The sequence below is a fragment of the Schistocerca nitens genome, chromosome 1 (assembly GCF_023898315.1).
Source record: "Schistocerca nitens isolate TAMUIC-IGC-003100 chromosome 1, iqSchNite1.1, whole genome shotgun sequence".
In the NCBI taxonomy this organism is placed as follows: domain Eukaryota; kingdom Metazoa; phylum Arthropoda; class Insecta; order Orthoptera; family Acrididae; genus Schistocerca; species Schistocerca nitens.
The window spans coordinates 189,200,811-189,344,989 of record NC_064614.1 but is presented as its reverse complement, the minus strand read 5'-3'; the positions used below and the strand labels follow the sequence as shown (position 1 = coordinate 189,344,989).

General features: G+C 41.2%; 1 protein-coding gene across 1 annotated transcript; it reads right to left on the bottom strand.

Moving 5' to 3' along the window:
* Positions 1 to 68,549: 68,549 nt before the first annotated feature.
* Positions 68,550 to 123,775, bottom strand: LOC126234989 (loricrin-like). Its single transcript, XM_049943729.1, has 4 exons — positions 123,641 to 123,775; positions 92,929 to 93,024; positions 82,376 to 83,024; positions 68,550 to 69,059 (listed from the first exon to the last, which is right to left on the bottom strand). Exons 1-4 carry the CDS (start codon positions 123,723 to 123,725, stop codon positions 69,047 to 69,049), a joined length of 843 nt encoding a protein of 280 aa, XP_049799686.1. The 5' UTR covers positions 123,726 to 123,775; the 3' UTR covers positions 68,550 to 69,046.
* Between the last annotated feature and the right edge of the window lie 20,404 nt (positions 123,776 to 144,179).

Below are 144,179 nucleotides of genomic sequence, written 5' to 3'. Positions count from 1 at the left end.
CTTTCTGAAATTAAATCGTAAATTTGAATACCCAGTGTTACACCTTAAGTGAGAATTTAGCAGGAGAATTCTGAACCACTCCAGGAAGTAAATCGATTTTCACACAGTTGCCAAACATATTCTGCAACGTTGTCAGTTCTCTGTTAGACTAGCAACGGGAAGACATTTTTCCACAGCTGATGTGTTTCTCGAGCTGGCTAGCGCTCGGGGAAGTGCGTGTTTCGAAGATGCGGTTGTGCCAGGTTCCACAGTTTTGATTGACATCCGAAATACGTCAAGACTATGGTACCGAGTTTTATTCGCATTTATATAACAATGATTTGGGTCTAAAAGGTATTAATAATATACAGTTGCATCAACTGTAAGTCAAAAATTATAAATAAAGAGGAGTGGGAATTTTTGGGGCGGCTATCCACTTCAGTAGTTGTCGTAGCTATTTTTGTGTTTCTGGCATAAGTGTACTCCAACCAAATAATTCATTCGCCGAAATTGATTCAGGTTTTTAGTATCACTAGATGCTATTAACATTATGAGTAAGAAACATAAATTTTAATATTATACACCTGCAAACAGTTTTCCTTAAGAACGCTTTCATTGACACCACCACTAACACATGTAATGCAAGTAGTAAGACAACATGACACTTATTAAAAAAGAACTATCGTAAGCTGCAGAAAGCACATAGTTTCGAATCAGAAAAGCCAATCTGTGCAAGGAAATCTTAGAGAATGACCACATTAAAAAAGAAATGTCATAAGCTGCACAAAGCACATAGTTACGAATCAGGAAAGCTAATCTGTGCAAGGAAATTTTACAGAATGACCACAAAATAGGATGCAAAAAGCTATGCAGGAAATGAAACAAGTGAGTGAGTGTAGTGTAAGTTCGTTCAAGCTTCTGACAGCAAGAAAGGAGAAGCAGTTGTGATGAGATGTCACATATAAAACGCAGTTAGTAAAGTGTTCTGCGGGATCAGCGGAGTGCAGAGGGGTGTTCTCGTACTGTAGCAACGGTCGATGCAGTTTCTTTCGTTAGATTTTTTTTAATGTGACGACATAGCATCTTAATTGTTGGCAGCAAGTTCCAACAGCGACGGTTACATCTTGGAAGGCGGTTTATAGCAGAAAATACCTTCTTTATTCCACCAGATACGTAACATTATATTCTGAGGTTTCACACTGCCCTTTATTTCAGACATTTTTTGTTAGGACCAGCGATTATTTTCTTTTTTTTATGTTGACACATGGTGGTAGAAATCCCTCTCTGTATTCCTGATTAAAGTTTTCCATTATTCTCTTAAGCCGACTAAGACAAACGCTGGGATCTTTTCTTTGAATCGGCACGGTTGATATCCTTTCCCATCCTTCCCAGTTGCAGCTTCTGTCTTGTCTCTAATGAACTCATAGTAAATGGAGCCTCTAACACTAATCATCGTTGCTTTCTTTTTTCCCCAACATCGACCACTAAATGCAAGCATCTCACTAAGGTTAATTGGCCTCAGTTCTTCATATTTGCCTTCAGAGCCCACTGGTCTTCTTGAAGGTGGTGAATAAATCATGTGGAAACGATCACACCTGAAACAACTACTACTTTCTGACGTTATTTCTTAGAGGCACTTACCCCTCACACGGCACAAATGTTTCCAGCTCCCTTCGACGCCTGCAACCCCCTATTAAATCCAAAGAAAACAAAATGTCACAAATAATCGACTTTTCCGTTTCGTGCTCCATTTTGTAAGGCTTAAACAACAAATCTCATAACTTTCAAGTACGCAAGATTCAATAAGTTTACACAAGAGCCAATATAGAAACTCAAATTAAGAGTGGTGATTAAGAAATATGCTTATAGAAACCTGTATGAGAACACGCCAAACAAAGTCTCCACGAGTAAGCACCAATATATATTTTTGAGGAAAATTTTTACCTCCAGTGGTAGATCACATACTTCAGTATTCTTCACATCAAATGCTGCATGAATAATGACTACAAAGCTGTTGCCTACACAGTTACATGAGATGAAATAAAGAGAAAATTGTGCTCGATATGTCACCTTTGCGTTTGCAGTACACCGTATGTATCAAAAGACCATATAAACAAACAATGCTACGGCTGCTCAAACGGAAAGCGAAACATTCTACAGAAATTTCCACATCCTACAGTGTTGCTAGCTCGTGCAGAGGGACGTTATGCGATGTTATTTCAGTAATTACAAAAACAGGTCGAAAGTACGCTTTGGGTAATGGAGGCAGCTGGTGAAGAAGATGCGGATGAAGAAGGAAATGAATTTTTTGGACAAGCTGCAATACATGCTTCTCACTCGGTGAGAAGCATCCTTCTTTACGACAGAATCATGAATCGGACACTTGTGTAGACTGGATGTGTGTTAGAATGAAGGCATATGACCTGCATTCGATTCACATTTCCGGCAACAATTTTCAACAACCATGAACATATCACCTCTGGTAAGTCAACAGCCGTGTCGAGAAGGATATACCAGTTCTCGTCAGATCATCAAAATTAAATGCCGCATGCTGTTCATACATTTGCCTTTGCGACAAGTCCCTGAACCATAGACATCGCGCCAATGGCCTGCATTCAGTTCCAAACCTGTGCACAATGTCTCATGAAGAAGGGGCAGGCAACACTGTTGATGGTGACCTGTCCGTCTGATGGGGCCGTTGCGCTCGGTGGGTCCTTGGTGCTTTTCGAGAAGAGTAGACTATGTGCCGGCACCGCGTCTCACCCTCTCCCTTCTCTCGCCATCTCCAACACGAAAATAACACGGATTTACAAACACAACTGTTATACTTCACGGTGGGAAGGTGCCTGTGGCCACAGAGGATAGAAAAAACCTTTTTAATTACGCGATTGAATCTGCCCATCAAGGTCTAACAGCCATTCATGCCATCCGAAATCACATTAAGTTACATTTTAACGTCTGGTAACATCAACTGAATAACGAAGGTTTGCATCATGGTTCCAGATCCGTACAGAAAATGATGTTTCTTCGCTATAGACTGCAGAGAGTTGGTGTAGGTTAGGACACGACAAAGGCGGAATTCGTGGCAAGTAAAACACTGTCACAAGTAAGCTTTATTACATATTAAATTTCATTTTATTGGTGAACCAACAGTCATGTGAGGTCATTGGGCAATTATTTCTTGTTGTATTTGAACTTTAGATGTTGAAAATATTGGTGCTGGATTTGGGTTCGAAATTCGACTTCCCTTTCCGCTGGATTTAACCCCTCCGAGCGATACAGTTCCATCATTTCGTTGTTTCCGCAAGATTCCAAACTCCTCAAGATCTTCATGTAAAGCTTGTGTCTGAGTTCGAATCCTGGTCAGGTACAAAAAGGTCCGCCACCTCATTTCAAGCTGTGGGCACGCACACACCAAACTAGAGGTAAAAATAATTATGATTACTAATATCCCTTCGTGCCTTATCAGTCTTAAGGATTGGTGTAGGCTTCGACTACCAGGTGCCTACAACCTTTCTTTGTAATGGTGCAGAATCGTGGATTAATGCGACATCACTCTAGAGCGCGGCGAAGCTGCAAACAGCGAGGTTTCGACATTTGTGAAAATAAGGGAAGAGCTTACGTGGGGTCCAAGAAGGATAACTAGGTCACCTTGGTAGCAAATTTCGCCACAATTCTGCCCAATACAACCATGAACGTGTCACACGAACACAGACTCCTCCGCTGTCGTGGAGGTCCGAAGCGCTACGCCCACCGTTAAAATGTGATTTTGTTTTGTGTGGCTGAGGAAAATATTTCAGACATACTGACGTTGAGACTCGACACGGAAACACCTCTGGAGGTGGCCTAAAGGGCGTCACTGAAACCACCCTTTCCTCTACGGCGTTCATGTACACATATTTCGCAGTTGAAAACGACAGTTTGCTGTACAGTGTGCGAGAGAACGATGCTCTTGACGACTTTTTTTACAGTGTCGACACTCCCCGGGTGATTCATTCTTTCTCTAAGGAAACATTTGGACTGTAGCCACATCGAACGTGACCTGAACCGTCTGGACTATAGCGCGACCGCAGTTTCCGCTCTTACAGGGTGGAACCACTAGGGACTGTTCAAAACCGTTCGACGAAATCTGAACGTGATCCGAAGAAGGAAACACCGTTACACCGTTTCTGCTTTCTCAGCCCTTCCTCCTTTGGCATTGCCATGGTTATGAACAAATCCGCAAAGAAACTTCGGCCGATTCCTAGAGCGATCCCCCCCGCCCCCTCATCAATTGTGATCATGCCGCAAGAGGGCGGGAGCGGGAGGACTGAAAAAGCGTAAACAGCCATTGCTAACTCTTATCATGATAAAATTTCGTCGAATTGTTTTGAACAGTCCCTTGTGGTTCCACCCTGTACACGACAGCAAATATGGCGGTCCCGCTACTCACCAAAGGGGTCACAACACCTTCACTAGGCTTGCAGCCTCGTCAGCGTCAAAGGTTGTCAAGAACATCGTTTTGTTGCACATCATACTGCAGACTGTAGTTTTCGACAGCGAAATGTGTGTAAATGGACGCTACAAGGGAAGGGGCGGTTTCACTGACGCCCTTTACGCCGCTTCCTCCCTTTTCGTGTTCATTCTGAGCGGCAGTGTGTCTGACTTGGTTTCCTCATGATTTGAAGGCTGGTTGTCATGGTTCTGACCTCCGCCGCAGAATCATCAAGAGAAGGGGTGAGAGGTGGCTAAGGGGGATCTGTGTGTGCGCGCGCATCTGTCTTTGTGTGTGTGTATGTGTCCTTCCCATCGAGTGAAACGTCCACGTTGGTGTTTTGCAGAACTGTTAAATTTGGTGACAATGTGGCCTCATTAACGCACCCTGAACCTGATATTGTAACAACAACGACTCTGTACTATTGTACATAGAAGTACTTCCTTTCTTCTGATTTACGATAAACTTGTGTAATTGATGTTCTGATTTCATTTCTTTTTGTTTCATGCCATTATGTTAAGAAAACTGTAAATAAGTTTCAATGTGAATACGTGTCAAGTAATATTGTAATAGAATTGAAATGTAACAAATGCTGAAACTGTTGTAAGATGTTTAAAATTGTAACTGTGCGTCTGGTCCATACGTAGGGAATGTGTTAGGATATGTAGAATGCAAAACCTCGGGTGAATACCCAGTCTGTCAGAGAGCGGTAAAAGGTGGATGGCAGGCGAGCGCAGGAAAATGCTCGCGGGCACTGCACGGCACAACGGGCACAGTAGTAGTTGGAGTTCGGCACTGGTTTGAGCAACACCTTCTGGAGCGAGGAGGCTCTCCTGGAAGACATAGCTTCACTGAGCCTCGGGTATGCCGTTTCAACGCCCACACAGGATGGCAAACTTCCATAGGCACTAAATGGAAAAGTATTGCGACGCTAAGAAGAATTAAAGAGCCGGTACGTCAAGAGCCATAGCTGTGGTTGTATGTGTGCTCTGTGCCTTGCCATCTTGCCGCCCGCCAACCGCCGCATCGATACTAGCAGGTTGAAACTTTTAGTACTGTATTCGTATGGATCAGAGAGTGAACTGTGTTTGTTTGGTGCAATAATAACCTAAATTTTACTAGAACTTTTCCATCATTTAACTATCCTCACAACTAACCTAGACAGGGTCCTTTCCAAACGTTGTGCAATCCGAGTGTCCCGAAATGAAAATTAAAAATTGTGTTAATAATAATTATTTGCAGAACTAGCTATATTAGAATGGTGTTTAAAGAAATGTTTTGTTAATGAACAAGTAAATGAATAGCGAAGGTCTAACGAAGTCGAAAGATAACTTTAGTAGTGATATAGTAATGAAGTTCATTATTTAGAGACAGATTTAAGGGCATTTAAATGAGCAGTAAATGAGGTCAAAAGAGTATTAACTTATATACTGGAAATCTTGAACGAATAATAAATTCAGTAATCAATTTTTTTTCAATACAGCGACCATAACAGTTTCAGGGTCTGCCCCCCCCCCCCCCCCCTTCTTTCATTTGAATTCTGAAGTGTTCAAAATTGGTTTGACTAGCAAAAGTTAAAGTCAATATTAAAGTCAAAATTTATCACTGTTTTATCTTTATCAAAACTGACACTTTGTGTGTGGCACGAAAGTACAATTTCTAGGGTAACCTATGCCAGATTTTAATTAGATTAATAGACAGTATAATGTTTTGTAGGAAACATTATAGTGTAGTGTTATGTATTCATGATTTTCCAAATCAGTACAGAATGTGAAACTATCAGTTCAATAGATTTTTTGGTTCTAAAATTCTACTATATTATGCAGTGTTACAACTTGTTGTTTTGCATGAATATATACCAACTTGTACAGGGAAGAAACTCATTTAATGTCTAATTAGGCTGGCGACCATATTATCACATTGGTGGCATCTTCTGGGTTGCTTTTGATACATCCTGACGTGTAATTACATTTCGAACTTACTTGACGGGTCATTGTTATTACAGAGTGGATGTAAGTCTGATTTGCCACCATTCAGGTACACATGGTCGATATCTATGCGAAAATCCTTTCTCATAAGGTGAATCCCGCTCACTTACCACAGCACAGGCTTTAACAAGAACTGTCACAGACATTACTTCTTACCTGTGGTTTTTTTCTGGCATATGTCGCCACCTTGCTGTCTGGAGAGTCGCAGAGACCGCAGGTTACGTCGCAGGCCGCCATGCTTTTGCACCATTACACGGAAAGGTGGTAAGTACCTTCGAGGCCAAATTTAGAACTTTGTGTCGCAAGGGGAGAAAACGATGGGGTTTAAAAAACGTGATACATTCATTCTTTTGCGCAGTGTAGAGGGACGTATGTTAGGCATTGCACATGATTGTGTTGGACCTCAAGCACGTATCGAAACCACTACTAACCTAAATCACGAACAATGAAGTGGCTAACACGTGACAGTCTGTCACTGTCGCTCCTGGATGTCCAACGACGACTCACCTGGCTGTGCGATGACGCCGACGCCGCCCCCGCAGACAGCAGCGACGGCGAGAGACGCCAGCAGGGCGAGTGTCCGCGGATGCATGTCGGCTGGAGGCGGCCGGAGCCCACACCTCTATTTGTAGGCTCGCAGACACCGCCGCCATTGCCATTACGTAAGCCCGCAGCTTCTGGGCCGCGCAAAGTCTTCCATGCGACCCAACGGAGGCTCCTGTCGTCCTCTTCCGCTACTTCCTCTCCACTTGCCGCTGCTGCCGTGCCTTATGGAGTGAGGGCAAACATTTAAGCAAGGAAAGCAAATACTGCCGTAACGTTTTGAGAATGGTTTATTCAAAGCCGGCATCATTCTCTACAAACAAATGAATGTGAATGGAAGAAAGATGCATAGAAATATTTCCATACACAGTGGATTAGGAACGGGACGTGGGCAGGAAAGGTCAAACAAGCGAGGAAGGCATTATACTGATTTCATTATTAACCGCCGCCTATACAGTTTGTTCAGTATGAGCACTGACGACGTCGACGAGATGCTGTAGAGTGACAGGTTTGCACCTGGTGGCGAACATTGGAACTAATTTTCTCCAACTTAAACCGGTTCCTCTATAACGTATTAGCATATGCCCCCAGTTTCACTGCCATGCGAAAATTACAGTGAGCAGCTGCACTTTAATTATAACCACCATATATAGGACATTTCCATACGTAAATGACTAGAATCTGAATCGTTATATGGTATGAAAATGTGACTTTTTAGAAAGAGGTAAATGGGGAGGTCTGAAAAATAATTATGCAATAAAAAGTGCCAACTGATCGTATTTTTATAAAATTGTAGCTTTCAACACCCCTTCATTGAAATATACGAATTAGATAATGTGTTTCTCTATAGCTGGTTGCAGTGACTTCAGAAGATAACACTCACTAACATCGTATCGGAACAAAGGCCAACTTAACTCAATACAGTGAATGCCAGACCATTATGGTAAAAATTATACAGACAGTAGAGGATCCTAAAATTGTTATTTTAAAATAAGGAACTAATGGTCTTAAATCAATACTTTCTATATGTAACTTATGACGTATGCTCTCAACACAATCACATAGTAACGGTTCAGAGAGATGATTATGTAATACAAAGGTGCATGAAATAATGCCACAATCTTTCAAATATCCCTTATGGCTGTCGTAGCGTGAAACAGACAAATAGGACCCCAACACCAGAATCTCTTCTGTTTCTGCTGAGGTACGACACAGCAAAGAACATGTACGTGGACACATCACAGACGATCGTGTATTGTTTGAAAAAGTAGGGCCACCAACGTCGGTTCAGAAACATGCAGTTTGGAAACGGGTCTCATGCTCATTGTTCATTCAAGACTTCATATCACGTGAAATATTCATTTCCAGTCTTAAGATCCGTACCTCAAAATATTCAGATTAAGTTCCCCTACAGTCTAAATAGCTTAGACATTTAAGTTTTGGTACACACCATATAAGCAGTGCTATACAGCGCTGTATACGGAGAATTTTTAACTGGATACTGGCAGTATACAACGCAAATGATTGGTACTACTACTGTATACAGAAGACAAACTGAAATTTCCACTGCGACAACAGTTCAAACGGAGAAATACTTAGAATTTTTAATAAAGGAGTACAGAGCGAGTGAACACCTTTAATATCCTAACGTGTAAGAATGTGGTAGGAAGTATGTAAAGAAGAAATAATAGTAAATTTCTGTATCAACGTGGCAGCACCATGTCACTTCCGTGCGTGGGGGGGGTTGGGTTGGGGTGGAGGGGGGAGCAATATTATCCTACGGAGAACATTCACTTGGGCTTCCATGGGAGTGCGGTCCACTTGCACCCCATCGGCGTATCCAGTCCAGAATAACGCTACAGTGGTTTGAGAAAGATGATAGCGAACTTACGCTAACATCTGGGAAAACAAAATAGCCTGATCTGAACTCGATGGTACACATCTGATCTGTGATCCTATCGCGCACTAGCTATGCGCCCACAGACAACCGGCCCGTAATTTATGGGAAGTGCGTGACCTCTTTGTAGACGTTGGTGCCACATACGTCGGAAACCTACCAAGGAGCAGTCGAATCTATGCCACGCAGAAGCGCTTCTGTAGTGCGTTACAAAGCTGAACCGACAAGCTATTGAGTAGATGGTATGACTGATGCGTGAGTGTGGTTTAAGGTTAATATGAAGATAATTGTTTAACGAGTTATGCAGTGGGATTTAGTGTGGGAACATTTCGAAGAAGTATGGATGTGGACAAAGGGGATTTTTCTAGAATAGATTTGTAAAGTAAGTTTATGGTAAAGGGAAAGTTAATTCAGATATAAATAACAATAGTAAATAACTTTATGCATAAACAAAACTTCAGCATATTAAATAATTACGTCGGTAAAAAGTGCAGTCGTTAGGTTTACTATTTTGCGGTTGGTTATTGATGAAAAGTGAGGACTGACGCGGGAGAATGTTGTTTTGCTATTGGCTGAGTAAACTGACCAGTGGTAAAGCAATATTCTTCACGCGCCATTCTCTGCTGGTAGAGAAAACTTAGAGTATTCTAGAGAGGAGTCGGAGCCTAGCCATGAAACAGTTCAGACGTGTGTAGTAGTAGTTCCGATGGAAATGATAATCTGCCGGATCTAGCAGTGTTTCATACATCAAAAGTGTTGTAAAATGACGGCATAATTATTCCGATGGGTGTGTAGAAATTTCGGAATTTTTAAGTGAATTTTGTGACGAGAAAAGACATAAATTCCGCGTGGCGTATTGAGCAGGTCGGTGGCTAAGAAATGTGACTGCGTTAGGTACCAACAGACTTAATGTTTGTCGAGCATTCTCAATAAAAAACAATCCGTAATTTTGTAGCTATTACGTTTTCGGGAAATGCAACACCATAAACGTGATAACGTCAGTGAAAGGTATTGTGAGTAACTATGTTAAGATTAGCACGGGCTTGGCAGTGATACTTGTTCACCTAAGTTTCAGAATATATTAATTAAGGTCAAAATTTCCAACCTTTCATTTCGTGTGAAAACTTTCTCCCGAAACGTAGATTAGTGTATTTAATTGCAGCCTGGTTCACGTCGAAGTACAGTACGTTTCTCTCGGCTTCCCTACTGATGATCTGCTGAGACAATGTTCACAGGTAGGTGCAGGTACGTTGCAAAGGGACGGAAGGAACCGCGCCGCCGCAGAATCACCGATGAATAACCACCGAAAATAGAAAAGGGATGGCTTGAGAGCTGGGCAGATCACTGTCCAGTTTATTCCATAAATTATTACAACTGATTAAACAGACGGCTCCACACTAAAAGACGTCAACGAGTCAAATGCTAATCATTATAAAAACCGCAACTGGTTCATTTTGAGGTCCAGTGAAATAAGATTAATATTAATAGCTACCAAAGTACTGAAACAAATAAAATAGTCAATTGTAGTGGTCTTCGTCATCATTTAGCTTAAAATCACGTAGTGATTGTGTCGAACAATATACGAGCGTTTGTTGCGAAGTTCCGTTTTCTTTACAGCCATAGGTAACTTTTTTTTTACAATGTTAGTGAAGTTCACAATAACATTCGCATCAAAATATATGTTATACATTATGAACAATCGGTGTAGTTGGGTAATGATCATAGTGTCATATACAATTTGCATTTGTATTATTGTAACTATCCTAAGATGTCATTCAGTGTAATAGCCTGAAAACAATTACTAAGCTCAGGAAAACAATTGATGACAGAAGTCCCCCATCCGGCCAACGCCAGCAGGAAAAACCTGAGCGATTACGAAAAACTTGTGGCAAGACTTTTCATACTATTAGACTTCCGGATGAATGAAAGATAAAGTATTACATAATTAAGCAATTTCACCTAAGTTTGATATTGAACGTTTTGCAATACTCATATCTAGTTCTATAAATTAATGTTTAACAGAAAATAAACTGGCAAGACGTTCAGTGAATAATTGTCCAATATTTTAATGAATCGACAAGTATGATAAACATCGTTAATAATAGTGACAAGTCAAGTAACGTATTCTGTAGAGATTAAATGAAAATAACAGTAATGTGACATAACAGAAGGATAGTTCTTTGCAAGTGCCTCTTATTTAATAGAAGTTTCAGCAGTTATTAATTAGTCTACATTGGAGGCAGTGGATCGTTGAAAGACGGAGAGTGAAGATGGATGGATTGAGAACATGCCCTAAGGATGTCGGCTTAAATAGACTCAGGATCCATCACCAGATTCGGACGAGGCAGGACCATGGTTTAATAGTACAGATCGGGACACGTCGTACCGAACGCTTATGGCACCTCTGCCTCTCCATCGGCATCCCATCGTAAAGAGTTCCAAGAAAAATACTTTTTCAAAAATTGTAAAAATACAGCACAGCATCATGGAGATTTTGTGCTGGAAGAAAACATTGTACTTACCACCCATCTTCATCTTTAATAAAGTTTTTTTATTCACAAAATTAGCCTAAGTTTTATTTATCTATTTCCATGAGGGGAGACATGTTTTACGATGCATCACTGTCTTAGTTTCTTAAGAGTTCCGTAAATTTCTTTCACTCATATATCGTTACGTTAATAAATCATCAAGGCGCTGCAACAGCGTCCATCAATAACAACTTTAAGCGGCCGTTGCAGTCAAGAATGCAGTGCATTAGTTCGAACGCTCAGCTCATTCAAACAGGATCGGATTCTTGTTTCTGGTATTGTGATCACGACTATACACTCGGGCTAGAAAGGAGTCCTCCTGAGGAACCATCTTCCAATCAGTAGCTAGGGAAGTACTAGTTTTTCTCATTTACTTGCTTACTGACCTCGCTTTTCACAAATTGGTTGCTTGCCCGAGCTATACCACAGATTTTGTTTTCTTCACATTACCTTGTCTACCGTGCTCATTTGCGCATCAAATGGAACACAGAACTTACTCACTTGTTGAAACAACGAGATGACTTGTCCAGGCAATATGGCCAGTTCACTGCTCGTACCCTCTCACTGAGAAGGCTGCCATGGTTTACTTAAATTACATTATTTACAAAGAACATACTTATGCAGGCGAACATTATATGTTAATAGGCTATGTAAAATAATACCATTTCTTTACCTCATGGCTAGGGGCAATGCTTTATGATCCCAGAAATAATATAAGAATAGCTTAGAACCTTACACTTACGATAAGACAATGCCCCTCAGTGCTTTGCTTCACCTAATTCTCTGTAAACAATTAGAGGTGTCAGCAGAGTAATAAGTGTGCTTCACAAAGACACCTTCTACAGCACAATGAAAATAATATTTACCGCAAACTACTCATTCGATACCCACATGCAACGTTTGAGCTGTTGAAGGCTAGAGTACGGTGATGAGCCACTCTCGGAAACTCCAGACCAATGCATTCTGTTACATTGAAGTTACTCAAAAGAAACATTCCGTGCGTATTTGCAACAGTGGCAACTGTTTAATTAACTTCTAGAGGTAGTAGTGATCAACTTCGAATGTCTCTCTTAATAAAATAGGAATCACTTATAGTTCTTTTCGGTTTTATTTGATACTCTTACTACTACTACAAATAGTGTAAGTATATGGGATGTACTATACATAGATGATAAATGCATTGGTATCGAACATTACTTTATAGATACACAATAAGAGCGATTACATCATTAATGTTCTGTTGGGCATAAACGGTAAATTCAGGGCAACGTAAATATGTAGGGGAAATAAAGTAATTATTCCAATTGTCAGGATATACTATATTTAAAGTACCACAGTATAAGCTAATCTACCAGTTTATCATTTGCTGAATCTCTCTTTTTACAGTCACCTCTTGGACTAAGGAATCGAGTATGAACAGTGGAAAAACGTTTCATGAGATTTTACCTCCATGTGGCACATATATGAATTAATGACACCAGATCTTTTTCTCAGATACAGATACGTATTTAAATAATAACTCTCTAAGTTCCGTTTGCTGTTCGTAGGACAAGTGATGTGTCTTTCTTTTTCTGAAAATTCAAATTTACCATGCGTTTCCTTTACTCTTAGCAAATCCGCTGCCACATTTCGTTCATCGATTTGTAAATAGCATCTCCCAAGAGTCGAGGACTATTTTTGTGTTCCTCGCTCTTACGAATTCCATACCAAAGATGTAGCTCTCATTTAAATTCTCCACCACGAGGAATGCGACGAATGTTGCTCCATCTTCGATTATTATTTCTGGTTGAGCCTGTAGTTTGACCGGTTTTGATCTACACCCAAAAGCACAAATTATGCTACAGATTTGTTCTGCGTATGTAGGAAGCCTTATCATAGCATTAATTTTATCAAACAAGCTTTTGGATAGTACATTCGTTTCTGCTTCCATATCAAGCAAAAAAAATAATAACTGTGGAATCATACACATAATTATATTTATTTGCACCTGAACTACCTCATTCGGTTCACTCATACATTCATGTTTATCTTTTGTCAGTTCCTCTCTGATATTCAGGTCATCATTTTACCTTAAGAGGTTCGCTCTACCAGAATCACTGCCTTCTCTCCACTCCGTAGTCATCATCAGAGATCTGGATGCTACTGAACGTAGTTTGACAGGTTGTCATTCGCCAATCGCGATGCTTCCTCAATTTCAGCTACATGGATCGTCGGTTGTCTCCAGTTGCCGTCTGTGTTCCAATTCTGCGTTGGATCGTGTTTAACGTGAGTATTATTTCCACTAAATTGTACAAGGGACACTTGCCCATGGTTCCAGCCACTACCTTGGTTATATGTTCGTGATTGCTAAGTGTTTGTCTCTCTTGTGTATTGGAAGTGCATATTAATAGTATAACAGGATCCACAGTTTGTCTATTATGCTAATGTTAGGCAACAAGTAATGGGAAGACCACTATTTATGAAAACCACAATTTCTTTATTCAAAAGATAGTGAGAAGCAACCTGTTAGTGGATTCCGATTAACTCTCATTTTAAACAGTAAAGTATTTAACTGAAAGAGACTTAACCTATGACCAATTAATGATTCTGCAGTGAATAGTAATAATAACGTTATAAAGACCATTCAGTATGAATAAGCACTGAAAGTAATAGTGTGTTTCGTTATTTGTTCTATTTATGCAAATAGTTTGTGCTGCTCTAGCTGTTTGTCCCAACCTTAACGTTAACATATGCAGGTGTCAGAGTTAATTGCACTCGCGTGTGGCCCAGTCTAGGTTGTGTTTGTCCGTTAAAGTTACACATACCTACTTTCTTAAACGAGAACGTTAATCTTTCTCTTGCCTTATTAGGCTGGCGACCGTTTTCCTTATTCTTTAAACAGTGTAGCTAGGCAAAAATATTGTTTGTTACTGTTCAAATATTTACGTAATTCTGACTTTCATTTCCGATAAGCCACATTCGTTGGTACAACACGGTCAACATAACAAAATTCCTCTCAGAGGGTAAAACTGCTCTGTTGCTTTATACCATAATTGCTTTAACAAGGTAGTTTTATTTCACGACCTGCCTACAACTTTAAGGTTATGGTACAGCAGTAGCAGACGGGAGTGTTATAATATTATTGTGAGATCGGGTTTTAACCATAATAATTATATTACTAGGACAGCAAGAAATAGTTCTTTAGGGCTATGTATAAAAATTGTCAACAGTCCTACAGATGTAGCGTGCTCTCAGTCGCTGCAGTTATCTCTCTGAGAGACGAACATGCAACGACTGTTCTCTTTACTGTGCTACCAGAGCGTCAGCCATTCTGTGGAAATTGATTACGCTAATTTAAGTTACGTATAAACTTTAAAATGTTATATTCTATCTTACTAGCGATTATATGCAAGTGGGGATAGAATTAGTAATTTATTGTTCTCAAGAAATTAATGCTGTAACACTAACAAATGAAGCAAAACAAATGAGACATTGTCCTGCGTTACTTACTGTCGTCGGTGAAACGTTATGCCATCAATTCTGTCTTGTTACCAAATAAATTCTAAGATTAGTTTTCTGTAAATAACAGTGTCAAGTAACTTTGGATATCTTTCTTCTTCTTTTAAATAGACAGTCCTTCCTTTAATATTCTGTGGGTTAAAATCCTTTTCTCGTAGAGCAAGAAAAAATTGCAATTCTGTAATATACTGATATAAACAAATCTTATGCAAGAATAGCTATCTTTCATTAACTTGGCCCCACGTTGGGCGTAAGACGTGTGGAGGTAGGAAAGAGGCGAAGAAAAATTTGGTTCACCCCAGAAAAAGTAGTACTACAGCCACCATCTTCTAATGAAATGATAGTAGTGAAAACAAATTCATAGAAAGAAATGAACAAGAAAATAATGAACAGCGTTTCTATCCTCATCAACATCGGAGTCATAAAATAAAACAAACATTTGATGGAGGTAATTCAAGTAAGTCATTTAGCATCTTGCAATTGCAGTCACAAACTGTGCATAAAAATGGTCCCGGATGTTAGTGACACGATGATTACGTCATTTACAACTGGCAGAAGTCTCTTCGCGAAGTAAATTGCTGTTTTCCCGCTATTACAGAGTTTTGTAGTATATAATGAAACAAGAACCCGAAAGCCAAGTTTTTCCAAGATAACATGCAACTCATTTAGAAACGTAATGAATTTGCTATAAAAAGGGACTTACAATGTGATATTTTATTTCAGAGTTGCTGGTTTGAACTACTCCTATCTAGAAGACTATGAGTGGTAGTTTTGTGAGGACCTGTACAGCGCTGCACAAAAAGTATGAAGGTTAGTGTCACTATTTTCATGAATGAATTCAAGTGTGCTTAGCTGAGACGGCAATTGAACCTTATTTTCCCGTCAAGACTTATTTCAGGAATTAGCAGTCGCATTGAAACGTGACAGTGAATTTTTTTTAATTGCATGTGTCCTCTAGTAACTTTTGAAAGACACATTATTCTCTATGAAATTTGAAGTATATGGATAGAAACGTCAGCAATAATCCAGTCCTCATAGATGTGTAATTCAGTGCGACGCTACAAAAGGGAAAAGAGTCTTGTGGGTGGTGCACAGAGGGCATGTTAAAACAACTAACTATGCCTTGTCAAGCTCAGCAGAGTCAGTATCGGCATGGGTATGAGTTCAAATGAAACCGAAAGCTCTACCCCCGAGAAGTGGGTTTGTCAGTGAAATTTCCGTTCCTGTCGGGAAAACAGGTTACAGATTAATTGATCGGTCAACATGAAAAATTAGTCTGCAGTAACGGAAATGATGAGCATCAGTGGTCAAAGTTCGCGAGATTGTTCAATATGCCTTAGACAATATAAGGTTGGTGCACAAGTTCGTAGTGTTCTTGTTTTGCATGTTGGTATTCCGGGTGCTATGGATTTATTTATCGATTGTCATTTTTTATTCATTGTTCACTGTTGCTATTTGACTTTACACATTGGAGAGAGTGAGTGGAGCTGTGGACTCTAGAAAATCGAATGCAAAGTGGAGAAATCGGAACATTTCCAACATAGTCTTCTGTTTGGGTGACAGCAACGGAGGCAACCATAGGCATTTGCGCCATATATGGGGATAATGCTAATGGGCAAAGTACCACAAGAAAACGATTTTCTCATTTTGACGAGGATCTTTTTGACATTAGTGATTTCCCACGTTCAGGAAGAACTTCAGGATTTTGTGAATATCGTTTAAACACGTTAATCCACAATTGTCCACGTCAGCGTACTCGAGAACTGGCATCTACATCTACATCTACATCTACATTTATACTCCGCAAGCCACCTAGCGGTGTGTGGCGGAGGGCACTTTCTGTGCCACTGCATTACCTCCCTTTCCCGTTCGAGTCGCGTATGGTTCGCGGGAAGAACGACTGCCGGGAAGCCTCCGTGCGCGCTCGAACCTCTCTAATTTTCCATTCGTGATCTCCTTGGGAGGTATAAGTAGGGTGAAGCAATATATTCGATACCTCATCCAGAAACGCACCCTCTCGAAACCTGGACAGCAAGCTACACCGCGATGCAGAGCGCCTCTCTTGTAGAGTCTGCCACTTGAGTTTGCTAAACATCTCCGTAACGCTATCACGCTTACCACATAACCCTGTGACGAAACACGCCGCTCTCCTTTGGATCTTCTCTATCTCCTCTGTTAACCCGACCTGGTACGGATCCCACACTGACGAGCAATACTCAAGAATAGGTCGAACGAGTGTTTTGTAAGCCACCTCCTTTGTTGATGGACTACATTTTCTAAGGACTCTCCCAATGAATCTCCCAGAAGTGCCGTGCGACATTTGCATGCGGTGGGGAAAGTTCAAATATCGGGTGTGTGGGTACCGCATGCTCTAAGCCAAAATCACAGAAATCACCAGGTGCATCTCTGCTTGCTTGTCATTAATTGGTTCGCAAACATCGACCATTCCTATCCTGTATGGTTACTGTTGATGAGAAATGGTGTTTTTATGCTAACCTAAGGAAAAAATAAGGGTTGAACCGAAACAACGCAGCGACTCCCGGTACGAAGACCTGCAAGCATCGACAAAAAGTAATGTTATGCATTTAGTGGAACAGCGACAGTGTGGTGTATTAAGAACTGCTTCCTCGAGTTATAACCATCACTGCTGACATTTATTATCAACAACTGAGACGTCTTGCAGACACAATACAAGAACAACAACCAAGAAGGCTGTGTGAAGTGATACTACTCACGACGACAATCCTCCACAGTATGCTAGACTGACAAAAAACACTACACAAGACTTGGGTTGGGAAGTCATTCCGCACCCACCTTATTCACCTGACCTTGCGTCCTCAGATTTTTCACATTTTCCTCTCTCTATCGAAGAACCTTCAAGAAACTTCCTTCCCGGATGAAAATGAGCTCTGAACATGGCTCAACGAGTTCTTCGCCTCAAAACCACGTGATTTCTTCAGTCGCGGGATAGAAAAGTCACCCCAGCGTTGGTAGGCTGTTATAAATATTGAAGGAGAATATATTATTGATTACTAAAGTCTCTGTCATGTGTATCTGTTTTGCTTATTAATCTTATGGAAAACGTTACGAACTTATGCATCAACCCAATATGTGCCGAGCAAAATTGTGATGGATGGGATAGACCGGCTGCGGTTCAACAGTCGTTTTAGAAAGCTGCTACGAAACCAAATAGGATTTCACTGCGAATTTAGATCTACCTAAAGCGACAAAGGAAAACGGTAACCAAACAAAGTCAAAACTAGCGTAAAGAGAGCCTTGTGTGAAGAGTTGAAGGAATTCGTAAGCAAAATTCTATCTACCGACTTGAGAGAGTATCCTAAGATTTAATGAGTTAAATGAGTAAAAAGATAATATTACAATGAAATGAACACCCTTAGCTGCTTACAGGCTTTGACATACGTCAACTGGGACAGATGAAAATGTGTGCCCCGACCGGGACTCTAACCCGGGATCTCCTGCTTACATCGCAGACGCTGTATCCATCCTTTTTAAAATTTTTTTTTTAAATTTCATTTTGTTCGTTTTCGTTCATTGTATCTGCCCGGGGCGGACGTCGAAAGACACCCGTTTCAGTTCGTTGTTGATCCATTAACTCAGTTTTGTTGTTACAGAGGGCAGCTAGCCCTCGGCAAGCCGCGACCAGCGGCCGGACAAACAACTCACTAGTGGACAGTAACACTTTTTTCTTTTTTTTTTCTCATTTTGTTCGATATAGTTCGTTGCGTTTGGTTTGGGCGGACGTCACAAGACATCCGTTCAAGTTCATCGTTGATTCCTTGACTCAGTTTTTTTATTACAGAGAGCACCCAGCCCTCTGACCGACCACGCTGAGCTACCGTGCCGGCATCCATCTGAGCCACCGAGGACACAGAGGATAGCGCGACTGCAGGGATTTATCTCTGGCACGCCTCCCGCGAAACCCACATTCTCAATGTATTGTCCCGAACTACATTCCTAGTGCCCCCGCCCATTATACTCTTTACTCGCGGCGCATTGCCGATTCCCGTAAGAGTTCCGGCAATATTTGTGCATTCGCACAGAAGAAGAAGATGGTCAAGTGTCCGGTGAGCCTTAACTATATACGTATATATACTATATATACAGGGTGAGTCACCTAACGTTAGCCGGCCGCGGTGGTCTCGCGGTTCTAGGCGCGCAGTCCGGAACCGTGGGACTGCTACGGTCGCAGGTTCGAATCCTGCCTCGGGCATGGATGTGTGTGATGTCCTTAGGTTAGTTAGGTTTAAGTAGTTCTAAGTTCTAGGGGACTGATAACCGCAGCAGTTGAGTCCCATAGTGCTCAGAGCCATTTGAACCTAACGTTACCGCTGGATATATTTCGTAAACCACATCAAATACTGACGAACCGATTCCACAGACCGAACGTGAGGAGAGGGGCTAGTGTAATTGTTTAATACAAACCATACAAAAATGCACGGAAGTATGTTTTTTAACGCAAACATAGTTTTTTTTAAATGGAACCACGTTAGTTTTGTTAGCACATCTGAGCATATGAACAAATACGTAATCAGTGCCGTTTGTTGCATTGTAAAATTTTAATTACATCCGGAGATATTGTAACCTAAAGTTGACGCTTGAGTACACGGGACATTGCGAGAGCCGGTGGTCTGAGTCAAAGTAGTGTCATGCGCATACTGCATCGTCACCGCTTTCACCCGTTTCATGTGTCGCTACATCAGCAATTACATGGTGATGACATTAATCATCGAGTGCAATTCTGTCAACGGGCATTAACAGAGAATGCGTTGCAGTTCTACCTGTTTACCGATGAAGCGGGTTTCACAAACCACGGGGCAGTGAATCTACGGAACATGCATTACTGGTCCGTGGACAATCCTCGCTGGCTCAGACAGGTAGAGCGACAGCGACCGTGGACTGTAAATGTATGGTGCGGAATCATTGGCGACCACCTCATTGGTCCTCACTTCATTGCAGGGGCCCAAACAGCTGCAACATACATCGCGTTTCTACAGAATGATCTGCCAACGTTGCTCGAAAATGTCCCACTGGAAACGCGTCGACGTATGTGGTATCAGCATGATGATGCACCTGCACATTCCGCAATTAACACTAGGCTGACCCTTGACGGGATGTTCGACGGGCGTTTCATAGGACGTGGAGGACGCATAAATTGGCCAGCCCGTTCTCCTGATCTTACACCTCTGGACTTCTTTCTGTGGGGTGCGTTAAAGGAGAATGTGTACCGTGATGTGCCTACAACCCCAGAGGATATGAAACAACGTAACGTGGCAGCCTGCGGCGACATTACACCAGATGTGCTGCGGCGTGTACGACATTCATTACGCCAGAGATTGCAATGGTGTGCAACAAATGATGTCCATCCGTCAGTGAAAAAGACCAATAAAAAGGTGTTAGCATGTGGACGTAATGTGCTGTTCCAGTCTCTTCTGTACCTAAGGTCCATCACCGTTCCCTTTGGATCCCTACGTAATTCGGTGCTCTCCGATACATACGATCGAACAGCGGAGCAGTGATACTCAAGCGTCAACTTTAGGTTACAATATCTCCGGATGTAATTAACATTTTACAATGCAACAAACGGTACTGATTACGTATTTGTTTATATGTTCAGATGTGCTAACAAAACTAATGGGGTTCCATTTAAAAAAAACGTAGGTTTGTGTTTAAAAACATACTTCCGTGCATTTTTTTATGGTTTGTATTAACCAATTACACTAGCCCCTCTCCTCACGTTCGGTCTGTGGAATCGATTCGTCAGTATCTGATGTGGTTTACGAAATATATACAGCGGTAGTGTTAGGTGATTCACCCTGTATATGTCCGAACAGATACCATCTTAGTATATATAAAAAGATTAAAGCCATTAGTCCAGATAGTCTGTGTCAACAACACTTCGAAACGGAAGATGAGAGGGAGAGGGCCGAAATAAGCAATTGTCGAATAGACCCTCAAATCTATAGTCCTATTTCTCTGACAGTCTGCTGTACAATTTCGGAACATGTTTATGCGCGCATGTTGTGACGTTTCTGGAGATTGCAGAACTTCTTTGTTGGAATTGCCATGGGGTTGAAGACAACGATCGTATGAAACCCAACTCACTATGCTCGTCCACGAGACCCAGCTAACGGCGGCCAAGCTGATGCCGTGTTCCTTGACTTCCGCAAAGCGTTCGATACAGATCCGAACTGCCGCGTAATGATCAAAATAAGACCGTACGGAATATCAGACTAGCTGCGCGATTGGTTTTCAGAGTTCATCGTAAACAGAACACACAATGTCATTCTCAACGAAGTTAATTCGTCAGACATGAAAGTATCTTTACGCATGCCCCATGGGAGTGTTATACAATAATTTGTCTATGGAACTCCTGGTTCACGGTATGTGTAATGAATGACTGATGTGAAATGAATGGAAAGAAAACAGGATATGCAGGGACTGGAGGCGAAGGCGGATAAGGGAAGCTGGCGCAAACGCGAGCGTGCTCACATACCTTACACTCTACAAGTCACATTTTTCAAGTTATTCGTAAGGCAGTGGGCAAATCAGAGAGCTCCTAAGCCAACGTACACACACGCTCACACACACACACACACACACACACACACACACACACACACACACACACACACACACATCAAGCCCAGTATTTTGGCGAAACGGACAATGGGTATATAGCCCCTATGATTGACCATCTTGGTATCTTGTCCTCCCTCTTGGCGCCGCATTGTGTTAGTCACAATGTAGCCTCAGAATCAGGTACCTCATCGTTATTTCCACGTCTAAATTACCTGTACTACATTTTTATGACAGCGCAAACCACACGTGGATCACTTTGTCACTACTGATCTAACTTACAGACAAAATAATTTCGTCGGAGACTGTAGATTGATCCTCGGACCCCATTTGGTGCAAGTCACAGTGGACTCTCAAATTAAATGTCATAATGTTATGAAGCATGGATCTTTCCGTTGGTGGGGAGGCTTGCGTGCCTCAGCGATGCAGGTAGCCGTACCGTAGGTGCAACCACAAAAAATGGTTCAAATGGCTCTGAGCACTATGGGACTTAACATCTGTGTTAATCAGTCCCCTAGAACTTAGAACTACTTAAACCTAACTAACCTAAGGACATAACACACATCCATGCCCGAGGCAGGATTCGAACCTGCGACCGTAGCAGTCGCGCGGTTCCGGACTGAGCGCCTAGAACCACTCGGCTACCGCAGCCGGCGGTTCAACCACAACGGAGGGGTATCTGTTGACAGGCCAGACAAACGTCTGGTTCCTGAAGAGGGGTAGCAGCCTCTTCAGTAGTTGCAGGGGCAACAGTCTGGATGATTGACTGATCTGGCCTTGTAACACCAACCAAAACGGCCTTGCTGTACTGGTACTGCGAACGGCTGAAAGCAAGGGGAAACTACAGCCGCAATTTTTCCCGAGGGCATGCTGCTTTACTGTATGGTTAAATGATGATGGCGTCCTCTTGGGTAAAATATTCCGGAGGTAAAATAGTTCCCCACTCGGATCTCTAGGCGAGAACTACTCAGGAGGAAGTCGTTATCAGGAGAAAGAAAACTTGCGTTCTACGTATCGGAGCGTGGAATGTCAGATCCCTTAATCGGACAGATAGAATAGAAAATTTAAAAAGCGAAAAGGATAGAAAATTTAAAAAGCGAAATATAGGATAAAGTTAGATGTACTCGGAATTAGTGAAGTTCGGTGGCTGGAGGAGAATCACTTGTGATCAGGTGAATAGAGGGTTAGAAATACAAAAATCGAATAGGGGTAATGAAGGAGTGGATATAATAATGAACAAAAAAATAGGAGCGCGGGGGAAGCTACTACGAACAGCATAGTGCACGCATTATTGCAGCCAATATACACTCCTGGAAATGGAAAAAAGAACACATTGACACCGGTGTGTCAGACCCACCATACTTGCTCCGGACACTGGGAGAGGGCTGTACAAGCAATGATCACACGCACGGCACAACGGACACACCAGGAACCGCGGTGTTGGCCGTCGAATGGCGCTAGCTGCGCAGCATTTGTGCACCGCCGCCGTCAGTGTCAGCCAGTTTGCCGTGGCATACGGAGCTCCATCGCAGTCTTTAACACTGGTAGCAAGCCGCGACAGCGCGGACGTGAACCGTATGTGCAGTTGACGGACTTTGAGCGAGGGCGTATAGTGGGCATGCGGGAGGCCGGGTGGACGTACCGCCGAATTGCTCAACACGTGGGGCGTGAGGTGTCCACAGTACATCGATGTTGTCGCCAGTGGTCGGCGGAAGGTGCACGTGCCCGTCGACCTGGGACCGGACCGCAGCGACGCACGGATGCACGCCAAGACCGTAGGATCCTACGCAGTGCCGTAGGGGACCGCACCGCCACTTCCCAGCAAATTAGGGACACTGTTGCTCCTGGGGTATCGGCGAGGACCATTCGCAACCGTCTCCATGAAGCTGGGCTACGGTCCCGCACACCGTTAGGCCGTCTTCCGCTCACGCCCCAACATCGTGCAGCCCGCCTCCAGTGGTGTCGCGACAGGCGTGAATGGAGGGACGAATGGAGACGTGTCGTCTTCAGCGATGAGAGTCGCTTCTGCCTTGGTGCCAATGATGGTCGTATGCGTGTTTGGCGCCGTGCAGGTGAGCGCCACAATCAGGACTGCATACGACCGAGGCACACAGGGCCAACACCCGGCATCATGGTGTGGGGAGCGATCTCCTACACTGGCCGTACACCACTGGTGATCGTCGAGGGGACACTGAATAGTGCACGGTACATCCAAACCGTCATCGAACCCATCGTTCTACCATTCCTAGACCGGCAAGGGAACTTGCTGTTCCAACAGGACAATGCACGTCCGCATGTATCCCGTGCCACCCAACGTGCTCTAGAAGGTGTAAGTCAACTACCCTGGCCAGCAAGATCTCCGGATCTGTCCCCCATTGAGCATGTTTGGGACTGGATGAAGCGTCGTCTCACGCGGTCTGCACGTCCAGCACGAACGCTGGTCCAACTGAGGCGCCAGGTGGAAATGGCATGGCAAGCCGTTCCACAGGACTGCATCCAGCATCTCTACGATCGTCTCCATGGGAGAATAGCAGCCTGCATTGCTGCGAAAGGGTGATATACACTGTACTAGTGCCGACATTGTGCATGCTCTGTTGCCTGTGTCTATGTGCCTGTGGTTCTGTCAGTGTGATCATGTGATGTATCTGACCCCAGGAATGTGTCAATAAAGTTTCCCCTTCCTGGGACAATGAATTCACGGTGTTCTTATTTCAATTTCCAGGAGTGTAGATACGAAGCACACGCCTACCACATTAGTACAAGTTTATATGGCAACTAGCTCCGCAGATGATGACGAGGTTGAAGAAATCTATGATGCGATAAAAGGAATTATTCATATAGTGAAGGGAGACGAATATTTAATACTCAAGGGGGACTGGAATTCGGCAGTAGGAAAAGAAAGAGAAGGAAAAGTAGTAGGTGAAAATGAAACGGGGGTAAGGAATGAAAGAGGAAGCCGCATGGTAGAATTTTGCACAGACCAAACACTTGGAAGTGGCCTGGGGACACTGGAAGATTTCAGACGGATTATATAATGGTTATACAGAGATTTAGGAACCAGGTTTTAAATTGTAAGATATATCCAGGGGCAGATGTGGAATCTGACCACAATTTATTGGTTATGAATTGTAGTTTAAAACTGAAGAAACTGCTAAAAAGTGGCATGTTAAGGAGATGGGACGTGGATAAACTGAAAGAACTAGAGGTTGTAGAGAATTTCAGAGAGAGCATTAGGGAACGACTGACAAGAACGGAAGAATGAAATACAGCAGAGGAAGAATGGGTAGCTTTGAGTGATGAAATTGTGAAGGCAGCAGTGAACCAAGTAGGTAAAAGGACGAGGACTAGTAGAAATCCTTGGTTAACGGAAGAGGTACTGAATTTAATCGATGAAAGGAGAAAATATAAAAACGTATTCGCAAAGGAATGCAAGCGTCTCAAAAATGAGATCGACAGGAAGTACAAAATGGTTAAGCAGGTATAGCTAGAGTACAAATGTGTGTAGAGGCTTATACCACTATGGGAAAGATAGATACAGCCTACAGGAAAATTAAAAAAAACCTTTGGAGGTAAGGTATGTATGAATATCAATAAGCAAAGAAGGAAAAGCAGAAAGTTGGAAGGAGTACATAGAGGGTATTTACAAGGGCGATGTAATTGAGGGTAATATTATGGAAATGGAAGACGACGTAAATGAAGATGAAATGGGAGATATGATACTGCGTGAAGAATTTGACAGAGCACTGACAGATCTAAGTCGAAATAAGGCCCCGGGAATAGACATCCATTAGAACTACTGATAGCCTTGGGAGAGCCAACTATGACAAAACTCTACCATCTGGTGAGCAAGATGTATGAGCAGGTGAAATACCCTCAGACTTCAAGAAGGATGTAATAATTCCAATCCCAAAGAAAGCAGGTGTTGACAGGGGTGAAAATTACCGAACTGTCAGTTTAATAAGCCACGGATGCAGCATAGTGACATGAATTCTGTACAGACGAATGGAAAAACTGGTAGAAGCCGATCTCGGGGCAGATCAGTTTGGATTCCATAAAAAAGGTTGGAACTCGCCAGGCAATACTGACCATACGACTTATCTTAGAAGATTGATTAAGGAAAGGCAAACCTACTTTTCTAGCATTTGTAGACTTAGAGAAAGCTTTTGGCAATGTTGACTGGAATACTTTAATTCAAATTCTGAAGGTGATAGGGGTCAAATATAGGGAGCGAAACGCTATTTACAATTTGTACAGAAACCCGATGGCAGTTATAAGAGTCGAGGGGTATAAAAGGGAAGCAGCGGTTGGGAAGGGAGTGAGACAGGGTTGTAGCCTCTCCCCGATGTTATTCAATTTGTATAAAGAGCTAGCAGCGAAGGAAACAAAAGAAAAAGTTTGAAAAGGAATTAAAATCCATGGAGAAGAAATAAAAAAATTGAGGTTTGGCGATGACGTAATTCTGTCAGAGAAACCAAAGAATCTCGAAGAGCAGTTAAACGGAATGGACGGTGTCTCGAAAGGAAGATATAAGATGAAAATCAACAAAAACAAAACGAGAGTAATGGAATGTAGTCACATTAAATCAGGAGATGCTGAGGGAATTATAGTAGGAAATGAGACAATTAAAGTAGTAAATGAGTTTTGCTATTTGCAGAGAAAAATAAATGATGATGGTCGAAGTACAGAGGATATAAAATATGGACTGCAAATGGCAAGGAAAGCGTTTCTGAAGAAGAGAAGTTTGTTAACATCGAGTATAGATTTAAGTATCAGGACGTCTTTTCTGAAAGTATTTGTATGGAAGTGAAACATGGACGATAAATAGTTTAGACAAGAAGAGAATAGAATCTTTCGAAATGTGGTAGTACAGAAGAATGCTGAAGATTAGATGGGTAGATCACATAACTAATGATGTTGTACTGAATAGAATTGGGGAGAAGAGGGATTTTTGGCGCAACTTGACTAGAAGCAGAGATCAGTTGGTAGGACACGTTCTGAGGCATCAAGAGATCACCAATTTAGTATTGGAGGAACGCGTGGAGCGTAAAAATTGTAGAGGAAGACCAAAGGATGAATAAACTTTATTTTATAATAGCTCATAACACATGTCGCTCATGTAGGAAGCTGTAGTACACTGGAAACTATCGTCGTTGAGTAACTGTAGAAGGATACATGATGACTTAAACACAATTTCTGTTTTGTGTGACGTATGACAGCTTGCTCTAAATATAGAAAAATGTAAGTTAATGCAGATAAGTTAGAAAACTATCAGGTTCGAATAAATGTTAGTGGTGTGCTGGTTCACACAGTCACGTCAATTAAATATCGCTCCAAAGCGGTGCGAAATGTAGCGAGCATGAAAGAATGGTATATGGAAAAGCAAAAGGTTGACTTCTATTTGCTGAGAAGGTTTTCGGAACGTGTTGATTATCTACAAAGGAGATCCCCACACAATCGGATTAAAATATGATAATGAAATTGTGGTGTCACCGCCAGACACCACACTTGCTAGGTGGTAGCTTTAAATCGGCCGCGGTCCATTAGTACATGTCGGACCCGCGTGTCGCCACTGTCAGTGATCGCAGACCGAGCGCCACCACACGGCAGGTCTCGAGAGACTTACTAGCACTCGCCCCAGTTGTACGGACGACGTAGCTAGCGATGCACACTGATGAAGCCTCGCTCATTTGCAGAGCAGATAGTTAGAATAGCCTTCAGCTAAGTCAATGGCTACGACCTAGCAAGGCGCCATAGCAATTGATAGTTATCGTATGAAGCATGTCTCATCAAGAACGATGTATACAAATGATGGATTAAAGTTAAGTATTCCAGAAGCTACGTACTTTTCTTTATAGCATTCATTACGTATCCTGTTTCACACCTCACGCCATCCTGCGTGAGCTTACAGCGTGCATATCGGTCTCCTCAAACCACACTGTGTCGGCACTTCTGTCGACACATCAGAAATTATCCAGAATCGTGCTGTTAGATTTTCTTGTCGGTAGATTCGGTCAACATGGGAGTGTTTTGGAGATGCTTCGAGAACTCAAGTGGAACTCCCTGGAGAGAAGACAACTTTTTTTCCTTTTTTTCCGAAACGCTACTGAAAAACTTTTGAGAATAAGCATTTGCAGTTGACTGCAGAACTATTCTACTGCCACCAATGTATATTTTGCGTAAGGACCGTGAAGACAAGATACGAAAAATTAGGACTCGTGCAGAGGTATATAGACAGTCGTTTTGCCCTCGCTCCATTTGCTAGTGGAATAGGAAAGATAATGATTAGTACCTGTACATGGTACCCTTTGCCATACACCACACGATGGTTGCGCAGTATATAAATAGATGTAGAAGTAGGCATGAAATAAGGTGTGCTATGTTTTCAACTACCCACTTTGAACAACTTTTCAAAATCAAGCTACTACTCATTTTCAGCTCTTCTTGGAGATCACCATCCATAACAGACATGTAGATTATTGTAAACAGAAGACCATTTCATTACTTTTCGCAGGGTAACGAATAAGAAAACAAATATTCTTGTACAAAATATTTTTCAGCTTTTGTTATGCGTTACACACGAAAAAAGATCTTTCTTTTTTATGATTGGTGTAGATTTAATAGTATCTAGCTTAATTCTTAATTTAACTTTAATGGCCCAAGATGGCGGAACTTCCGATCCTGTGATCATGACGTAATCCACACGCCAGTGTACGTGCAGGGTAGTACGATGTGTCTGTTATGTGTCGCAGTGTCCCGGATTAAGCGATGTTGAACTGGTTTTGCACCTGAAGGACAGAACCAAACAGCCTTTAAAATTTAGAGGACGTGAAAGGAAGTGACACCATGGTCATGTAATCGGAAGTGACGTCATGTAGGTTCTTAAAGTATACAACAAGCCTTGATAGGCACAAGTGATCAGTATTCTGTGGTATCGGGAAATGTCAGCATGGTTTCCTCCATTACGCTTAACATCCCTCACCTATTAGGCTAGAATACGAGACCAAGCGATGAACACTTTGGTTTGTGTTTATTACTGGAGAACCTGGATAATTTTACTGACATTGGTAACATAAATTACACAGTCAATGGTGCAGTTCTTGCCAAGAAGGTTTTAAATATGCTTGCACTCATTGTAGAACCGTTTTGAGACGGTACAACATTCAAAAATCGTTAAGGCTTTCGTGGCCAGTTGTTGAGTAACTGCCTGTTGACTTCTGTATGGAGTTCGGCTAACGTTTGTTTGATGATTTTTCTGACGTTTCGCCAGCACGAATTCGCATTGTCAAAGCTTCATCCTCCATTGCTGGTGGTGGATTGGAGTGAGCTCGCAACGCAGATTGTATGTACCTGGTGCGCCAACGTCCAAGGGCTTTTCCGTGGTCATTTCTGGTGCTGTTCACCTCTTGTTGCCTGCAACGGTCTTTCGATGGAGCATGGGAATGCAGGATCTGTGCACGTTGAGGCTTTCTTGTTTAAGATTTTCTCATGTTTGTGTATTACTATAGCTTCTCTGAACAAACAGGTGTGATAGCTCTTTTCTGTAGCCATAACTTCCGTGCCGACGAATTTTACTATTTCGCCTGCCTCAAACAGGATTGATCGTTATAGGTTGGCTTAGGTGGACAAATCGGCCGTGATGGAGCACGTGCTGTGTGAGTAAAATTCACCGACACAGACGTTCTGGCTGTAGATAAGAGGTACCTCTTCCACTTGTTCAGAGAAGCTATAGAAGTACACAAACTTGAGAATAGCTTCAACAATGAAGAAGGAAGCCTCAAGATGAACGCATCATGGATTCCCGTGCTGCAGCGAAAGACCGTTTCGGGTAACAAGAGGAGAACCGCAACGGAAACGACCACGGAACGCCCTTATACGTTGGCTGGCCGCTGTGGCCGAGCGGTTCTAGCGCTTTAGTCTGGAACCGCGCGACTGCTACGGTCGCAAGTTCGAATCCTGCCTCGGGTATGGATGTGTATTATGTTCTTAGGTTAGTTAAGTTTAAGTAGTTCTAAGTTCTAGGGGACTGATGGCTTCAGATGTTAAGTCCTATAGTGCTCAGAGCCATTTGAACCTTGAACGTTGGCGCGCAAGGTACATATAATCTGCGACCGCGAGCTCGACTCCAATCCACCAGCAGCAATGGAGGGTGAAGCCTTGACAATGCTAGCCACTCGTGCTGGTGAAACGTCGGAAAAATTATTAAACAAGCGTAGGCCGAAGAACCCGAGACAGAAACCAACAGGCAGTTTGTCAGTATAATGTTGGTTAAAATCTTTAATTAAGCGAAATCTCAAGAAAAATTAGACAAGGGTGGGTCTGTAATGTTAAAGAAGGAAATGTGCGATGCATTTAATAATTACCTAAGTGGTAAATTCTCCTCCAACATACAGCCACCATTTCTCCTCTAAAGGAACGACAATGTGACAACAAGAGACATTTTGGAAAAAAATCGGCTGGGATGAACTGGAAACCTTTCTGAAAAAAGATAAAAGTCCTGTGCTGCATCATACAAAGCATAATTGTTTGACGTTGAAATGGCTGTATTATTGGAAGAGCTGCCTGAGATATTGTAAACGACTATTACTTTACGAAAGCGGGTATAGCGCAAGATTTTGCTTTGATTTTTTAACAAAATGGAGATGTGTGATTGCTTAACATTAAACTCCTGTATGCACGAAGATACCAAGGAAACAGCAGTGTGACTGTGAAGAATGATAATCTACAGCATGTATTTGGGCAACAACAAAACAGTTTACAATTTCTAGCAATTGGCCATAATTAAAAATAACAACGGAAAAACTTACTATGTCAATGAATAGTGAAACTAGTCTACGATCACTTATGTAAACTTAAACTATAGCCAGACCAGCTATTTCTACTATCACCATGCAACTAAGATTCCAACTACCCACAATGCCACGAAGCTACCCGCGCTATATATGACAGCTTATTCACATAAAGCGCTAACAGAAGGGATCCTTAATGTGCAGAAGTGAAAACTCTTAAAAACATTGCAGAAACAACTGATTCACACTCCTAGGGAAAAACGATAACCTCAAATAACATTCCTAATCATGGCCACAATGCGTACTGACGCCGTTATGCCTGCTCTGTCCCACAACACACATTGTCACACAATTCACATGCCACAATCACAAACATCCTATAACATAGCACTCACGGACTTCAGACTTCCATGTAGGAAACTGTTTTCAAGTGGCTAGACTGAATGCACATATATGCGTAACATGGTGCACCATCTCAGTAAGAAGGACACCAGGTTGCCACCATAATATGCAAAAGCACTCAGGCTGTGCTCCTTGTAACTGGCTTCTCTGGAACTGTTGTGCTTCTGACCAGGTGAAGACAGCAACTTCTCCACCAGGTTGTTGCCCAGTGGCAACTTTCTCTGCACTGACCGCCATCTTGTTTAGCAACCGTCCCTCACACACACAAGGCCCTTGAGGCTCTAGTGCCCAAGACCCACTCCTTTGGGTTATTCCAGCAACTGACAACCATGTGTTACCCATATCCAACCACAGGCCGACTCGCAAATGTCGTCTGCTGCCACAGCCCCCCACGTCAAGCGCTGACTGCCAATGATGTGGCACAGTCGCACACTAAGGGTACAACACTCGCTTGCCGGAGATGTTGCTAGTTTCAATAGCACCAGGTGACTGACTAGCGCTGTTGGTTAGTTGGTAAGGGTGAGGGGACCAAAAAGCGACGTCATCGGTCCCACAAGCGCTGTTCATGCCTGTCCCCCTCCCCCCTTCCCCACCCCAGTCGTCCACAGTAGTTCTCGTATCCGTCATGCATCTGTGCCATCCACCCGGATGCAGCAAGAGGATGACACTTGGCGCAAAATGAAACTTTGGGGCCAGGGAAATAGGTTGTGGTGTTTGAGGCGGCACAAAGTGTTACATCGGAGCTGGGAAAACAGGTTTCCTCAATCTAGGCCATTGTTCTCCGAAATACTGCCTAATATAGGAATTTCCAAATTAGGACTGAATAAAATCTTGTCGGTTTTCAAGGCGCGACTTTATAAGAAAAAGGACAAATTTATCACAAGGACTTTAAATATTTCCTATTAAATCAATTACTCCTTTAAGTGCAATTAAAGTGTACAAAAAATAAGTCTGGATATGAACACATCGAAATCGTAAAATGCAAACTGGAGTATTTGGTGAAAACAACTGCCTGCTATTGGAAAACGAACAAGCCATTGAAAATGTGCAAGTAGGGCTTATAAATTACTTTAAACACAGTATACGGAATAAGTCTGGATATGACTGGCGGCAACAAGACGTCAGCATTCACTCCAAATACTGTACTGTCATTACCAAGTCTTTTATGACAAATAATTCTTTTGGTAAAAGCAATAAACAGTAGAGAGAAAGCCACGATGAAGTATTGCATGAGCAGTCACGGTCTGTTAGCTGCAGTGTGCCGATATGTGTGTTAGAATAACATATAAAGAGATTGCGAGACGAGGCTAGCTGCGCTCAGCAGAAAACTGCGCTGCGTAATGGTAATAACCGCAGCGGGTGGGTCGATGTCACCACATCGGGGCAGGTCTCTACTTATAGGCGACATGGCTAGGTGACAGGTTTTAGTGAAACAAATGCGCCTCGGAGCGATATAAATATGGTTGAATTTTGAGGCAGAAGTGCTTACGGTCACTGGGGTCCAGCATGTTACCACGCGTTTCTTGGAGCCACAGAATCACCATCCTATCACCAACAACTGCGGCCGCCAGCACTGCATTCCTCCCTTTGGTATTAGTACCGCAGCGTCAGCCGCTGTCCGATTCCTGTTACGGAGCAGGGGGTCAAATCCTGGACACAGCAGTCTCCACACGTCACGGCATGGCTGAGTGCGGAGCCGAATGGTCATCCCAGGCGCCATCGCCGACGGAGCTCTAGCGCGCCTCTGATTTCACGATTGTGGCCTACGGAGGCCACGGGCCGCCCACAGGTCTGCCATCAACATTGTGGGGCACCTGCACAGCATTCTCTCAACAGGGAGGAAGCCACCCGCCATACGTCAGCGATGGCCAGGGACAACAGAGTGAGGTGTGTTTTGCCTCGCCGAGCCAACACGAAGCGTGTACAGTGATTGAATAAAGCCTTCCTTATTGTCACCAGTGTTTCCACTGCGCTCACCACCACCACCACTTATCCCTCTGAGTGCATCAGAACTCTTCAATACCAAACGAAAGCGATCGTATGTTTTAGTAGTTGGAGGAAATTTACTAGTATAAAAGATTCACAAGTAATCTGTTTATAAACCTCCATTCCCATTTGAATTCGCGTAAAAAATGGTTGCGTTGCACCTAAATGTGGTAGACTTGACATTGCTCATCTAGTAACAGAAGAGCTATTTCCGGAGTTTAAAACCAATGTATAACCACATTTAACAGCCACTCCTTATCTAAAGTTGCAAAGTTCTATACGGAAATTCCTCAAGAATTTGGGAGAGGGAAGTTGTAAACGTACGCTGAAAGAGGTGTAGAACGCTTTACCAGTCATGTAATGGGGGAAATAAAAGGCAATATCGAAATCAATGAATGCTCTCGGCTAGAAGAATTGCAAGAAGGAAAAAGCTAACAGTTAATGGGATAAGGAGATAAGTACACTATATTGAAACGTCCCCTTAGTACAATTATACTGACTGTGCTTAAACTGACACACAATATTTTTAGCGCAACGCAATCTGACTTTCAAAAAAATCCCTACAAAAGAATGGCCCTGACTAACATTAACCTATACCTTTCACAAATCACTTACCTCAGAAAAATCTTCGTTACTGGAACTACTGCAATACAGCGAGCGCCACTACTGCCAGCTAAATTAAAGATTCAAACTACAGAAGGCACTAACTACTGATAGGCATAGTTAGCAAATGAAAGATGTTAATAGAGAACAAACAATGTATTTACCTTAATAATGTTGAAAACTCATAATATACATAGCAGTTCATGACATCCAATTTTAAAAATTTCAAAACTCCGCCATCTCTCTCCCCACATCCACCACTGCTGGCGGTTCACCTCCAACTGCGCAACGCTACGCGCTGTTCACATCCAGCTGCCCAACACTACAATGGCAGACAACAATGCAAACTAGCCACAGACTGCACACAACACAGCCAGTGATTTTCATACAGAGCGCTACGTAACGTTGCCAATAAGAAAACATAAACAGCCTACTTACATAGCCCCCATGCTCCCCACAAAAAATTTTATAAATTGTTTTGGGCAGTGGCCAATAATGATTTGATAAAATTTTTCATAATTACAATAACAAAGATATCAAATGCACACACTTATTGATACAATGTTGGTCAAAAGCTAAAATTTTCTCACAGTCCATAAAGACAGTCCTGATCGTTCATCACAGTAAAATAGCAGTGTTCTTCTCAAAGTCTGAGCAGTAGAAAAAAATGCACATGGAAGTAGTGGATTTCCATGCAGTCTTGAAGAAGTAGTGTTGTCCTTCCAACGAAAAGACAGTGCTGACTCTTGACATGCAGACAGGTAATGGGCCACAACAGAGCAAACCCACAGCAGAGTCACTCGAAGTTTTGAAGAATATTGGTAGGTAGGTCATCACAGAGCAGACCACTGTAGCCCTGGTGGAGAGTATGGTATTGGTGAGTCAGCAAAGGTGTAGACCCACTGTAGTCCTTGTAGAAATAATGGTATTGTTGGGTCATCAAAGATGCAAACCCACTGCAGTCCTTGTAGAGACGGCCAGCAACCATCTGTTGCGACTGTGCAGGTGCACAATCACCACTGAAGAGTCTTGCGGATAATATAGCAAGTCCATAACCACCACTTGTGCACTCACAAAGTTTTTGGAATCGTCCTTAGAACCAGCAATGCTGTTATCCAGTCCCTTGCTGATTTATTAACACACGTGCAAACACTAACAGTCCCTACTTCTCACATATTGTCCATATACTATGACCAACAGAAACGTGTCCAGTGAAATGTAACTTACAAGTTACGTAATTTGATGAACTGGTGTCAACTACAATTTTAGAACATAAGAATACAATTACAAAGGTACAAAATACATCATTAAAGAACATAACAATACAGATAACAGTTGTAGTACAGGCTTTACAAAAGAATCGAAATAACATATACATCAGTGTTACAGGAATTTGACATGAATACATACATAAAAGATCAGAATAACTTTTGAAACATCAACTTCACACATGAGCATTGAAACAGAACAGAATTAATAATGTCTAACATCTTTACAAAGTAAATAACATATTATTAATGCAAATTATATTTGAGGATAACAGTATTCCTCATCATAGTTCATGTAGCTGAGTATTAGAAAAATTCTACAACATAAGTCGTATCAGATAAACATATAAAGACAGGAAAAACACAAATACACAAGAGTGCACAAACACATACCAGAATAACACAGGAGGAAAGCAGTATTTTGCGAACAAAACCTTTTTTGTTCTTGGAGATCTCCCTTCGTTCATCATTATTCCAAAAAAGTCCTATCTATACCTCTTTTCTGTATTCTAACCATATTTCTTTCAAAATAATTATGACTCATTGTACAATACTCATTTTGGCCCAAATGGTTTTCATATAACATCTCAATGCATTTCTTCCAATTTATCACAACTCGTTCTCACATATAGCCTACCCCATCTTAAGCTAACTTAAATCTACTGAGTTCAGATGCTAAACTAAGGGACGAGGCAATGCAGCAGTACAAAACAATTAACACAAACAGCAATGACAAAATATTCAAATTGGCCAAGCAAGCAGCAATATTACAACTAATATAACGCAATGAGCAGCAAACAAGACAAATAAATCAGTAGTAAAACTGTCTTAACAGAGTAATGTAAAGTGAAATTTAGTAGCACTATGCCTGGCAAACAGCAGAAGCAAAAGCAATAAATTATATCTAAACATGACAAAGCTCAAGCAGAAAAAATATTACATTAAAGACAAAAATGCAGACAAGGGAAATGTATATTCACATCTTAATGTCTATGTAATTAAAGTGGTGCACCACAACTTACTCTACCATAAAAATTACCAAGTACTTGAAAAGTAAATTATGTATGCAGTTACTGTTTTTAGTCCCTCCTTATTGTTCTTTCCTTTCCAAGTGCTCCTTTTTTTTTTAAGAATGTGGATTACAAAATTATTATTTAATAGATCTGTTGACAGAAAGTGTTCACATTAGCAAATGCATTTTATTTTATTTTATAAAACCAATGCTGCAACACAGCTGGAAACTAGATATCAAATGAAATAAGCAACTATGAAAAGCAAAGCATAAAAATATCATTCAATAGTTATGTGACATTTCATAAGTTAGTAGAAATTCTCTCAACTCTCATAGAAAGACGCTTGTCATAATCAGGTGTGCAGATGTATCTTTCCAAGTAATGAGCGTGTCGTTTTTGCGATGCTTTCTCTAAAGGAATGTCAATGGCGAGGATAATGGCCTCTTTTTTTCTCCACCTAATGGCTTTTTTTTGACAGACGACTACCTCTCAGCTGGGCGCCAAAAAAGCATTACGTCAAGGTCACTTACCTTTCTTAACGAAATATTTACGACAGCAGTTTCCGCTACAGTGACAGTCTCATATAAAAATTTCATAGGTCGAGAATTTGCGTTACAAATGTAGAAACAAAATCCTGTAAATATAACAGTGTCCAAAAAATTTTCGCCGGCATTGTGATACATTCACGCATTTACATACATTTCATAATTTTTAAAATACGATTCTTGGTTTCCAAGGTCACTTACCTTTCTTAACGAAATATTTACGACAGCAGTTTCCGCTACAGTGACAGTCTCATATAAAAATTTCATAGGTCGAGAATTTGCGTTACAAATGTAGAAACAAAATCCTATAAATATAACAGTGTCCAAAAAATCTTCGCCGGCATTGTGATACATTCACGCATTTACATACATTTCATAATTTTTAAAATACGATTCTTGGTTTCCAACATCCTTCTCCACAAATCAGAGTCCCTAACCACTACTCATTATTCCTTACCTGATTATACATATACATATTCGTCGGCACTTCTTCAATATTTCATCATAAGAAATACGTAGCATAATCAAATTCCTCATTTATGGTAGCATCATCTTATTGATCATAAACATACCTCAACAGCATAATACACATCGTCGTCATAATAATATCATAACATCTCAGTCAATTCTCAAAATCGTCGTAGCTTCCTCCAATAATTTAAAAACCTAAAAAAATATTATCTGCTCATTTCAGTAGTGTCATCTACCTCAAACGTACTTTAAAATCATGATCCCATACCAAATACATCATTCAGAGCTCTCATAGTATCACAATGGTTCCGAAAAAATATGCACAGTTCACAAAGTACAGACGAAATACAATTTCGTAAGTGTGAAGTTATCCAAATGTGTAATTGCGTAAACATCTGTCACTGACGTAGTAAAAAAAATATTTCTTTCTCTGTTAAGTTATCAGATAGCTGTGTAATTTATGTGTTAGAGAAATATGGTACCGATGTGTAAAGTTGTATAAGGAAATACCATATTAGCTAGGGCTCCTTGTGCTTGCCAAACACATGGTACACAAAGTAAGCGTGTACCCCCCTGAGGATTAATGTAATTATACCCTTAGGTGTTACAGATTACAGCAATGGAATGAAATATATCACGGAAAACCCTTGTATCATTGTACTTCAAGTATCTTAAAAAGATAAATGTTTTAAGTGCGAAATTAATCACCAAATACGTGTACTGTAGCGCTAAACTGTGCGTCATGTTGTAAGATAATCTCTGTGGAAGTCTCGTAGTTATCGTCCTCTGAAAGCTAAGTTCTGCAGAAGTCAATGTACTTATCTCATGATAAACAAAAGTGAAATCCTTTGTTTATAGATATCGTAGTTATTATGCTTATTGTTGTGATGAAGAAAGTACTGTACAGTAACGTATTGTTGTGATACGGAAAAGGCTGTCTCATTGTAGCTATACCACAAAAGTTACTACTAAAACATGTTTTACTTTTCAGAATAAAACAGAAAACTGTGCAGATATAAAACAGAAACACTGCAAGAGCAACATTGTAAATTGTCACTAATTAGTAGCGTCATGATAAAATCGTGTAGCTGTCACATAAACTAACCACTATGTCATCTGGTATCTCACTGAAAGTACTTTAAATCCAGAATGTATTTTCGAGTAAACCAAAATGTTGCATTAAAATCTCATTAGCAGTACCAGTATGTGTCCTAAGTATGTAAGCCTGATAGTCGTTACGTAATCGTGCAACTAACAAGCAAGAATGTACAAATACAACACTTTGTCGTCTGTTCACTATAACAATGCATTCGAAATTTCTGTTTAAAAATGTTCCCTAGGTTCCAGACTGGATATTTAACTTCAAACATTGTTGCATGTTAACAGTTTCTTAAGTCTGACAAAGCATACTAGAAATGTGAAGTGAAAAGTTTTATGGCAAAGACAAATTTAAAAAGCGGATTATCTTTCAATAAACGGTTTTACATGTGAAAACAGGTGTAAACCTTTACTCTGCCTAGTACGCAGACTTTCAACTGAACAGCAATTGTCATGTTTTATACGTTGGTAAGGAATGCTAAATCTTTTCTCAAGGTTAGCGTCTGTGTTATTTTTCTCTGAGCCAGCCGGCGCAGGTGGCTGCCTGCGGTGCGAGTCATTGTCTGTTCCTTTATTGGCGCGCGTCGTTATTGGGATTAGGAGACCCAGCTTCTACAAATTCACGTTGTCGAAAGTGCCCTGCTCTGTTTGAATCCCGCCAGTTCTGATGAAATTCAGGTCTGTCGTTATGATTATCTCGTCTGTCGTCATGTCGGTAGATTTCATAATTTCTTTCTTGTCGGTCATGTGGTGGAGAATTTCTTCCTGAATCGTAACTGCGCGCTGAACTGTTGCGTCTGAAGTTATTCTGTCTCCCTTGATAATAGTTGTTTTGGTTCCCATATTGTCTGTTTCTAAGGTAATCTCTGTCATATTCATTACTACGGAAATGCGATCTTTCTCTGTAACTATTGTTACTCTGCCAGTGTTTGTCATATGGGTGGTGTCTGTTTTGTTCACGATTTGCGTTGTAAGAATAGCCTTGTCGTGTCCAGTTATTATTTCTGTCGTCACGGAATTGTGACGGATGTGACATGTAGTGATTGTTTTCCTGTTTTCGCATCCCGCGACTGTCTGTGTCAGTTTCTAATTCTTGTAAGAGTCCCTGAAAAGCTTCAATGTCGTCTTTGCAACGTCCTGCCGAAATAATATGTCGTAAGTGTTCAGGCAATTTGATTAAGCAAATGCGGATGAGTTCTGAGGGGCTGTATGGGTTTGAAATACTGATTCTTATGCAACATCACTTCAAAATATTTGACAAGACTGGAAAATTCAGATTGTTCAAAGTGTTTCATCATCACGATGCTATGTTTTACTCGGTCTTGTGTAGCTTGAGACCAATATGCTGAGAGGAAGGCATGGTAAAATTCTCCTTCACTGTGACAATCGTGAATGACCGATCGCATTCTTACAGCTGGTTCATTCTCTAAGTAGCCACACATAAATTCTAATGTGTGCTCTAATGACCAGCTGGGAGGAAAACAATGAGAGAATTGATGGAGCCACGCTTGTGGATGAATGTCGTTGGCAGAATTCTTAAATGTTTTGAATTTACGTGTAGTAATGAACAGCTTATAGTCAAAATCATCGTGTCGGCGAGTAAAATATCGGTCATTGTTACGTCGTGTCGGCGGTTCCATCTCAAAATTCGGTGCACCTTGCCAATTTCTTTCATAATTTCCGAAATGCCCTGTGTTATTATTTTGTGGCTTTTCCGTATTTCTAAGTTCCTCTTCCCGTGTTGGAGCGCGAGTGTCCTCTGAAATATGAAATTTTTGTATTACTTGTGCCAACTGATCTTGTACTTCCCGGATTTCTCTTTTGTATTGCGTATTAATTTGATTCTGATTTTGTTTTAATTTATTAATTTGTTCATACTCTTCTGTGTCAGTGATGGCTACAGGTCTTGTGTCATTCAGATCATCATCTACCTTTGCAGATAAGTTAGTGAACTGATCCGAAAGTTCGGCTACTTTCTCCGATAGTGTACTTATTTCTTCAGTGTGTTTTTCTGAACCAAGTTTCAGAGTGTCCATTTGTGTTGAAATCGTATCTACTGTGTCCTTTAAGTTTTCTTGAGTTTTTGCAAGTTGCGTAACCGAATCGGTAGATGCAACTGAGTCAATTTTAGCTTGCAAGGTGTCGTGATTTTCATGAACAATAGTTTGCAGTTCTTTTATGGCTGCTTCGTGATTCTGTAATGCATTTTCATGACGCGAAAAAATAGGTTGGAAATGCTCACAAATTTGTGTTTTTACGTCATTACAGACTTTTTGACATTTCGATTCGATGTTATGTAACTCAGTAGTTAAATCTTCACGTGTTTGTTCAAGCGTTTGTTCCAATGAGTCTAACTTTTAAAGTTGTTGCTGTGTTTGTCTCTGTTGTTGTTCCATTGTGTCTAATTTTTGAAGCCTTTGTCCCATTTGTCTCTGATTTTGTTCCATTTGTTGCATTAATTACAATAATAATGTATTAGTGTCTGGAATCTGTTTCTCTATGCTTTTTGGCAGTGCATTTTCACCGGCAACATTCACATTTTGACAAGCAGAAAATGTGTCTTGACTTATTTGAGAAAACAGTGAGGACCCAAAACCTGAGTCTACAGTAGTTGCAATATTGTGTTCTGTCATTTCGGATTCCTGAGGCGAGCTGTTGCCGACCGATCGATCGATAATGCTTCCCTGTTCACTACTTCTTTCACTGTCTACAACATTATTTGCCGTGCGCTCCATTTCCCTATGCACAATTACCAAATTAGTACTTTGAATGTCTGTTACTTCATTACACAGTGGTGCTGCTAAGCTATGCTCGTCGTCACTATTATTTCTCAGTTTACTTTGGAGCCTAGTGTTACGTTTTTCACACGCCATTATTGTCACAATATTTCACACGATAACACAGACAAGCAAAATTTGAAGAGCAAAAATACGAGAACACATTAACATAACACTGAAAGTAATATCTAGTTAATTGCAGCTGCGAAATACGTGGTGCAAATCTACATGCATGCCACAACTGTTTTACTGTACAACAATGAAAGACTGCAACTACAAAGGAGATTTTCTCTACAATTACTCGGTAGCAATAAACAAAATCTACACTAATTACACAAACTACAAGAAAAAAATCAGAAGATTCCAGTGAGGTATCCTAGGCTAAGGGTCGCCATATGAAACGTCCCCTTTTGAACAATTATACTGACTGTGCTTAAACTGACACACAATATTTTTAGCGCAACGCAATCTGACTTTCAAAAAAATCCCTACAAAAGAATGGCCCTGACTAACATTAACCTATACCTTTCACAAATCACTTACCTCAGAAAAATCTTCGTTACTGGAACTACTGCAATACAGCGAGCGCCACTACTGCTATCTAAATAAAAGATTCAAACTACGGAAGGCACTAACTACTGATAGGCGTAGCAAATGAAAGATTTTAATACAGAACAAACAATGTATCTACCTTAATAATGTTGAAAACTCATAATATACATAGCAGTTCATGACATCCAATTTTAAAAATTTCAAAACTCCGCCATCTCTCTCCCCACATCCACCACTGCTGGCGGCTCACCTCCAACTGCGCAACGCTACGCGCTGTTCACATCCAGCTGCCCAACACTACAATGGCAGACAACAATGCAAACTAGCCACAGACTGCACACAGCACAGCCAGTGATTTTCATACAGTGCGCTACGTAACGTTGCCAATAAGAAAAGATAAACAGCCTACTTACAGTATATACGTATTACAATTCCAGAAATTACCTTCTTGCTATTTATCGAATTAATTGATGAAAAAAGAATTACATGATCTGTATGTAGATTTAAAGTAGAAGTTAAAAATTAAGCTGGATACTACACCAACCAAAAACAAAGAATTGTTTTATGTGTCTAATGCAAATGCAAAAACTGATAAGTATTTGGTATAAGTACATTTGTTTTCTCGTTCGTCACCCACTAAAAATCCTAAAAAAGTGTGATCTTTATGATAATCTACATCTGTCTTTTGGGTGGCGGTCTAAAAGAGTAGCAGAAATGGGTAGTTGGATGATCTTAGTTGGAAATGGGCCATTGAAATTGTAGCAGCCCTTGGTTCGTACCTTCCCGAGCCACTGAAGTCTTTTGTACAGACATAGAACAATAAAACACACAATCTAGAAGTGGAAATAACATAACGACCATTGTGCTTCGTTCGTGTTTTTCGCGTCAATCGTACCTCAACCTGCAAGTGATCCTAGTAATCTCAAGTGAGCCACATGTGTTTTGTACTGTTATAGAGCAACAGTAGTGACAATTCAGGCACTGAAATAACGTGGTTCGTAATTTAATGGTGTATTGTTTCTTACAATGAAGAGGATACATATATCGAACAACAATCGTATTTGGGTGCCACGTACGGGCAGTTGCGGTGATTTACAGAGAATAAAATGGCCGGCTCTATTGGGAACATACTGACTTGATGTTACGTTTTTAATGGCCGTCAAAATACTGGAATCAGATTGCGAGAGCAAAATGTGTGTGTGTGTGTGTGTGTGTCTGTACTGACGACAATGTGACGGATCTGCGAATGCTGACAAAAGCCTGCTGCCAGCACTCTCCTCGTCACCACTGCCCCAGTAGGTATACAGGGGTGGTCCATTGATCGCGACCGCGCCGAATATCTCACGAAATAAGCGTCAAACGAAAAAACTACAAAGAACGAAACTTGTCTAGCTTGAAGGGGGAAACCAGATGGAGCTATGGTTGGCCCACTAGATGATGCTGCCATAGGTCAAACAGATATCAACTGCGTTTTCGTAATTTTTCCCGAGGACATGCAGCTTTACATGCAGCTTTACTGTATGATTAAATGATGATGGCGTCCTCTTGGGTAAAATATTCCGGAGGTAAAATAGTCCCCCATTCGGATCTCCGGGCGGGGACTACTCAAGAGGACGTCGTTATCAGGAGAAAGAAAACTGGCAATCTACGGATCGGAGCGTGGAATGTCAGATCCCTTAATCGGGCTGGTAGGTTAGAAAATTTAAAAAGGGAAATGGATAGGTTAAAGTTAGATATAGTGGGAATTAGTGAAGTTCGGTGGCAGGAGGAACAAGACTTTTGGTCAGGTGATTACAGGGTTATAAATACAAAATCAAATAGAGGTAATGCAGGAGTAGGTTTAATAATGAATAAAAAAATAGGAGTGCGGGTTAGCTACTACAAACAGCATAGTGAACGCATTATTGTGGCCAAGATAGACACAAAGCCCATGCCTACTACAGTAGTACAAGTTTATATGCCAACTAGCTCTGCAGATGATGAAGAAATTGATGAAATGTATGACGAGATAAAAGAAATTATTCAGGTAGTGAAGGGAGACGAAAATTTAATAGTCATGGGTGACTGGAATTCGTCAGTAGGAAAAGGGAGAGAAGGAAACGTAGTAGGTGAATATGGATTGGGGGGAAGAAATGAAAGAGGAAGCCGCCTTGTAGAATTTTGCACAGAGCATAACTTAATCATAGCTAACACTTGGTTCAAGAATCATAAAAGAAGGTTGTATACCTGGAAGAATCCTGGAGATACTAATAGGTATCAGATAGATTATATAATGGTAAGACAGAGATTTAGGAACCAGGTTTTAAATTGTAAGACATTTCCAGGGGCAGATGTGGATTCTGACCACAATCTATTGGTTATGAACTGCAGATTGAAACTGAAGAAACTGCAAAAAGGTGGGAATTTAAGGAGATGGGACCTGGATAAACTGAAAGAACCAGAGGTTGTAGAGAGTTTCAGGGAGAGCATAAGGAAACAATTGACAGGAATGGGGGAAAGAAATACAGTAGAAGAAGAATGGGTAGCTCTGAGGGATGAAGTAGTGAAGGCAGCAGAGGATCAAGTAGGTAAAAAGACGAGGGCTAATAGAAATCCTTGGGTAACAGAAGAAATATTGAATTTAATTGATGAAAGGAGAAAATACAAAAATGCAGTAAATGAAGCAGGCAAAAGGGAATACAAACGTCTCAAAAATGAGATCGACAGAAAGTGCAAAATGGCTAAGCAGGGATGGCTAGAGGACAAATGTAAGGATGTAGAGGCTTGTCTCACTAGGGGTAAGATAGATACTGCCTACAGGAAAATTAAAGAGACCTTTGGAGAGAAGAGAACCACTTGTATGAATATCAAGAGCTCAGATGGCAACCCAGTTCTAAGCAAAGAAGGGAAGGCAGAAAGGTGGAAGGAGTATATAGAGGGTTTATACAAGGGTGATGTACTTGAGGACAATATTATGGAAATGGAAGAGGATGTAGATGAAGATGAAATGGGAGATAAGATACTGCGTGAAGAGTTTGACAGAGCACTGAAAGACCTGAGTCGAAACAAGGCCCCGGGAGTAGACAACATTCCATTAGAACTACTGACAGCCTTGGGAGAGCCAGTCCTGACGAAACTCTACCATCTGGTGAGCAAGATGTATGAGACAGGCGAAATACCCACAGACTTCAAGAAGAATATAATAATTCCAATCCCAAAGAAGGCAGGTGTTGACAGATGTGAAAATTACCGAACTATCAGTTTAATAAGTCACAGCTGCAAAATACTAACGCGAATTCTTTACAGACGAATGGAAAAACTGGTAGAAGCGGACCTCGGGGAAGATCAGTTTGGATTCCGTAGAAATGTTGGAACACGAGAGGCAATACTAACCTTACGACTTATCTTAGAAGAAAGATTAAGAAAAGGCAAATCTACATTTCTAGCATTTGTAGACTTAGAGAAAGCTTTTGACAACGTTAACTGGAATACTCTCTTTCAAATTCTGAAGGTGGCAGGGGTAAAATACAGGGAGCGAAAGGCTATTTACAATTTGTACAGAAACCAGATGGCAGTTATAAGAGTCGAGGGGCATGAAAGGGAAGCAGTGGTTGGGAAAGGAGTGAGACAGGGCTGTAGCCTCTCCCCGATGTTATTCAATCTGTATATTGAGCAAGCAGTAAAGGAAACAAAAGAAAAATTCGGAGTAGGTATTAAAATTCATGGAGAAGAAGTAAAAACTTTGAGGTTCGCCGATGACATTGTAATTCTGTCAGAGACAGCAAAGGACTTGGAAGAGCAGTTGAACGGAATGGACAGTGTCTTGAAAGGAGGATATAAGATGAATATCAACAAAAGCAAAACGAGGATAATGGAATGTAGTCAAATTAAATCGGGTGATGCTGAGGGGATTAGATTAGGAAATGAGACACTTAAAGTAGTAAAGGAGTTTTGCTATTTAGGGAGTAAAATAACTGATGATGGTCGAAGTAGAGAGGATATAAAATGTAGACTGGCAATGGCAAGGAAATCGTTTCTGAAGAAGAGAAATTTGTTAACATCGAGTATTGATTTAAGTGTCAGGAAGTCGTTTCTAAAAATATTTGTATGGAGTGTAGCCATGTATGGAAGTGAAACATGGACGATAACCAGTTTGGACAAGAAGAGAATAGAAGCTTTCGAAATGTGGTGCTACAGAAGAATGCTGAAGATAAGGTGGGTAGATCACGTAACTAATGAGGAGGTATTGAATAGGATTGGGGAGAAGAGAAGTTTGTGGCACAACTTGACTAGAAGAAGGGATCGGTTGGTAGGACATGTTTTAAGGCATCAAGGGATCACAAATTTAGCATTGGAGGGCAGCGTGGAGGGTAAAAATCGTAGAGGGAGACCAAGAGATCAATACACTAAGCAGATTCAGAAGGATGTAGGTTGCAGTAGGTACTGGGAGATGAAGAAGCTTGCACAGGATAGAGTAACATGGAGAGCTGCATCAAACCAGTCGCAGGACTGAAGACCACAACAACAACAACAAGACTTTCTCCATGACATCACTTATACATATTGTGAGGAGCTAAGTTTCTGTGAAGTAGTGTACTCTATGGACCTTCTGACCCATTATACAGGGTGGTCCATTGATAGTGACCGGGCCAAATATCTCAGGAAATAAGCATCAAACGAAAAAACTATAAAGAACGAAACTCGTCTAGCTTGAAGGGGGAAACAAGATGGAACTATGGTTGACCTGCTAGATGGCGCTGCCATAGATCAAACGGATATCAACTGCGTTTTTTTAAATAGGAACCCCCATTTTTTATTACTTATTCGTGTAGTACGCAAAGAAATATGAATGTTTTAGTTGGTCCACTTTTTTCGCTTTGTCATAGATTACGCTGTAATAGTCACAAATGCATCAGTACGTGGTATCACGTAACATTCCGCCAGTGCGGACGTTATTTGCATCGTGATACATTACCCGTGTTAAAATGGACCGTTTACCAATTGCGGAAAAGGTCGATATCGTGTTGATGTATGGCTATCGTGGTCAAAATGCATAACGAGCGTGTGCTGTGTATGCTGCTCGGTATGCTGGGCGACATCATCCAAGTGTCCGGACCGTCCGCCGGACAGTTGCGTTATTTAATGAAACAGGAAGTGTTCAGCCACATGTGAAACATCAACCACGACCTGCAAGTAGGCGTTTTAGCTTCTGTCGCGGCTAATCCGCACATCAGTAGCAGACAAATTGAGCGAGAATCGGGAATCGCAAAAATGTCGATGTTGAGAATGCTACATCAACATCGATTGCACCCGTATCGTATTTCTGTGCACCAGGAATTGCATGGCGACGACTTTGAACGTCGTGTACAGTTCTGCCACTGGGCACAAGAGAAATTACGGGACGATGATAGATTTTTTGCACGCGTTCTATTTAGCGACGAAGCGTCATTCACCAACAGCAGTAACCTAAACCGGCATAGTATGCACTACTGGGCAACGGAAAATACACGGTGGCTGTGACAGGTGGAACATCAGCGACCTTGGCGGCTTAATGTCTGATGTGGCATTACGGGAGGAAGGATAATTGGCCCCCATTTTATCGATGGCAATCTTCATGGTGCTATGTATGCTGATTTCCTACGTAATGTTCTACCGATGTTACTACAAGATGTTTCACTTCATGACAGAATGGCGATGTACTTCAAACATGATTGATTTCCGGCACATAGCTCGCGTGCGGTTGAAGCGCTATTGAATAGCGTATTTCATGACAGGTGGATTGGTCGTCGAAGCACCATACCATGGCCCACACGTGCACCGGGACTGACGTCCCCAGATTTCTTTCTGTGGGGAAAGTTGAAGGATATTTGCTATCGTGATCAACCGACAACGCTTGACAACATGCGTCAGCGCATTGTCAATGCATGTGCGAACATTACGGAAGGCGAACTACTCGCTGTTGAGGGGGCGTTACACGTATTGCCAAATGCATTGAGGTTGATGGACATCGTTTTGAGCATTTATTGCATTTATGTGGTATTTACAGGTACTCACGCTGTAACAGCATGCGTTCTGAGAAATGATAAGTTCACAAAGGTACATGTATCACATTGGAACAACCGAAATAAAATGTTCAAACGTACCTACGTTCTGTATTTTAATTTAAAAAACCTACCTGTTATCAATTGTTCGTCTTAAATTGTGAGCTATATCTTTGTGACTCTTACAGAGCCATCTGTCACAAAGCGAAAAAAGTGGTCCAACTAAAACATTCTTACTTCTTCACGTACTACATGAATATGTAACAAAAAATGGGGATTCTTATTTAAGCAGGTAGCTTAAAAGTCCCTTGAAAATTCGTGAATATTGTTCGTCAGTCTAGCATCCGCACCGGATAGGGCCGATGAAGAAAATGGAGAAGATCCAAAGAAGAACATCGCGTTACGTTACAGATTCATTTAGTTTACGTGAAAGCGCCTCGGAGATGCTAAGCCAACTCAAGTTGCAGATGGTGCACGGGAGGTGTTCTGCATCACAGTGTGATTTCCTGTTAAACCTCCGAGAGCCAACGTATTATCTCATGAAGAGGAGGAGACAGTAGAATTAGAGAGATTCAATCTCACACAGAGGCTTGCCAACGATCATTATTCCACGCACCATTCGCGAATGAGGCACAAAAGGCGGGGATATTGACAGCGGAACACAAAATACCCTCCACTACACGCCGTGAAGTGGCTTGTGGAGTATAGATGTAGGTGTACCTGATACGACGTTGATTCATGCGACGCTCTCGATCACCTACTGATCCCTGTCAAACACAGCGTACTTCTATGGCTTGTGCTGCATCGTTAAAAGGTAGGAAGAGATACAGCAGTAGCTCTTTTCCTTTTCGAAGCAGCACTCAGCTTACTGTTCTTGACGTCTATGGCTCTGTCAGAAGATCGAGACGGGATTTACTAGTATTTAAATCTAATTAAATAAGCTGTAACAAAGAAGGAATAAATGTAATAGAAGTTAGTATTTTTTGGTTGTTGTTGTGTTCTTCAGTCCCAGAAGTAGTTTTATGCAGTTCTTCATGTAGTTAATCCTGTGCAAGTCTCTTCATGTATGGATAGCTACTGTAACCTACATTCTTTTCAAGCAACTAACAGTACTGAAGCGTAGGTGTCCTTTAACAATTTTTAACTATTGCAAATCCTTTAATTACCAAACTAACTATTCCGTGACGACTCAGAATTTGCCCTATCAGTCTGTCGTTTCTTTCGATTGAGTTGTCCTTTAACCTCTTTTCACTCTAATTGGTTCCAACACCATTTTCTTAATTACTTGATCTGCCCATCAAATCTTTAACATTATTCAGTAACACCACATTTCAGAACTTCTAGTGTCTTCAGAATGAGATTTTCACTCTGCAGCGGAGTGTGCGCTGATATGAAACTTCCTGGCAGATTAAAACTGTGTGCCCGACCGAGATTCGAACTCGTCCCGAGTTCGAATCTCGGTCGGGCACACAGTTTTAATCTGCCAGGAAGTTTCTAGTGTCTTCTTATTAACATTATAGTTTACATTCCACACAAGTACACTTCCTGACAAAAAGCTGAACCTTCCGGGGGGGGGGGGATGGGGAGGGCGGGAGGGGGGAGGGAGGGAGGAGAGGGAAGTAAACGAAATGAAACTTCACGGGTAGAGAATTTAGGTAACATTGTTGTAGTCGACACAGATTTGCAAATAACTCACAATATGAGCTCAGTCATCAGTACGTGTTTGCAACGTTTCTGATTTGAATGAAAGCACTGATTCTATTGGGAACAGTATCATAAAGCCACTGTACACTCTCTTGAGGTAAGCTGGCCCATAATTGTCGAAACTGGTCCTAGATGTCCTGGATACTGTACTGGGATGGAGTTGAGCTCCAAACTGGCCTATCTGGAACAGATCTGGAGATCTAGGTGGCCACAACAGTGCCTCAGCATACCGCAGACAGTTCATACAGATATGTGCCGTGTGGAAGAGTATTGGCCTGGTGAAAATTGGCACCATGACACTGTCACATGAGTGGTAACACATGAGGATGCAAGATGTCCATGACATACTGTTGTGCGATTGTACCTCAGTCCATACCGCCTGTCACCTGAAGTTATACTCGAAAACTCCCACACATCATGACGCTAGGAGTAACGCTGCTGTGCCTCTCCAAGTCAATAGAAGAATGGGACCTCTTCCCAGGTAGCTGCCATACTCATACATCAAACCAACACTGACAACAACAACTCAGGTGTACATGCCGACATCGCAAGCAGAGGATGAAGAGATAGAGAAACTATATGAGGATACTGAAAGCATATTTCAGTACGTGAAGGGAAATGAAAATCTAATAGTCATGGGACACTGGAATGATGTTGTAGGGGAGGGAACAGAAGAATGGGTTACAGGAGAATATGGGCTTCGTTATAGCAACGTGAGATGAGAAACACTAATTCAGCTCTGTAATAAATTTCAGCCAACAATAGCGAATATTCTGTTCAAGTATCGCAAGAGAAGGAGATATACTTGGAAAAGGGCGATAGATACGGGAAGATTCCAGTTACATTACGTCAAGGGCAGGCAGAGATTCCGAAATGAGATATTGTATTGTAAGGCGTACGCAGGAGCAGATATAGAGTCAAACCACACTTTAGTAATGATGAAGAGTAGGGTGAAATTAAAGAGACTAGTAAGGAAGAGTCAGTTCCCGAAGAAATGAGATGCGGAAATACTAAGGAATGAAGATATATGGTTGAAGTTCTCTGAGGCGATAGATACTACGATAACGGATAACTGAGTAGGTAGTTCAATCGAAAAGGAATCGACATTACTAGAAAGAGCAATCACAGAAATTAGAAAGAAAAACGTAGATACAAGGAAGTTAGATGTGTAGATGATTACAGAAGAAATACTTTAGTTGATCGACGAAAGAAAGAAAGACAAAAATGTGCAGGGAAATTCAAGAATATAGAAATACAAGTGACTTAGGAACGAAATAAATAGGAAATGCAGTGAAGCTAAGGCGGAATGGCTGCATGGAAAACGTGAAAAATCGAAAAAGAAATGATTGTCGGAAGGACTGACTCAGCATATAGAAGAGTCGGAACAACCTTCGATGAAATTAAAATTAACAATTGGTAAGAATAAGTGTGAAGTGTTAGGACCATGTTAAATTTAGAGGAGAGAGCTGATAGGTGGAAAGAGCCCGTTGAAAGCCTCTATGAGGGGGAGGACTTGTTCGATGACTTGAATGGTACAAGAAACAAGATTCGACAAGGAAAATATAGGGGATTCAGTCTGAAAAGAGCTTTAGACGATTTAAGATCAAATAAGGCAGAAGGAATTGATAACAATCCAACGGAATGTCTAAAATCATTGGGGGAAGTGCTAATAAAACGAGTGTTCGCGTTGGTGCGTAGATTGTATGAGACCGGTGTTATACCACTAGACTTTCGGAAAAGCTTCATCGATACATTGAAAAGATAGCAAAAGTCAACAAGCGTGAGAATTATCGCAGAATCATCTTAACAGCTTACGCATCCAAGTTGCTGAGAATAATAATACATAGGAGAATGGAATAGAAAATTGAGTATGTGTCAGATCAGTTTGGCTTTAGGAAAGGTAAAGGCACCAGAGAGGCAATTCTGACGTTGCAGTTGAAATTGGAAGCAAGATTGAAGAAAACTTAAGACACGTTCATAAGATCAGTTGACCTGGAAAAAGCGTTCGACAATGTAAGACGTTGCAGTTTGTTCGAAATTCTGAGCAAAATAGGTGTAAGCGATAAGGAAAGACTAGTAATATACAATACGTGCAGGAACCAAGAGGGAATATTAAGATTAGACGACCAAGACCGACGTTCTCGGTTTATAATAAACAGTCTAATGAGTGCAGAGTATGGATTGACAGTAATTAGAGGAAAGACGAAAGTAATGAGGAGTAGCAGAAATGAAAAAAGCGAGAAACTTAACATCAGATCTGGGATCATAAAGTAGACGGAGTTAAGGAGTTCTGCTACCTAGGAAGCAAAATAAACGGACGGAACAAAGAGGATATGAAAAGCAGATTAGCACTGACAAAAAAGGCATTTCTGTACAAGAGAAGTATACTACTGTCAAACATAGGTCTTAAATTGAGGAAGGAATGTCACAGTATGTTTGGGACAGAGTCTTGGATGGTAGTGAAACTTTGTGTATAGAAAAACCGGAACAGAAAAGAATCGAAGCATCTGAGACGTGGAGCTACAGAAGAATGTCGAAAATTACTGGAACGGTAAGGTAAGATGTGAGGGGTTTTTCCGCAGAATCGCTGAGGAAAGGAATAAATGGGAAAGACTGACAAGAAGAAAGGACAGGATGATAGGACACCTGTTAAGACATCAGGGAATAACTTCAAAGGTACTAAAGGGAGCTGTAGGAGGTAAAAACTGTAGAGAAAAACAGACATTAGAACTCATCGAGCAAAAGTATTAGCCTGCATTTTTGCACTTTTCAAGAGAGATGGTATTCGTTATACAAAGTGGAAATTATGTCTACGTTTTCCTGCTTATCGTTGCAATCGAACCACTGTTATTTTCTCTTCTTTTTCCTGTTCCATTAGCGAACTGATGCTTGTTAAGAACTACTGCGTCTACACATCTGTATGAAAAAATTAGAAGTTTTATGTTAATGTATTCCTTGACTTGTTCCACAACTTTGAAGAATCTCCTTTTGGATGGGACCTAGGGAACACGGTGAAAACAGCAGTAAATTAGGTTCGTTTCTTTTGTCAACGTTGGAGATTCTAAGTGAATAACTGTATAAGCTAGTAAATGGCTCAGTTCTGTGGCGTTTTCAATGTAAAATCCAGTTCCATCAACGGCTTGTGCCTTGTTGAGTTGATGTAATTTTCCTGGAGACATATTGAGTCTTAACTAACCTTATCGACGACTTATGCCTTGCTCGCTTTGAGTAGTATTTATCAATTTTCTTTACTCGTTCGTTTACATCCGCATCTCTCATTTGTGCTGTGTGGCTTATGTCAAATGTTTAGAAGATTGTTTGTAGTTACATAGTGGAAGTAACTTGGCAGGACGCTCACTTTTTTTCTTTTCTTTGTGCTACATATTCTCGGCTGATATTGTACGTATCATCTGAAGATGTGGCTTAACGCCACAGTGGTACAGTAATAAAGGGCCAAAATACAGCTGAAGCAATTATTAGTACCCAAGATAAATTGAAACAGAATGGGTACATCAGAGCCTGGTGAACTTCTTACAGGCTGTCATTCTCATTATGCCGACTGAGAGAAATTGCATCTATTTTTATTTTCTTACAGCTCCTTCCATATGTCGAATATAAACTTGTAGGGGATTTTTCTGATATATACTAGACGCTATACGCGATTTGTTGCAACTTTTCTGTTCACAGCAGCATCAGGCAACATGGCTTTCCTATAGAAATGGAAACTGTCGAGATTATTTAAAATTAAAATCTCTTGGTTTTGAGAATTAGAAGCAAACTGCAATGGAAAAATTGCAGAACAGTCAACGTTTTATGAATTTTAGCTACCATGTATAAATACGTAGTCCTATCTTAGCTGCGGCACCTAATAAGAAGGGTTACCTGCAATTTCTTTTGGGTTGTTACTGATATTACTGTTGGTTGTTGTTTGTCACTCTGCTTCTTATGACGAGTTCTCGGGGACTACATTGCTCTTGAAATAGGACTATCAGACTATATGAACATCTTCGTATTCCATATGATAATGCCCTTTTGCGGCATGATACGGAATTAAAATTTTTTGAGAACTTACAGAGAAAAATTATTGAATAACACAACATTGGTCGTTTCCAGAGCGAAACACCGAAAAAATGGCACTTTTATTTAACAGATAGCTCACAATCTCGCAAGCGTAGTATAATATAACGTCTTCCGAATTATATTGAATTATACTTCATATATTTCAGATTTACATTTTGAGAGAAGTTCAAAGTTTTCTGCTCGCGTTTCAGAGATACTTCTTGATAATATTAGTTTTTGTAAACACGTACATGAGTTCTTGTTTCTGGAGTAGTCACTCAGATAGATGTAATGTGACACTGATAATTCTCTGTGCAATATTTCGTAGACATCCGATGGTCCAAAAGCCTCTGAATCGTTAGTTTCTTAGCATTTCAAGCATCATGTAAGTAATAATCGTACTGACGATCTGCTTGTAATAAATAAGATAAATAATTATGTCGTGACTCAGAGCACTACGCCACATTAACAGGTTACATATAACTGATATGAAATTCTACTTCACGCAGAGAGTACAATACATTGTATGTTACAAATTAGAACTATTTTAACCAAGAATAAACTCAAGAGCCTCATTTCACGTTAGAGATCGCGTGATATATCGACTTAAAACTTTATCTTGTCTTCAAGTTTCGTCCATTGCACTCAAACTTTACAGGAGCTCTCACATGGTGCTGTAGAACCAGCAGTCCTTGGAGATTACATAGTGCGGGAAGATGTGATGTTTTCACAGTCACTGGGTTGTAACTAACGTGAAATTATTTTATTCTTGGCGCTGTACTCGGGACGTGGATGATTTTTGGGAACCTACATCCATACAGCAGGTTGAAACACGAACATCGATACCTGTTGGTCATGGGCAGCGCCTACTAACTTTGCTTTCTTGCACGGTCAATCTCCATTGAAAACTTCCTGCTCATTATCTCATATTGCCGTAAGTTTTTGTATTTCGTGCACGATTTCGTGCAGCATATATGTGTAGCAAATCTACTTCTATGTCCTTGTCGATCGATAAATGTAAGTACATTTGTAGTATGGCAATGTACTAACTGTCACTTGGTTTACGTTGGCAGCTGTGGTGCACTTCCCTTGATATTGACATCGAACTCCTCTCCAGAGAATATAAGTGTGTATTGACATTCAGTTTCTTTGATCATAATCGATGAAGTCTGCAACCATGTCATTCTTTATCTAAATAATTATAGTAAGCAAATAATCAAAGTAAGTAAGGAAAATAAATTTAAAAAAATGCAAGGTAGTGGAACTATTCCGGTTGTGCTTTGTAACCTGTAAACCTCCCCTTCCACTTCCTCCTCTTCGTCTAATTATTTATGAAAAAATCACACACACACACACACACACACACACAGACACACACACAGACACACACACAGACACACACACACACACACACACACACACACACACACACACACACACACACACCTACACATCATATAACTGTAGTTTCAATTAATAGAGAAGTGAAATAAATTTAAAAAATCCAACTAGCACAGTTATGCTTCGTACCTTTCCCTTCTCATCACCACTGCATCCAATAATTCAACTAGCCCTACCCTCACCTGTTGTCCAGCCAATTACAGCGCAGTATTAAAATGAAGCAGCCCAGTCATAATGTAGTTTCAATATATAAATAACATAATTTAAAGAACTACTCCTTGGAATGGTTGATATGCCTCTCTAGTAATTGTGTGCGGAAAGCTTTATTTCCTATTGCTGACACACATATTTATACAAAACTTAAGTATAGGGTGAACTTTTAGTCATTCATAGCACATTACAGGGTTCTCAGAAGTATCCAAACGCTCCTCTTTGCACCATGTTTGTTCAAAACATTATGTAAAACAGAACTTGCATACGTGCAGAATTTGAAGGAGGCCTCGAATGTGTTATTTTCCACATCAATAGTGTTGTCAAGTGTCACAAGGCAGACAGGTAGGCATCAAGAAATCTCAGCTCACCTACTATGCATTTTGCAAGCCCCAACTTATCTGAGATTTGGACAAGCATTTTGTCAGGTCAAAAATGGTTCAAATGGCTCTGACCACTATGGCACTTAACATCGATGGTCATCAGTCCCCTAGAACTTAGAACTACTTAAACCTAACTAACCTAAGGACATCACACAACACCCAGCCATCACGAGGCAGAGAAAATCCCTGACCCCACTGGGAATCGAACCCGGGAACCCGGGAGCGGGAAGCGAGAACGCTTCCGCACGACCACGAGCTGCGGGCGTGTCAGGTCAACGACATTGTGATTCCATGACTAATAAAGAGATATAATTTTTTCCATTCTTTTACTACCTTGTACTCCATAGATATATTTCTGATGACGGAGAATATTTTTCAGTTGGTTATATAGTGTAGAACATGAAGTGTCTATGACTATTTTTATTGTGGTATTTTCTATACGAGTTCCTTATATAAAGACTTGGATTTTGTTTCTTGTGATCTTTGAAATAGTTTTCTTAAATATATTGAGTGAAACGGAATGCATTAGGCAGAAGTTTTATAAGAACTATGGAGCGAGAGAGGTATCGTAGTTGTCAGGTCGAACAGTGAGCAGTCAGTATGGATGGCGGTACGGAAGCAAGTACTGAGTGGAGTAATGGTGCGCGTTTAACGTGATATCAATGCCGGACGTTCTTGTGTTAGACCTGTTTGAAATTTGACTTTATGATGGATATGCTAAACGGACGTTGTGTTACGAAAACGCTGTTGATTTTCGCAGAATGATGCTTGTGGCAGTGAAAATGCACTCATGAACAGACAGTATAGCCGTCGGTTTAGCATTGAGCTGCATTACATAAACTGTGAATTTAATATTGCTTATTTTCTTGACTACGATATATGAGATGATCTAAAACATTAACGGACAATGTGGAAACCGTGAACTGTGTTGCTACGTAAGTGACTGTTTTTGCGGGAACAAGTGTTATTGTGAACCATGAATATTAACAGTAGACGGACTGTCTAGCTGCGCAATTGGCAAAGTACAGCAAATGGAATGTTAATTTAAACACAATGTGGACTGTGCCAAGCTATCGCGTGTGAAAGTTGCAGTCGAGCTAATACGACTTTCAGGTGCTGCATAAGCAGTTATTTTGTATCGGCCTACGACAAATGGATGCTATGCAACTTATTACCAGCGCCAGCCGAAAGAGGATGTAAGGAAAGAGGATATTTTAATGCCAAGGACACGACTCGATGAACTTATAGGATTCATATCAGCAGCTTCGAACTGCTTATACCGCCGTCGCGACATCATAGTGACCCAGAACAGATGAGAACCATTCCTATTTTCGAGAGACGCAATTGTAACCAGTGTAATTTCTTTCTGTGTTGTAATAGACTATCTCTTATGTTTCTCTCTGTAAATAGAAGTATTGTACTGTAAAGACTGTTCACCTTCAGTGATTGTTGACCACACCTGTAACAGTAGTTGTTACAATCATTTATTTGTTTTTGCTTTTCAGTGTATTTGTACTAGTCATTGCATGCGTTGTATGTGTCTTTTGGAACGGTGTGCTTCGATGTGTGTATACAGTAGTTTAGGCAGGAGAATTTATGTGTTGCACTGCGAACTGTGGACAAACGTGTAAGTTGAGGCATCTGCCATTGAAGTTATTTACAAAGAAGTAGCTTATTCGCCATTGGTTGAATTTAGCGTATTAGCCGGAACTTTGAATATGACAGCTGTCAAAGAAAGCGATCTTTGTTTACATGCCACTTAATATCATATTCCCATTCATCCATGCTTAAATGCAAATTTATCTGGGTTTAACCATTACTGGTGAGCAAAATTACAGCTTCAGATAGTTTTACTGTTTTCCACTATCAATGGATTTTATTATCAGGATTTTAACAGGTTTGGGAAACTTCTCATATAGAGGCGTGCTTTTGAAGTTCCTGGAAGTAAAACGGGTTCGTGGGGTTTACAAAATATTAATTTAAATCATGCAGTTTTTCTTTAAAACATTTTCTGATTACAAATTCAAGGTGGTAGAAAATCTCCAGGAACTGTTTTCTTCACAACATGTAACATGTTTGGAAATTGCATACTATGGATTCATTGGCTAGGCACTTTTGCTTGTTCTGACAAGTCTCACAAGCGGTCAGCATAATATGACATGCATGCCACACTCCAAAATACACTGGGCTACTTGATCTTTAAATGGACTTGTCAACATGAGTAAACAGTATTAATACCACATCAAAAACTCGTCTGAAACCAAAGTCAGTTAAAAACTATGGTGAGTCTCGCAGAGCAATCCTTTTATACATCTGTCACTTTATGTATCACAGTGTTCTTTCCGAGCCAATGTTTAAGTCACACTGCTTTCTCAGACATGACTGCAAACTTTTAGATAAGTACCCCAAAATTATTTTAATGCCTAAACACATGTGGTATGTAAATAGGTACGCAAACTTCTAATGGGATATGTGGGTGAATGTAAGGCATACTGCCGGCCAGAGTGGACGAGCGGTTCTGGGCGCTACAGGCTGGAACCGCGCGACCGCTACGGTCGCAGGTTCGAATCCGCCTCGGGCATGGATGTGTGTGATGTCTTTAGGTTAGTTAGGTTTAAGTAGTTCTAAGTTCTAGGGGACTAATGACCTCAGAAGTTAAGTCCCATAGTGCTCAGAGCCATTTGAACCATTTTTAAGGCATACTCTCTATAAATATCTGAAAACTGACATTTGTGTATGCAATGCAGCTAACGAATTAATAATATTTAACTGTCAAAGATGACTTTTACTTTAAATGTTATTCTGAAAAACTTCAAAACGCGGAATAAAATCAACCACTTCTTTAAATTCCTGTTACTTTTCACCAATTGCGTGGCGTTCATACTACAGTCTTCATGCCATGCCTGATTTAGGACACAACAGAACCTCAAATTAATTATTTTCCACATGTATGATGCTTGTCAAATGTTACAATGTTCTTTTCTAGTTTGATATATTTGCAAAAATACGTCAGTATCTCGAAAAAGTACAATATTCACCCGAGTATCACAATGTTATTTTCCAGATACATACGTTTCCCTCAACTTGGTGCCTAAAACATCATTGCGAACTGTAAAATAACTACTTCAACACCATTTCCAAAGCTAAAAAGTAAAAAATAACATACTAAACTAAGTAAATGTTAGCTTTAGAAGTTAGGTCTAAAAATTGACGTTTTAGAACTAACCTGTCCAGGCCTACAACTGCAGAAAACACGTGTTAACTAAATTAATACACTAAGTGGGTAATCACATTAATAACGAGGCAGTCACAATTACTGGAAGTATGTCGTTAATTAAGCTTTCCCATGGTCACAATACAGTCTTGTATTGTCCATTAAACTGGTTAATAATTATTGCTTTTATTACAAATGATTCAGGCCTGCTAGACGTTATGTACAATAACTACTTTTGATGAAGGCTACGATATTTACATATCTGAACCATTGTGCCAAGCCTTTCTAGGACAACCAACTGAGAAATCACTATTTAGCAAGGAAGAAAAAGTGATTTCACGATTTAATTGCCATATAGAACTTGTAACTGCATATTTTGCGTAATGCAGAGTGAGAACTTCTCCTAAGTATGCACACAACACAGTCAAGGACAACTATGGAGATGAAAGTTCTCGAAAGAACTTAGTCGATATCTCGAAGGTAGTCTCTCTCATAAAATTATTTATCATTTATTGAGTATATAAAGTAGAAATTCATATTTCAAAAAATAAAGCTTGGCACCAAAGTAGTAGTGCATAATGTATAAGATTTTCCACACTTTGCAAGCGCAATGATCCTCCAGATTAAATATTTCCACATCTAAGTCGTTTGTATTATTTGAATCATGACTTGTAAAAGGTCCTGTAAAGTATGTTGTCAAGGAATTAACAGATAAATAAATACATTAGTCTTAAAAAGACTTTCTTCCTACCAATCCCCGACTAGACACCAAGGCTTCAATCTCTTCATTTAGTGTCAGTAGGATTTAAGTCCTTTTAACAGTGAACTGTATGTGTGAACATAATGAAAGCCATTATCTCTGGAGACAATAGACTAATCTCTGACCATAAAGGTAATACAGAAGTAGCTGTGATTGTTTTTTATACTTCATGATTATTTTATTATTTTAATATGGTTGACTTAGGTGAAATTGTTAATGAAACAACAAAATAGATAAAAGGAGGAAGGGTGTAAGTAATGACACCTTATATTCAAGGAACATAATAAAACAAGCTTATGTAACAGTACAATCAAACATAAACAGTTGGAAGAAAAGAATTCCTCCAAGTAAACCTGGTAACAAATGTAGGTAAATGTAAGGGAAAGGTTATGTGTGGAAGCATTATTTGAAAATCAAACACCTGAATAACTAAATAGTGTTAGTTAGTGGTAATGTAATGTAAGCTAACAACATTGTTTATGATATTTCGTTCACTTGTAGACTGCACTGCTTTGTAAACCTTAAGGAAGGAAAGCAGTTGGATATCTTAACCCATTTCAACAACGACTTTGCAAACAAGGACACCCAAGATATACATCTACAGCGCTGAATAGAAATGACACCTGTTAGTAATAAAAGAAAGAGAAAGATCAATAGTAATAAGCAATGGGGTGCTAGTTTCACCTACAATATACTGTGCTTTGGTGAAAAATAAAAAATTTGTTAAATGGCTTTCATAAGTTTACATGGCCATTCAGAACAAGGTTTTAAGCATTTGAAGGTCCTTCTAATCCAAGGAAAATTACCAAAGGGCCACTTTGGTAGGTATCCAATCCAGAATGGAGCAGTGGTAGCACAACAAAACAAAATACACAACTGTATTTCATTGTACCCAGTGAAAGAGAATCACTCTTCAGGAAGAACATCCAGTACCTTGGCGCTTGACTATCAATCAGAACTCTGTATGACATGTTTAAAGCAAAACATCCAGAGAGAAGTGTGAAATATCATTATTACAGGCAGTATTTTCAAGAACACTTCGAACTTTCATTTGGTCGTCCTCAGGCCTACAGTTGTATAACCTGTGAGGAATTGAAGTTAAAACATAAAAGGTCCCACCTTAACCATGTTGCAGAAAGTGTGGTTCCGGCTGCACTTTTAATGCGTACAAGAAGAAATTCTACTGCAGTCCAAACGTATCTGAGCAGAAGTGTCGGGACAACATTAACACTCACGCCATAGCGATAGATTACATACAAAATCTGTCTTTGCTGCATATATTTCTATACAAACAACGTTTCATTTATGTTAGCTCTGGGTGAAAGTATTTGCGTTAATGACTGAAAACCTAAGAATCTTGTTTTTGTTTATGCCATGAAGGTATTGCTCGAAAGGCAGCAAATGAATTTCTTCCTTTGTGACGGATTACATCAATATAAACATCCCCTCTCATGTAAAATAGCTACTTATATAAATGATGGATGTGTGGAAAAAAACAAGAATCATATGGTTATATGTATCTGTCTATCATTCACTGGTAAAGAGCATTTAAATACAATCATTCACAGATTTCCTATTTTTGGATGAAGTGTGGACTCCTATCCAGTACATATCACTAATGTTACATAGTTCTAAAAGTGTCACCACTTTGTAAATTAATCTAATTACGTGACAAACTGAATTTTAGTACTTGCTGGACACAATACTGTAAGAAAACAACATTGTCGATGGAAACCATGAAATGTTCTGTGCCCCAATCTGAAGAAGTTACATTTAAGCCTTGGGGTTACATGGAATTATGTACTCTACAGATCTGAAAGGATGTGTAGTGACTTCACCATGCATATACAGCTCAGTACATCATACATTTAAGGTTGCACGGCCTAATAATATGAATGGTGTAACTTTCTGTAACACCTTAGTATATCCAGATGGCAGAGTTCCCAGCAAAACAAAGAAAGTAGTGGGCATTGAGCAATTATTGCCATATATTCCTCGTGGAGAAGAAGAAGAGATTTTTTACCAAGCAATTGGTGACTGGAACAACTGGAAGCAGATTATGTTAGTGAAGAAGAGTGAAAGAACATTGCTAAACAGTGTTCATAAAATCATTGCCTTCGTGCCAGGCTTAAAAATAACAGCTTATGTTCTGTTTATTATGTATTTGGATGTTCTAAAGTATTAAATAATTTTCCCTCTGGAATATTGTTAGAAATGTGCAAAAATGTAATAGGTAAACTGTTTTACCTGAACTAAAAGTCATTCAGGAAAATATATTGTGTCACTATTGACTTCAAGAAAATAATCTTTATCAGATCAGAAAGTATGATTTTAGTTGAGAGTAACAATACCAAAAACAGGAAGAATTAACAATTTTAGAAATTTTTTACAAGGAAATTGTTAAACGGACTTACATCCTTGCACTAAAAACACCTTTAAATACATCTAAATTGCTTCTGAAAAAAGTGTTCTAATAAACACGTCCAAGAGTAACAGTAGAAAGAGTACAGTAGTCTGAACTGACAGCACACAGATGAACTAGATGGCAAACGGTGATCTTTAGTTTTCTCAAAAGTGGTTCAGTGGGTTAAGCCCTTTTAACAAGTCACAATTTACTTATTAATATACATGCAGCTCTCTTGCTTGCACTACTGAAATAAATTATTGGTTAGCAGATGAGCGTAGGTTGATCTCCAAACTAAGGGTTAAATTCATACAAATACATAACAACTGACTCTAGAAATACACATTTGCACTACTGCTTAAAGGTCACTTGTCAGCCAGAATTTGCAATTTTTATTCTCACTTCAAGAATTCTCCTCTCATTACTCACTCAATAAATATAGTTTTGCGCGTATTTCGGATACCGAACTTACTAGAGAAATAAACAAAGTTCCTACTCAATGGAGTTTTCAGTCCTTCGTTAATGCATTAGTTTTTGATGAATAGCATTGAGTACAGGCACCCTGAGAGTGTTTTCAATGAAAAAAGATCGTTTATGCTTACCTTACAGATATCAGACAAATATAAGTGTTTTAAGAAAAAGGTCAGCTGTGCAATCACAGATCTGACAAAGCAAAACTTAAAAAAATTCAAAATACTTGGTCTGGTACCGATATTAAAGTAAAAGTCAGCGTGCAACGTATGGATAAATTCCCTGAATGCATCCCACACAGAGTTCTATTGGATTTTGAGAAGTAACTGAGACCTCTTCCACAACTTTGTGCTCCATCATACAAAATATATAGGGAAAAGCATTTAGTGATTTGGTAATGTATGTGAATTTCAATTGTCACCTCAGGCATCTAACACCATCTGTGAAATTTTCAAGTGTCACATGAAGCGTACAACACAATTAATTTTTGGGGCAAGATGGTACATTTTTAGGGAAAGTAGATATATTTTCTCTTGTTGAAACACCATTTCCCCCACATCCACTTTTATTTTTTTTTAAATTAGTATCCACGTTAATAATCTGATGTATTCAAGGTCACTGACCTCACTTGACATCATTAGGGTTCAAGATTAAAAAAATATCCCTCACTGGTACATGAAGCTAATACCTCTAGACCTGGAAAAAGGGCTAAGGTTATCTTTGTGCTTATATTTTGAAACATATTGCTTATTTCCTATGATAAGCTCATAAACAAGCAAGTGCACCATATTTTCTGCTGCTTTCTACTATCTTTGATGTTAGCTGCATAGGTGTATGGTTTGAAGCTTTATCATCTAATTTTTTTAATTTTTATTTTTATTTTGGGTGTGTTCATTTATCTTGAGAGGGCTGTATCCATTGGCTGAGGCGGTGGTTTTTAATTATATTAACTTCTTTATGTTATTTGACGGGTTCAATCGGTATTGTACACATGAGTTTCAGTGTGAATCTAAAACATACCATTCTATGTTCGTTTGGATTACAAGATGTGCTGTTTCAGAATGATGTCTGTGGTTTTTTCTGGAGGTGTTTAATTCTAAAACGTTAACACTGAAGGCAGTAGGAAACAACAGAAAATATGTTGCTCCTTTCTTTAATAGAATTTATCCTACAAAATAAGCAAAATATTCAAAAATATAAGCATAAAGAGAAGATTCCACACAACACGAAACTTCAGCAGATAAGCATTCATAATTTAAAGAATAATAATCCTGATTCAAAAGAAATCTGGCATATACAAATCAGCTGACATAGTTTTCCTCCTATTATATAGGAAAAACTGGGAGAATCTTCTAGACTCAGTTCAGAAAGTATTTAGATGCCTTACATTTAAACAACATACCAAAATCCTCACATGAAATGAGCACTTCTGTCAACAGACATGTAATAAAAACATGGAACATCACATCTTGATACTCCATTATGCTGAGAAATGTAGTCTTTTAAATCTGCTCGAAGTGATAGAAGAAATATATGAACGTAAAAGCAAATCACCATATCATTTCATCAGAGAAGAGACTCAGTTAGGCACTGCAGTATTTCTACAAAACTTCATTCACCTGCTTTCCAATCCGAAGCATACATTAACACTACTCAATTTGACAATAATAACATGCAGGGAGTAACCCAACATGAAACCTTACACTACAACATAACAGCCCACTTAGTCGTATGTTAGTATAATAGTTAAAATTAATTTAAATTTCAACCAGATATCACGTGTTAATATAACATCCACTTCTGTAATATTATTTATTTAGGTACAACTGTTTCTCATCAATTATTTTGTTCCCCATGTATACTACAACAATTATATAATATTCTTTCTGTAACACTTGCTAACAAACTGTTTTGTTCATTTCTAAGCAAAGCTCACTGTATGTAAATTATTTGTAATGAAACGTTTGTACTTTGTAAATTTTCTACTGTCACATCAGAATACAGATTGTAACAGAAAAATTCTTTGGCACATGGACATTTATATTTGTGGTATCACCGTCTTTTAATACAGTCTTCAACGTGGCAAAATCTTTTTGGTATGTGTGTGTGTGTGTGTGTGTGTGTGTGTGTGTGTGTGTGTGTGTGTGGAGTGGGTGGGAGGGTGGGTGGGGGGAGAACATATACACGTAAAGGAGTGTATATAACTTCCAGCAAACACATAACACAATAAAACGAAATTTGCAACTAAATAACCTAAAAGTGAAGCAGTTCTAACTTAAAAGATTTGCTTGGGTTGTGTTCAGTTGTTATTAGGCATGTAGGGCACTACACATAAAGGGCACTATCAACCCAAGGAACTTTCACCACAAGGGAGGATAAAGAGGCGAAAAGTAATATAAACATCAAAAAATGTACATCTAAACGAAAACAGCCGTCTGACGATGAACCTTCCGGTTCGAAACCGATGACAGCACTATTTCTACGAATAAACAGCATTATTAACAGTGGGTGGTTACTATTTTCTTCTTTACAAATATCAACCTATATATTGTGCGTTATGGGATATACAATTTGAGTTTATTTTCTATTGGCCAATTTCGACAGTATAGTCATTATCAAGGAACATACAGACTGCACTATGCAACAAGTCGCAGGAGGTGAGACATACTAATTAATCCTTTAGTCGCTTTTCACGAAAGGTCACCTTGACCGCATTCGCTATACGTTCACGACACACGGCCAGATTCATACTTCCATATGTGCTACTGTCTACATCCCACATTGCACGGACGTCTGAAGGAACATTGCCTCGAATTATAAAGCCACTGTAAAATACAGACACTGCCCTACTGTATTTCATGTCAAGGCAAGGCCATTTGGCGAGGAAAAACGATATCTCTCCCGGTGCGGGAATCATACGATTTGCATGCGAGCGCTATGGGACGTTGACAGTGGGACATATGGACGTTTTATTCTGGCTGTAAGTCGTGCAGGGATAGTCAATGCAGTTAAGGCGCCCACTCGCGTGAAGCGGGAGATCGGGGTTCGACTACCGGCGCAATACAGATTTTTATATGTTACTAGTAAATAGTATAGCAGGTGTACAATCGGATTCACAGTTTGGAAATACATTTCGCAATGCTTAAGATGTGTTGTGCTTTGTTCTCCCTCATCTGAATTACTGAAACACTATCACAGGACCTGGTACCAGCTGCTGCATAGGCACAACAAAAATTCGATTGTAAACATTTTGCGTAATTATTGACCGAACTTAAAAATGTAAAATGCTGACATAATCTGCTCATTCAGAGGTATAATGTCGTGTTAAGATTTTAACACAATAAGACAAGACTTAGAAACAGTATGTGTTTTTCTTGAGGCAGCGTAACTGACGGCGCGCCAATATGCAGTATTTTAGAATGAGAGCGCTTAGCGACTGCCAACAAAGTTTACACATAATTCTGAACCGTTATGAAAGTTTTTCTCACTGAAACCTCTCACTGAATGGTGAAGGTGAAAAGGGTTATCGCTTACTACATTTTCACTTTTCATGCAGTGAAACTCCAGCATTAAGGGTGACGCTATAATTTATTAATTATTTACTACTAACTCTATTCAGGGCGCAGTTTTCAGGCAGTACCCAGATATACCACTGAACGTAGCTGCACAATTATAATACTGTGTGACACTTAGGTCAGGAGATATGTCGTCATAGACATTTATATGCTTGAAAAACTAGCTTATGTTTGAAATGGCGTGCAGTAAAACTTCAGAATCAGGAATCCATGTAAATGTAGATGTAGATGTATATGTAGAATTAATTACTTCTTTACCACTAATTCTATTCTCAACACATTTTGTTTGTAATATCTACATATATCACTCCACGTACCTGCCAAATTTTAGCACTGTATGGCGCACAGTTCAGGAGATATGACGTCGTAAATATTGACATGCGTGCGAAACTAGTTATTGCTTAAATGGAGCGCAAATTTAAACACTATATTCATCTAGTTTTTCATAATGAGAGCAGTTAGTGACTTCCAACGAACTTCAAGAATAGTTTGAAGTCTTTCTTAAACTTTTTGTAGCTTCCATACTTAAAGGAATGAATTTAACACATTAACTCATTTGTAAAGTAATCAGTTGTTTTATTCATGGGAGTTCGATTCCTGAAAGAAGCGGTGATTACTGCTTTATTATAAACTTTCCGTTCATATTCGATACAGATCTTATTAATGTTTATGTGTGCTTCCACATGTGGACTGATGGATTATTAATATGTCACATCCGTTGTGGCATGTTGCGTAGTGATAATTTATATGTTGCTCGGTAATGATTACATAGTCGAAATTGGCCAATAGCAAATAACATGAAAAATGTACAGTGCCTAACAGACAATACTTTTTCTTTTTTTGGAAAATATGTCGAGGCTTTGGACTGGTGTACAAACAAGATTAGCTTTAGTTTACTTCACTTGCTAACTTATTGTTATGCGTAATATGGAGGATTCTATCAGAAGGCATTATCCCCACGAAAACATAACAATATTTTCAACGAAAATATCACAAATGAAACTGGTTATTGTGTTTCGTCAATAAGCCTGTTAATAATAAAACGTAATTAATATTTCTTTTGGATACAGATCCATGCTGTAGAGCACCACCAATCAGATAAATCTCAGTTCATCTGGAAGCAGACAACATCTGAGTCAAAACATGTGGAAATATGAGATAAACGTGACCAGACGCATGAAGAGAACCTTTCGGTTCGAATTGTTCGAATCAAGTAGGTGCGTTATCTTTTTTAGTAAATGGAACCCTCAACAGTAGCTGGTTATTCGTTTTACTTTCTGTAATAAATTTGTATGTATAACACAAAGTTTAACAATGGCAGTCATTCAAAAGAAAGTAAATGAATCTTGCTTACATAGGCTATATGATCAAAATCCCCACACACCCTACCAAATTCACTATTTGTGACGTGAGACTAGCTATAAATTCAGATGTGTGATATGGAAGGACCTCAACCCTGGCACGTATATAGGGACAGAAATATTTCCCCAGACAGTAACCTTCAAGTGACGTGTTTGTTATTGTAATTGCTAAAAATGCGATGATGACTCAACTCGAAGGCTCTTGTCCGTGAATACAGCCGATAACAAAACAGTAGAACAGGCAGTCGACGGAACCTGGAAGGATTTATATGGCAACAGGACTTGGAGTTCGCAGATTTACATTTATTAAGCAATACTTAAAAAAAAAAGGACGCTTTTAGACAAAAATTTGGGCTCGTGAGTGTGTTTCAGCATGGGTGTTACACGACAGTAACGAAAATTTCTATCAAATAATTTGATTCGGCAGACAAAGAGTCCAGGTGTAATGACACGCTCAGAGTATGTTTCGTAGACGTGTGGCACGGTTGCTATGGATGGCTTTGCTGCTAGGTCTAATGTATGACGAGTTCTGGTGAAAACTCTCTCGAGATTGAGTATCAGTCAAGACTGTGAGCAAGAGTCATTGCTATTAGACGTCCGACCGAGTTAAACCTGGTCACCACCACCATAGCTGGAAGACGCCTACACACAAGTCTCGTGACATCAGCTCATAACCATACACCAAGTGGTAATGACTACAGAAGTTCCCTAAAAGTCCACCTGCAAGTATCCTGTTTGTCTTAAAGTAAATCCTCATTTATCTTCTGTCCTCAGGTGTGTCTAGGTGTAAACGCATTACAATTCCTTGGAAATCGATGGGTCAAGTAAATAATAATTTCCTCCACTGCTTCATTCTGTAAAAAAAGTATATCAGGACCGATGAACATAACGAGAATGTTCTCGTAGACCCTCCTGATGAAACTCTACACAGAATATGAGCGCAGGAGATTGGATCGAATGATGTACACGAAAAGTGTCTTCTCAGGTTTGCACATCGACCGCCGGACAGACTCCTTGTGGGGAGTGGGATCATACGCCACGTTTCCACGAACAATAACTAGTCTACGGACGCAAAGAAATCGTCACAGATTAACCACGCTAATAACGAGGATTTCAGATGAGATAGAATATCGCTCATTAAATTTCGAATAAGCTCTTTCGGGGAAAAAATATGCAAACTGGGCACGAAGTCAATCACTCCCAACAGACGTCATGCTATTATCGTGTAATACCACCTCTAGCGTTGGTTAATGGCCTACACTGGCGAGGTACAGGAATCACAAGTTTTTTGAGAGTCCTTTACTTCACAACTTCAAGCTGTTGGTAGATATTTGAATGATTCTGCTCCAGCCCGAGCCCTTTTTTACTGTTTTCCGCGTTACTCCGCAACTTAACATTGTAGGCACGCCCTCTGGATGAGATGTTAGTCGCCCCATAAAAGAGCACACCAGTCACTTTGATAACTCGAGCGCCGATGCGACTTTAAACATGCCAGAAGACGTATTTTCATTCCAGAATCATCTATTTCGCAGAGAACTATACCTAGGCAAGAATGGCTCAATTCAGATTCTGAAACAAACTTTTTTTTGCTATTTCTAATTAGATGCTGCTAATTGAGGTAATTACCATAAAAAAGCAAAATAGTACTACACCTCTGGCTCCCATTTCTTTTTACATTTGAAAACTTTTGTATTTTTTGCTTAATCACAGCTACAGTACTTAACTCTACTCGTTTGCAGGTCATTGTGTTTACAATATTGTGGCATAGTGCGAGCTGATGCAGAGGCACAGTATTCACTGAATTCTCTGGTTTGTAAACATAACCTGCTCACCATTTTCTAATGAGCTAAGCTGAACTATATATTAAATTATGCAAGAAGCAAAGATACGAGCCGTTTCACAAATGTTAAGCGTCATTTGAAGGCTCTGTGTAGTAGATAGGAAATTTAGTACATTATCAACTTTTAACGAAATCATACTACTTGTTACGCATTTTTAATATTTTTATTCAGTTCTTATACTATTTCGCCTCCAAAATACACAATGCGCTACGTGATCCGTTTTACATTTTTCTCAGCAGAATGGAATTTTCAACTTACGCTGGATTATTAACAAGTTCGTAATTAAGGTCTCAGATGCAGGCAACACTGATAGTGCGGCTATAGTCTTAGCCTCTGACTCCCTGTCACTCACACAGAAAATATTTTATTATTATTGAGAACGCTAATCAAATATAGTGTCACTGCTAATCGGATGCTGTATAATGGCTGAATAGTTTCTTTTGAGAACACTTCTTGATGTTGTATGTTCGGAGGCCTGTCGAGGAATTGCATCAACTAACAATTTGGCAGTGTCCACTTCCAGTCTTCTGGATCGATTCTCTAAGTTCAGTAGTATCTGTTCGGAAAACAGGCAGTGCTTCTTAGAGTCGTCCGGATGTGAAGCATCGTCAATGGTGAAGCTCTCCAGGTGCAGAATATTACTTCTTTCTCCTGAAACAAACAAGCAAATTGCTTATGAAAATATCTTCGTCAGGTCTTGGGAAACAATGCTTCAAATATTTTAGCAAGAATTTCTGATGTAGGAAATACCGTTCTTTGTTCACATATTGCGCTGTATTTCGTATGAGCTCCAACTGTATCTTATTAGATATAATCTGCAAAGCGATTAGGTCAATTACTTGTTGTTCTAAGAATCACCGCTATGTGTCAAGAGCAACTATCAGAAAATGGTTTCCGAACAAATGATCATGGCTTCATGAAGGATACAGAAGAATTGTTGATTTATCTTTATTTGCTCCTAAAGTGGGGCTATTAAGTGGTATGTAGATCCCTGGTTTCATTTCTACCAGAGAAAAACAAGTGAAAAAAGATTTTAGTTTCTCAAAATCATATTTTCTTTGTTGTATTATGTTTTATATGTTGAGTCTCTATAGTGATATTTCGTACATGTATGAGCTGCTGAGATTCGATGCTATTTTAGTCTATTTTAGTTTCAACGATACTTTGTTAGTTCTTAGGACTTGTATGTTTACTTCAATAATTGTCATATCATGTATTAGTTTTCATAAGCTTAGGATGTGTTGTACATAGGGTTACTACATCAGTTTTTCTTTTTATTTTCTTTTTCTTACTTCGCCGCATAATGCATTAACTAAAATAACGTTGCACTTGAAGAGAATGATAACAGACACATATATTGATATTTATCCAGGTTGGATATTGCGGGAAATCTCATGCACAGTAACGCTGAAAAGGACACACCGTTATAGGGAAAGCAGACACTGAGGAAGATGGAAGTGATGAAGGATGAGATTAAAAGCAAGAGAAAATTAGTTCAACCTCTTGCACCACTAGCTAGATGATACGAATGTGCTTTGCAAGTGCCAAAACTGGTTACTCAAAAAAAAAAAAAAAAAAAAACATATGAACATCCAGAGGAGGGAGAATTGGTCAAATGTGGCATATGTACTGTGTACTGAATACGATGTGTTCATTTACTTTACTTCAGCAAGAAATGTTTTTAATAAGTATCCTACATAACGACATTTCACTATTTTAATATTTACATCTACATCTACATCCATACTCCGCAAGCCACCTGACGGTGTTTGGCGGAGGGTACCTTGAGTACCTCCTATCGGTTCTCCCTTCTATTCCAGTCTCGTATTGTTCGTGGAAAGAAGGGTTGTCGGTATGCCTCTGTGTGGGCTCTAATCTCTCTGATTTTATCCTCATGGTCTCTTCGCGAGATATGCGTAGGAGGGTGCAATATACTGCTTGACTCCTCGGTGAAGGTATGTTCTCGAAACTTCAACAAAAGCCCGTACCGAGCTACTGAGCGTCTCTCTTGCAGAGTCTTCCACTGTAATTTATCTATCATCTCCGTAACGCTTTCGCAATTACTAAATGATCATGTAACGAAGCGCGCTGCTCTCCGTTGGATCTTCTCTATCTCTTCTATCAACCCTATCTGGTACGGATCCCACACTGCTGAGCAGTATTCAAGCAGTGGGCGAACAAGCGTACTGCAACCTACTTCATTTGTTTTCGGATTGCACTTCCTTAGGATTCTTCCAATGAATCTCAGTCTGGCATCTGCTTTACCCACGATCAACTTTATATGATCATTCCATTTTAAATCACTCCTAATGCGTACTCCCAGATAATTCATGGAATTAACTGCTTCCAGTTGCTGACCTGCTATATTGTAGCTAACTGATAAGGGATCTTTCTTTCTATGTATTTATTGTAAATATTGTAAATATGTAATGTCATTTCTTCTTATTTTTAGAGAAATGTTCTGATGACATCGATGGTACACATTCTTTGAAATTTTGTACGTAGCAATAGTACCTACGACTTGTACACAAATTAAACTGCAGTTACACAGCCGGAAAAAGAATTAGTACACCTGGAAAGACGACGACGATTATATCCATTGATGGAATATGCCACCTGGGGAATAGTAGATGTACTGATAATGGTTTCAGCGTTGTCGGACAACAGATAGCATAATGGCGTAGCTATCAGAGCACCGTCTGTGTCTACCCTTTATTACGGAATGCTCACAGCTAGAAGGCTCAGTGTGGTGGAAACGTGTGAAATTGGCAGGCAACCATGCCACAGAGATGCACTCGTGTCTCATGCAGCAAGTTTGAAAGGGGTCAAACTGTGGCCTCCCGAATGGCAGGATGGACATGTTGGACGTGGTGCGTCAGTTGTGCAACGATTATGTTATCAGTGTCACATGAATATTATCAGAACTATTGATGAGGTTCTGGACGTCCACGCAGCACATATGCCCGCCATGATCGTTGTATAATAAGGGAAATAGTGGTAGATCGTACAGCTACCACAGTACAGACTGTAGAGCTTGTGAGACAAGACGTGTCAACAAGAACTGTTGCGAGTCAGTTATTAGCAGTGGGACTACTGGCACGCACGGCTCTCGCCCGTCTTAAACTCAAGTCACGGCATCGACGTGCACGGCTCGACTGGTACCGTCAGAGGATCAGCTGGAAGAAGGAATGGCGGGCCGTGGTCTTCAGCGATGAAAGCAGATTCTGCCTGCACTCAAGTGATGGTCGTACGGGCATACGACGTAGACCTGATGAGCGCTGTCTCGTAGAGTACATTCGTCCTAGATGACCCGTGGCGGCTCGGGTTTGATCTATCGAACGTACAGCGTATAATATTATCGCTGTATCGCGGAGGAAAGAGAGAAGTGGCGCCCACTCGTGGGGGAAGTCGGCGAGACACCTGTGACAGTAGAGTAGTTGGATTTGGGAGGGCGAGCAGAAACAGTGAGATAGGCAGTAGTGCGCGGAGCGTGAAGCTGTGTCTGCCGACGCCGTGTGTGGTGGCAAGAGGACAGTTAGCCACGTTACCTGATTGTGTTTGGGCGTTTGCGGCGGACTTAGTGGGTAGAGGCGCCGATGCTGTCGGGAACAGGCTGCTTCCTTGTTTATGATGGATTTACCGTTTGCTTCTAGTGACTGCATTCTCTTCTCTATGGCTCTGTGACTGATGTGATGCTATAGCGAGCACAGTTTGTTTGGATATAAGCAGCATTTTGTTCTCAGTGTCCGTCGCTCTGGCGATTACTGAGTGTGCTTGCCGTTGTGGTGTATTTATTGAGCAGTGTGCTTTGGACGCTTGACCTTACTATTATGAGTCCATTACTTAAGGCCGCGTTTATCCTGTGAGGACTTGTGTTCTGGATTTAAAAACTTAGTTGTTGTCAGTCACTGAATTGCTCAAATGCATTCATACTTAGAGAAGTGTTATTGTTTTACACCCCTCTGAATGGGAAAATGATAAAGGGCCTTACTATTGCTGACCTTCTTGTGTGCCACTGACTTGGTTGTGTTTTTCAGCCACGTAATTTGTGCGTTTATTGTAACGAACCGATGTCTGTTTCTGATTAATGTTTCCCTGTGACAATGTGTGTTAATCTTGTAACGAACACTGTTTTAGATATTTTAATCAGTGTGTTGCACTACATATCCTATTTGTGCCTCGCAAGTGGAGACCGGAGGCGGCTTATTGGCCATGATGATGTGTTGGTAGATGCATTTCACGAGTCCAGGCCAGTCACCCGGAGATTTAGAAGTTGTATGTTGTGTTAAGTTAATACTCCTTATTTTAACCGTAATGCGCTCTTGCAGGAAGTTTATGTGGTTTTGCGCAGATTGCGCGGTATGTTTAGATGACTCTGAATTCACTATGTTAAGTGGTGTCCTCTGAGGTGCTGGAAGCAGTGGATAGACAGCAGTTTTGGACACGTTGTATATGCAAATAATTTATGTCCTTATTACGTTGGTGAGTTGCTTGCCCTTTGTGTCACAGGTGGTGTTAATTTCATTAATTTCGCCACCGGTCTTCGCAGAGGCTGCGGGAGGAACCGACCCACGGTGGCAAGCAGTTACGTAGTCGCGTCCGCCCACCGTAGCGGACGGGCGTTGTTTAGTAGCCCGACGCCTTCCTGTGCTTGGTGGCGGGAGCGTGTTGACTGGTTTCTTACGGCTTGCAGTCTGGGAAACCGTGCCTTTGGTGTACACTTGGAAGACTTACGTTTTGCTTCCAGTACCTCGGAGTGGCTCTATGTAAGTAATGAGAACGACTTATGTTGTTGGTGGCTCAGGCCGAAAGTGGTTCATTTGCTAAACAGAAGGTGTATATGCATTTCTTTCCCATAATTCTGTAAACATGTTTAGGTGGTTTTTTTTCAGGTCAATTGAATTGTTGTTCAGAGGTTACTATGTATGGCCATTAACTTATGCAGACTTTTAATAGCAAGGAACTGTATTGAATTCTGGTTTCAAGTTGTGGTGATTATGTGGGGAAGTTGCTTTGAACAGACATTCAATTAATTAGTAAACAACTGAATGCTATTTGTGAGTTGAAGTTTACTGTGTTCCTAAACATATTAACGATTATTTTTAGTAGTTCACTTATGCAGTTAGGCGATTTACAACGCCTGTTGTGTTGTTTCCTTTTAAAAGTATTATCAATGTTATTAATAAAGAAGTGTGTTGGAAAAAAAAACAGTGAATGAAGTGCCTCAAATCCCTTTGGTCCACACCTTCCGTCATTCACCCTTGGGTGGTATTAACAAACCGTGAAAGCCCGTATCACTAGACACACTGGCCGCAACCCAGGCGTTGAGGTCTGGGGTACGATAAGCTACAGCTCTCGTTCCCCTTTGGTGTTTGGGAAGGGACGCCCCTCCCACTGCCCATGAAACTCAACGTGCTCTGCAAGACGTGCCGCAACGTCCCTGGCCGGTAGGATGTTCGCAATTTTCTCCAATCAAGCGCGTGTGGGATATGGTGGGACGAGAAGTGACTCGTGCGACTCGTCAACCAACAAGTCTTATAAAATAGTCAACAGGTGGAGAAGACGTGGCATGACGTATCCCACGACAGTGTTCGCCATGTGTAAGAGGCTGCGCCGTATTTCCTGTTTTGAACAGAACCGAGGTGGAATCTTCCTGCACGTCGGTCAGAGGCCTGAAGATGGCGTCGTAAATCGCCGAAACTGGTAGGCAAATAAAATATGTTTGGAAACAAGACAGCTGAAAGGTGTTTGATTTGACATCCTTTATTCTAATATGGGTGTTTAAGCATGGTTCGATAGCTAGTAGCTCAGAACCACTTGTGCTATTGATCTGTAAATGTAATCGTTTCATGTACTCCATGTACACTGTTGCAACAATAGTTCTTGAATTAATTGGAAAATTTTAAAAGGGAGTATTAGTTTTTTCAGTCCGTGTACTCGTAACATCTTGATAATGTTAAATGGGATAAGATGTTTGAGGTACTCAAAAAAGTAGGAATAGACTATAAAGATAGAAAAATGATATGGAACCTGTACAAAAACGAGACAGCAGTTATCCGTGGACGAACAAAACAAGAAGAGGTGCAGATACGGGAAGGTGTCCGACAAGGTTGCGCATTACCCCTGTTATCTTAACCTAAACATTGAAGAGGCGCCGAAAAAAGTAAGGGAAAATTCACAGACAGGTGTAGAAATTCATGACCAACGAATAGATGTGATAAGATATGCCGATGATATAGCTGTCCTAGCTGAAAATGAAGAAGATCTTGTAGTCCTACTGAATAGAATGGATAAAGTTATGGGGGAAGAATATAATGTGAGAATTAATAAAGCAAAAACAAAAGTAATGGCATGCGGCAAAAAGGATCAAGTGAAAGTCCAAGTTCATGTAGGCAATGAACTGCTTGAACAAGTTGATAAATTTACTTATCTGGGCAGTGATATTACGAGGGATGGAAGGAGCAAGGCAGAAGTGAGAAGTAGAATTGCTCAAGCAAAGGCTGCTTTTAACAACAAGAAAAACATTTTAACATCTAAGGGCATCTGCCTTGAAATCAGGAAAAGATTTTTGAAATCATATGTGTGGAGTGTGGTATGCTATGGGTGTGAAACATGGACGCTCGGGATAGAGGAAGACCAGAAGCTAAATTCTTTGGAAATGTGGTGCTATAGACGCATGCTCGAAATAAAATGTATTGACAAGGTCACAAATGAAGTGGTTCAGGAAAGAGCAGGTGAGAAGAGAAGCATCTGGAGTTTCAGTGTTAAAAGAAGAGTGCAATTTACAGGCCACCTATTAAGACATAAAGGATTCCTGAACACAAACATAGAGGGACATGTCGAGGGAAAAAGATCAAGGGGAAGACCACGACTGAGGTACATGGATCAAATCGTGAAAGATGTGGGATGTAACACCTATAAAGAAATGAAGAGAAAAACTCAAAGACGCACAGAATGGAGACAAGCTACCATTGTATCTGTTGCAAACCAATCCTTGAATTGACCACTACAGAAGAAGACTCGTATAAGAGCCGAAGGCCGTGAAAGGGAAGAGGAGAAGGGGGTAAAAAAGGATTGTAGCCTCTCGCCGATGTTATTCAATCTGCACTTTGAGCAAGAAGTACAAAAGAACCCGTTGAAGTTTGAAAAGGGGACAAGGCTTCGGGGAGGAAAACAAAACTTTACAGTTTCCAAATAAGATTCAGTTTCTATCAGAGACACCAAAGGATTTGCCAGGTCAGTTGAACGAAATGGATAATATCTTCAAAAGAGGTGTAAGACGAACACCCAAAAGAATTAAAAATAGATTTAATCAGGTGATGCTGACGGAATTATAGTAGGAAATGAAATTTAAAATGTAGTATATGACTTTTGCTATTTCTGATGCCAAGTAGCTAACGATTGTCGAAGTACAGAAGTTATGAAATGCAGAGTAGCACCAGCAAGAAATTCGATTCCGGTATAGAGAAATTTGTTAACACCGAATGATAATGTAGACGTTAGAAAGTGTTTTTTGAAGGTACTTGCATGGAGTATACGCTCGTATGGTAGTGAAAAAAGAACGATAAGAAGTTCACACTGGTAGAGTCTTGAGTCTGAAATGTGTTGCTAGAAAAGAATGTTGAAAAGTAGATGGGTAGATCAAGTAACTAATGAGAGGCATTGAATCGAGTTGAGGAAAAATTGCCGGCCGGTGTTGCCGAGGGGTTCTAGGCGCTTCAGCCTGGAACCGCGCGACCGCTACGGTCGCAGGTTCGAATCCTGCCTCGGGCATGGATGTGTGTGGTGTCCTTAGGTTGGTTAGGTTTAAGTAGTTCTAAGTTCTAGGGGACTGATGACCTCAGATGTTAAGCCCCTTGGTGCTCAGACCCATTTGAACCATTTTTTAGGAAAAATTAAATATGTGACACAGACAGACTTAAAGGAAGAGTCGATTGACAGGATACATCCTGAGGTATCGAGATCGTCAGTTTGGTAATGGAAGTAAGAGCACGTAATATCACAACCCCTTTTGGAATCCTGTATCCTATTCCAGTCTCATCTCCACTCTCCCGAACAGGGCATATATGTAGTATTAGTAACTTACACCAATTGAAACTGTTGGTTTGACTCTGTCTACCTTGTGTCTCACCAATATATGGAATGAAGGAGACAGTTTTCTGGTTATCTGGATTCGAATACTGAGATACACTGAAGATTCTTCTTGCAGCAACTTAGTAATTTGCACTAATTTAAACTGCTGATTTGACATTTTTTGCATTGGGCCTCACCAGTATATAGCATGAAGGAAACATATTGGATTAAAAACTAATGTACCATCGTAATTTACACACAATACGAACTACAGGCAGATAGTAGGAATAAACTTGCTATTGTAATTATGGAGTAATTAATGATTAAAGTTCCGATACTTCACGTCATCGAGAGACAGCTATTTTTATGATTTTTTATGTCAGAAATTGTTTATTCTCCTAACAGAAATATGACACGACGATTTTTCAGTCAGAACCAAACCTGTTTATGTTCTCATTGGTGTCAGTTTATGTAACTGTAATTACGACCGTACACAAATGTAAAATTTTGCTTATAGAAAAATTTAATTAGTTGAATCTAGGCTTTTCATTCAATAAAACTAATCGCTCTATTCACCTGAAAATAATAAAGTGATTTTACTTTAAGTCAGTAAAATAATATATACAAATTAACGATATATATTGTTGCAGTGATAAAATATGTAATTTATAGTCTTAATAGAAACAGACCCTCTCCTGTCTTTGTATGAAATTATTCACTGTTATTCCATGTAATTTTCTATGTAACTTGGGAAGATGTATGTAAAAACTTTAATTGTTAATGTGCAAAATTGAATATGTAAAAATGACAGTAATTGTTTGAAATCATATAAATAGAGGCGATTTGTACGCCACCATAAGTCAGTTTTAGGTCACTCTTAAGTCAGTCTTCGAGCGAATTTTGTATCAACAGCATGCAGTCAAACTTTGTAAGTTCGCCACCGGACATCTAGTGTGCGAAATAAAATGTATGGTGAACATGAAGTACTGAAACTTATTGGATACATTGGATAAATCCCATTTGGCGATGCAGCAACATCAAAACGAACCTATGTCAGCATCAAGAAGCAGCACCCTGGATTACACAAGATACTTTTTTTTTTTTTTTTTTTTTTTGTGGAGAATATCCGTAATAAGACGTGGTATGTTGAACACTGCTTTTCTTGTGTTTAGCAATGATACATATCCCAAACGTCACGAAAACATTTTCGTCACGTTTTATTACAAGCAGGAATGTGGGAGGAATTGTAGAGGGAGACCAAAGCTTAGAAACAGTAGTCAGGTTCAAATGTATGAAGGTTGCAGTAGTTATGTAGATATGTACAGTCTTGTAGAGAACAGATTAGCGTCGAGAGCTGCATAAAAAGACCACAACACATTTTGGAATGTGTGTTAACATTTTTTGTCTGTATTAATAACAATGCTAGGACAACATTAATCAGTCACGTGCACTTTATAGCATAAAAAAGTGTTTGTATTTCGTTGGTAAACTACAATTAATAATAATTCTCTTTTACAAGTGTAGCTTTGTCTTGTCACCAACCGTATGTATTAGGTGTGATACGTTGGCTTCAACAGTGTGTAAATACAATAAAATATTCGTAAATACATTGTTATTAATGGTGTCAGTTAAGGCGATTTCCTTCAATTTACTTTACAAATTTAGCAACCATTTATGTCATGCAAATGAGACAGAAGAAATTCCAGTCCGTTTCCTACGTTTTCTACAGTTAGTCGAGTTTTGGAACTACTCGTGAAGGGGTCACTCATCATGTGACTATTCTGTTAGTTTATGTAGAAATAAATTTATAACTACAGTATTTTTACGCAGTTTGCAACGTTACTAAAACAAGGTGAATTTCAATAAGTGTTCTGCATTAACGGCGCAGAAGCTCAGAATGTAAGTATGTGTTTGTCACGATATATTTCGAGAGAATACTGTCTAGCATACGGTTTTTGGAAAGGGTGGGATTTAAAAATCTAGCTACTTAATTTGAAGCTGATGGTAACCCAACGCGTTCTAAAATGCGAAGACGTGCAAGAGTTTCATATTCAGAAAGTTAATCTGGTAGTACACGGATGTGTAAGTTATGAAGCAGTCGTAATCGACTACACGCGACGAGCCGTGAAGATCAACAGTATTAAATGGATTTCAGGGAAAAAGTCAAGAAGGATGCTGGCGCAAAGAGGCCGATGAAGCAACAGGTTACGAAAGACGATCGCTAATAACACGTTTAGTTTAATTGGTGGCAGGTGACGTTTTTTATACCGCCCGGCAGGAATTGCTGCGGTTACAGCTTTGAGCAGACTACTGCTGTAAAGAGGAAGAGCAAGAAGGTATGATGACGTAGACAGTGGTTGGCATTTACTTCGTTTTCGAATGAGAATCGTCACTTGGACATCCGAGTGATCCATCTGAGACAATTTTCTGTATACATGTAACTACATACAGGGTGACAATTATTGAACTATATGAAAAAAATGTAAAATAGTTACAAACTACAGCGTCCACACATTTTATTCAACATGTAAACGTCACTACAGACATTCGGTTCGAGCTTATGACATGTTCGATATGCCTGCGATGATGTGGCGCAGACGAATACCGAAATTCTGCACGACCCGCCGAAGTCTTGGAACATCGATACTGTCGATGATCTCCTGAATGGCTGTTTTCAGCTCAGCTATGGTTTTGGGGTTACTGCTGTACACCTGGATCTCGAGAATATGGCGGCCAGAGGAGCCCATACCAGTGGCCTCTGGCTACCCCAGAGCCAGAATGGGGGTCCCCAAAGTGCTCCTCCAGGACATCACTCTCCTGCTTCAATGGGGTCGAGCTCCGTCCTGCATGAACCACATCTTGCCGAAATCATGGTCACTTTGGATAATGGGGATGAAATCATCTTCCAAAACCTTCACGTACCGTTCGGTAGCCACCGTGCCATCAAGCAATACCGCTCCGATTATTCCATGACTGGTGGTTGCACACGACAAATTCACCTGTTGAGGACGAAGAGACTTCTCGATCGCGAAATGCGCATTCTCAGTTCCCAAAATGCTCCAATTTTGCTTATTGACGAACCCATCCAAATGAATGTGGGCTTCGTCGCTGAACCAAAACATGCATGCGCACACTAATTCCCATCATGCTCCGCGGCCATCCGTGAAGTTTGAGCGTCCTGAAGCAAATCGTTCAGAAGTGGCGACAATTTTATTTCATATAGTTCAATAATTGTCACACTGTAAGAAAGACATAGAAATTAATGTGGGATTGACCTCCTTATATTCAGACTGATGAAAGCAGCTTCGTCCATAAACTAACTAATCATGTAAAAGACTAACAGGTCAGACATAATTTCGGGGTATAAGTTGTGGTACTCACATCCAACATTCTTACACGTACCACATTCCATCCCTAAAAGCTTCTCCAAACTCTTCGTCTCACATATCGACAGCCTTGCAATACGAAACCTTTCCTTTCTCATTAGCTCTTTTCATGACTTCGTTCCGTTGCATATATCTAGAGCATGCCACGAAGATAATCGCCACTTAAGTTCTTCAGATTTATTAACCTATCAGTTCTTATGCTATGTCTTCTATTACATTCACAATATCTGTACATAATACGTTCTCTGTCCATAAATGTGCTGTTCCCTCCTGATCTTTCTAGTAGAGAGCATACCTTCACTTTCCCCTTTTCCATTCCCCGAAAAGTCCGCATTTCAACACAATGAAGTGCTCCATACTTACTAATTCGGAAACTTTTTCTAAATTATGATTGGTAACAGCAGACTTTAAATGTCAGTGTTTGTTAAAAATTCATATGTTTGATCTCATCATTGCTGCTCTGTTCTTGCTTGGTTCTGCTTCCCTGATTGAAAAATTCTTCTGTCATTCTACCGAGCTATCGTTGTTTGTAAACCTTCTTCTTAGCAAACTCTTCTTATTGCTACTAGTTTTATAGGGTTTTTCAACTTACAATTACAGACTCTGTGAGAAGAAGAAAGCAAATTACTACAACTGGTAACTCAATAGTAACTCTTCCGTACACGTCTCCCTTTATCTTATTTCGTGCTCACTACTATTCACTGAAAGGAAGCGAGAATACTACAATAGGTTCAAATGGCTCTGAGCGCTATGGGACTTAACATCTGTGGTCATCAGCCCCTAGAACTTAGAACTACTTAAACCTAACTAACCTAAGGGCATCACACACATCCATGCCCGAGGCAGGATTCGAACCTGCGACCGTAGCGGTCACGCGGTTCCAGACTGAAGCGCCTAGAACCGCACGGCCACACCGGCCGGCACTACAATAGGCTGCCCTGCCCTGTTGAGTAGGGAATGAAAGTTCCAAAGACTGAATTCAACATTTCGTCCTAATGACGATCTTTACTTTCGGTCAGAATGACACTATCATCCAAGAAATCTGGTATTGGTAAGTGTTCAACTTGCACTTGTATTCCTGGCCGGAAATTTCACTTCTCTGTCAGCTTCTTAGAAAATCAGCAGTCAAGGTGCAACGCAGCCTTATGTCCTCCTTGGCAGGAGATTGTCTTCATTGTTCCCTTGACTTCTACTCCCATTACTCTCACATGTGAAGAAAATGAACTCATGTGGCTCGCGGGACATGATGTACAGTTTTTATTATTGTGGTATGTGGCTTGTATATCAAGCGCCTTAGGTGTAAATGTCTCGTCCACAGGGTGGAGAAAAACAATAATAACGCCTGGAAACCAGACGGCATGTCGAATCGAGTAAAATGTTGCAAACAACTGCAACGCACCCTTGTGGAACTACGGCCATATCTACAAATTCGTCTACACCTACATGACTGCTCTGCAACTCACACTTAAGTGTTTGTCAGAGGGTTTATCGAACCGCCTTGAAGCAATATCGCTACCGTTTCACTCTCCAATAGCACGTGGGAAAAACGAACATTTAAATCTTCACGTGCGGGCTCTGATTCTCCTATTTTATCACAATTATCGTTTCTTCCAATATATGTGGACATCAACAAAATATTTTCGTATTAGAAAGAGAAAGCTGATGATTGAAATTTCGTGAAAAGCTCTCGCCGCAACGAAAAACGCCTTCTTTCAGTGAATGCCAGCCTAACTCGTACATCACGTTCTTGGCACCCCCTCCTCTATTAGGCAATAATACTAAACGAGGTACCGTTCATTGAACTTTTTGTATGCCGTCTGTCAGTCCCATCTGGTAAGGATCCCATACTCGGCAGCACTACTCCAGAAGAGAACTGTTGGCAGTCTCTTTTTTGGTAGACCACTTGCAACTTCGAAGTGTTCTGCGATAAAACAACAACTAATCAACAATGAGCAAACGGAAGTTTGTCCGCTAAGGCAACAGGTTTGTCCGATTAAACTGCTGCTGTGGTATGCTGTGGATGTTGTACATCACCGTGTTTTCAGCGTAGTTGGTGTAACAGTTAAGCTGTACCCAGCAAACATTGCAGAATATTCCCCCCTAGCATAAGCAACCGCAGATACGAATTCAAGGTTTGCGTAGAGTTGAGTGTTTAGCAGGACCCGTTGTATTCAGCTTATTTAGTTAGTTACTGCACTCTTTAGCATATCAGGTGCCAGCTGGGGCGTGTTAGTTTACTCGCACGCACCACCACGCGCTCGTCGTTGACTGGCCGTCGCTTTATGTCCGTAAATGTAAGTCGGTGCATTTTAGAACTATGGTTGTCTGGAAAATTTTTCTCGATTCGACTTCCCTTAGCTTGCTCTGAACTTATAATGAGATTTTCTTCATGCTCTATAAGACTGTAGCGAAACTACCACTTATTTCTTGTGGGAAACTGTAGATTAAAATATAGTTGTAAGTGGGAAGGGTCTGGGGATAAAAGCCAGTAACAGATGGACGACTTACCAGCCGGAGCTGTAGCTGGAACTGGACGCTTGGCTGGAGGCCTGGCTGTAAGAGTGGCTTCCTCCGCCCCCGCCGCCTCCGCAGGTGGAACAGACCTGGGGCTGCGGGTTGCAGCCGCCACCTCCGCAGCCAGAGGGCGGGTAGTGCACTGGCGGCGGTGCAGGCTGGAAGCAGCCTCCCGTCGGACATCCGCCACCGCTGGGCGGGTAGCGAGGGGGCGGAGGGGGAGGAGGCGGCTGATAACAGCCTCCGGTCGGGCAGCCGCCGCCGCCGCCGCTTGGCACCACAGTGATTTTGACAGGGACCTTCACTTCCACTGGCTGGGTGATCTGCTTGTAACTGCCGCCGCCGCCCCCGCAGCCGCCGTATCCACAGCCGCCGCCTCCGCTGGGCACATATCCGCCTCCGCCGCCACAGCCTGGATGGCCACAGCCGCCGCCGCCGCCCCCAGAATAGACGGGAACAGGTACGGCCACAGCGACCGGGGCAAAACCAACCCCGCCGCCTCCGCAGCCGCCACCGCCGCAACCGCCACCTCCTCCGCCGAAGCCACCAAGTTTCTTCCCCAACAGACACTTGAGGCAAATTGTCCGTTTCTTCCTCTTTCTGGGATCAGGTTGTGCTTCGGTATCTTCTTGGTTGTTGGTAGCTGGAAGGGAAGGGAATGAAATTTGTTAGAATACATCCAGCATTGAACACGTTATCAAAATAGCAGTTGAATAAATGGAGTTCGCGCGACTGCACGCCAGAATTCTAATGGGTCTTAAATATACTGCTCTTCACCAGGACAAAGAATTTTGAAAAATGGCGACAAAAGTTTTAAAATACACTACTGGACATTAAAATTGCTGCACCACGAAGATGACGTGCTACAGACGCGAAATTTAACCGACAGGAAGATGCTGAGATATGCAAATGATTAGCTTTTCAGAGCATTCACACAAGGTTGGCGCCGGTGGCGACACCTACAACGTGCTGACATGAGGAAAGTTTCCAACCGATTTCTCATACACAAACAGCAGTCGACCGGCGTTGTCTGGTGAATCGTTGTTGTGATGTCTCGTGTAAGGAGGAGAAATGCGTACCATCACGTTTCCGACTTTGATAAAGGTCGGATTGTAGGCTATCGCGATTGCAGTTTATCGTATCGCGACATTGGTCAAGATCCAATGACTGTTAGCAGAATATGAAATCGGTGGCTTCAGGAGGGTAATACGGAACACCGCGCTGGATCCCAACGGCCTCGTATCACTAGCAGTCGAGATGACAGGCATCTTATCCGCATGGCTGTAATGGATCATACAGCCACGTCTCGATCCCAGAGTCAACAGATTGGGACGTTTGCAAGACAACAACCATCTGCACGAACACTTCGACGACGTTTGCAGCAGCATGGACAATCAGCTCGGAGACCATGGCTGCGGTTACCCTTGATGCTGCATCATAGACAGGAGCGCCTGCGATGGTGTACTCAACGATGAACTTGGGTGCACGAATGACAAAACGGTCATTTTTTCGGATGAATCCAGGTTCTGTTTACAGCATCATGATGGTCGCATCCGTGTTTGGCGACATCGCGGTGAACGCACATTGGAAGCGTGTATTCGTCATCGCCATGACTCGATCACCTCTTCTTCGCACTGACGGCACTTTGAACAGTGGACGTTACATTTCAGATGTTTTACGGTCCGTGGCTCTACTCTTCATACGATCCCTGCGAAATCCTACATTTCAGCAGGATAGTGCACAACCGCATGTTTCTGGATACAGAAAATGTTCGACTGCTGCCCTGGCCAGCACCTTCTCTAGATCTCTCACCAATTGAAAACGTCTGGTCAATGGTGGCCGAGCAACTGGCTCGTCACAATACGCCAGTCACTACTCTTGGTGAACTGTGGTATCGTGTTGAAGCTGCATGGGCAGCTGTACATGTACACGCCATCCAAGTTCTGTTTGACTCAATGCTCAGGCGTATCAAGGCCGTTATTACGGCTAGAGGTGGTTGTTCTGGGTACTGATTTCTCAGGATGTATGCACCCAAATTGCGTGAAAATGTAATCACATGTCAGTTCTGTTATAATATATTTGTCCAATGAATAAACGTTTATCATCTGAATTTCTTCTTGGTGTAGCAATCGTAATGGCCAGAAGTGTAAGATTAATGGAAAGAGATCTAAGGGTTTGAAATATTCTTGGATGGTGGGTGGTGTTCATGTTGGAAGAAAAAACCTAGTGAAAAAACTGCAGGATGTATTGGTATGTGATAAGTATAGTAGGGGCATGGAGCTGTTAAAGGAAGGAATGTTCGACATGCTGGGAACATAGGTTACCAGAGGTGAGCTATTATGCTTAAGAGCTTCCTGCGATTGAAGATGAGTGAATGAAGACGATTGTTTTAGGGATGGATTAACCCTTTCAGAGATGAGTGTGCTGTAACAGTGTGCTTCACTGCGCACATTCGTGTGCCGTTGAGCCCCTCCGTGCCGCACTCCCGGCCGTTGTGGGTACGATATGCGCTCAGTACTGCGGTGTCTGCTGCGCTGAGTTAACCATCACAGGCTCCTCAGCATTCGTTCTCACCTATTTGTTTTTAAAATAAGGTGTAGTTTGCCGGCCGGAGTGGCCGAGCGGTTAAAGGCGCTACAGTCTGGAACCGCACGACTGCTACGGTCGCAGGTTCGAATCCTGCCTCGGGCATGGATGTGTGTGATGTCCTTAGGTTAGTTAGGTTTAAGTAGTTCTAAGTTCTAGGGGACTTATGACCACAGCAGTTGAGTCCCATAGTGCTCAGAGCCATTTGAACCATTTTAAGGTGTAGTTTGGATATTCTTCATTTTGGAAGTTTCTGAAACTAGATAACGTTATAAAGAAGCACAAATCTGAAATTTTATTCTTGTGTGATATACACCGACGGGAAAAAATCGCAGCACCAATGTTGGCAGGTGTGTTCTACATCTGAAACATGACGTCTAATAAAATTTCGTGCCAATCGATTAAGGGTGGCACTAGAAGCGCCGCTATGAGGCTGCTATCTGGTTTGCTTTAAATACATGGTGTAACGGTCGTGTTCGTTAGTTACCTCAGAGATTGGCCGTGACGAGTTGATGTTAGTCAAGAATGCCTTTATGGCGACAAAGACGCCATTATCAACACTTCACTGAGTTTGAACGATGTCGTGTAATAGTGCTACGAGAAGCTGGATGTTCCTTCTACGATACTGCAGAAACACTTGGCAAGAATGTAGCCACCGTACATGATATTTGCCAGCGGTGGTCACGAGAGTATACGATCGCAAGAACATCGGGCTCCGGGCACCCACGGGGCACTACCGAGAGAGCAGACCATCGTGTGTGGCGTATGGCTCTGGTACGTCGTACTGCACCTGCAGCAGCAATCTGAGCAACAGTTGTCATCACAGTGACGCAACGAATGTTACAAATCGGCTATTTCAATTTCTGCTCCGAGCCAGAAACTCTGTAGCGTGCATTTCACTGACCCCAAAACACCGTCGTTTGCTACTTCAGTGGTCTCATTAGAGAGGGCCGGGTGGAGGTATGTTGTGATTTTTGCTGAAAGCTGGCTCTGCCTCGGTGCATGTGATGGCCGTGTCTTGGTTAGAAAGAGGAGAATCGGGGGCCTGTGAACAACCTGTCTGCGTACTAGACGCACTGAACCTATACATGGAATTGTGGTCTGGTGATGCAAAACTGTTCGTCAATCTGGTGATTCGACCTATTGTGCTGCCATTCAGAACAGAATTCCAGGGGATGTTTTCCAACAGGATAACACTCGCCTGCATACCACTGTCGTAAACCGATATGCTATGCGGACTGACGACATGTTGCCTTAGCGTACTCCATCTCGAGACTGGCGTCCAATCAGCGCATAAGAGACATCATCATGCGTGACCATCATTGTCATCCATAAACTGCATTAAGCGTCCCTGTATTGACCGACCAGGTGCAACACCATGGAGCTCCATTCTACAAACTGACATCCGGCACCTGTACAGCTCAATGCATGAACTTTTATATGCTTGCATTCAACATTTTGACTGTTATAACGATTATTACTGTATCAGAATTTCACATTTACAGTGGCTTATCTCGGGCTTACATTAACCTGTGATCTTGCAACATAAATCACGTAAATGTGTTCTCTAGACAAATGTATTCCGGAAATTTCAATATCCTACATTAATAATGTTTTGGTGTTGCGACTTTTTTGCGTCAGTGTATTTCGGAACAAGGCCAGACACACCTCTCCTTCACAGTTTTTACAGCAGTCACACAGATTCCTTTCCTTTCTCCTTTTCGTTTGTTTCTATGCGTATTCTTATCTGTCTTGTGTTTTACTGACAATTCACTAACGCTTAGGAAGTTCCTTTCTCGAAGCAGCAGTGGATTTTCCATGTCTAATCGACGAACTCCGTATGCTTTCATTTCTTGGTGGTCTCTTTTTAAAATCTCACAATGAAGCTGACACGTAATTAGGGCATTGAAGTATTCTTTCCCGTATGATCTTGTAGACATCGTGAGAATTTAGCACAGACATGTCTAAGCAGTGAAAATAGTGTATCATTTTAGTGTTTTGCCAACACATTCCATTGAGTAAAGTAGCGCGTCGCATTTGTCCAATGCATCCATAAACTTGTAATTCAGCACACAATGCGGCAACATAATCTTTATCTTCATTATTTCTGTCAGTTGTACTTCTGGAAGGGGAAGGTATTCTAGAATTTCCAGTCCCGGAGATTTCAAAGATGGGAAATAGGAGGCACAGTATTCTCAATTTGAGCCGAAGGATGAGAAAAGTCATTCTCACTACCATTTCCCATGAGAATATGTTGTCTTTACTCGTGGGGCAGCACGGATATACACATTTTCAAATACAATGAAACAATGCTAAGCAAGCCACGAGGTCGACAAACCGCCACTTTTGCGAATCTGAGTCACATCAAGGAACTATTAGTAATTCTTTAAACTGCCCAGTGCACTGTAAGTAATGACGTGTTATCACGCTTACGTTGAAAACCTCGGAACGGTTTTATCCAACGTTAGCACTCTGCACCTCTCAGCTCCAGTTTCATATACAGCGTGATTCAGCTGCTCCTGCCCACGGGTTTTGTACAACCCGCAACACCTTCAGATACCACTGCCAAGATCTTATTCTCTCGTACGCTACGTGAAAATTATTAGTAAAAAAAAATTCTTATTGCAACTACTATTTCTTTAAATCAAACTTTTCTAAAATCTAGGCTACAATTATGGTCGTCCTAGAGACACTACTTAATTTTTTGCTACGACCTAACTAAAACAGTGATACACTTGGACTGAAGCTAGATTATGAATTAGTCCACCCCTACAGCCCACTAACCATTCAGCATTAATAGGTTACAGCCGATGAAGCTGGTGATTGTACACCTCAGCTACCAGAGGCTGTAGTTTTAGAATTATTCGAGAAAAATGTACAAAAGTGCCCCAAAACGCGTTTCTTTAATGACTCAAAAACCGTGACCTCCAGCCAAAAAACACGCCAGCACAAAATTTAACTTCCTTAAATTTCCTGCAAGAAGACCCTGTTAAATTTTTATGTAGAACTAGTAGTTTGCAGGTAGTGAGTGAGAGAATAGGAAAATCTCTAATGCGGTTTTTGACGGCATTGCAGGTTACATACAAGCTGTATCGGCATGAAATGAGCGTATTTTTTGTGAAAATGAAACACTAATACTGAATTGAAAAGTAAGAACATTTTATTCAAAGTACTGACCATTTTGACCACCTTTCTGACAATTAGTGGACAGCACGGCAATAGAAATGTTCGTCTTTTGAAGCAAACCAATCAGACACCCAATTTTCGACTTCTTCGTAGGAATCAAAGTGTTCCTCAGCCAATGCATGTCCCATAGATGAAAACAAATGGTAGTCGGAAGGGGCCAAGTCTGGTGAATACGGCGGGTGGGGTAGCAGGTTCCAGCCAAGTGTTTTGATTGTATCGTCTAATGGCCCATTCTGGTCTTTTTTCGATCATTGCATAGTTGAAATTGATCATTTGTTGTCTGTACCGATTAGTATTCACAGTTTCACCGGGTTTTAGAAGCTCATGATACACCACACCTTTCTGATCCCAAGAAACACAGAGCATTGTCTTCTTGCCGAATCGATCTGGTTTTGCAGTCGATGTTGATGGTTGTCCCGGATTAACCCATAATTTTTCCCGTTTAGGATTCTTAACATAAATCCATTTTGTATCGCCAGTAACAATTCGATGCAAACTTGATTTTCTTTCATGTCTTTGAAGCAAAATTTAACAAATGGTTTTTCGGTTTTCCATCTGTCTTTCATTCAATTCATGTGGCACCTATTTTCCACAGTTTTGGATGTTTCCCATAGCTTTCAAACGGTCAGAAATTGTTTGTTGTGCAACAGTTAGCATTGCTGCCATTTGCTTCTGACTCAAAGTATCATCTTCATCCAATATTGCTTGCAACTCGGCGTCTTCGAATTCTTCTGGTTGTCTTCCTTGTTCTTCATTTCTTACATCAAAATCATTATTTCTGAACGTTGAAACCAAATTTTGCATGTTGCTTCTGATAGAGCATGATCAGCATATGCCTCGACAAGTATTCGATGCGACTCTGCAGCACTTTTTTTTCAAATGAAAGCAAAAAATTAATGCTTTCCGCAAATCATCACTTTCTGGTACAAAATTCGACATTGTTAACACAATGAAAACATATGATATTGTTTGTTCCATGACTTGATGTATACTAAATATCTTTGACAAATGTCATACCAACCAAACAAAAAAAAATTAAGGCCGTTCACAACAAATGTTCCCTATCGACACTTTTGTATCTTAAGGCTCACTTCATACCGGTACACCTGGTAAAACCCAGGGGTTGGGACAACTGAATCACACTGCATGTACATAGTACTGGAGGCACGACAACTGTGTTCTGATATGTTAGGTCGTAGCTAGTAGTTAAAGGGTCAATAATAGTAAAGTTAAGGACACAGTCCTTTTATATTTTAAGAAAAGGAGGAGGAGAATGAAAGGAAGGAGGTTAAATGAGAGATGGAACATGAGATTTTATAGTCAGTATAGATATCAGGATGTTGTTTGTGTTGTTTGCTGTGTTCAGATACGATGTGAAGTGAGTAAGGTACAGGTTGCCACTGAGCAGAGCTGGGTGAGAATTAGAAGTGAAAAAGTGGGACATTAGGTTTAAATCTTAGATCTGTCAATGTACAGTATGAGTGGGAAGGGAGTAAATTTGATGTACTGGTAAGGAAAATTTAAGGTGCTCAAAGCTATGTTGACCACATGGCGCACAGGATGATGCCAAGAGTGATGGGATTTAAGGTATGCAGAAATACGAACGATAGGGGCAGGTGTCTGAAAAAAGTAGATGATATCTGAGAGGTACAACAACCAGCTTCATTGGCTGCAGCCTGTTAATGTTGAATGCTTAGTAGATCGCGGGGGTGGAGAGGAGGTTGCATACTAGCTCATAATCGAGTTTTACTCCAAGTTCTCAATGTAGTAGTTGGATACGTGGTTGCAAAATATTAAGTAGTGTCTCTGGAACGACTAGAATTATAGTCTATATTTTAGCAAAATTTTGATTTAAAAAAGGACTGGTTGCAACAAGACATGAAATACGTGTGGTGTAACAGGAGTGATTATTGGAAATTGTACAGAAGATGATTAGGAATGTGACGTCCTAGCTGAACAGGAGAAGACAGATGGAAGGAGACGTTTTGGGACTGTTACCGGACCTGAGTTTCGACGGTACAGATCAGATGATAATTTTAATTCTGACCTACGATGGGGACTGGAAAAAGGAATTGAAAAAGACGGGCATGACTACTAAGTGCCTTAGTCTGGAGCTTTAGACGGAGACTGAAATGCCACAAATACTTGTAGGCTTCTTTAAAGTGAACAAACACAGAACTGTTGTAACAGGAGATGGTTGGGGCGCAGGAATTCCTGATCAACATAGATGTTGCGAGAAAACACATATGATTAACACGGGGATACATAGATTCTTTGTGGATGTATGGATGTGTTGGGCGAGGGCAAATTCGGAAATCTAGCTGAACGCTGAGGATGAGCTGCTAGATTGGTTGGAGAAAATTTCGCTGGTAGGTTTTGTGAGATTCAGAAAAATTGGGATTCTAGAAGCATTACACGGTTTAGCAAAATAAACTTCACAGACGTTCGTGTTTTGAGTACAGTCACGTGTTACTAAGAAGGCTTCAGTTTGCAATGACTGGGGTCAAGGAACGATTCTTATGCATTTCTTTTTAATTCTTATTTTTATTAATTTTTATAGTACTTATTCAGTTTTGTGATCTAAAGTCAAATTATGAATCAGGAAATAAGAAAGTATCGAAATTCGCTTTGTTAAGGTTGACAGTTAGTACACAGAGGGAATGAGAGAACACTCACTGGAACGCAGTGGCATGGTTTCTTGTGCTTAAAAGAGCTTATGTACACTGTGTCAGGCACTTTGTATGGTGCAATTTTTACACCAGTCCCAATGTTTTCCTGATTTATGTGTCATTGTTTTCTTGGTGTGGCACTTTGGGTGGCGAGTCACCTGTGGCAAAGAAGTAATTATGCAGTTTACAAGAATGTCAGATGATGATTATAGCTTAGATTTGATTGGAATGTGACTGGATACAGCGTCGGACGACCTGTTCTGAAGGAAAATGCGGGGTGAGGAATATCAGTGAGTTTCTGAGGGCTAGATAACGTTGTACTCATCTAGATGAAAGTATTAGGATCAGGTTTTAATTATCACAGAGTCGAGAATGGGATCGTTAGAGATGGAATTTAATATCGAATTGGGCAAGGACAGCGAAGGATATTGCTACGCTGTTTCGAAAGAAACTAAATCGAATTTCATCGTTAGGGATTTAAAGTAAACACGAAAAATCTAAAACTCGATAGTTAGGCTATTATACAAATGCCACTCTTACCAACCGCGAGAGCAGTTTCTTAACCTCTGTTCCGTCCGTTTCGGCACGGATCTGTCTGTCTGTGACTACGACAGGTATACCACTCTGGACCAAGTGGTCTTGTATATGTTAAGCAGGAGCTACGCGGGGTGGATGTGAGTGTGGATTGGAGTGTAAATGATGTTGATAAAGGGGTGTAGGTAGTCACAACTGCGTAGAGGAGTCATGCAGTGTCATCCCCAAGAAGGAAAGCCAAAGCGAAGATGACATCTACCTTAGAATTCTCAGAGGTGACTATTCGATGAAATATGCTCTATATTTTCGTACTGCGCATTTTTAAATCGACAGCACTCTTATAATTCTGTTTGGGACCAGCTATGCGCGGTAGGGATGAGCAAGAAGAGTGGAACTAAGAGGGCTTACGAGACATTATTTAGTTGTATATGGAGCACGCTAGATTTAATGTCAAGATAACCTCACAGACTCAGTGGCTCCACGTGCAATTAGTTTTAAACTATACATGAGAGGTAACACTAAGTATGCAATGCCTACTACAAGTCACAGAAATCTCTAAGGAGCCTGTAGCAGTTGAAGAAGCAGAACTGTCATATATATATTATTTCTCAAATCAACACCCATGTTTCTGAATTTATATTAATCGTACAGGCCTGGTTCAAATGGCTCTGAGCACTATGGGACTTAACATCTTAGGTCATCAGTCCCCTAGAACTTAGAACTACTTAAACCTAACTAACCTAAGGACATCACACACATCCATGCCCGAGGCAGGATTCGAACCTGCGACCGTAACAGTCCCGCGGTTCCGGACTTCAGCGCCTAGAACCGCACGGCCACCGCGGTCGGCTGTACAGGGCTGAATGAAGTATCATTAGGTTTTTTGACCGTCTTCTGACATTGAATAGTGATTTTGCGCTGGAACTTACTAACATAAAAGAGGCTTTTAACTGCCAGCTTCATACCTATATTGTACGAAGCTATTTTATTAAAAATACTGTTTTGTTTGTTTAGAAGTGGTTAATTTGTATGAAGCATTAAAAACAAATAATATCCATGACCATTGCAGTAGTCCATTATCTCTGCCCGTTGTACAAACCGGCATAAACATTTAGAATGCAAAACACATTTTTAGACACATAGGAATGTGTATAAAGGGATGTATCATAACTTCATGAGCATTATTTCATATCGTCGGTACACCTGTAAAGATGTTTTCTCTTCATTCCCACAACTACCCTCGTCGCAACGGCTACACTTATTCAAAGTATTTTATTATTTTAAAAGTGTGAAAGTTTCTCACTGATTCCCGGATTAATATTACTAGAACAGCACTACAATTATGGGCATCAAAGGTAAATACTTACTTGACAGTTTGTAAAATGTGTTTATAGTATTATGGTTTTTGCTAGAAGCTCATTGGTACCACCACGTTCGCAAAAGTAAGACATCTACGCTGTTGTCTTTGAATTCACTAGTTTGATTTCGTCGATACAGTATATTTACCTATAGGATAGTTTCAAGAAGATGCTTCCTTAATATAACTCATTCACATATAGAAAACATACTTACGAGAAACGGCGTCAGCCCGCGACTTAATGAAATCGGCGACAGTTCCTCGTTGAGGTTCTGGTGGCTGCTGACTAATTACTTCAGCATCATTTCCACCTGAAAAACATCATGTTGTTTATGATGAATTCATTTTTCTTCTAAGCCTATTTATTACGATATACTATCACTATTCCAATTATTAGGGTTAATCAAAAGAAGGAAGAGCAGTATTGTGTTCGCAAGCATAAATACGCCAAGACGAGCTAGAGATGAGATTTAATGTGGCTTTTGACTTCTACCAACACCCAAAACAAATATTCATAAAAATTTTGTGGAGACATTTATGATTGGGAGAGAATTTAACAAGATAAGGAGAATGAAGCTGATATGCGAAATATATTTTGGTAGAAAACAAAACGTAACTTTTCTTTTCAGAGAACTGTATGGCATATTGGTTAACTTTCTCACACTCAGACGCAGAGCAGTTTAAATATCCATCAAGCCATCTCTTATTTGGTTTATATTTGTTTCCCTAAATCAATACAGGAATATGCCGGATGGTTCCTTTTATGATATGCAGAAAAGCAGTGATCTGTTTCTTATTCATATCACCTATAGCTTAGCCGTAATTCAATACCTTTCATGATTTTTGTAGCTCTAAGCTTTAATAATAATATTTTTAGCTTTTAAAAGGAGAAAAATCGACAGATAGTGCGTATACCACTCACAGAACGCATGTCGGTGCGACCGGTGGATGAACTGTCGTAATTCTTCCATATATGCTTTGCTGAAAGACGCAAACTGATATCATGATATTTCGCGGCTACGAAGCCATTACGGTTTACATGACACCAATCACATTTCGTCAGTCCCGTACAATGAAACGTCCTCAGCTATTTGAAGGACATATTCCAATCTCTGTCTTCCCCTACTGGTTTTACTCTCTACAGCTCACTCTAGCATCATGTAAGTTATTCCTTGATGTCTTAATACGTGTCCTAACATCCTGTCTCTTCATTTTGTAAACGTCTTCCAATTATTCCGCTGCTCATCAGTTCAGAGAATCTCCCAATTTCTTATTAGTTCATGTAATTTTCAATATCCGTTAACAGCATAACGCCTCGAACGCTTAGGTTCTCTAATTTTCCGTTTTTTTTTTTCACAGTCCAGCATTCAGCTGCATACAGTGCTATGATCCAAACGTAGATTATTAGAAATTTCTTCGTAAAATCAATGCCAATGATTGATACTAGCTGACTTCTTCTGGTCAGGAATGCTCTCTTGGTTTGTGGTAACGTACTTCTTATGTTCCTCTTGATTCGTTTGACACACATGTAATATGCTCTCATAGGTTGATGAATACGTGTGCACTGATGGAGCTGAGAGTTTAGTCGAAGGTTTTCAACTAGGTCTTCATACCGCAGAGAACAATCATTTCCATGCGAGAAGCATTTGAGATTTCCTTGTTTCGGAAACAAGTCTACTGACAGTGAAACTCCAGAATGTGCATATATCTGTGAGTTTCTCTTTCTTTACTGTTTAATACGTTCACGCCAGTGTGTACCGCTGGTGGCACTCGCTGTAACCTCCCACCTAGCGGCATGTACCACTGGTGTCTCACATTCGACTCTGCTAATGACGCTACCAGCAGCACACTAACGTATGATGTGTTACCCATAAACCAGGCGCAACGAACAGCTGTGCATATACACTCCTGGAAATGGAAAAAAGAACACATTGACACCGGTGTGTCAGACCCACCATACTTGCTCCGGACACTGCGAGAGGGCTGTACAAGCAATGATCACACGCACGGCACAGCGGACACACCAGGAACCGCGGTGTTGGCCGTCGAATGGCGCTAGCTGCGCAGCATTTGTGCACCGCCGCCGTCAGTGTCAGCCAGTTTGCCGTGGCATACGGAGCTCCATCGCAGTCTTTAACACTGGTAGCATGCCGCGACAGCGTGGACGTGAACCGTATGTGCAGTTGACGGACTTTGAGCGAGGGCGTATAGTGGGCATGCGGGAGGCCGGGTGGACGTACCGCCGAATTGCTCAACACGTGGAGCGTGAGGTCTCCACAGTACATCGATGTTGTCGCCAGTGGTCAGCGGAAGGTGCACGTGCCCGTCGACCTGGGACCGGACCGCAGCGACGCACGGATGCACGCCAAGACCGTAGGATCCTACGCAGTGCCGTAGGGGACCGCACCGCCACTTCCCAGCATATTAGGGACACTGTTGCTCCTGGGGTATCGGCGACGACCATTCGCAACCGTCTCCATGAAGCTGGGCTACGGTCCCGCACACCGTTAGGCCGTCTTCCGCTGACGCCCCAACATCGTGCAGCCCGCCTCCAGTGGTGTCGCGACAGGCGTGAATGGAGGGACGAATGGAGACGTGTCGTCTTCAGCGATGAGAGTCGCTTCTGCCTTGGTGCCAATGATGGTCGTATGCGTGTTTGGCGCCGTGCAGGTGAGCGCCACAATCAGGACTGCATACGACCGAGGCACACAGGGCCAACACCCGGCATCATGGTGTGGGGAGCGATCTCCTACACTGGCCGTACACCACTGGTGATCGTCGAGGGGACACTGAATAGTGCACGGTACATCCAAACCGTCATCGAACCCATGGTTCTACCATTCCTAGACCGGCAAGGGAACTTGCTGTTCCAACAGGACAATGCACGTCCGCATGTATCCCGTGCCACCCAACGTGCTCTAGAAGGTGTAAGTCAACTACCCTGGCCAGCAAGATCTCCGGATCTGTCCCCCATTGAGCATGTTTGGGACTGGATGAAGCGTCGTCTCACGCGGTCTGCACGTCCAGCACGAACGCTGGTCCAACTGAGGCGCCAGGTGGAAATGGCATGGCAAGCCGTTCCACAGGACTACATCCAGCATCTCTACGATCGTCTCCATGGGAGAATAGCAGCCTGCATTGCTGCGAAAGGTGGATATACACTGTACTAGTGCCGACATTGTGCATGCTCTGTTGCCTGTGTCTATGTGCCTGTGGTTCTGTCAGTGTGATCATGTGATGTATCTGACCCCAGGAATGTGTCAATAAAGTTTCCCCTTCCTGGGACAATGAATTCACGGTGTTCTTATTTCAATTTCCAGGAGTGTAATTTTGTGTGATCGTTCAATGAGGGATCTTTCTGAGCAAATGAAATCACATAATTTTTGATTAATGTAGTGTGAACTTATTTATGTGATCTCCGTCGATTTAAAAGAATGGACTTATAACTTATAATGGACATTTTTTCATAGGAAAATCGCCAGACAGCCGTACGTTTTTATAAGTTATTTTATTTTATTTTAACAAGCAGTCTCGTCATTTAAATATACCATCCTCAGGCCCCAATGCATTTCATGTATATGTTGAAACGCTGAAATTGGTTGTTAAAATAAAATAGCTTCTCAAAAGGGTAAGGCTCTTTGACGATTTTCCTTTGTAAATATTTGACCACCCTCTGTCCCGCGCCCACAACAGAGATTCAGAATAAAAAATGAATATATTAAAAATAAGGAAAAAAATAAGGAAAGATCGGCCGCGAAGATGGAGTTTTGCACAGATGTGTTGGGCAGTGTCTCTTGTACGCCCGTAGACAGCGTCACGTCGCCCTTCTCAGGTCTCATCGCACAGTGAAGGCTAAAAATGCCTCAAAAATAGTGTCTTCCTAGAATATGGGTGCCTACCGAGAGATTTCGCCTGATTTCATGCACCGCTGACCGAAACCGATAACCGGAAAAAACAAAGGTGTCTTGCGGCCGGCACTGTTTATGTCCATTTTAAAGATTCATTATGTTCATTCTTTCTTCATATTCTAAACTGATATAGTTTATTTAGAATATGCTACGTGAAACGGGGTGTTTGGATCTTTTTGTCGTTTCACTGCGTGAAGTGGCGCACTGGTTAGCACAATTGACTCGCATTCGGGAAGAAGACGGTTCAAATACATGTCTAGCCGTGCAGATATAGGTTTTCTATGAATTTCCTAAATCGCTTCGGGCAAATGCCAGTACGATTTCTTTTAATGGCGTGGCTTATTTCCTTTCGCTTTCCTGAAACATTCCTAGCTCGAGTTCCGTTTCTAATGACCTAGATGTTAACGTGACGTTAAACCCTAATCTTCATTTTTTTATCGTTTCCTTCCTTTCCCGTGCCCTTTACGAAACCGTGCCGGCTCGGGATTGGAATGATACTTCTCAGTTTCACGGACAATCAACCATACCCTTGTATGGGCTATTAGTGCATTGGGGCCTCCACTCACTAAGGCATTTTAAAAATGCTGCTAGATTCCGCCCTGGTAGGAATGCGTATTCTCCTTCTGTCGGCGTCTAATGTAAACACATTGCCAAATGTGATCCCGCTTTTCAAAGTGATCGCCCATCGTATATGTGAGGCGAAACGTGGTGACGCACCTATTTACTAGAGATCAGAAATTAACTCTATACACTCGCTCTGAACTTGCCATTGCGTCCCGTGATGTCATCTCCGAACTCGCCGACCTCGTGTGCCCGTGAGTTTGCAAGGATAGCAGTGGATTCGCGGCATTCCCCCTACATACGCAACATTCCTGATAAAAAATTTTCTATTAAACTATAAATTACTGTTCATTTATTTCAAACAGCTGTGATTTTGGCTTTGTAGCCATTCTAAAGAACAATTTCAAATGCCGGAAAATGTCTGACATCTCTAAATCACGAAGCAAGTTATATAACAATACAACGACTCATGGTTTTGTAGTGAATATTGTTCTGTTTCCACATATATTTACATAAATAAATCTTTTTCGAAGACTGCTTTAAATTTATTTTACTTTTTAATATCTGCTCAGAAAATGTATAACTTCTACGTTGACATTTACACCCTTTCGAGGCGCTACCGGTTCTGTAACAACACTATCAGGAAATATGATATGAAGATGAATTGCAGTCTGTAAATAGCGATTAATTATTAAAATAAATTAGAGAAATTAATTACGTGCTCCACATCTTGTTGTTAGCCCACAAATGGAAACAGACGTGACCGAGTGAGTGCAGAAATAACATGCTTTTTTGTCAGAGGGATGTATCAATGACGTTGCTCTATATCCAGTTTTCATTTGACGCAGCACACACGGTGGAGGAGGAATAAACAGGAGCCGGCCGAAGTGGCCGTGCGGTTAAAGGCGCTGCAGTCTGGAACCGCAAGACCGCTGCGGTCGCAGGTTCGAATCCTGCCTCGGGCATGGATGTTTGTGATGTCCTTAGGTTAGTTAGGTTTAACTAGTTCTAAGTTCTAGGGGACTAATGACCTCAGCAGTTGAGTCCCATAGTGCTCAGAGCCATTTGAACCATTTGAATAAACAGGAAAAGAACCATTTCGTTTGGACTCGACATGGCTTGAATGCTTTTCGTATGAAACGTGTATGACAGCGTGAAACTTAATCCTGATATCATTCCTCCTTCCAAGGAAAACATTTGCTATTGTGTACTTCGCATCAATTAACTTTCGCCTTACAGCCTCCACAGTCTCACAAAACACAGATTCGTTAAAGTCCAGCCTGGTAATCGGTCTTTTCGCTTTGCCAATGCTACTTTGCAGTAGCAAGATTTTGCACTCATCTTCAGTGTTACCAATAAGCCACGACCAGCCTTACATTCCGGCATTCTTCAGTGCCCGTGAACGAGTATACGGGTATGAAGCGAACACAGCGCCAAAGTTCTCAGATTCGTCACACTCGCGGAACTACAGCGGGAATGAAGGAAGAAGCGCTTCAGCACTGACATGATAGCGGCCCCTTGAATTTTTCTTTTGTATCCTTTACTGTTTGCTCAATATACAGATTGAATAACATCGGGGATTGGCTACAACCTTTTCTCACTCCCTACCCCGCCCACTGTTTCCCTTTCATACCCTTCAACTCTTATAAATGCCATCTGATTTGTGTACAAATTGTAAATAGCCTTTCCGTTCTTTGCTTAGAACTGGTGGCTCTCTTTTCTCCAACCCCTGCCACCTTCAGAATTTGTAAGAGAGTATTTAAGTCAACGTTGTCAAATACAAATGCTATAGAAGTAGTTTTGTCTTTCCTTAGTCTATTTTCTAAGATAAGAAATTGATTTTGCTGATGTCAGCTTCTATCAGTTTTTCCATTCATCTGTAAAGAACTGGTGTTAGTATTTTGCAACCACGACTTATTAAACTGATAGTTCGCTAATTTTCACACCTGTCAACACCTGCATTCTTGGGGATTGGAATTATTATATTCTTCTTGAAGGGTATTTCGCCTGTCTCATACAACTTACAAGATGGTAGAGCTTTGTCAGGGCTTGAATGAGATCAGAATGAGATTATCACTCTGCAGCGGAGTGTGCGCTGATATGAAACTTCCTGGCAGATTAAAACTGTGTGCCGGACCGAGACTCGAACTTTGCCTTTCGCGGGCAAGAGCTCCACCAACTGAGCTACCCAAGCACGACTCACGCCCCGTCCTCACAGCTTTACTTCTGCCAGGAAGTTTCTTTGTCAGGACTTGTTCTCTCAAGGCTCTCAGTAGTTCTAATGGAATGCTGTCTACTCCTGGGGCCTTGTTTCGACGTAGGGTTTGCAGTGCTCTGTCAAACTCTTCATGCAGTATCATATCGCCGATTTCATCTTCATCTGTGTCCTCTCCCATTTCCATAATATTGTCTTCAAGTGCATCACCCGTGTATAAAATGCCGCTGTATACTCCTTCCACCTTTCTGCTTTCCCTTCTTTGCTTAGAACTGGTTTTCCATCTGAACTCTTGAAATTCATACAAGGGGCTCTCGTTTCTCCAAGGTCCCTTTAATTTTCCTGCAGGCAGTATCTATCTTACCCTCGTGATACACGGCTCTACATCCTTACATTTGTCCTCTAGCCATCCCTGCTTAGCCATTTCGCACTTCCCGTGTATCTCATTTTTGAGACGTTTGTAATCCATTTACTGCATTTTTATATTTTCTCCTTTCATCAATTAAATTCAGTATTACTTCTGTTACCCAAGGATTTCTACTAGCCCTCGTCTTTTTACCTACTTTATCCTCCCATCATATCTCAAAGCTACTCACTCTTCTTCTACTGTATTTCTTTCCCCAGTTTTGTCAATCATTCCCTAATGCTCTCACTGAAAGTCTCTACAACCACTTTCATTTTATCCAGGTCACATCTCCTTAAATTCCCACCTTTTTGCAGTTTCTTCAGTTTTAATATACAGTTCATAACCAATAGCTTGGAGCCAGAGTACATAGCTGCCCCTGGAAATGTCTTACAATTTAAAACCTGGTTCCTAAATCTCTGTCTTACCATTATGTAATCTGTCTGAAACCTTACAGTGTCTCCAGGCCTCTTCCACGTACACAGTCTTCTTTCATGATTCTTGAGCCAAGTGTTAGCTATGATTAAGTTATGCTCTGTGCAAAATTCTACCAGGCGGCTTCCTCTTTCATTCCTAACCCCCATTCCATATTCAACTACTACTTTTCCTTCTCTTCCTTTTCCTACTATCTAATTCCAGTCCCCCACGACTATTACATTTTCGCCACCCTTCACTATCTGAATAATTTATTTTATCTTATCAAACATTTCATCAATCTCTTCGTCATCTGCGGAGCTAGTTGGCGTATAATCTTACTACGGTAGTCGTGGGCTTCGTGTCTGTCTTGGCTACAAAATGCGTTCACTATGCTGTTCGTAGAAGCTTACTCGCACTCCTATTTCTTTACTCATTATTAAACCTACTCCTGTATTACCCCTATTTGATTTTGTATTTATACCCCTGTATACTCCTGATCAGAAGTCTTGTTCCTCCTGCCACCGAACTTCACTAATTTCCGCTATATTTAACTTTAACCTATCCATTTCCATTTTTAAATTTTCTAAACTACGTCCCCGGTTAAGGTATCTGACATTCCACGCTCTGATCCGTAGAACGCCAGTTTTCTTTCTCCTGATAACGACGTCCTCCTGAGTAGTCGCGAAGATCTGAATGAGGGACTATTTTACCTCCGGAATATTTTACCCAAGATGACGCCATCATCATTTAACCATACAATAAATCTGCGTGCCCTCGGGAAAAAATACAGCTCTAGTTCCCCCTTGCTTTCAGCCATTCGCAGTTCCAGCACAGCAAGGCTGTTTTGGTTAGTGTTACAAGGCCAGATCAGTGAATCATCCAGACTGTTTCCCCTGTAACCACTGAAAAGGCTGCTGCCCCTCTTCAGGAACGACATGTTTGTCTGGCCTTTCATCGGATACCCCTCTGTTCAGTTTGCACCTACGGTAAGGCTATCTGTATCGCTGAGGCACGCAAGCCTCCCCACCGACAGCAAGGTCCATGGTTCATGGCGAGGGGGGGGGGGGGGCAGACTACGAAAGGAAACAAATGGTCACTATAACAAACAATCTGATTTACTGCTAAAAGATATAAACCACCGAATCAAGAACACAGAAACTTAATAAGTGGGCAAGGGAGTCCGAACGATATAAAGCTGTGTAGCAAATATGATCAATGATTTTGGAAAAGGTTAAGAGCAGAGAGGTCTCAGATAGATATGAATGAACAACAGCGCTCTCGCCTAAGTGCATGGTGGGTGCAACTAGCTGGTTGTGAAAATTAGATCAGCAAAACTAGACCCTGGTTTTAGTTATCTGACTTCACACTTGCCTCGTCTCAGCCTATGCTAAGATCTCCAAAGCTTACTACTCTAAATATCCGCAAGGGCAGAAGATGGCTAATAATTCGAAGTTCTGTATGGCCTCTGTGTTCTGCTCTAAGACAGAGATGTCTCTCTCCTCAGCTCCCTGCAACGGCCTGGAGCAACTACCTTCTACGATGCCCTCAGGAGAAGTGTTCTCTATAACGTCAGTCCAGGAAATGTTCTATGATGCCATGTCGTGAAGTGCTCTATAACTTTCCTCTACCAAATCTGGCTGATTCTGCCAGCGTTGGAATCTCGACCGCCAATTGCAGCAGAGCTTGTGAGTGATGGCCAATGATAATTTAACAAAAAAGCTTAACAATTTCATGTTTATCAGATTTTATCTTGGTTAACCAGTGGGTTATATTTTTCCTGTGGTGCGGGAAAGAAGTCAGAAAATCTCCCCAAGTGTGTACCAGCTTTCAGCTAATGGCCAGTGTGAAACCATCCATTAGACAAATGTGGGAACTCTCCATTACTACTACCAAAATAATTACTAAGAGCCAACCGGTGAAGGACCAGTTATTAAAATCTGAACAAAATTTCCAGACGGCTTTCTGTTGACTTAGAAGCTGCTCGCAATTTAGGTAGTGTCGTATCATCTCCTGCATTTCAGATTTTTATCTCTGTGAAAAAGCATTCCTTTCATTTTCTTGCACGATGACCATCCTCACTCCATGCCACTGCTGGGCTGGGCTTGTAGACTGCCCTCTCTTCCACTTTACTTGCCCAGAACTGGCTTTCAATACAAACATATGTTCCATTAAGTAAATCTTCCCTTTCGATAGCCAGTTAAAAGCCCCAAGGCTGATGTTATTCCAGGACTCTCTCATCACACCAAGAGGAAAAGAGATACAGAAATAATTAGAAATGCAATCATTGGCAGTTGTTATTGTTGCCTACAGTGTGCATACTGGATTAAAGATTTGACTTATCTTACTGTTTTGATCTGCATTTTAAATTATAAATCAGGTTATGGGACAGTTTGGGAATAACCTGCCATGTAACAATTGACTGTGCATTTCATGTTACTCTCTTACAAAAACTTAAGTTTCACTGAATTAATGAAGTTGATAGAATCGTACATAACAAAGAGAATGCAAAATGTTGTCCAGGATAATTCAAACAATGTTGGCAGGAATTTACTGAATAAGTCAGACAATGCTGCTGTTCTTTATATACGAATACGTGAATGACTTTCCACTTAACATTCATGAAGCAGAATTGCTATTATTTGTTGACAGTATAGAATTATAATAAATCCTATTAGAAAGAAAGCAAGAGAATAAATGTTTAAAGATGTTTTTCAAAGAATTATCAAATGATTTTCTGAAAAGTGTTTACCCCTTTAATTTTGAGAAAACACACTATATTTATTTCTGTGCAAAAAGAGAGTCATTTCAACTGCTGATGTAGCACCATAACAGGAATCAGTAAACAAGGTAGGAATCTCAAAATTTTTGGCCTTACATATTGATGAAAACTTGAACAGGAAGAAGCGTATTACTGAGTAGCTCAAAGAGCTCTTTTTGCTCTTCACATAGATGCTAGTTTTCGTAATAAATGAGTCACCTTCCTCACATATTTTATATACTTCCACTTAACAATGTCTTACGATATGATTTTCTTGTGCAATGCAATATTTGATTGCATAAAAGAGAGGAGTAAGAATAATATGCGGTGTTCACCTGCCATGATCTTGAAGGTATTTCATCAAGAAGTTTAGCATTTTAACTGTACTCTCAAAAATATATATTCATTAATGAAATTCGTAATAAATAATTTTTCACCATAATCCATTACGATTTTAAAGAATGATGATTTCCATACCTACAACACGAGAAGGAAAAACGACCTTTTATTACCCACTGTTAAAGCTGTCAGGAGTTCAATATGTATCTACAAAATTTTTTGATCATTCGGTCAATAAATTGCCTGAAAGGTAACAAAGAAAGTTTTAAATCTAAACTAAACCCAGCTTTCTGGGCAACTCTTTCTATTTCAAAGATCAATTAATTTTTGATCATAGTTAAGTAAATAGGCCTGGAAAGTATTATGTTCGTTACTGTTAACTACATATACCGTAAACTGACTCGTTGCACACAATTTCGATTTAAAAAATTCATTCAAATGATCTATGGGACACGTGACTTTGTAAGAGAGCTGTTTCTTGTATGTACCGTTCAGGTGGACCACTTACGAGTCAGTCGTCTTCGAAAAATTTTCAGACGAACAACATAGAGGACGAAAGAATTCTGACTGTCTAAAATTTTCGCGTAAAACGGGCCTATACCTTTCTACTGCAGTGAATACGCTGTTTTTGGTCTTAAAAGGAGATGCTACGAGTCACCTTTCGACGTTTCTGTACGAAACCTGTGACTGCTGTTCCACAGGGCTGGATTTTAGGTACCACACTTCAAATTCTGTGCGGTATAGAGGTGTTCTGTATAGGGCAGTATTTAGAAGCGGAACCGACCGTAATTTCTGCAAGACTAACAGGAGGACTTAAAGTATTGTCATAAGTCTCGAAGTAAAAAATTTACTCCAGAAGAGTCCTTGCACTTGTTAACTGCAAGCCCCCGACTGTCAAATCCCATTGGAGGCCGAAACTTGGAACGCAATGATACAAGGTCTATTTAGGCTTCTAAGTCGATGTGAGATTAATTTCCTGGTGGTATATTAAAAGAGTTTGTAGTAAAAGTTGAATTATCACACAAACACACATACACACACACACACACACACACACACACACACACACACACACACACACACACACACACACACAAAGAAATTCTGCTATCTCTGCAAAGCAAGATCCTATGCACAGTATCATACACTTGCCAGTATCTATCAGCAAGCAACGCAGAAACTTGTGACAGGAGTTAGAAAATCTCCACGAGCCAAGATCTCATTCATTTATTAGGCACGCAGTTCACTGATACTTCAGAAAAAGGCCAATCTGCAAGCTCAGCAGGAAATGTAGGTCTTACCCCATTACATGCACCAATAACATTTTCACTCTATCAGTCATGAAGAAAACCAGATTCAAAATTCATGATGCCAAGCTAGATGTCTAATTAGCATAGTACAGTTATGTTAGTGAGGTAAAAGTTCAACAAATGGTTACGTTACAGTCGGTTTATTTGTTAAGATATTCTCCTTGGGAGCCTATACATTTGGTGTAGCGGGTCCCCAGTTTCTCATACCATCGTAAAAGTGGGTTGTGCATCCTCATCGAAACATATCCTTTACAGAGGTAATGAAATTATTGCCTAATGAAAATTACTTCTCACTGTGATAAACTTTCAAGAAGAGAGTTGGAAATTTTAGTAAAATAAAGTGTACATGAAAGAAATTCGAATCACAACTGATGTACGTTTATCATACTTTGTCGACTTGACGTTAAACACTAAACTCTTCCCTTCATCATCGTACCACAGCTGTGAGTTTGTGGAAGATAACTACCTCACAAAAATTGGCTGCTGTTTCAGTAAGCAGTTCTTTCAAATGACCCTGTAATAAAAAGCAAGAGGATTTATACTCATCACCACCTTTCAAGCTGACAAAACACTTTTTCCAATCTTCGATTCACTTTCACCACCTTCTGTCCATTGTTTGACTCCTTTTCTTATTTTCTGAGTTTCCGTAATGGAAAGATGTTTCATGCACATCCGGAATCTATATATATTGTAACAATACCCGAAATTGGCTTGTGGTGCCAGAGCTGGCAGAGGGGTCGTTAACTGTCTGTATGGTGTCTAGATATTGTGCTCGACAACAGAAATGAATAAAGTTACACCACTGGAGTGATTACCTCATACGAAATACCAGTGAAATCTGACGATGTCAGCAAAGAGCACAGTAGGCTGCACTTCAAATTCAACATGTGTATTCGAAACAACAGCTGATTATTTAAAATATACATATGCAAATATGCCAGAGCCATAATTCTATACTTGCTGTACATAGTGTGGAGGCAGCATGAGTTATGTACTTCCTTACCTAATCATTTCAGGTCATGTCTACCTGCAGTTAGGTATCAGAAACACTTCATATTTTTATTACGTAAATGGCCGTTAACAATTAACGTTTTTATGTCATTAACAAAATTTGTATTAAATCGCTATGGGAGTGTGAATAATAAAACTTAAAACATGTCCATGAAAGAACCTGTATCAGAAGAGCAGAAGCATGCACTTTCTTCAATAATACAATATGTATTCTGCAGTTTTAACGTAACTATTTAATTATGCTTATCCATTACGGATATTTTAGAACCGTGACTGTATATTGAAAGTAAATAAGTTATACACAACTGCAACCAGTCACTTTTTTTGAATAATAATTCTTTATTACATGAACCGGTTTTCGAACCTTTTCAGGTTCATCTTCAGATGGTTTCGGGAGAATCCGGGAAGTTACATCATTACTGGTAGTAGCATAATGCTGGGTGCTGGTTCTATGGCAGAAAGATGGGTCACACTTTAATGTATCGCCATGACTATAGCTTATCTGTCGATATGGATGTAAATTTATTTTTTACTTACTGCGACAGTATAGGCGGCTTTTTTCGGATCTGTCCGCCTATACGGTCGCAGTAAGTAAAAACTAAATTTACATCCATATCGACAGATAAGCTATAGTCATGGCGATACATTAAAGTGTGACCCATCTTTCTGCCATAGAACCAGCACCCAGCATTATGCTACTACCAGTAATGATGTAACTTCCCGGATCCTCCCGAAACCATGTGAAGATGAACCTGAAAAGGTTCGAAAACCGGTTCATGTAATAAAGAATTATTATTCAAAAAAAGTGACTGGTTGCAGTTGTGTATAACTTATTTACTTTTAACTATTTAATATTTTAAAACTGAATGTAAGCATATTTAGACAATTTGTTAATAACTGACGTAATATTGTGCCGTTTTTATGATGAAAGGTCCAAAATTATTGTAATAATTGTGGGAATATTTAGCATCATGTGTATAATTGTTATGTTTAAATGGTTTCAGTTGCGTGTCACATAATGGAACGCATTTAAGGGCGAGCTGTAGGAAATATGTGTTCGTTTGTTGGCACCCTGTCGTTACTGGCGGTTTTCACTTCTTGCTAGCGATATTGCATAAGCGGACCTAGAATAATTTTGGTGAGCGCAAGCTCGTACTTCAATTTTTCGCTAGACAGTGAGTATTAGATGGTAGTTTTAAGCGCACGTACGAATTTTAAGTTTGTTTGTGGGACTTGAGGTAGCTGAGAATTTACACAATTTAACTGCAGTTAATATTGAGAGTCACGTGTGGCGCACTTGTTTGCTACTTATCGCTTTGATTATTTTGGAAAATGAACTTTAGTTGTATGTCGCAATGAGCAGTGAGAATTTGTGCTATCAGACGTTGAGTGTTTAAGATTCCGTGATTAATAGGCTTTGAAAGGAACTTTGCATGTGTTCCATTTATGTTGCTATGCTGAGCTACAACAATTATTATCTGTTTTTGTTTTCACATGAGTAGCCCATTTGTGTAAGGCAACCATTCAAAATTGTGTGCATTTGTTGTAGTAAATATTCATTGAATTTTAATGACAGTTATTCTGTTTCGAGAACATAATTAATCCCGTGTAATATAAGTACAGATTATCTATTTTGAAATTATTTCGCCAATCTGCCTTCTACCTTAAAATGACCTAAGGGCTAGATAGTTATTAAATATGTGTGATTTAGAGCGTTGGTGTACGACTGACTATTACTACACTGAAGCGAGCCAGCCTAAGAGACTAGGTCGTACACTGGTCACACCAAAAGCGGTCTGTAAAACCGATGGAGCTGTCATAATATTATACATCTACATACACAATCCACAAGCCACTGTGAAATCCATGGTGGACAGTACATCGCACCAATATTATCAGTTTTCTTTCGTAATTCATGGACATATTAATGGAGGAAAAAAGTCCATTTGCTAGTGTTCGTGCCTTATTGTCTTTTATCGTATCTCATGATTCCTACGAGAGAGATAAAATGATGGCGGCATAATGGTAGTACAGCTTTCTTCGAATATGTTGTTGTTGTGGTCTTCAGTCCTGAGACTGGTTTGATGCAGCTCTCCATGTTACTCCATCCTGTGCAAGATTCTTCATCCCCCAGTACCCACTGAATCTGCCTACTGTATTCATGTCTTCGTCTCTCTCTACGATTTTTACCCTCCACGCTGCCTTCCGATACTAAATTGGCGATGCCTCGATGTCTCAGAACATGTCCTTCCAATAGATCCCTTCTTCTAGTCAATTGTGCCACAAGTTCCTCTTCTCCCCATTGGGGAGAAGAGAAGCTTCAGCATTCTTCTGTAGCACCACATTTCGAAAGCTTCTATTCTCTTCTTGTCAAAACTATTTATCGTCCACGTTTCACTTCCATACATGGCTACACTCCATAAAAACACTTTCAGAAACGACTTCCTGACATTTAAATCTATACTCGATGTTAACAAATTCCTCTTCTTCAGAAACGCTTTCCTTGCCATTGCCAGTCTACATTTTATATCCTCTCTACTTCGACCATCATCAGTTATTTTGCTCCCCAAATAGCAAAACTCCTTTACTACTTTAAGTGTCTCATTTCCTAATCTAATTCCCTTAGCATCACCCGACTTAATTCGACTACATTCCATTATCCTCGTTTTGCTTTTGTTGATGTTCATCTTATACCCTCCTTTCAAGACACTGGCCATTCCGTTCAACTGCTCTTCCAAGTCCTTTGCTGTCTCTGACAGAATTACAATGTCATCGGCGAACCTCAAAGTTTTTACTTTCTTCTCCATGAATTTTAATACCTACTCCGAATTTTTCTTTTGTTTCCTTTACTGCTTGCTCAATATACAGATTGAATAACATCGGGGAGAGGCTACAACCCTGTCTCACTCCTTTCCCAACCACTGCTTCCCTTTCATGCCCCTCGACTCTTATAACTGCCATGTGGTTTCTGTACAAATTGTAAATAGCCTTTCGCTCCTTGTATTTTACCCCTGGCACCTTCAGAATTTGAAAGAGAGTATTCCAGTTAACATTGTCAAAAGCTTTCTCTAAGTCTACAAATGCTAGAAACGTAGGTTAGTATTGCCTCACGTGTTCCAACATTTCTACGGAATCCAAACTGATCTTCCCCGAGGTCCCCTTCTACCAGTTTTTCCATTCGCCTGTAAAGAATTCGCGTTAGTATTTTGCAGCTGTGACTTATTAAACTAATAGTTCGGTAATTTTCACATCTGTCAACACTTGCTTTCTTTGGGATTGGAATTATTATATTCTTCTTGAAGTCTGTGGGTATTTCACCTGTCTCATACATCTTTCTCACCAGATGGTAGAGTTTTGTCATGACTGGCTCTCCCAAGGCCATCAGTAGTTCTAATGGAATGTTGTCTACTCCCGGGGCCTTGTTTCGACTCAGGTCTTTCAGTGCTCTGTCAAACTCTTCACGCAGTATCTTATCTCCCATTTCATCTTCATCTACATCCTCTTCCATTTCCATAATATTGTCCTCAAGCACATCGCCCTTGTATAAACCCTCTATATACTCCTTTCACCTTTCTGCCTTCCCTTCTTTGCTTAGAACTGGGTTGCCATCTGAGCTCTTGATATTCATACAAGTGGTTCTCTTCTCTCCAAAGGTCTCTTTAATTTTCCTGTAGGCAGTGTTTGGTCAAAATACACGATTCACGACACCAAACAAACTTAACTGTGTAAATTTATGTTCGTTTCCATTATTTCTCATCTAAAGATTCCGTTCAGGTTCTAACATGCTAGTGAAATTGAGATGCACGCTATATCAGGCATCCCGTGCAGTTACTTTTTGCGCTCTTCCATAGTAGCTTTATGAACATTTCTATGGGTGCTAGAGAGAAAACTTTATTTAATGAGCTTCGGCATTTGAACTGATTTTTATTTTAGTCTGCGCAACTATCGCTCCAAAACACAATGTTTAATTACAGCACTACATTCGCTATCGTTCACACCACACTGAACACTTTAAAGGCCTACAACAGTTTTAGACTTTCATAAAAAGTGATACAGTCGTGACCTTTGTAAGTAGTGAACGTGGTTATCAAAATATATCTAACTTCCACAGAATTTTTTTTTATGTTACAGAAATTCCTAGGTTCATACCCTTTAAATAAATGGTATGAAATTCGTTAGTGAAACACAATGGTGGTGAAGGTCAAAAGCCAACACTATTTTAAAAAAACGCAGGTAGAGTGGATACGGTTAGATGTTATTAGGAACTGTTCACCAGCTCAGGTAGAATTGTGACGGAATTTTGAAGTGTCTTTATTGCATTAACTATCGTAGAGGTTAGTTGAAAGGATCTATTGAATCAATGAGACTCTCAAATGAGGGTAGATGGGAAATTTGAACCTTGAAGTATCCGATTTAGAGTCCAGACTCTGAACCACAGCGTCATCCCGGTATGTACAACGCACGCTGCAGAGTGATTTGGTTGGTTGTGTCGTTTTGATGCAAAGGGCAAGGAATCAAATGATATTATTTTATTTTGTTCGAAATGAAGAACACTGAGATGGTTTAGTCAAAAATAAGCACTAGCCGGAAGAATTGCATTGTTAGTGTCTGTTTGTTCACAGGCCTTTCTTGAGTGCTGTCTTTACCACAGGAACTCACTACGTATAGCAGGTATAATAAAGGTAAACGTAGGCCTGCATTACCATTGCAGTTTATTAGAACGAGCTTGAGATGTGAATAAACAATTCCGTTGATAAAGAAAGTGACTGTATCTGCAGTTTCAGGTAACATATGTGACAGAAAAACATTCCAATAACGTTATTCTTATGCTTAATTGAGCATTAAAAACGATATAAGATGAAATAAACACATTCACCTTTTTATTGGGAAATCGGGGCATTACACTGTAGTTAATGATAAGGGATTTGGAAGGTATGTTTTCTCTGTGAGAGGAGTAGGTTAAGAAAGACTCGAGACGATTCCTTCCTCTGAATGAAGAACGCTTGTAGTTTAAAGTGTCTCGGTGATTCAGTAGTTACAGAGGAAACAGTAGCTCATATCGGCAAGAAAGGGTGAACGAAGCGGAAATATCCTGTTCGACCCGTCGTATTCCTACATTGACTTTGAGCGACTTGGGAAACACAAAATCTATGTGACCGAAATGGGATATGAATTCTCCACCAGAAAAAGGGACCTGAGTCTCAACCATTGCATTACCTATCTCTGTCGTCCCACCCAATTATGCCCGTATGTCTGGGAAACATATCAAGAATATCAGATTGAGGGAACTCAAACATGGTCGAACGCACTGATTATTTGATAACGTGTCTAAATGGTCTGCACGTCAGCATACAGAGAAATACTAATTTCAGTTTAGAGTTGTCATACATATCAAGTACCGATAGTTTTATGATTCGAAGGGGCTACCTTCACAGTGGATTTTAAGAAGGTACTACTTCTTCCTGGTACACGGTGCGAGAATCATAGCGATAACACCAGAGTGAATGGTGTACGTATCCTATTTGCTGGAGGATTCATGGAAACACCTGGGGTGTTAAAGTGACTCACGTATCATGCTAAAACAGTACACGAAATTGAATATGGCGTCATGGGTAATACCAGGTGCACTTCGTTTAGTGTTGTTGCTTAATGGGAAATGATAGGTTCGCGCAAGGAGTTACGAAACGTTTCTGACGCCCTCGTCTGCACGTAGCATCTGCCGCCATAAAGCGAATATCTGCTGGGAGATTTCCTACCTGCCTTGAACCCGACGAGACCTGTGTGAGCGCACGTGCGTGTAACCCGTTCCACGTCATACTGCGACGTTTTGTTGTTACACTGGAGCGGTTGTGCTTTTTTTCTGTAGTGGCGCTTCTTCTCTTTTGCGTCCCTATCAGAGGATTATGTGCGACAAACAAGGAAAGAGGCAAGACTTGCTATGCAAGACGTTCTGGATTTCGAATTGCGTATTGGTACCACTTTGGTATTCAGTGCAGCCCTTGAATATACGACTGCAAGAATCAAGCACTTACGTTTATAAGGAAAAGAAATTAGTATAGGTAGTCATTTATCAACATCCTCTGGTAAGTATAGGTGTAGGCGTTTTCCAACGTTGAGTTACCACGGGTGGCCGATATACTGATACCACAAACGCAAAGACATAACTTGCGCTTTCCATCACTTTGTCTGGCACTATACACTGGGATGACAAAAAATCATGGGAAAGTGATGTGAAAATACGAGGCCTGTTCAGAAAGTAAGCTCCGATTGATTGCCAAATTGAAACCACAGTGAACATCAGAAATGTTTTACTTGTAACAATTAGCTACACCTTTCAGCTACTTCTCTACGTAGTCGCCGTTCTGACTTAGACTTTTGTCATAGCGTTGTACCAACTTTTCAATAGCCTCATCATAGAAGGCAGCCGCCAGTGCTTTCCGCCAATTCTCCAAGCTGGCCTACACCTCGTTGTCTGTGTCAAAATGTTGTCTTCAAAGACAGCGGTTCATGTGACCAGAGATGAAACTCAGGGGGAGACAATTGCGGACTGTATTGTGGGTAATCTCACATTTCCATTTGAAAACGATGCAGGAGCATCTTCATTGCCCCTGCAGAATGCGGCTGAGAATTGTCTTGAAGAAGAAACAGCACGACAGTTATGTAATGTTAGCTGCATAGCTTCAGGCGAAATTTCGCACCAGGCCCTCGTACTTGGCGGCAGACACTATTTTCTAGACATCTTTACGCACTCACTGCGAGCTCAGAAATGAGAAGAGCGACGTGATGCTAACTGGGGTTATACTAGAGACACTACCCAACACATCTGTGCAAAGCTTTATCGGATTTTCATAGTCGTTTCCATTTCGCGACCGATCGGAGCTTACTTTCTGAACGCCCCTCGTATATAGAAGGCGATAGTATCGCCGACACAGAATATAAAAGCGCAGTGAATTTCCTGAGCTGTCACTTGTACGTAGGTGATTCAAGAGAACAGGTTTCCGACGTGATGAGGGCTCCACGACGGGAATTAACAGACTTTGAACGCGGAGTGGTAGGTGGAGCTAGACACATGGGACATAACATTTCGCAAAGCGTTAGGGAACGCAATATTCCGAGATCCACAGTGTCAAGAGTGCGCCGAATATACCAAATTTCAGGCATTACCTCTCACCACAGACAACGCAGTGTACGACGGCCTTCACGTAACGGCCGAGAGCAGCGGCGTTTGCGAAGAATTTGCTGTGCTAACAGACAAACAACAGTTAGTGCAAAAATCAATGTAGGACGTACGACGAACGCATCAGTTAGGACAATTCGGCGAAATTTGGTGTTAATGGGCTGTGGCTTCAGACGATCGACGCTTTGTTAGCAGCACGGCATCGCCTGCTGAACCTCTGCTGGGATCGTGACCATATCGTTTGGAGCCTAGACGACTGGAAAAACCGTGGCTTGGTCAGATGAGCCCAGATTTCAGCGAGTAAGAGCTGATGGTAGGGTTCGAGTGTGGCACAGCTCCCAAGAAGCCATGGACGCAAGTTGACACCAAGGCACTGTGCAAACTGGTGGTGGTTGTATAATGGTGTGGGCTGTGCTTAAATGGAATGGGCTGGGTCCTCTGCTCCAGCCGAAATGACCATTGACTGGAAATGGTTATTTTCGGCTACTTGGATACCATTTTCAGTCATTCAGGGACTTCATGTCCCCATACAATGATGGCATTTTTATTGATGACAATATGCCATGTCACCGTGCCACGATTGTTCGCGACTGGTCTGAAGAACGTTCTGGACAGTTCAAGCGAATGGTTTGGCCACCCATCTAACATTTATGAGATCGAGAGGTCAGTTCGTGCACAAAAACCTGCACCTTCTACATACTCGCAATTATGGACGGCTATAGAAGCAGAGTGGCTCAATACTTCTGTAGGGGATTCCAACGAACTGTTGAATCTAAGCCACACAGAGTTGGTGCACTATGATGGGTAAACGGAGCACCGACGCGATATTAGGGTTCCATCCCCACCACAGTGAAATTACGCAGACATGCCCTCTTATTCACGTATCACCCATACAGGATGTATGTAAGCATGTCTGTACGGAAAAATGTCAGTACCACGATATATTTGACAGAACAACTGTACCAGATGTCCCACATGTCCAGACTGAAACTACCAAGGATTTAATAGTGTATGGACTATTACTTAAAATCGTCAAACATGCTTACCAACACACATCCAAACCTAATTCACCTCCTAAGGATACGTATTGTTGTGCAGGAATAACTCATCGCTCTGAAAAACAAATAGGAAGCTACAGAAGTAGGTTTCAAGTAGTCTTTAACGACGAATGATATTAGTTGAGCTGAACAGGATAAGCACGAAACATACACCACATGGAAATGGAAATGCCGTGTGGCTAGCGCCTCCCGTTGGGTAGACCGTTCGCCTGGTGCAAGTCTTTCGAGTTGACGCCACTTCGGCGACTTGCGTGTCGATGAGGATGAAATGATGGTGATAAGGGGATCGAACCCGGGCCGTTAGGTTTGACATTCCGTCACGCTGACCACTCAGCTACCAGGGGCGGACATACAGCACATAATGGACAGTGTTCTACCTGAAAACCAAGATCTATGGTTTCGTGTGCGAGAGGTCATATTTAGATCCGACAATCACTTCGGAATGAGTACCTCGACTCATGTGATCGAACCACAGGTACTGAATTTTCTGTGGTTTACAGAGAGAACTGACGTGTTGCGATATACGTAAGTGTCATTTATTCTGAGTACTCTCTGCAGTAACAGGTGTAAGAGTTTTCGATCATTAAAGCTGTTCAACTGTTATTTATACGTAAATGTGATAAAATTGATTGAGAGTTGATGAATATCAGTACTAAATCATGAATGGAGTGCTTACCTATTTAGCTCCTTTTGTCAAGCCTGTGCTATAATTACTAGACTTTCATAACATCGTATTCTCAAATGCACCTTTCTTCAACCGATGTAAAGAGATGGATGGCACAGGCATTTACACCAGCATCTCACTATTATTTTTGAATATTTGGAAGAATTTTTCCGCTAGTAACTAACGACTATTTAGGTGAAATGTAATTAACGTGATCTCTGTCAGGGAAGGATCATTGAAACCCGTTATACACTCACTTTTTTGCGTTCCCTACTGTTTTCTCAAATCACTACTGATTAATACCTAGTTAATTTCCAACTGAAATGTACATCTTATGCAACCGTCTTATTGTTACTATTCATTATTTTTAATTGTTATTCACTTGATGTTGTAATATGTTTTATAATTATGGAGCTATGCTGAAGTGGTCATAAAGAGTTAAGAAAAGTAAAAAGGATCACTTCCCAGCGTTCAGTTATTAAAAGATGAATACAGACTCTGGAAAGCAGAACCCTAAGGATCACTGAAGATGAGATAGAAAATTAAGTCCGAGTTATACGAATTTTTCCAGAAAGGCAGCTATCGGGATAATACACTTGTTATACAGCCGTTTATATAGCACCCTGTTGTAAGATAAATGAGTTTTCTCGCATTAATAAGAAACTGTTCCGACGTTGATCTATATCCTTACATTGTGATAGGTTACCAACTCCTGGCAGAGGAAGAGCCGTTTAGTGAACATATGTGCGTGCACTGTGTGAAAAAGTTCCGTATGCGGTGTGACAGGGCAGGAATGAGACTGACGCTGGAGATCTGCCTACTGCGGAGCGGAAGAACACATTTTCAGCAAACAGGTCGATCAATTCAACGGAGTTTATCGATGTTGATGAAACTTGTCACGCTGAGAGGACGCAGCTGAAGGTCGACTGGCAGACGCACACTAACTGCTACGACAAATCTTTCGTCAGTAGTACAAGCAGTCATCTTTATGTGATGTTGATATGCCATCATTGTAACACACTGTAGACGGTTAACGATAGGTATATACCACGAAACAACAGCACTATCAGGAATGATCGATCGGAATGGCACATTTGTAAAGCACTGGAATTTTGAAGAATCGGGGCTTAGTTCCCCGTCTGGCCGTACCAGAATCGTGTTTCTGCTCTTTCCATAAATCGCTGTAGGCAAATTCAGGGGTGGTTCCCTTGGAAGAGACAATGCTGATTTCCTCCTCAAGCCAATTTCATGCTCCGTCTCTAATGACCTCACGTCGACAGGATGTCAGCATTAATCTTCCGTCTTTCCTTCCTTCTTTTCCTAATAGAAGGGGTACACTCAGAGAATATCTATCCGTTAACGACAATTATCAGCCTACTGACTAATTTGTGAGGAAACCTCTCATTCTGTTGTTGTTGTTGTGGTCTTCAGGCCTGAGGCTGGTTTGATGCAGCTCTCCATGCTACTCTATCCTGTGCAAGCTTCTTCATCTCCCAGTACCTACTGCTACCTACATCCTTCTGAATCTGCTTAGTGTATTCATCTCGTGGTCTCCCTCTACGATTTTTACCCTCCACGCTGCCCTCCAATACTAAATTGGTGACCCCTTGATGCCTCAGAACATGTCCTACCAACCGATCCCGTCTTATGGTCAAGCTGTGGCACAAACTCCTCTTCTCCCCAATCCTAATCAGTACCTCCTCATTAGTTATGTGATCTACCCATCTAATCTTCAGCATTCTTCTGTAGCACCACATTTCGAAAGCTTCTATTCTCTTCTTGTCCAAACTATTTACCGTCCATGTTTCACTTCCATACAAATACTTTCAGAAATGACTTCGTGACACTTAAATCTATACTCGATGTTAACAAATTTCTCTTCTTCAGAAACGCTTTCCTTGCCATTGCCAGTCTACATTTTATATCCTCTCTACTTCGACCATCATCAGTTATTTTTCTCCCCAAATAGCAAAACTCCTTTACTACTTTAAGTGTCTCATTTCCTAGTCTAATACCCTCAGCATCACCCGACTTAATTCGACTACATTCCATTATCCTCGTTTTGCTTTTGTTGATGTTCATCTTATATCCTCCCTTCAAGACACCATCCATTCCGTTCAACTGCTCTTCTAAGTCCTTTGCTGTCTATGACAGAATTACAATGTCATCGGCGAACCTCAAAGTTTTTATTTCTTCTCCATGGATTTTAATACCTACTCCGAATTTTTCTTTTGTTTCCTTTACTGCTTGCTCAATATACAGATTGAATAACGTCGGGGAGAGGCTACAACCCTGTCTTACTCCCTTCCCAACCACTGCTTCCCTTTCATGTCCCTCGACTCTTATAACTGCCATCTGGTTTCTGTACAAATTGTAAATAGCCTTTCGCTTCCTGTATTTTACCCCTGCCACCTTTAGAATTTGAAAGAGCGTATTCCAGTCAACATTGTCAAAAGCTTTCCCTAAGTACCTCTCATTCTGGGACAATTTTAATGCCCATTCTGGAGCCCCTCAGAATCGTGGGGCACAGTCACGCCTTCCCTTTCAACTTTAGCAGCTGAACAATTGCATCGTTGGATATGTTTTCCTTACCACGGAGGAAGTGACAATAAAGCGTATTATTTTCTTTGGAGAATCATGCTGCAGTTACTTATGGCTATTCAAAGAGTTTAGACCGTAGATGACTAACAATGACCCTACACCGTTTAGTAACTCTTATTTCCAAGACATAACGGGTTGGGATACGATCATCTCCCGTGAATACTTGAAGATTGGCGAGGAGCACAAAGTCCAGTAACATTTAGCAGTGAAAGTCTGCACGTATGTCTTAAGTTAGCACTCTCCATAAGGTTAACCCAGTTGTGATGTATGAGGAACGGCTTTAGACTACGATAAATGTCAATCAATCAGCCTTTCGGTAGGACACTGGCTTCATTTGAAGTGGCAAAGTAAACACAATTTGATTCTATTTTATGTTTCTCTCGTGTGAACCTGCGTTGCAGATACGCCTAGCATTTCTTTTATCGTGCTGCATATAACTGCTTCACTTGTCCTAATTGATTTTGTAGTCCGGTAGATGGTACACCCATATCCGTAATTTCTGAAATTTGCGTTTTTGCGAATACCATCACGCAACACTTATGCATCATCGTTCAAATTATGGAACATTCATCATCTTGGACAGTTTCCAGCCACTGGCTGGGTCTGTACAGCGGGGACTTCGTGTGCCCCAGGACCGCTACGGTAGCTGGGAAGGCCCTATGGGAACCCTGAAACGTGACGGCTAACGGGGCTCTGGTGAAGCTGCGATAGGCCTAGCAAGCCAGTAGTGGATAAATCAACTGCTTTTAAAAAGGGAACATGCCTCGGATATGGAACATTATTTGTTGTAAAACCTTTGCAGTATGTGAGCTCTTAATAGCACAGATACTCGAAAGAAACTATTTTGGTTTGGGTTCACGGTAGAAGGGCGAAGAAGTGAAGCGAACAAGATGCATTCCAAGAGATACCGGTTCATGATATATTTGCTCAGCAAAGCAGTACCTTAACCAGGGATCTTCGTCAACAAAAATGCAGTAAGCAATAATTGTCCTTCAAGTCAGGAGACAACAGTACTAAATGCATCTTACATTGATTTTAATCATACGAATAATTCCATAGTTCTGGAAACAGACTTAGGGTTCTTCGAGTTAAGCTATTTTTAAGCGACTGGTTTATAAACTGCACCGTAGTGCGATATTGTAGGACCCTCTGTAACTGGCTGGGTAAATCAGCCAGAAGCTCGCAAGTAGGCAAGTACAACCTATCTGCATCAGGGCCACGCCCACGAAAGCACCGTGGGGTTTAAACCGGCCTTCGGGTCGAGGAGAGCTTTACAACAAGCTGTTTTCGAACAGTTATGAAAAGAAATCTGAAAGTATTTGTATGGAGTGTAGCCATGTATGGAAGTGAAACGTGGACGATAAATAGTTTAGACAAAAAGAGAATAGAAGCTTTCGAAATGTGGTGCTACAGAATGATGCTGAAGTTTAGATGGGTAGATCACATAACTAATGAGGAGGTATTGAATAGAATTGGGGAGAAGAGAAATTTGTGGCACAATTTGACTAGAAGAAGGGATCGGTTGGTAGGACATATTCTGATGCATAAAGGGATGACCAATTTAGTATTGGAGGGCAGCACGGAGGGTAAAAATCGTAGAGGGAGACCAAGAGATGAATACACTAAACAGATTCAGAATGATGTAGGTTGCAGTAGCTACTGGGAGATGAAGAAGCTTGCACAGGATAGAGTAGCGTGGAGAGCTGCATCAAACCAGTCTCTGGACTGAAGACCACAACAACAACAATAACAACATGAAAAGAAAAGAGGTAATTCTTCAAGATGAATAGAAGGAACTGGAACCCTGTCAGAAGTGTGAATTTTTTAAATTCGAACGACTGTGCTAAGAGGAACAACAGCTCACGAATCCCAGATACCCGACACATCGAGCTTAAAAACCACGTCCTATGCCTGAAAATCATATTGCTTACAAGCAGAAGCAGAGCAGAGTCAGCCAAGCTGTGAGAAATGCTGAACTTGGATATGACCATACATTAACTAACAACAGAAATAGACCAGCTGTCCTACGGAAAAATGTGCATGGGTGTGGTGTAGGCAAAGTGGAAGTTGCAGCTGATCCCATTGACCCAGCCGAAGAACTGAACCGGTACTTCACATTACCTGCGACCACAGTTAAAACAGAAACAAAATATAGACTCATTCATTAGTAGTAAACGACTATAATCCCGAAGAATTGTATCTACAGCATGTTACTTGCAATATCGTCAATAAACGCATCACGTGTATCAGATCAACATCTACTGGACACGATAGCATCACAGTCCAAATGATGAAGCTTACTGTTGATCCACTACTGTCTACTAAAACAGATATCCTCAACCACTGCTTAACCACAAGTATTTTCCCTAAGGCCTGGGAACAGGGATATTTATGCAATTTTCTAAAAAGGACGTTGCCACAGCATCCTCTGGTTAGCGACCTACTTGCATTCTTCCTGCACTGACCAAGGCCTTGGAATATATAGACCACGACCAGCTAACAAACAACCTAACCATAAACAGCCGACTAGAAGAATACTACTCAGGTTTCCATCAACATCGCAGCACAACATAAAGGTAACAGATGACCTGGAATTTGTCATGGATGCACAAGAGGCGACTATCATGTGCTACTTAGACTTCAGTAAAGCCTCTGACGCCGACCACTTCGACATTTTAGCAGCAAAATCTAGCATCCTAAGTGTCTATCCAAGCGCTGTGCAGTGGTTTCGCTCATACCTGACGTCTCGCCAGCAATGCTGAAATTTTGGCATCATGAGGTCACAATGTAGGCATGTGGTATTAGATGTCACCCACGGTTGGGTATTAGATACTATACTATTTTCATTGTATGTCAATGATGTGCTATCAATTTGTTCTGATGCAAATACCATAGGTGTGCTGAGGACCTCCAGTTGTCTCTAAGTCCAGAACCAATAAAGCTGAAGGCAGCTATCGAGAATCTTAATATTGATCTGTGCACCCTATCAAAATAGGCGCAGAATATTGGGTTAGAGCTCCATTCATCCAAAACCCAAGTGGCACTGGATGATCATTCCAGGCTCATTAGCCCAAAATATCGGGAGTCTCTACCGTCTTTAATCCTAAATGGGACAAATATCAACTGCTCTCCCTCAGAAAAGAGTCTAGGAGTAATAATGGAAGCGTAAATTGGATTGAGCACTTAACTGCAATGTGCAAGAAGGTATCAGTATCCCTCCACGCCCTAAAAAAATATAAAAGGTTCTTCCTTCTTGACCTGAATGGACTTGTACTTCCAGATATTGCTTATATCGATGTTATCCTGCAAGGTCTTTCTCAGGAAGGCTAACGGCTCCCGGAACTAGTTGTGAATGCCTTCGTTCGATATATTTGTGATATTTAATCTTTGATCATATTTCACCACATATGCACAGCTATCCTGGCTGCAGGTAGTCACGCGCAGAGGTTTCCATACCTTCTGTCTTCTCTACTGTCTTATTGACGTACACTGTCCCTCACATCTCTCCTCGACCTTCACGCTCTTGTCTGGATAACACGGTGGAAACACACGTTCCCATCAGAGCAAAATCATTTCCGTCCCATTCCATCGTTCAGGCAGATTCTTTAAGTTCTTCTCAGTAGCAGGAACCCGACTCTAGAATAACCTCTCGCATTATATTCGAAAAGTGAATGATACACTGAGGCGCGAAAGAAACTGGTGTAAGGATGCGTGTTCAAATACAGAGATGCGTAAACAGGCAGAATACTGCGCTGCAGTGGCAACGCCTATATAAGGCAAGTGCCTGGCGCAGTTGTTAGCTCGGTTACTGCTGCTACAACGGTAGGTTATCAAAATGTGAGTGAGTCTGAACGTCGGAGCACGAGCGATGGGACACAGCACCTCCGAGATAGCAATGAAGTGGAGATTTTCCCATACGACAATATCACGAGCGTGCCGTGAATAACAAGATTCCCGTGAAAGATCAAATCTGCGACATCGCTGCGACCGGAAAAAGATCCTGCAAGAACGGGGCCAACGACGACTGAAGAGAATCGTTCAACTTGACAGAAGTGAACCCCTTCTGCCAACTGCAGCAGATTTCAGTACTGTACCATCAAGTATCAGCGTGTAAATTATTCAACGAAACACCATCGATATGGGCTTTCGGAGCTGAAGGCCCACTCGTGTGCCCTTGATGACTGCACGAGGCAAAGCTTTACACCGCCTGGGCCGGTCAACATCGAAATTGGACTATTGATGACTGGAAGCATGTTGCCTGGTCGAACGAGTCTTGTTTCAAGTTGTATCTAGCGGATGGACGTGTATGGGTATAGTGACAACCTCATGAATCCGTGGACATTGCATGTCAGCAAGGGACTGTTCAAGCTGGTGAGGCTCTGTAATAGTGTGGGTCGTGTGCAGTTGGATTGATATGGAACCACTGATACGTCTAGATACGACTCTGGCAGATGACACGTACGTAAGCATCCTATCTGATCTCCTGAATCCCTTCATATCCATTGTGCATTCCGACGGACTTGGGCAATTAGAAGAGGACAATGCGACACCCCACAAGTTCAGAATTCCTCATAGTGGCTTCAGGAACACTCTTCTGAGTTCAAGAAATTCCGCTGGCCACCAAACTCCCCAGACATGAATATTACTGAGCATATTTGTGATGGCTTGCCACGTGCTGTTCAGAAGACATCTCCACCCCCTCGTACTCTTACGGATTTATGGGCAGCCCTGCAAGATTCATAGTGTCAATTCTCTGCAGCACTACTTCAGACATTAGTCGTGATGGGGCATTTCTGCATGCTCGCGGGGTTCCTACACGATATTAGGCAGGTGTACCAGTTTATTTGGCTCTTCAGCGTATCCCCAAGTTCAGAAGACAGTTAATGAGATATCTACTGAAGCAACAATAATGACAAACACCGTTCCTGTACGCACTCGTTATCCCTGTACGTCCTTCTTCCCACCTGGTCTTCCTCGTTTCCCAGTATTTTTAGCTGGTGCAAACGCCTTAAATTTCTTTTCCCAAATCTCTTTGTATCTGAAAACATCTGTTTTGCACACCTATAAAATCTTTCTACAGCCACCACTCCTTTCATTATTGTTGTTATTATTAATATTAGTCGTAGCGGCACCATTGGTAGAATTACGGCAGTACTAACTTTGCTAGTCAGAATTATTTAATCACGTTGCGTCTATGGACACACAAATCATTTTAATACAATTTATCACATTAAAACTATAATTTCTTAGCTGACTATGATATAAAAAGGCACCGCATGAGTAAGACCACGGTCCGATGTAAGAGAGGGTCTGAAGACCCTAATCAGATGAAGTTAAATCATTAAATAAGTAAAAATAAAAGAAATATTCTACTGTACTGTATCAGATCGATGACATTGTAATACGGTTCACTTATTTGGTTTGTAAACGAGTTCAGCGGATTCATTTGGAGGTCCGTGGTAGCTTCTTTCATGTGGAGGCACCTTACCAACAGTTAAGGTAACCGACGAAACAGTCTGCTAAGGCTGCAGATGACCGATACGAGTGCCTTGACAGCACTATGTCTCCTGCAGCGCCTCTCCTGGGCACTTGACCATATCGGTTGGACCCAAGACAACTGGAAAATCGTGGCCTGATCAAACGAGTCCAGATTCAAGTGAGTACGGGCTGATCGTAGCGTTCGAGTGTGACCCAGAGGCCACGAACCCATGGAGGCACTGTGGAAGCTAGTGTCGGCTCCAAAATGGTGTGGGCTGTGTTTAAATGGAATTGACTGGGTCCTTTGGTCCAACTGAAACGACCATTTACTGGAAATGAGTGTTTTTGGCTGCTTAGAGACCATTTGCAGCCATCCATGGACTTCATGTTCCCATACAACGATGGAATTTTTATGGATGACAATGCGCCATGTCGCCGTGCAACTACTGTTCGCGATTGGTCTGAAGAACACTCTGGATAATTCGAGCGAATGGTTTGGTCACCCATCGAACATTTATGGCATCGAGAGTTCAGTTCGTGCACAAAAACCTGCACCTTCAACACTTTCGCATTTATGGGCGGCTACAGACGCAGCATGGCTTAATATTTTTGCAGGGACTTCTAATGACTTGTTGAGTCCATGCGACGTCAAGGTGCTGCCGTACACCGGGCAAAAGGAGGCTCGACACGATGTTCGATGGTAACAGATGACTTTTGTCACCTGAGTGTTCATTGCTCCATGGAGATATAAAAAAAGCAGCGCCTGAGACATATTTATGAAATACTATTGCACTTGCTGCACCGAACTTCCTGGAAACCTGGCACATCAACACTAGATTGTCTCTAGTGAGATTGGGAGGTCCAGAATAGTGGATGTACACAAATTATGCACCCCAGTAGGTTGTGTTGCACCTCAGACAAGTATCTACACCACAAATAAATAACGAACAATGAGGTGGCCAGCTTGTGGCTCAAGCTCTGCCATAGCTACGTCAGTGTTGCCTCTGGGTGTGCGGAGACGGCTCACCTGGCTGTGCGACGACGCCGACGTCGCCCCCGCAGACAGCAGCGACGGCGAGAGACGCCAGCAGGGCGAGCGTCCGCGGATGCATGTCGGCTGGAGGCGGCCGGCACCCACGCCTCTATTTGTAGGCTCGCAGACACCGCCGCCGCCGCCACTGGGGTTACGTAAGCCCGCAGCCTCTGGGGCGCGCGACGGCCATCCGGAGGCCGCTGGTTGTCCTCTTCCCCTACTTCCCCTCCACTTCCCGCTGCTGCCGTACCTTATGGAGAGAGAATGAACATTTCAATGAAGCTGGGGAAACACAGGATTCAGCCAGCGTTAAATATCAACCCAAGCAGCTCCGTAAAAAAAGGAGTACAGACCGCAGTTCGCAGTGCGTATCCTCGCCTCGACAGAGCCTGACTCGGTACACCGGAACTACGGGAAGTTTTTCTTGTTATAATGTGGGGTCGGGTGAGATTAGCGAATCCCCTCTGGAAGTTTGTGGTGTGTATCTTGTTCACACAACAAATTCCCTCCCTTTTCCTTCTTACATGCATGATAACCACGGTAGAAATTGGCCAAAAAATAGCAACTCATTTCAGTGTATATCCTTGGTCCCAGGAGAGGAAATGCTACCGTACCTTTTGGAGAATGGTTCATTTTTAAAAAGGTAACATTCTCTGCAAACAATTTCATCGTCATTTATTGTCGTGAGGGTCCCACTGGTGTCCTATCATGTGCTTTATCCAGGAGATGCGAATATTGTCAGGCAACCAGAGTTCTCAGCTCTTTAGCTTTATCCAAAGTCCACCACGTGGCGATGAGATGACGTTGCACTCCAGTCCCACACTACTGTAGGCAATTAAAGACGTGCCGCCTTCCTGCAAGAAAACTTGTTTTGTTTAATACATAAACATGTTTCACCACAGTTGTGACATCTTCAGTGGCTTCTTTTTCCTTTTATCTTTCTGAACTATATACTCGAAAATTTTATGTTCGTCAGGAATACTCTGTTATCAGATTTCGTAGCTGTTTGGATTACATATGTACTTTACCTTTTGCATTATCTACGCGCTGATGCTGCCAAAAGAAATCAGCCACAAGACTAAATTACTACAGCGTGTCATCTGCAATCTAGAGATATTAGGGAAACGTCTGAATTGAATTTTTGTTTAGAATATTTGCTTTAAGCTGTATATTCTGGTTAGACTTGGCGTGAGTCCCTTTTTTCGTGCCTGCCGTCTGTGCCGTTGAGCTGTCCTCAGCTGTACATAATTTAAATGCCAGAAAAATGTTTTGGTATTACGTTTAAAATGAGCTACAATTTGTTGAGCTTGCTTTGAAAAAGTATTTTGGTGTCGTTTGCCACTTATAGATTGTGTTTCAGATTTTTAACAGCATTTAGCCAGGTTTTCTATTCCTAATTAGTGAATTCTGGATGTTACTACGTTGTTACGGCACACTGTTCGATTCATTATTGGTGAGTTGCCACGAAATTTTAATTTGCCCGATTTCGTTTCATTCTGGTTGTGTGTGTTTGTTTTATTGAGTTTTCTTGTGAAATGCTTGATAGTTCACTTAGAGTGATGAATAATGGAAACTGGAAATTTTTGGTAAGGTCTTATGGGAGCAAACTGCTGAGGTCATCGGTCCCTAAGTTTACGCACTACTTAACCTAACTTAAACTAACTTACGCTAAGGACAACACACACACCCATGCCCGAGGGAGAACTCGAACCTCCGACGTGGTGAGCCGTGTGGACCGTGACAAGGCACCCTAGACCGCACGGCTACCCCGCGCGGCGATGAATAATGTTTTGTTGCGCAGTTCTGTTTGGACATTGATAACTTTTTGCCCTGTAGGATAGGTTTTTGGATTTAGTAATATTCGTTTATTGTTAATATGTGGTGCAGATGATAACTTGAGAATACTATATGATTACTTAATCGATACTGTCTGTAACATCTCTAGAATGTTCCTAGCGCGGCCCATAGCTGATTACTCGATCTAAATGAAAAGAACACCTGACTCTCGGCTGGTAATAATTTGCAATAAATGAAGTCAGATTAACTAAAATAATTAGGAAACGCCGAGAGGTCGTCGCTGTAGAAAGACCCATTATTGTGTGATTACATGACTGAAGGACAATCACTGGAAGCAGTCACATCGGTAAAATGCCTGGGGATATTTGTATGTAGCGATTTAAAGTGAAACGACTGCATAAAAGTGAAGACAGATGCCAGATTGGGACTCAATAGAAGGATCCGTAACAAATGTAGTAAACTCACAAAAGAGGCAGCCTACAAAATCCTCGTTCTGGCACTAGCTGAAGATTGTTCGTCAGTTCAGAATCGGTACCAGATAGTATTGATAGAAAAAACAGAGCAGATCCAAAGAAGAGCAGCGCGTTTCGTTCCAGGTTCATTCAGGAAGCGTGAAAGCTACGCGGAGATGCTCAGTCAGCTCCAGTGGCAACAATGCAAGAGAAGTATCCCGCATAACGTGGAGTCTGAGTGCATACTTCCTAGAAGAGCGCACCAATATATTGCGTCATCCTAAGTATGTGTCGTGGAAAGGTAGTGAAGGCAAAATGAGAAGGGATTCGATCTCACACTGAGGCTCACCAGTAATCGTTCTTCCTGCGAACCTTTGACGACTGTGACAGGAAAGGTGGGAAATGGCAGTGTGAAAGAGTACCTACCTGGGAATTCTATTCCGATCTCCATATCTCACAGAAAAAATTTCATAGCATTGTTGCAATACTGGCTTTATGGAAAATGATCCAATAATACACCCTATACAACCTGGAGTTAACGTAACTTGCTCCACATTTATTTTGACTACTGACCCTACTTGAATACTTTCAGCTTTCACCTGAGATGTTTTCCACAGCCAGGTATTTTCAATATCTTACTAATCAAGTTACAGTGACATATACAACGCGCTATCGAACATAACGTCTAACAGCTGAACATTTCAGTGTTCACATCAAATAGTATACTTAATGGACAGAGAAAATTTCACGACGACTGATAATTATGTACGGAAATTAATATAGTTGGCAGTGAACAATTAACACCATTAACACCACATCTTGTTTTCTTGTTTCAGTCATCAGCGTTCTGACTAGTTTGGTGCGGCTCGCCAAGAATTCCTAGCATTTGCAACATACGTCGTCAATTACTTTCTTGATATATTCCAGTTTCTCTCTCCATGGACAGTTTTTTTTGGCTACAGCTCCTTCTTGTCCCGTGTAAGTTCATCTGACTTCCTAACAAGTGTCCTATCATCCTTTCCCTTCTTATTGTCAGTGTTTTCCATATATTCCTTTCCTTGCCGATTCTGCGGAGAACTTCCTCATTCCACCTAATTTTCAATGTTTTTCTGTAGCACCACATCTCAAATGCTCCTACTCTCTCCTGTTCCGGTTTTACCACAGTATTTGTCTCTCTGCCATACAAAGCTGCGCTCCAAACATCCATTCAAGGAATATCTTCCTCAAATTAAGATCTCTGTTTGATGCTATAGATTTCTCCCCGCCAGGAACACCCGTTTTGTCAGTGAACTCTGCTTTTTTTGTCCTCCTTGTCCCGTCCATCATGGATTATTTTGTTGCCTAGGTAGCAGAATTCCTCAATTTCATTCGCTTCTCGATCACCAATTATGACGCTACGTTTGTCGCTGTTCTCATTTCTCCTATTTCTCATTACTTACGTCTTTCTTCGATTTACTCTCAGCCCATATTCTGTAGTAATTGGACTATCCATTCCATCCGAAAGATTATGTAATTCTTCTTCACTTTCACTGAGGACAGCAACGTCATCAGCGAATCTTACCGTTGATATCCTTTCACCTCGAATTTGGATCCTAGTCTTGAAACTTTCTTTTTTCCATCAAAGCTTTTTTGATGTGTAAATTGAATAGCAGGAGCGGAAGATTACATCCCTGTCTTATACCTTTTTTTAATCCAGACACTTCGTTCTTCATCTTGCGCTCTTGTTTTTCCCCCTTGTTTCTTGTTCATATTGTATATTACCAGTCTTTTCCTATAGCTTATCCCTATCTTACTCAGGATTTCGAAAATCTTACACCATTTGACATGGTCGAACGCTTTCTCCCTGCTGACAAATCCTATGAACGAGTCTTGATTTTTCTTGTCTTGCATCCATTATCAACCGCAGCGTCGGAATTGTCTCTCTGGTACCTTTTCCCGTCCTAAAGGCAAACTGATAGTCATTCAACAAGTCCTCAATTTTTTTTTTCATGCTCGTGAAAATTCATCTTCTCAGCAACTTGGATGCATGAGCTGTTGTGCTGATTGTCCGATAATTCCTGCACTGTCGGCCCTTGAAGTCCTCGGAATTGTGTGGATGACGTTTTTTCGAATGTTTGATGGTATATCGTTAGTCTCTCACATTCTACATATCAACGTGAATAATCATTTTGTTGCTACTTCCCTCAATGATTTTAGAAATCCCTATGGCATGTTATTCAAAGCTCTTGTAAATTCTGGTTCTAGTACTGGATGCCCTGTCTCGTCCCTTTTGTGTCTTGTATCTTCTTCTATCACGTCATCAAATAATTTTTCCTCCTCACACATGCCTTTAATGTATCCTGCTACCTATCCACTCTCTCACCTGCATTGAACAGTGGAATTCCCATTGCACTATTAATGTTACGGCCCTTGCTTTTAATTTTACCGAAGGTTGCTTCGTCTTTTCGATATGCTGAGTCAGTCCTTACTGAAATCATTTCTTTATCGATTTCTTCACATATTTCTTGTAGCCATTTCGCCTTACCTTTCATGCAATTCCAATTTATTTCATTCCTAAGTGACTTGTATTTCTGTATTCCTGGATTCCCTGAACATTATTATACTTCCTTCTTTCGTCAATCAACTGAAATATTTCTTCTGTTATCCACGGTTTCTTCGCCGTTACCTTCTTTGTACTGACGTTTCTCTCTCCAGCTTCTGTGGTTGCCCTTCTTAGAGATGTCCATTCCTCTTCAACTGAACTGTCTACTGAGCTATTCCTTATCGCAGTATACATAGCCTCAGAAAACTTCAAGCGTATCTCTTCATGCCGAAATACTTCTGTATCCCACTTCTTCTTCTACAGTCATTATACTCTTTACAATCCAGTATCTGATTTCGGATTCTCTGCCTGATCATAAAGTATTCTAACTTAAATCTTTCCTCATCTATCACCCTTTTCCTAGTATACCACCCCATCTTGAACACAGTTTTTGCTATTACCATTTGGACTCGCATTCGGGAGGACGACGGTTCAATCCCGTCTCCGGCCATCCTGATTTAGGTTTTCCGTGATTTCCCTAAATCGTTTCAGGCAAATGCCGGGATGGTTCCTTTGAAAGGGCACGGCCGATTTCCCTCCCAATCCTTCCCCAACCCGAGCTTGCGCTCCGTCTCTAATGACCTCGTTGTCGACGGGACGTTAAACACTAACCACCACCACCACCACTATTACCATTTGAAATTTACTGTAGAACTGAATTAGTCTTTCTCCTCTCTCATTCCTACTACCAATCCCATATTCTCCCGTAACCTTTTCTTCTATCCCTTCCCCTACAACAGCATTCCAATCCCACGCGGCTATTACATTTTCATCTCCTCATAGCTTCATACACTTTTTCTACCTCTTCATCTTCTAGGTGCTTCAATGTGGAACCGCGCTGCTGCTACGGTCGCAAGGCCGAATCCTGCCTTGGGCATGGATGTGTGTGGTGTCCTTAGTTAGGTTGAAGTAGTTCTAAGTCTAGGGGACTGATGACCTCAGATGTTAAGTCCCATAGTGCTCAGAGCCATTTGAACCATCTTCATCTTCAGCTAGCGGCGTCGGCATGTATAACTGAACAACTGATGTTGATGTTGGTTTGCTGTCAATTCTGATAAGAACAACATCACTGAAATGTTCACAGTAACACAGTCTCTGTCTACCTTCCTATTCACAACGAATCCTACCCCCGTTATACCATGTTCAGCTGCTGTTGATATTACCTTAAATACCTTCTGACCAGAAATCCTTTTCTTCCTTTCATTCCAATTTAGTGACGCCCACTAAATTGTGGTGACAGAAGTCAAGGAATACTAACTAATATCGTGTAAGACCTCCTTTTGTCCGTCGCAGTGCAGCAGCTTGGCGTCGCGTAAACTTATCATGTTGTTGGAAGTCCCCTGCAGAAATATTGAGCCTTGCAGCCGATATAGCCACCCATAATTACGAATGTGTTTCCGGTTTAGGATTTTGTCTACGAACTGATCTCTCGATTACGTCTCACAAATGTTCAATGTGATTCATGGCTGGCGTTCTGGGTGGCCAAATCATTCGCTCTAAATGCCTTCAAACCAGTCGTGAACAACTGTGGACCCGTGAAAGGAGCATTGTCATCCATAAAAATCCTATCGTTGTTTGGGAACCTGAAGCCCAGGAATGGCTGGAAATGGTCTCTAAGCCTCCGAACATAGCAATTTCCAGTCAATGGCTGGTACAGTTGGACCAGAGGACCCAATCCATTACATATAAACACAGCCCACACCGTATGGAGCCACCACCAGTTTTCACAGAGCCTTCTTGAGAAATTTGGTCCATGGCTTCGTGGGGTCTGCCCCATGCTCGAACCCTACCATCAGCCCTTACCTATCGAAATTGGACTTATTTGACCAGGCCAAAGTTTTACAGTCGTTAGGATACAACCAATATTGTCACGAGCCCAGAAGAGTGGCTGCAGGTGATGTAGTGCTGTTAGCAAAGGTTTTCGCGTCAGTCGTCTGCTACTGTAGTCCATTAATGTCAAATGTCACCGCATTGTCCTAACGGATACTATCGTTGTACGTCCAACATTTATTGCTGAGGTTATTTCACGCAGTGTTGTTTGTCTGTTAGCACTGTCAACTCTATGCAAACGTCGCTGGTCTCAGTCCTTCAGTGAAGGCCGTCGCTACAGCGACGTCCGTGGTGAGGGGTAATGCCTGAAATTTGCTGTTCTCAGCACACTGTGAATCTGCGAATACTGAATTCTCTAACTATTTCCGAAATGGAATGTCCCATACGCCTAGCCCCAACTGCCGAATCCGCGTTCTAAGACTGTTAATTGGCGTCGTGTGGCCATAATCACGTCGAAAACCTTTTCACTTGAAACACAGCTCCGCCAGTGCACTGCCCTTTTATACTTTGTGCACGCGATACTGCCACCATCTTTATAAGCGAATATCGCTATCCCATGCCTTTGGCAGCCTCAGTGTATATCCAGATTGTCCCTTAACATTTCCCTTTGCAGATTTTAAGGTTCCCTACCACGTTCAGACTTCTGACGTTCCACTCCCCAACTCGTAGAACGTTATCCTTTCGTTGGTTATTCAGTCTTTTTCTAAAGGTCATATCCTCATTAGAAGCCTCCACCTGGAAATCCTTATGGAAGCTAGTCCGGAATCTTTTGTCAATGGAGGGATAATCCTTGTTGTTGTGGTCTTCAGTCCTGAGACTGGTTTGATGCAGCTCTCCATGCTACTCTATCCTGTGCAAGCTTCTTCATCTCCCAGTACTTACTGCAACCTACATCCTTCTGAATCTGCTTAATGTATTCATCTCTTGGTCTTCCTCTACGATTTTTACCCTCCACGCTGCCCTCCAATGCTAAATTTGTGATCCCTTGATGCCTCAGAACATGTCCTACCAACCGGTCCCTTCTTCCTGTCATGTTGTGCCACAAACTCCTCTTCTCCCCAATACTATTCAATACCTCATTAGTTATGTGATCTACCCATCTAATCTTCAGCATGCTTCTGTAGCACCACATTTCGAAAGCTTCTGTTCTCTTCTTGTCCAAACTATTTATCGTCCATGTTTCACTTCCATACATGGCTACACTCCAAATAAATGCTTTGAGAAACGACTTCCTGACACTTAAATCTATACTCGTTGTTAACAAATTTCTCTTCTTCAGAAACTCTTTCCTTGCCATTGCCAGTCGACATTTTGTATCCTCTCTACCTCGACCATCATCAGTTATTTTGCTCCCCAAATAGCAAAACTCCTTTACTACTTTAAGTGTCTCTTTTTCTTATCTAATTCCCTCAGCATCACCCCACTTAATTCGACTACATTCCATTATCCTCGTTTTGCTTTTGTTGATGTTCATCTTATATCCTCCTTTCAAGACACTGTCCATTCCGTTCAACTGCTCTTCCAAGTCCTTTGCTGTCTCTGACAGAATTACAATGTCATCGGCGAACCTTAAAGTTTTTACTTCTTCTCCATGAATTTTAATACCTACTCCGAATTTTTCTTTTGTTTCCTTTACTGCTTGCTCAATATACAATTTGAATAACATCGTGGAGAGGCTACAACCCTGTCTCACTCCTTTCCCAACCACTCCTTCCCTTTCATGCCCCTCGACTCATAACTGCCATCTGGTTTCTGTACAAATTGTAAATAGCCTTTCGCTCCCTGTATTTTACCCCTGCCACTTTCAGAATTTGAAAGAGAGTATACCAGTCAACATTGTCAAAAGCTTTCTCTAAGTCTACAAATGCTAGAAACGTAGGTTTGCCTTTACTTAATCTAGCTTCTAAGATAAGTCGTAAGGTCAGTATTGCCTCACGTGTTCCAACATTTCTACGGAATCCAAACTGATCTACCACGAGGTCGGCTTCTACTAGTTTTTCCATTCGTCTGCAAAGAATCTGAATTATTATATTCTTCTTGAAGTCTGAGGGTATTTCGCCTGTCTCATACATCTTGCTCACCAGATGGTAGAGTTTTGTCAGGACTGGTTCTCCCAAGGCCGTCAGTAGTTCTAAAGGAATGTTGTCTACTCACGGGGCCTTGTTTCGATTCAGGTCTTTAGTGCTCTGTCGAACTCTTCATACAGTATTGTATCTCCCATTTCGTCTTCATCTACATTCTCTTCCATTTCCAGAATATTGTCCTCAAGTACGTCGCCCTTGTAAAGACCCTCTATATACTCCTTTCACCTTTCTGCTTTCCCTTCTTTGCTTAGAACTGGGTTTCCATCTGAGCTCTTGATATTCATACAAGTGGTTCTCTTTTCTCCAAAGGTCTCTTTAATTTTCCTGTAGGCAGTATGTATCTTACCCCTAGTGACATAAGCCTTTATATCCTTACATTTGTCCTCTAGCCATGCCTTCTTGGCCATTTTGCACTTCCTGTCAATCTCATTTTTGAGACGTTTGTATTCTTTTTTGCCTGCTTCATTTACTGCATTTTTATATTTTCTCCTTTCATCAATTACATTCAATATTTCTTCTGTTACCCAAGGATTTCTACTAGCCCTCGTCTTTTTACCTGCTTCATCATCTGCTGCCTGCACTGCTTCATCCCTCAGAGCTACCCATTCTTTTTCTACTGTATTTTTCCCCCCATTCCTGTCAATTGTTCCCTTATGCTCTCCCTGAAACTCTGTACAACCTCTGGTTTTATCAGTTTGTCCAGGTCCCAGCTCATTAAATTACCACCTTTTTGCAGTTTCTTCAGTTTTAATCTACAGCTGATAACCAATAGATTGTGGTCAGAGTCCACTTCTGCCCCTGGAAATATGTTACAATTAAATACTTGGTTCCTATATCTCTGTCTTACCATTATACAATCTATTTGATACCTTCTAGTATTTCCACGGTTCTTCCATGTATACAACCTCCTTTCAAGATTCGTGAACCAAGTGTTAGCTATGTTTAAGTTATGCTCTGTGCAAAATTCTACCAGGCGGCTTCCTCTTTCATTTCTTTCCCCCAATCCATATTCACCTACTATGTTTCCTTCTCTCCCTTTTCCTATTCTCCAATTCCAGTCGCCAATGACTATTAAATTTTCATCTCCCTTTACTACCTGAATAATTTCTTTTATCTCATCATACACTTCATCAATTTCTTCATCATCTGCAGAGCTAGTTGGCATATAAACATGTACTACTGTAGTAGGTGTGGGCTTCGTGTCTATCTTGGCCACAATAATGCGTTCACTATGCTGTTTGTAGCAGCTTACCCGCACTCCAATTTTTTTTATTCATTATTAAACCTACTCCTGCATTACCCCTATTTGATTTTATATTTATAACCCTGTAATCACTTGACCAAAAGTCTTGTTCCTCCTGCCACCGAACTTCACTATTTCCCACTATATCTAACTTTAACCTATCCATTTCCCATTTTAAGTTTTCTAACCTACCTGCCCGATTAAGGGATCTGACATTCCACGCTCCGATCCGTAGAACGCCAGTTTTCTTTCTCCTGATAACGCCGTCCTCTTGAGTAGTCCCCGCCTGGAGATACGAATGGGGGACTATTTTACCTCTGGAATATTTTACCCAAGAGGACTCCATCATCATTTAACCATACTGTAAAGCTGCATGCCCTCGGGAAAAATTACGGCTGTAGTTTCCCCTTGCTTTCAGCCGTTCGCAATACCAGCACAGCAAGGCTGTTTTGGTTAGTGTTACAAGGCCAGATCAGTCAGTCATCCAGACTGTTGCCCCTGCAACTACTGAAATGGCTGCTGCCCTTCTTCAGGAACCACACGTTTGCCTGGCCTCTCAACAGATACCCCTCCATGGTTCATGGGGGGTGGGGTGGGGGGGGGGAAGTAATAATCCTTACACTTTTTCAATTACAGGCCACATGTCCTGTGGATATGCGTTATATTTAAGGCAGCAGTTTCCAGTGCCTTCTTTCCAATGCCCTGAACTTCAGTCGAGTCCTCCGCCCTCTTTGACATGGCTGTTGGCAGAAAGAGGGTGACTTCTTCTGCCGGCAGTCTTCGGCGCCACTGGCAATGATTTTTACACGCAGAATTAAGCAGTGGTGGGTTTCTAACCTGGGATAGAGGACGTGAAAGACGCTAACCCCTCTATACAGGTCTATTGTAATACAAAAGAAGCAAGCAATCACGTTCAAGTAGAGAGTGATCAATGTTGTGGCTCGAACAGAATTTTATCCATGGTGATTTAGAAAGATACGGCAAAGGAGATGACTTGGTGTTACCGCATTCTCTACTGACCTCCGGGTATTAACACTGCCGGAAAACTTGTCGCATGGTTCTTGCTCATGGCTCTGAGCACTATGGGACTTAACATCTGTGGTCATCAGTCCCCCAGAACTTAGAACTACTTAAACCTAACTAAGCTAAGGACATCACACACATCCATGCCCGAGGCAGGATTCGAACCTGCGACTGTAGCAGTCGCGCGGTTCCGGACTGAGCGCCTAGAACCGCTAGACGACCGCGGCCGGCCCGTTCTTGCTCATGTGCTACCTTGTGCAATACAGCTGAATTTGGGATATATGAGCGTATGAGTATTTCTGAAGCTACATGATGGTTTGAAAAGCTGATTGGAGAATTAGTAAAATCTAGCCTAAGTTGCAATTTGATTTGCATAATATTTGTAATTTTGTTTATGTAATTTGTATTGATATAAATACAGAACTAAACTAAACTCCGTCCGAAAAGACCTCGGAAGGCCGAACCTCGCCGACCGGCTGACGTGTCATCCTCAGCCCGCCGCGCGGGATTAGCCGAGCGGTTTCAGGCGCTGCAGTCATGGACTGTGCGGTTGTTCCCGGCGTAGCTTCGAGTCCACCCTCGGGCATGGGTGTGTATGTTTGTCCTTAGGACAATTTAAGTTAAGTAGTGTGTAAGCTTAGGGGCTGATGACCTTAGCAGTTAAGTCCCATAATATTTTACACACATTTGAACATTTGAACATCCTCAGCCGAGGGTATCACCGGATGCGAATATGGAGTGCTAAGTGGTCAGCACACCGCTCTCCCAATCGTTCTCAGCTTTCGTGACCGGAACCTCTACTTCTCAGTCAAGTAGTTCCTCAATTGGTTTCACAAGGGGTGAGTGTACCCCGCTTGCTAACTACGCTCGAGAGACCTGAGCGGTCACCCATCCAAGTGCTAGCCAAGCCCGACAGCGCATAACGTCGGTGATCCGACGAGAACCAGTGTTACCACTGCGGCAAGGCCGATGGCTATTATGTAAATCTATATAATTTTATTTGCATAATAAAAGATTAGTTAACAAAATAAAAAAAATGACGGAACTATTTAGTGTGTCTACGCTGTGATTTCCCTAATTACAAGTACGGCTGCCGTATTTAGATGTACAATAATTTACGATAATTTATGCAAATTCACTATTAGTGGCTTAATTAATTAGCGAATGGTGTAATTCAGTCTAGAAAATGTAGAGTGACAAAAGTGAAGTGTCAAATTTAAGAAAGTAACAGTGCAATAGCATACAGGGCAACAGTAGTTTTAGGTGTTTCCAAGCTTCAGTACCAATTACCTTTTAAATTAGATTGTTTCAGGAAAATTAGAACACATTAATCTAAAGTCATGAACTTTAGCTTTCTACTAGTAGATGAACACGTACAACAGGACTGTTTACCTCACGTCAGTCAAAATCTATCCTTACGTGTCCTTGTGATAAGTTCAGTTACTCATTACTTTTAATGAATACAATTTCATGCAAAGTTAAATATGCTATTGCAATCAGTGGATCAATAATTGTCGTAGAAATGCTGAAATGGCACGAAATATAGTATGAATAATACTTTGGCAGATTTAGGTACACACTGCTCGTACACGATATGAGTGGCCATATTTGAGTGACAATTAAGAAAAAAAAATTACTAACCAGAGTGTAATCATAGCAGGTCGGTGGGTCCTGGTTCCTGTATTATAATTAGTATACAAACTACTCTCCGCCACACCCCGTTTTGTGGTTTTCAGAATACAGGTGTAGATGTAGAAGCAGATATAGATGTAGTACTACTACTACTAAAAATCAGTGTGGGGTGCGAAGGCATTGACCTCTCTGTAGACAGAGCTCTTCCCGTTTAAGCGGTGACATCATACAGCCGTTTGACGTAAAGGGATGCTGATCTTGTGTAAATAGTACTGTTCTGGCTCAGGTGGACATATTGGGGCCCCTCGCCAACCCGATGTTGTGTGTAATACTGCTGTTCTGGCTTGGGTGGACATGGCATCTCTGAATTGCGACACTCATGGTTTTTAAAGACACACAGCGCACTCTTGAAAAGTCCGGTGTATCTTTGATTCTCGGAAGTAGAGGACGTTGACAAAGAAGAAGCGAGAAAAATATAGGGGAAATTATTGTTCTAGGCGAAACAGCTTTCTCTAAAAAGAAAGAGCTGATAATGTGAAATACAAACCTTAAGATCAGAAAAATATTCGTGAAATCTTATGCTCAGAGCACTAATCTTCGGGTGGATTGATCGAGTAAGGAATAAACTCGCCTAGCATCAAGTCAGCTAGGAAAAGTGATAATAAAGAACGCCGTCAGTCCAAGAATTGGGCAAGCATTACGACGTTGGCCGCTGTTAAAAACTGTAATTACATAACGAAGAAATTGCTGCGGCAAACCTTATTTGAGTATATAAAGCAGATCGTTATCAACAATTGATTTGTTACGTTTTCTCCCAATTCGAGTATGCAGCAGTAGAAAAAAGAAGTCGAAATCTGGAAATGATTACTAATCTGGAGAAGAACAAGAAACAATTGGGTAAGATTAGAAGATAAGATAAAAGAAAGACAAAAACAGAAAGGGATGAACAAAGCATGATTAGTGTTGACAATACAGCAGAAATACTTGTTCGCTTTTGGACAGAAATAACGTAGTTGCGATTTGCTGAGAGAAAGTCTACGTCGTTGGTCACAGGTAAAGCCTAATACTCTTCGATAAGACAAAGGTTAGTGATTAATTTGTTCCATAGTCCTGTGGCTGGCATGCAGAAGAAGGTGGGGAAAAATTTAGTGTTAAAAACCAAGTGGCTCCAAGCACTATGGGGACTTAGCATCTGAGGTCATCAATCCCCTACTTCAACATAACTAACCTAAGGACATCACACACATCCTTGCCCGAGGCAGGATTCGAACCTGCGACCGTAGCAGCAATTTAGTGTTAGGCAGAGGTGCAGCCAAGATACTAGATGTTTCAATTTTCATGTTGCAGTTATGGAATAATGATAGGTATCTGATATGCGAGGATACATGTTGAGGTCACCTGTGGTTTAGAAATCAGTATGTGAAAATCAAATCGTATATCCATTAGCGTCCACTATAGCTGAGCATAGGCTGGACTGACGTAATCAAACAACCGAAGGTAATATAGATATTTTACGTATACATTCATGGCTACCTCCTGTCCTCTAGTATTATCGCTATCTGTAGTCAGTTGAAGCTATTCACAGTACTAAAGTTTATAAACCAATAAAGAATGTACAAGTTTGTTTTGTTGTAGAATTTTTCTAAATTATGTATTCTACATAGGTACAAAAGAGAGATTTACTGCCTGTTGTGATGATTTGTACTTCTGGGTTTGAATGCTCATCAAAGATTAGACCAGGATCTATTACTGGTTTTAGAGAGAATACTGTGATACATTCAGGGAGTATGTGGGGAATTATTTAATAAAAATGTTTACTGAGAATTTTTAGATGTGATATGATGATGATTACTAATCAAAACGTCCTCGGTCCCGGGTTCGAAACTCGCCACCGCTTAAATTTTGATCAGTAATCAGCTTTGACGGCCGAAGATTTCCGGCATAAGTCGGCCGCTGTGGCCGAGTGGTTCTAGGCGCTTCAGTCCGGAACAGCGCTGCTGCTACGGTCGCAGTTTCGAATCATGCCTCGGGCATTGATGTGTGTGATGTCCTTAGGTTAGTTAGGTTTAAGTAGTTCTAGGTCTAGGGGACTGATGACCTCAGATGTTAAGTCCCATAGTGTTTAGAGCCATTTGAACTCTTTGAACTTCCGGCATAAGACGTCACCCTCATTCTGCCAACGGCCTTGTCAAAGAGGGCGGAGGAGCGGACAGAGGTTCAGGGCACTCTCTTGCCATTGTGGTGGGAAACTGCACCGAAAGGCGGAAGAATCAGCAACGATCAACGGCATGAGGATGCATTAAAGACACATATCGTGTATCCACATGACATGTGGCCTGTGACTGGAAAAGTGCCATGATGATGTCTCCATGGCAAAATATTGCGGAATAGTCTCCCATTCGGTTCTTCGGGAGGGGACTGCCAAGGGGGAGGTGACCATGAGAAAAAGATTGAACAACCAACGGAAGGATCACGTTCTACGAGTCGGGGCGTGGAATGTCAGAAGCTTGAACTTCGTAAGAAAGTTAGAAAATCTGAAAAGGGAAACGCAAAGGCTCAATCTAAATATAGTTGGGGTCAGTGAAATGGAAAGAAGGCAAGGATTTCTCGTTAGATGAAACCTACTGGGAATGCTGAGACATAATGAAGGGGTGCCTTTATTGCTTCTGTTGCTTCTGCTTGACGCATGACAGTTCAGAGGAACATCGTGTTTACACCACAAGATGGCACGGTTATAACAGATTCCAGGATATTACGCATGTTTCCAGAAGCAACTCATTATCTGGATACATTCGTAGGCAAGCGATAATAGCATATTACACCGGTTACTGTATCTCACGGATTATTTTCTGATGTTAGTGTGCTGTGAAAAAGATTGCGTCACTACGAGTCAACGTTTCACATATTCATTTTCCAGTCAGCATTTGTTACCTTCTTTTTTGTGTCTTGAGAAACAGTGTGGTAATAAACTTTTTCCGCACCAGGTAATAATTTAACAATAGTTTTTTGTTTTGTATATGTGGCTCCACAATCACGCAGATTTCGTGGGGAAGTCATAGTCCAGCGTAGGAGCTTTTTTTATTTATTTATTGGAAGTACGCACTTTAATTCATGCTTTTGCCGTATTAGCTAATTTTTCGACTTAGACATTTTCAAGCTAGCTGGTACTCAAACAAATGACAAAAGTTGCACCAGCTTCAAGAATGGTACAATGTGAATAAAATGTACATGAAGTATATAAAACATACATTGAAATCTTTTACACAGCTCTGTCACGGAGAAAAATAGTCGTCTCACGTTATTGTGAAGGAATCCCTACCTAATGGTATCTTTAATAAAGGTTACTTCTGAACATGGTGTTAACGGGTACAATATGCACATTCGCATAATAAACATAAAAATATGAATTACATTTGATATTACCGTCAAATGACGTTATAGCTTGTGTAGCATGTATTGTGTATTGAACCAGGGACCTAGAATTGATGGAGAGGCTTCGCCCTCGACGTAGCGCCATGTCACGGATTGCGCGGCCCCTCCCGCTAGAGGTTCGAGTCCTCCCTCGGGCGTGGGTGTTTGTGTTGTTCTTAGCATAGGTTAGTTTGTGTAGTGTGTAAGTCTAGGGACGGATGACCTCAGCAGTTTCGTCACTTAGGAATTCACACACATTTGAACATTTGAACAACCCGCAGCTTGTGGCTCTGTCAAGCACTAGAAAAAAGTCTACGTATATGAATTCTAAATTCAACATATTAATCTCTCAAAATAGTGATCAATTAATATTAATCGTTAGTGGTAGACTGCTAATCTGTCGTGTGAGGGGGAATTTTGGCAGGTGTCCTCAGCCCTGATGACGCCGGAGGTGGTAACAACTGGTGCTGTGGGCATGAGTCTCGATGGTGATGTTTATTTCTCCGACTGAAGACAAGGCACTGAGGTGAGGTTAGGGCCAGGAGTAGCTGTTTAAGATCCTATCAACACGTTAGATGTGGATTTCGAGACAATGGTTACAAAGTTTGACGTATCTGTTGGAGTAATCCAAACTTTTTCTTAGCATCTTGATAAGACAGGCGGTCAAGTTTTTTATATATCTGCAATTTCTTTACCCTCTTGAAAACTAAACAGTTCAGCGAAAGAAGATTACTGATTCGGACAGTTTTCAGACGTAAGGGGGTTGTTAGCAACGGCTGGCCTCTTAAGTCGTCCTTCCGCACGCCCCATCGGTAGCCTCATTAGTAGAGCTGGAGTGCATGTGTTCAAATCTCTGGCACCTAAACCATCTCATATGAGGACAAAAACAGGGGCTGCAGTCACACCTATTACCCACGACCTTAACTTTCATAGGTAAAACACTCCCGTCGAATGCTAAGACGAAAGTCCTGTGTCCACCTTAAAGTCATTACGTCCTCTCTGGATTGGACGAACGAAATAGGCTCCGTACCGCCCTAGTTTAACACGGAGTTCTTGGTTCAAATGGCTCTGAGCACTATGCGACTTAACTTCTGAGGTCATCAGTCCCCTAGAACGTAGAACTACTTAAACCTAACTAACCTAAGGACATCACACACATCCATGCCCGAGGCAGGATTCGAACCTGCGACCGTAGCGGTAGACTGTAGCGCCTAGAACCGCTCGGCCACCCCGGCCGGCGCCTAGGCCGGCTCTCAATTCCTGACCACCTCTGTTTACGAGCACAGCGTTGGACAGGGGCACAACGGCAACGATGCAGAGTTGGTGTTGGCCAGGGATGTTGGTTTCGACAGCTCGGCTGTAGTCTGGCGACAAGCTCTGCGGTCTGGTGTTAACTAGGTACGTCGTTTTATGTAGAGTTGTAACTTTGTTGCTCGCTGTTTCTGGTTATTGCATTGATCACAATCAATATACAGGCTTACGCAATTTGTAGCCAAGAGTGGTGGTTATTAAGTGGTCGGTCGCTCTGTCTTGTATCCAGCTTCACCGTTGTCAGAAAGGTGGTTAACGGTGCCTTAAGGCGGTGAAAGACGACTCAAAAACGTTTACTTCAAGTTATAAAGTTTTACTGTCTGACGGTGAATGTTTGCTTTAGAATTGTATGATTAATGGGCTTTTAAACGAACCTTTCAGGAACTGGTTCACTTTGTTACTCTGTGAACTACAAAAATTAATACCTAAATTTTTTCATTTGAATCTGCAATTATTCAAGGCCACCGTTCCGAGTTGTGAGCATTATTTATAATAAACATTCATTGGATTTTATTGTTATTTATTCGGTTTCGAAAACATAATTAAATTACGTGATTTATCCATGCAGTTTATTTGTTTTTAAATTACTTCGGTAAACTGACTACTGAGTTATAATGATCTAAGCGTCAGGTCTTTAATAAATCCAATAGCTTCAAAGCGCTGGTGCACGACCAGTCCCTGCGACGCTGAAGCAAGCCAAGCTAATAGTCTAGGTCGTACATCGCCAACCCCAAAAGCGAATTATAAAACCGATGGTGCAGTCGTTTACATATACAATCTACTAGCCACTGTAGAATGAATGGTGCAGAGTACATCGTAACGATGTTACAATTTTCTTTCCTACTCCATCCGCACATTGATAGAGAAGAAGTTTCTATATGCCTCTGCACGGGCCCAATTGTCTCCTAACCTATTCTCGTGACCCACAAGTGACGCATACGATAATGACCACTCAGATACCTTCGATTAATGTTTCACTGAGTTTATCCAACATGGTTTCGAGAAAACTGCGTACTCTCACCTGAAAGAATAAGCATTATGTTCGTCGATCATTGCTGTTACATTTTCATATGGGCTATACTGACTTGTTAAAAACCTAGCAATGCGGCCCTACGTTCTTTCGGAGTCTCTTGTCATTACAGGTTGATTGACACCCTTGAACAAATTGGTCACACTAGTGTCTTGTATGTGACTTCTCTCACAAAATTTTTGTATTTTCCGGAAACTCTCGCATCAAATATAAGTCTTCCAGTAGCTTTCTCTAATAGCGATTTTAGATGATTGTTCCATGTCATATTGCTTCGTAGTGATGACCCTAAATACACGTTGGGACATTCTCAACATGTTCACCGCTAATGTTACAATTAGAACCGGCTTTGTTATGAATACGGTCTCGCATTTATCTTCATTAAAATGGAGGTGCCATATATTACACGAAATAAGTCAAATTAAAATTACTTATTCGTTGACACTTCCGGCATTAGAGACTGATCCATCTATTCAGAACGCTCAAGCTCACTATCGAACGGTTCGCCGTTACCAAACTGCCGGGACAGTTAGTCAGTTTGTAAGTAGGCTGTTTAGGTTTTTTTATTGGTAACGCCACCTCTGTATAAAAATCACTGGCTGTGCTGTGTGCAGTCTGTGGCTGCTTTGCATTGTTGTAATACTCGCCATTGTAGTGTTAGGCAGCTGGCTGTGAACAGCGCGTAACGTTGCGCAGTTGGAGGTGAGCCGCCAGCAGTGGTGGATGTGGGGAGAGAGATGGCGGAGTTTTGAAATTTTATCATGAACTGCTATATATATATATATATATATATGATGATATCAAGGTAAATACATTGTTTGTTCTCTATTAATATCCTTCATTTGCTAACTATCCCTATCAGTAGTTAGTGCCTTCCATAGTTTGAATCTTTTATTTAGCTGGCAGTTGTGGCGCTCGCTGTATTGCAGTAGCTTGAGTAGCGAAGATTTTTGTGAGGTAAGTGATTTGTGAAAGGTATAGTTTAATGTTAGTCAGGGCCATTCTTTTGTATGGAATTCTGAAAGTCAGATTGCGTTGCGCTAACAAAATATTGTGTGTCAGTTTAAGCACAGTCTTGTATAAACTTTTCTAAAGGGGACGTTTCATATGTCGACCCTTAGCCTAGGATACCTCACTGGAATCTTCTGATTTTTTCTTGTAGTTTGTGTAATTAGTGTGGATTTTGTTTATTGCTAGCGCGTAGTTGTAGTTGCAGTCTTTCATTGTTGTACAGTAAAACAGGTGTGGCACGCATGTAGATTTGCACCAAGTATTTCGCAGCTGCAATTAACTAGATATTATTTTCAGTGCTATGTTAATGTGTTCCCCTATTTTTGCTCTTCAAATTGTGTTTTTCTGTGTTGTCGTGTGAAATATTGTGACAATAATGGCGTGTGAAAAACGTAACACTAGGCTCGAAAGTAAATTGAGAAATGACAGCGAAGACGAAAGCAGTGTGTTAGCGCCACCGTGTAATGAATTAACTAATATTCAAAGTAGTAATTTGGTAACTGTGCATAGGGAAATGGAGCGGGCGGCAAACAATGGCGTGGACAGTGAAACAATTAGTGAAGAGGGAAGCATTATCGATCGATCGGTCGGCAACAGCTCGCCTCAGGAATCGGGAATGACAGGACACAATTTTGCAAATACTGTAGATTCAGGTTTTGGGTCCTCACCGTTTTCTCAAATAAGTCAAGACATAATTTCTGCTTGTCAAAATGTGAATGTTGCCGGTGCAAATGCACTGCCGAAAAGCATAGAGGAACAGATTCCAGACACTAATATATTATTATTGCAATTAATGCAACAAATGAAACAAAATCAGAGACAAACACAGCAACAGCTAGACACAGTGGAACAAAATCTTAAAAAGTTAGACACAATGGAACAACACCAGAGACAAACACAGCAACAGTTAGACGCAATGGAACAAAATCTTCACACCACGCTTGAACAAACACGTGAAGATTTAACTACTGAGTTACATAACATTGAATCGAAATGTCAAAAGGTCTGTAATGACGTAAAAACACAAATTTGTGAGCATTTCCAACCTATTTTTTCGCGGCATGAAAATGCACTACAGAATCACGAAGCAGCCATAAAAGAACTGCAAACTACTGTTCATGAAAATCATGA

Excerpts from the sequence above, each read along its gene's own strand:
- LOC126234989 (XM_049943729.1), bottom strand. The coding sequence starts at position 123,725 with ATGCATCCGCGGACGCTCGCCCTGCTGGCGTCTCTCGCCGTCGCTGCT. Across the intron at positions 93,025-123,640 it reads CGGCGTCGTCGCACAGCCAG|GTGGAAATGATGCTGAAGTA; the intron begins GTGAGCCGTCTC and ends GATGTTTTTCAG. Across the intron at positions 83,025-92,928 it reads GCGGGCTGACGCCGTTTCTC|CTACCAACAACCAAGAAGAT; the intron begins GTAAGTATGTTT and ends CTTCCCTTCCAG.